General features: G+C 38.3%; 3 protein-coding genes across 16 annotated transcripts; 2 read left to right on the top strand and 1 right to left on the bottom strand.

The window, feature by feature from the left end:
• Positions 1 to 3,987: 3,987 nt before the first annotated feature.
• On the top strand, positions 3,988 to 58,185 carry N4BP2L1 (NEDD4 binding protein 2 like 1). Of its 10 annotated transcripts, none has more exons than XM_082700356.1 (10): positions 3,988 to 4,511; positions 33,380 to 33,507; positions 33,822 to 33,910; positions 35,816 to 35,892; positions 36,970 to 37,137; positions 37,864 to 38,061; positions 41,321 to 41,413; positions 54,162 to 54,305; positions 54,516 to 54,644; positions 56,535 to 58,185. In XM_082700356.1, exons 1-6 carry the CDS (start codon positions 4,336 to 4,338, stop codon positions 37,874 to 37,876), a joined length of 651 nt encoding a protein of 216 aa, XP_082556482.1. In that variant the 5' UTR covers positions 3,988 to 4,335; the 3' UTR covers positions 37,877 to 38,061; positions 41,321 to 41,413; positions 54,162 to 54,305; positions 54,516 to 54,644; positions 56,535 to 58,185. The 10 variants fall into 10 exon arrangements, with proteins under 10 accessions (XP_082556482.1, XP_082556478.1, XP_082556485.1 ...); XM_082700359.1 differs by lacking the exon at positions 35,816 to 35,892 and adding an exon at positions 35,942 to 36,010 and having other exon boundaries at positions 4,201 to 4,511; XM_082700360.1 differs by lacking the exon at positions 35,816 to 35,892 and adding an exon at positions 35,942 to 36,010 and having other exon boundaries at positions 4,201 to 4,511; positions 54,162 to 54,309.
• On the bottom strand, positions 39,385 to 99,905 carry BRCA2 (BRCA2 DNA repair associated). Of its 5 annotated transcripts, none has more exons than XR_014303126.1 (28): positions 99,770 to 99,905; positions 98,946 to 99,051; positions 96,236 to 96,481; positions 89,825 to 89,933; positions 89,073 to 89,119; positions 88,940 to 88,980; positions 88,648 to 88,759; positions 87,860 to 87,909; positions 87,501 to 87,612; positions 84,867 to 85,982; positions 77,797 to 82,806; positions 75,887 to 75,982; positions 73,826 to 73,895; positions 68,827 to 69,260; positions 68,175 to 68,356; positions 66,635 to 66,822; positions 63,453 to 63,623; positions 62,378 to 62,732; positions 58,360 to 58,515; positions 58,115 to 58,259; positions 56,714 to 56,835; positions 54,423 to 54,621; positions 54,039 to 54,202; positions 53,736 to 53,874; positions 44,832 to 45,076; positions 43,167 to 43,313; positions 40,727 to 41,606; positions 39,385 to 39,472 (listed from the first exon to the last, which is right to left on the bottom strand). XR_014303126.1 is itself a non-coding variant. In XM_082700302.1 (28 exons), exons 2-28 carry the CDS (start codon positions 99,010 to 99,012, stop codon positions 40,968 to 40,970), a joined length of 10,398 nt encoding a protein of 3,465 aa, XP_082556428.1. In that variant the 5' UTR covers positions 99,013 to 99,051; positions 99,770 to 99,905; the 3' UTR covers positions 40,648 to 40,967. The 5 variants fall into 5 exon arrangements, 3 of the variants coding, with proteins under 3 accessions (XP_082556429.1, XP_082556428.1, XP_082556430.1); XM_082700302.1 differs by lacking the exon at positions 39,385 to 39,472 and adding an exon at positions 50,364 to 50,399 and having other exon boundaries at positions 40,648 to 41,606; XM_082700304.1 differs by lacking the exon at positions 39,385 to 39,472 and adding an exon at positions 50,364 to 50,399 and having other exon boundaries at positions 40,648 to 41,606; positions 68,827 to 69,014.
• A 1,751-nt stretch (positions 99,906 to 101,656) lies between these two features.
• Positions 101,657 to 108,959, top strand: ZAR1L (zygote arrest 1 like; the record flags this gene model as incomplete). The annotated part of the gene is made up of 4 exons (XM_082700350.1): positions 101,657 to 102,331; positions 102,929 to 103,021; positions 104,891 to 104,965; positions 108,816 to 108,959. The coding sequence occupies exons 1-4, from the start codon at positions 101,672 to 101,674 to the stop codon at positions 108,957 to 108,959; spliced, it is 972 nt and encodes a 323-aa protein (XP_082556476.1). The 5' UTR covers positions 101,657 to 101,671.
• Between the last annotated feature and the right edge of the window lie 4,710 nt (positions 108,960 to 113,669).

Genomic DNA, 113,669 nt, shown 5'->3' with positions numbered 1-113,669 from the left:
GGAATTAAGGGTTTTATTTAAAATAGCTTTATTTTTTCCCTTATGCTCATTTCGTACAGCTTTAGTTCATCTTTCTACCAGATGGTGGGTCTGTTCCAGATGGAGACCAGGGTCTTTGGGGTTTGCTTGAACTCCTTGAGAGTCTTGCTCTCTCTGTAGGCTTCTAGAGCCATTGTGAACCTGGACTTGCTTTTGGCCTTGGTGGGATGATTTCAGGGGAGACGACTGGTATTAGTGTAGAGGCATAAACACTGGCAGAGGGGACTCAGGTATCTGGCAAAGCCTTGCTTTCTTAGGGGCCTTCACTGGCAATATTTATTTGGATTTCTAATGAATACATTAGAATCCACACTGCCGTGCCTTACCCAAGGGTAATATTATAAATATTTAACAATGACTATGTCATGAGTAGTGACCAGTTCTGAAACACCTTTCTGCTGTGCTGATGCAAACCAGCTGACCATCTATCCAGGCTTGTGCCAGGTTCCAGAACGTCCCCAGCTTTCTCCAGCCCCTGTTTTTATTATCTTGCCCTAATTTCCAGAATGGAACTTTAGAAAAATGGGCTGAACCTACTTTCTCTTGCCCCCAGGCTTTAAAGATCATAGTCCTTAAGTACTCATGTGCACAGTGGCAAATATGTGCTGTGGGAGAGAAGATAAGGTCCTCACCTTGGGGAAGGAGTATGGCACTAAAAAGAATAAGGGATGGATTGTGGGAGGCAGAAGCAGTGGAGTACAGTGAGCAAAATCAGGTTTATCCAGAGGACATTCTGCATGGCAGACCACTCCCAGGCCACCAGAGCCCTGTGCATTTCCACTGTCAATTCAGCCAAGTAGATATAGATATGCTGCATCACTTCTCTTCCCTTGTCTCTTTTTCCCTAACGTCTTCTAGCTTCCTGCAGCCTCCACCTGGCTTCTAGGGGAAGGAGGAGGGAAGAGCCAGGAGGGAACAGTGTTGGTAGAGAGGAGGACAGGGTCCTGTCTCTGACTGGTCAGATTGGGCAGAAAGCGGCAGCGGGTGCAAGTGGAGCTGCTGGGCATCAGAAGTCTACACGCACGCCCAGCTAGACGTCCTTCCGGTCCTTTCCATTTATACCACTTACATTTGACAAGAGGAATATGGGTGTGGATAAGTCTAGTTTATGTTGTTGAGGAAAAAAATTTGGAAAAATTTTGGCAGGGGAAGAAAAGACATAGGATTTGAAAGCATTGGGAAAACTGCGCCTACATGTTTGCACTGGTTCTACACGTTCCGGGGTCTTTGGTTAGACTACTTCAAAAGCTCCGTCTTGGTCTCAGACTTTCTGCCATCGTGGCATCTCTGGGGTAGAAACCTGGGGCTGATTTATAATTAGGCCTTCCAAATCCTGGGTTATTTGGAGCTGTAGGTTTGAGGGTTAAGTTCCTGGTTTTCACTAGTTCTTCTTATGTACCTCATTTTTCCATGTCTTTTAAACAGTAATACTTAGAGAAACATTTGAATGTTTCATTTGCCGAAAATGATTTGTAATTTTGTTTCCATCTGTCATGGTAATGGTTTCAAGTGCAGCAAAGTAAGATAGTGCTGGTCATCCTATAAGGGAGAAATGGAACAGAACTTTTTTTTTTTTTTCAACAGAGTTGAAAAGTTGGTTGGACGAAATGAGGGCACTAAGGAGTGTTTTCACAGGGATCCTTGGACTCAGGTTAGCCCAGATCTCTGGAGGCTGCCACCTAGAGAGAACCAGCAAAGATGTGATTGCAGCTCCTAGCAAGCTGGATCTCAGATCCATCAATACGTTTACTGTTTACTCCTTCACTGACATTACCATGATCTTGCTTTTCTCTTAATATTTAGTAAATCCCAAGATCACACTTATCTATTGAGAAAGTAGTTCCGGTTCACATATAATTACTGAGCACCTCCTGAATGTCAGGCTGTGTTGTTAGATCTTGTGGGGACAAGGGTGATACTGTTTCTACTTATAGTCTAGTGGCGGGAAACATATACACAGATAACTTTAAACAGTGTCGTTTAGAGGAATAAATCAGAAAAAAAAGCTAGAGCTTGTTGACTAGTTAAATGTGGGGATTGAAAAAAAGGAAAAGTATCCAGGTTCACTTCCAGGTACTGCTGTCCATTTTCTCCTCCTTGAAGCTCTTCTTCCCTGGGCCTTCATACATCTCTAGTTTAGAGTTCTGTCTGCTTTGCTGATCATTCTCCCATACTCTCCTTTGGCAGATCCACTTCAAAGGCATAGTACTTACATGCTGGTGTCCCCAGGGCCCCCTCTTCAGCTGTCTGCTCTATTTGTCTAACTTTTTCTCATAGGGCAAAACTTTCCAAAGCTCTGTCTGTGGCTCAGACCTTTCTTCTGAGCAACACACTCTTATTCCTCAGCCTCTACTCAGTCGTTCCATCTGCCAGACACTGCAGACTCCATATACCACAACCTCTAGACTCCAAAGCTGTGTGTCTTCCTGTGCCCTATCCCACATCGCCTGGGACCCCCTCTGTAGAAGAAAATAGAAGTGGATGCGAGGTCTCATGCAGCACTAATAGAAATATACTAGCTACGTGTCTAGTTTAAACTTTTCTTGTATCTGCATTAAAAAGGCAAAAAGAAACAAGTGATACTAATTTTAATTATATATTAACCTAACATACCAACATATTATTTCAACACATAATCAGTATAAAAATTACTGAGATTTTTACATTTTTTTTTCATACTGAACCTTCAAAATTCAGTGTGCATTTTAGTCACAATTTGCACTAGCCACATTTCAAGTGCTCAATAGCCCTTTGTAACTAGTGGCTCCTCTATTGTACGGTGCAAGTCTAGAATGAAAAAGGTAGTATTTGAGGCTGGGCAAAAACTCTCTTATTAGAAGTATGGTAGAATATAGAAATAGAGGATACCTACATTTAAGCATCACTATTTTTATGAGTCATGTGTGTTCTCTGTTCCTTATGGTTTTCCCCTAATATTTAGAGAAGCTTTTGAAATTCTAGTTTTCTCAGCAGTGCCAAGATCCTTCCTCTGATTCTGGGAAGGGAATTCCAAGGGGTGAGCAGCCCATCTCCCCACCGCCACCACTCCAGGGGAATCCCAAGGGGAGTGTGTGATTCTCAGCACAGAGCCCCTCCCTACTTAGGTCCTTGTTTCAAAAGTTTATTTTGAAATCTCTGGATTTCGTTTCAGAAGGAAATTGCTTTTCTTCACAATTCCTTTCCAAAATGTTCATACCTTAGCTGCCAGAAACAAAATGCATTTGCTTTACTGTAATTATTACAGCCAAAGCCACCATATATCGTGGATTTTTCCAACATGGTACTTTCAATATTGTCTCTTTCAGTCCATGCATCTTGAATTTTGGTTCAAAAAATAGGATCAGTCTATCACACTCTTGAGTGTGAAATACTGGGGAGTGCCATGGTGATCAAGCGACTGGCACTCACCAGCTCCTGGAGCTTAGAAGGTAATTCAGAATACTTAGCTATAAATGATTTCCAGAGACTGCTCCTTTCCCTGGGGAGCTGAAATCCTTCCAGAGAGGCCACGTCTTCTCAGGTGGCAGCCAAGCAAGTACCTGGGCAGTGCAGGTCTTCTCATGAGACCTTGTTTATGCTACTGTCCATACATCAATTTGAGTTTTAAGGGGTGCTTTTTCTGATGAGATTTAAAGTTATGTAGAAGCAACAAAGCTTTCTAAGAATATTTTTGGCAGGCTAAAGAAGGATCAAAAAAAAAAAAAAAAAAGAAGAAGAAGAAGAAGGAGAAAGAAATGACACAGGCCGTGGGACAGCGGTATGAGCCGCTGGGACACTAGCCAGATATTGGTGCTCCCAAACTGGGGAAGACAATGGACTTTACTGTTACTATTTAAAATGCTGTTCACGTTCCTTAATCGTTGACTAAAATTATTTCACTTTCAAGGTCTAGGCCAGTCGCGGGTGGGTGGTGGGTGGAGGAGGGTTGTTGCTGAGGGCCTGACTTCCGTGGCGGGTGGCCGGGGGGAGTATCTGTTTCAACCCGTAGGCCCTTTCCCCTCAGGGCAAAGGGCACCGAGAGGCAAGGGAGGGGGTCGGCGAGCGGGCTGGGGGTCAGAGGGTAGGGAGCATCACCCAGGGTCTCCTGGCTGCCAGTCTCCCAGAGTCCCCAGCTTTCCAGGTAGGGACGCCCCCTCCCACGCAGCGCGGCTCGCTCGGGTGGGAAGGAGGGGCTGGGCTCCGAGCGCCCGCCCCTCCATCTATCACATGGCCGGAGAGCCACAAAAACAACAGCTTTGGCCAAGACGGTGACTTCAGGAAAGGGAACCCAGGGCTCTCGCAGCCAGCCCCCACCCCATGGAGGAGAGTTTTCTTGAATCCTTTGGGAGGCTGAGCCTCCAGCAGCAGCAGCAGAAACCTCGGCCGCCGGCCCCGCCACCCCCGCGTGGGACACCTCCGCGCCGCCCCAGCTTTAGGAAACACCTCTACCTCCTGCGAGGCCTCCCGGGCTCGGGGAAAACTACACTGGCCAGGTAATGACAACGGCCTGGGCGCCGGCGCGCGGACCCCGAGCGAGCGAGCCCCTGCCCTGGGCCGCTCCGCCCCGCGCCCCCAGCACCCCGCCGCCGCGCCCGCCTGGGTCCTGGCCCCGGCCCCGGCCCCGGCCCGAGCCTGGCTGCGGGGAAGCCCGCGCTGTCGCCGGTGCCCGCTCAGCCGCGGGCGGAGAGAGGGCGGCCCGTCCTGTTTGTTTCCATGCTGCGCTTTCCCGGGAGGACTGATTTCGGCACTGCGCCTTGCGCAAGCCCCAGATGGCACCGGCCCCTGCCCGGCCGCCGTGCCAGGCCCCGGGCCAGCCCGGCCGAGGGAGCCTTGGCCGCCCCCGGCCTCCCCAGCCCGGGGTCGGGAGGCCCGCAGGGATTCTTCTTCAGGAACCCCGGTGACAACTGCAGAGAAAACCGCGGGGCCGCCCGCCAGCGCGCAGGCACCCGCCACAGTGCGTCAACAGGCGTTTTAAACCAGAGCGGAGAAACGAGCGGGCCAGGGGGGCGGGGGGCTAGAGGCAGCCGTGGCCTCGGCCGTGGCCGGGGGTGGGGGCGGCGTGCGGCCCGCGTTGAAAATCTAGCGGATTGAGGCAGCCCTGCGTTTGCTTTGGCAGCTGCGAAGGCGCACAGGTGCACGGGGGAGGGGGCTGGCGCGGCGGTCATTGAGAGAGCCTCGCAATGGGCGCCCAAATTCGTTTACTCGCGAATTGCGTAAGCTGCTCTCCCGGTACAGGTCAGCGCGAATTACGCGCGCTTGTTGCCTGTTGCCTCCTTGCTGGGCCCACCGCTACAGCCTCAATTCTCACCACTCCCCGCCTTGCACTTGATGCTACGGCAGCGTTGAACTGTTTCTCTCCTTGCCTGTGCTGACGCTGGCCCGCCTGCCTGGCTTTGCCTTCCGCCTACCTTTGCCCGACTGATCCCACTAGCCCTTTAAGACTCGGATCTGTTCCCTTACCCAGCAGCTGCCCTCCTCCCCAGCTGTAGACGCACGTCTTCTGCGCTCCTTGGCTTCCTGTTTACACCTCTGTGACCGCGCTTGGTTTTACACATGGTTTGGTTTATCCTTCTTCAAGTTTCTTGAAGCTAGGGGCGGTGGAAGTAGCTTCTTGCCCTCAAAGAGCTTTCCATTTCATTAGAGAAGTAAGGCTAGCCGTAGAACCATGGAACTGCTGCAGAGTCAGGGTTAGCTGGCGTTGAGGAGCTGATTTGGGGGGGGGGGGTATACAAAGATGGTGGGAGCAGGGTCTGAGTCCATTGGGGTCAGCGAACTTTGACAGCTCTGGGGATGTGCTTCCAGTTTTAATTCGGATTCCAGGCTTATTTGTGGAGTAAAAGCCTTTAGCGAAACAGTATTGCTACATTTTCGCAGATTAAAGGGATGGTGACTTCCAAAGGGTCATAGGTACCCTTTCCTAGGACGCAGGGATTTCAGTAGGCCTTCTCTCTGGTTGGGGGGTGGAGGGCAGAGAGTGGGGGAGCCTGCTTAGAACCCAGCAGAACTCGGATATTTTGTAGTAACAGTCATGGTGGGTACATCTGTGGCAAATGAAGTATCTTCTGCGTTCAAGTCCCGTTTAGTTTCACTTTGATTTTGCCTGTGGCACGCTGAGTGTCAAAGAAGGAAGTAAAATCTTTGGCCAGATTTTGTTTTTAACTACTCAGAAGGGAAGTGATAGGTTGAGTGGAAGGGAAGTGCATAAAACTGAACATCAAAAGCCATGGGATTTGGACCTTAGATTCCTCTGTGAAGTGAATGGGTTGCCTGGGGTGGTCTTCAAGGTCCCTTCTGGCTCTAACATTCTACACTTTTAGGATTTTAATTCCTGGTTGACATTTGGCTAACCAGAAGACTCCGGATGAGAGACCAGCTTATTAAAGAACATCTCTCTAGGGACGACTGGCGTGAGCACTGGCCTGGGAGTCTGAAGATTGGGCCTTTAGATCCTCTTCATCATGAAAGCTGGTGACTTTCCGCAATCACCTAGCTTCTCTGGGACTTCTTTTCCTTACATGTGACTACTAAGAAGGGATTAGATTAGGTGATTTATTGAAGATCCTTCTGGCTCTTAATTTCTAGTTGTCAGTCTGAAGAATGGTTTGTTAACAATGGCTAGGCAACGAGCTCTGACCTTGGAGTCAATTTATGGCTTCAAATCCAAGCTCTGCCATTCACTATCTATGACCTTTACTCAGCTCCTCTGCACCTTGGTTTCCTTTTCTGATACACAGGGATATCTGCTTTGTCCATTTCAGAAGACTCTCGCAGATGTTAAAATGTGAGAGAACTTGCTAAACTTTAAAGTGCTCTATACATCTTATAAGGTGTTAGTTGCCGCTTCAGATGTTGATCAGCTGAGATAAATCTTCAAGGTGTTGCCGGGGAGAAACCTGGCTCTGAAATGCAGCAGGCAGCTGGAAGTTGACTTTGTTGTTCTCCGGTTCTCCGGTTCGGAGTTCTGGAGGCAGAGGATCATTGACCCTGCTGTGGGAGGGCAGAGGGGTGGCTTTTGCTTTTGTGTAGCAGTCTGGGAAGTAAGAAGGCAAACAGGTCACAGCTCAGCAAGGAGGAAGCCTTCGGTGAGGATGAAATGGTGTGGCGGACCTCAAGGACCTGCCTTCCCCTCCTTTCTGGTGGGTCCGGTGGGGAAGAGAAGGAGAATGGCAAATTGTTTTAAAAATGCGCATGTAGAGAAAGTAGTGAAACTGGAAGGCTATCCTCTCTTGTATTGTTGGATTCTGGGAAATTCATGTTTTCTTTATTCTCTGTATTTTCCAAATTTTCTATAACGAATATGTAATTTTTTAAATCAGAAAAATAAAAACAAGTTTTTAAAAATTGGAGAAGATTGTTTTTACAAATGTGGGTTCCTCTTTTTTCCCTGCTTTTCTCCTCTGATTAAAGAAATAATAAAAGTGTTGTTGAAATTAGGATATGTCTTGTCTTCCAAATCAATGTTAGATTTCTGTGCTTGTCATCTATACATTTATATAGTTTGAAGGGGCTGAGATATTGAAACCATCTGTTTAAATTCTTCGGACATTTAAAAAACAGTTTTATCTGGTTAAAAAAATTTTGAGTAGGACAGAGTACTGGAAACTTAGCATGAACCTAAATCTGTTTTATCACCTCTAATTCATAAAAATATTTTTTTTTCAAAAAATAGTTTCTTATCAATGACCTGTAAGTCCTACTTCTAGGAATTCATCCTAAGGCAATAGTTGGACAAGTGCATGAAGATTGAGATTTGTTCATCACAGAGCTTTTTTATATGCTAGAAAAAATAGGAGCCAATGGAAACATACAAAAATAGAGGATTAGCTTATAAGTCATGCAGTCATAAATGGGAACATAGGTGTATTTGACATGCAAATATATTCATTCCCCCATTAAGTTAAAAATCCTATTATCAAAGCTATCTCTCTATCTCTACAAAAATTCCATTTTCTATTCAAAGAAAGGGGGGTCTACATATAATCATAGACAATGTATGAAAAGATATGTTACTAGTTGTTGACTTTAGATAGTGGGATTATAGACTTTCTTCCCTGCCTTATTTTCTTATTTTTCTATAACAAATATGTATTAATTGTTAACTTTTTAAAGTTGAAAATAGTAGTTCCTGAGTGGCTCAGTCGGTTAAGCATCCATCTTTAGCTCAGGTCATGATTCCAGAGTTCTGGGTTCAAGCCCCACATCGAGCCCTACACTGGGCTTTCTGCTCAGTGGGGAGTCTGCTTCTCCCTCTGGTTCTCTCCCTGCTCATGCTCTCTCTCTCTCTCAAATAAATAAATAAAATCTTCAAAAAAAAAAAAAAGGTTGAAAATAGTTTTGGAAAATAACTTGGCTAAATAGACCCAGGTTGTGTGACCAAACATTTATTAAATAACAAAATAAATGAGTCATTTTCTATATAAAAAGTCTTTTTCCTAGGTTTATTCTCAGTTGGACATATATTAGGAAATGTTTTAATACACAAGATTGATTTTAATTATTTTATTATTAAATATATTAATTATTTATTAATTAGCATACACGCTTGCATGGACCTCTTGATTCTTCGACACCTCGGTTCTTTTTCATTAAAATGGAGCTAACATTTCACTAATAAGTTTGTTGTGGGGATTTAGGAGACTGGTAAACAATGATTCCATAACTGTATGTGTGAAATCACTGTGGAATGTGTGGGCTCCATAAATACCAACTATTGTTAATTATTATTCGCTAATCAACAATAATAGTATTTTCTGGGTACTTAAAAGACCATTAATAATTGCTTGGCAAATAAGATTAAGGGAGCCTACAAAAGACTAGCAAATGGGAAACAATAATCCATACCCTGCTGTGGGTAAGTAAGCTATAATGGGGAAGAGCATTTTATATGCTATTGGTGTTCAAGGCCAGAGAAGTCACTTAGGATGATTAGTAAGATACGAAAACTATGGATGAGAGATAGTCTCTTCCGTGTGAAAATGGTTCCTGAGCTGACCTTGAAGACAGGGAGGATGTGGCTGAGCAAAGGAAAGAGTTAGCAGCATGAATAGGGAGATGGAGATGGGAGACAGCTGGATGGTCTCCTCAGCTAGTGAAGAGAATGGCTTAACCAAGTGAATGGTTCGAATTAGTGAATGTGTTGGTTAGGTAAACTCAGAGCCAGATCATGGGGAACACCGAAACCTGCACAAAGAAGTACCGAGTTGATCGAAGAAGTAGGATTCCAATCCCAAGACTTTCACTCTCAGCAGATGATCCAGAAGTACCTGTTTCTACAGCTAAACTGACAAACTCACCTGGATCTGGAAAGCTTCTGTGGACCATCTGTTTAACTCTGTGCTTTGCATTGTGTGTGTGTGTGTGTGTGTGTGTGTGTGAAAATGTCCCTTTTGGGGGCCATTTTTTGAGTATACAATTCAGTGGCATTAATTAAATGATGTGCAGCCATCACCAGTATATAGTTCAAGAAACTCTACCCGTGAAGCAATAATTCCCCATCCTCCCTTCTCCTCAACCCCTGGTAACCTCTGATCCACTTTCCATCATCATGTATTTTACTATGCTAGATACCGCACATAAGTGGAATCATACAATATTTGTCTTCTTGTGCCTGATATATCTGATATATATATATATATATATATATATATATATATATATATATATCCTCATTACTTTTTGTAGCTGAATAATAGAGGAAGAAAAGAAAGGGGAAAAATATTTTCATAGGAAAATCTCAGAACATGCACAAAAATTTTCCAGAGAGTCAATCTAGTCCAAGCCCAGGACACTGAGCTCTGAGAAGTGAGACATCTTGATCAAGGTCATAGGGATGACTTCGTATTTCTAGTCCAGAGAATTTACTTCTACACCAAAGGAAGAGGCTACTGGGAGTGACTTCGTGAAAAAATAATAGAAGTTGGTTTTGATCTGTTGTTTAAAAACAACAACAACAACAACAAACCCAACCACTTACATGGCCCATTAAAAGGGCGAAGTTTACCTGGATTTCAACTGTTAGGGTAAGAAAGCCATATTTTATTTTTGTTAGTATTCATGATATGTTTCTTCTGCTATTAAAAAAAAATACCAGGGAATTTATTTTCTTTATGAATTTGGTACCACTCCACTGGGGACAATGGGAGGTAATGATTTAGATTTTTTAATAAGTATTCATATTTATCCTATGTTGTGTTCAAGAGAGATGTTGTCAACACCCAGCTCTGGAGGGTCTCACGCAGCTTCCTCAACTACTCACATGATAGGATATTTGTAATTCAATCTAGTGCCTTTGTTCCCTCGGGTGGCATTTCAATGATCTCTTTTCTATATGATGGCAACGTTCTAGGCCCATTCAGACTCTAGAGGAACCCAATAAGAAATTGTTTGTTTTCACTCCAAATTATCTAAAGACATCTAGGCTCCATGGATTGAGGAAATAGTATGATAAAGAAAAACTGATCTAATTTCTAATTTTTCCTTCATAAGGCTCTCTGTTGCCTCATGTGTATGGCTTGGGGAGAAGGCTATTTTATCAACGTTTTTTATCAAAGTAAGAGCCTGAGAAAGGGGAAGGGAGAAAAGAAAGAAAACCACATTTATTAAGTGCTAACTGTATGCCTGGCACTTTGTATATGCTGGCTAATTGGAACTTTTCAATAGCCCTACGATTTCATTTTATAAGTGAGGACATTAGGATCAGAGAATCACACATTTGATTCTGAGGGTCCAGATTTCATAGTCTTACCTTACTAGGGATGTTCATGAACAAACACACCTACATCCACTTTTCACAGTTACTAGGGAATCTTGTTGAGTATGAGTGTATAACTAGGGTATTTCAGTGTTCTTTTTCCACGCTTCCTAAGGATGTGATGAAGAAGAGAGTCTGAGAGGGGCTTTCTCTGCTCCCTAAAGTAGCATCTCTCCAAAACTCTTTGCCCTGTACTTTGACTTTCTTTTCTCCTACATTATCACCATCTGACATATGTTTACTTATTTATTATCTATTTCTTTCACAGGGAGGTGAAAGCTTTGTGAGATGAGATGTGTTGTAAGCTCCATGAGATCAGGAAATATTTTCTCTTCAGCTTTGAGAGAAGGTCTGGCACCTCATAGGCCTAAATCACTAAATATTTGATGGATCTGTTAATTCCAGAGGCTTCTAAGAGCTGTCAGCTCAGTTATCAACATGGGTCTTGAGTAAAGCACAAAATTGAAAAGGATGCTATTCATATAACGTGAGTTGTGAAAGAATGAATGGGCTGTGGAAAATAGACGAGAGAAAAAAGGGGGTCCAGCCATTCCCTCCAAAGTCCTCTAACATCTGTGCACAAGAGAACCATTTCCGTGTTTTACACATGAAGATATTGGATGTGCCATCTCCACCATCAGCAGTTACACTAAAAAGAGGTTAAAAAATTAGAATCAAAGATGCAGCTGCTTTCACATAGAAACAGCAGTCAAGAAAGAGCCTCAAGTGACAGTTTTCCTGTTCAACTACTGTCCCCTTGTCTGTAACTGATTTATGACATTTTGGGAAGACACAGCTAAAAACAAGTTAATCCTCCAGTAGTTGCACTTCTGATGCCTTCTTTCCTGAGCATGGCTGAATTCACCTGCAATAGAAACATGGGGGAAACCAGCACCCTTGCTAGATTCTACGGAAGGGAGCTATTCACATGCAAGAGAAAGGAAGTTGCTCTAGATAGAGTGGAGTGGGACCACACGACTAGGGGGCTCTCTGAGAGTCTAGTTTTGGATCTCATAAACATGCCCTACTTCAGAGGCACAGAGGGTAAGGGCAAGAGTGAGCAGTAGGACAGACTGGAGTCTCCTTAGCCACTGTGGGTTGGTAGTGTCCATGGGGCTGACAGTGGTTGAGCTTCATCTCCTTAAAGGCAGGGCTCAGTCTTGGCATGGTGTTTGGCAGCACCAAGAAGGCCAAACCACACCAGGACTCAGGGGAGACTGTCCCACATCGTTTACAGCTGTGGCTCCCACCTCATTCTCTTCAAACTGTTGAGTCATAGCACTTGTTCCTAACCCCCCAGTTTAAAGTCCTTGAGGAGAATACCAATACCATAACCTCCAAGAAGAATCCTCTCTTCCAGTGCCTTTTGGGGGGTAAATCCAAGGCTTGGGTAAAATTCTCAATGTACAAAGATGAGTAACTAGAAATTCTCCTTACACAGTTTGGGGTTGTATAAAAAGTGTTTGCATAATTAAGGCAACAGAGCCTAATATTCAAGAACCATTCATATTTTCTGCAGGTACTTATTGAGTATCTCTCATGTGCTTGACATTCTTCTGTTTGCCTAGAAAAGAGCTGTGAACAAAACAGACAAAATTCCCTGCCTTCATGGAACATAAATTCTATCAGACAAAAAAATTTTCTGAAGGGAAGAAGAAAATTTTAAATAACATCTGTGTTGCTCTGTACTTTCAAAAAACAAACAGAAAAGGACTCATTCCATGGCGATTCTACGTGATGTATATACCTTCAGGAACTGTTCCACATATGCAAAGGCAGATAGGCACAGGGACGTTCACATCCCTGTGCCTATCTGTGATGTTCACTGAAACTTGTTCATGGTAGGGAAAATTGCAAACTAAATGTCACTAGAGAGAAGGATAAATAAATGTGGTTTGTTTATTTTATAGTGTGCAGCTCTGGGACCGGAAGTCTAGGATTTAATCCAGCCGTACCACTCATGGGTCTTTGTTTTTTTCCAGCTTTAATGAGATGTCATTGGCATATAACATTTGTTTTGTTTTTAGGTTCCATGTATAAGTGAAATCATATTGTGTTTTTCTTCCCCTGTCTGACATAACTCACTTGGCATAATACCCTCCAGTCCACCCATTTTGTCACAAATGGCAAGATTTTATTCTTTTTATGGCCAAGTAATATTTCATATATGCACCACATCTGCATTATCCATTCATCTATGGAGGGGCATTTAGGTTGCTTTTATACCTGGGCTATTGTAAATAATGCTGCAGAGAACATGGGGGTGCACAGAGCTCTTCAAATTGGTGTTTTGTTTTCTTCAGATAAATACTCAGATGTGGAATGCCTGGGTCATATGGTGGTTCCATTTTTAATATTTTTTGAGGAACTTCCACACATTTTTTCATAGTGGCTATACCCATTTCCATTCCCACCAGCAGTGTATGTGCGTCCTTTTATCCACATCCTTACCAACTCTTGTTATTTCTTATCTTTTTGATAATGGCCAGTCTGCCTGGTGTGAGGTGATATCTCATTGTGGTTTTGATTTGCATGTCCCTGATGATTAGTGACTGAGCATCTTTTCATGTGACTGTTGGCCATCTGCATGTCTTCTTTGGAGAAATGTCTTTTCGTGTCTTCTGCCCATTTTAATTTTTAATTTTTTGGTATTTATTTATTTAACCTATAATATTTGCTTCAGGGGTATAGGTCTGTGAATCATCAGTCTTACACAATTCACAGCACTCACCATAACACATACCCTCCCCAATGTCCATAACCCAGCCACCCTATCCTTCCCCTCCCACCACCCAGCAACCTTCAGTTTGTTTCCTGAGATTAAGAGTCTCTTATGGTTTGTCTCCCTCCCTTTTCCCATCTTGTTTCATATTTTCCCTCCCTATCCCCCACAACCAGCCGCCCTGCCTCTCAAATTCCTCATATCAGAGAGATCATATGATAATTGTCTTTCTCTGATTGACTTATTTTGCTTAGCATAATACCCTCTTGTTCCACCCATGTCATTGCAAATGGCAAGATTTTGTGTTTTTTTGATGGTTGTGTGGTATTGCATTATATATATATATATATATATATATATATATATGTATATGAATGGATAAAAATGTGTTATATATATAACACATCTTTTTTATCCATTCATCTGTTGATGGACATTTAGGTTCTTTCCACAGATTAGCTGTTGTGGACATTGCTGCTATAAACATTCAGCACATGTGCCCCTTTGGATCACTACGTTTGTATCTTTAGGGTAAATTCCCAGTAGTGCAATTGCAATTACCCTTTTGATAGGGTAGCTCTATTTTAAACTTTTTGAGGAAGTTTCATGCTGTTTTCTAGAGTAGCTGCACCAGCTTGCATTCCCACCAAGAGTGTAGGAGGGTTCCCCTTTCCCCACATCTTTTCCAACACCTGTCATTTCCTGACTTGTTAATTTTAGCCATTCTGACTGGTGTGAGGTGGTATCTCACTGTGGTTTTGATTTGTATTTCCTTGATGCCAAGTAATGTTGAGCACTTTCTCATATGTCTGTTGGCCATTTGGATGTCTTCTTTGCAGAAATGTCTGTCTGTTCATGTCTTCTGCCAATTTCTTGATTGGTTTATTTGTTCTTTGGGTGTTGAGTTTGATTTCTTTATAGATTTTGGATACTAGCCCTTTATGTGATATGTCATTTACGAATATCTTCTCCCATTCTGTTGGTTGTCTTTTGGTTTTGTTGACTGTTTCCTTTGCTGTGCAAAAACTTTTGATCTTGATGGAGTCCCAATAGTTCATTTTTGCCCTTATTTCCCTTGCCTTTGGCTATGTTTCTAGGAAGAAGTTGCTGTGGCTGAGGTTGAAGAGGTTACTGCTTGTGTTCTCCTCAAGGATGTTGATGGATTCCTGTTTCATCCATTTTGAGTCTATTTTTGTGTGTGGTGTAAGGAAATGGTCCACTTTCGGTCTTCTGCATGTGCCTGTCCAATTTTCCCAACACCATTTGTTGAAGAGACCTTTTTCCATTGGACATTCCTTCCTGCTTTGTGGATGATTAGTTGACCATAGAGTTGAGGGTCCATTTCTGGGCTTTCTATTCTGTTCCACTGATATATGGGTCTGTTTTTTGTGCCAGTACCATACTGTCTTGATGATTATGACATCTCTGCCATGTTCCTGACCTTAGGGGAAAAGCTCTCAGTTTTTCCCCATTGAGAATGATATTTGTTGTGGGTTTTTCATAGATGGCTTTTATGATATTGAGGTATGTACCCTCTGTCTTTACACTGTGAAGAGTTTTGATCAAGAAACGATGCTGTAAATTGTCAAATGCATTTTCAGCATCTATTGAGAGTATCATATGATTCTTGTTCTTTCTTTTATTAATGGTAAATTGTTTTCCACCCCCTCACTTTAAGTCTGGAGGTGTCTTTGTGTCTCAAATGAGTCTCTTGCAGACAGCATATTGATGGGTCTTGTTTTTTTAATCCAATCTGATACCCTATGTTTATGATGGGGGCATTTAGTCCATCTACATTCAGTGTGGCTATTGAAAGATATGAATTTAGTGCTACTGTATTGCTTGTAAGGTGACTGTCTCTGTTCCTTACTGGTCCATGTTATTTTTAGGCTCTCTCTTTGCTTAGAGGATCCCTTTCAATATTTCCTATAGGTCTGGTTTGGCATTTGCAAATTCTTTTAGATTTTGTTTGTCCTGGAAGCTTTTTATCTCTCCTTCTATTTTCAATGACAGTCTAGCTGGATATGGTATTCTTGGCTGCACATTTTTCTTATTTAGTGCTCTGAATATATCATGCCAGTCCTTTCTGGCCTGCCAGGTCTCTGTGGATAGGTCTGCTACCAATATAATGTTTCTACCTTAGAACAGGTTCCTAAGGTAGAAACCTACCTTGTCATTTTATCCAGATAAGAATAGATGAATGAGAGAACAAAATACTAAAAGGATAGCAACGACCCCAGGAAAACATACACTCACCAAACTGGAGGAGACCTGAAACCAGGGAGGAAAGGAGGGGAAAAAATTATATATATTAGACTGGTGAATATAATGGTCACACACTTTCTAAGGTAGAAACCTGTTCTAAGGTAGAATCTAATGTTTCTACCTTAGAACAGGTTACAAGAGGATAGGTCCTGAGCGGCTTTCAGGATTTTGTCCTGAGCTGCTTTCAGGATTTTGTCTTTGTCACTGAGACTTGGAAATTTTACTATTAGATGGTGGTGGTCCTATTTTTATTGATTTTGACCGGGGTGGGGGGTTCCCTGTGCCTCCTGGATTTTGATGCTTGCTCCCTTCTCCAAATTAGGGAAATTCTCTGCTATAATTTTCTCCAATATACCTTCTGCTCCTCTCTTTCTTTCTTCTTCTGGGATCCCAAATTATTCTAATATTGTTTCATTTTACGGTATCACTTATCTCTCAAATTCTCCCCTTGTGGTCCAGGAGTTGTTTGTCTCTCTTTTTCTCAGCTTCTTTATTCTCCATCATTTGGTCTTCTATATCACTAATTCTCTCTTCTGCCTCATTTATCCTAGCAGTAAGAGCCTCCACTTTTTATTGCACTTCATTAATAGCTTTTTTATGCCAACTTGGTTAGTTTTAGTTCTTTTATTTCTCCAGAAAGGGATTTTATTTCTCCAGAAAGTGATTCTCTAGTATCCTCCATGCTTTTTTTGAGCCCAGCTAGCACCTTGATAATCATCATTCTGAACTCTAGTTCTGACATCATACTAATGTCCATATTAGTTAGGTCCCTAGACGTTGGTACTGCTGCTTACTCTTTTTTTTTTTTTTTTAATTGAGGTGAGTTTTTCCACCTTGTCATTTTATCCAGGTAAGAGTAGATGAATGAGAGAACAAAATACTAAAAGGATAGCAAAGACCCCAGGAAAACATACACTAACCAAACTGGAGGAGACCTGAAACCAGGGAAGAAAGGAGGGGAAAAAACTATATATATTAGACTGGTGAATATAATGGGTCACACACTTGGTTTTGGGTGTATTTTGGTCTTTTAGAAGAAACTGCCTTCCAAAATTTTAAAGAAAGAAAAACACATGTATACAAAATAAGGGTAAACAAGATGAAGGGATGGAATATGATTGTAAAGATGAAAATTTTAAAAGATTCTAAAAAAGGAAGTGATAAGAAGTTGCTAAAAAAAAGGGAAGTATGTGATAAGGCTGGAGACTAGCACAAAGTCATGTGCTAGGTTTAGGGTATATTTTGATCTGTTAGAAGAAACTGTATCCCAAAATTTTAAAGAAAGAAAATCTAGTATGTATACAAAAAATAAATACAATGAAGGGATAGAATATGACTATAACAATAAAAAGGAAAAAAGATCTTTAAAAAGGTACTGATAAGGGCACCTGGGTGGCTCAGTGGGTTAAGCCGCTGCCTTCGGCTCAGGTCATGATCTCAGGGTCCTGGGATCGAGTCCTGCATCGGGCTCTCTGCTCAGGAGGGATCCTGCTTCCCTCTCTCTCTCTCTGTCTGCCTCTCCGTCTACTTGTGATTTCTGTCAAATAAATAAATAAAATCTTTAAAAAAAAGGTACTGATAAGTTAAAATAGTTAAAAAAATTAAAATAGGAAAGAAGAAAAATTAAAAAATAGATTAAAAAATAAAATTAAAAAAATTTAACTTTGAAAGACTAAAGAATCATGGGGAGAAAGCCACAAATTCTATGTGCTGTATTCTTGTAGCTCTGAGGTTTTGCAGTTCTCACTGATTGGTGAACTTGGTCTTGGTTGGATATTCTTGCTGATCTTCTGGGGGAGGGACCCATTGCAGTGATTCTCAAATGTCTTTGCCTGGGGGAGAACTGCACCACCCTTGCCAGGGGCCAGGCTAAGTAATCTGCTCGGGTTCATGTTTGATAGCTTTTGTTCCCTGAAGCTTTCCATACTGCTTTGAAGGACGAGAATGAGAATGGCAGCCTCCCAGTCTCTGGCCCCAGAGGAGCTGAGAGCTCAGGACCCCACTCCTCAGAGTGCCCTCAGAGAAAAGCAGTGAATCTCTCCCATCTCCCTGGTCTCTAGCAGTGCTCTGAGCTCACCCAGCCTGTGATGGAGCATTTCTATCTCTGTCAAGTGGCCCCATTTGGAGTCTCCAAACCCAGCAGATTCCTGCAGCATGCTGTCATCCTGCTTCTTCTGGAGGATGAAGGAGGGAGTTTCCCTGGATCTGCCACTTGTGAGGTCCCTGCTTGAAGAGCAGTGGTCTGACTGTGCCTCGGATCACGGTTTAAGGTAACCCCAAGCTGAGAGCCTACTGGGCTCAGTGTCTGCTGCCAACTTCCCTGCTCTGATACCTAGCAGCTCTGCCACACTCAGGCACCCCAGGTCTTTATGTGACCCCGTGGGTCCTGAGACCACATTGTCCCCATGAGGGCTCCGCCACCCGCTTAGGCTCTGGAGCAACATCCCTCATTGAAACAGACTTCTAAAAGTTCCTATTTTGTGCTCCGTGGCTCTACTGCTTGCTGGGAGCTGCCCCCCCCCCACAGTCTCTCTTCCCATATATTGCCTTGGATTCACTTCTCTCACGTCCTACCTTCCAGAAAGTGGTCACTTTTCCGTTCCTAGAGTTGCTGCTCTTCTTCTCTTTGATCTCCTGTTGAGTTTGAAGGTGTTCAGAATGGTTTGATAACTATCTAGCTGAACTCCTGGGACTTGATACTTAAGTCTCCTACTCCTCTGCCATCTTGCTCCTTCCCTCTTCTACCTATTTTTAAATTGGATTTTTTATATTAAATTGTATTTTTATATTAAATTAAATTTATATTACATATTTTGAATATTAATCCTTTACTGGATGTATGGCTTGCAAATAACCTCTCATTCAGTAGGTTGCCTTCTTATTTTGTTTATGGTTTCCTTCATTGTGCAAAAGCTTTTTAGTTTGATGCCATTCCATTTGTTTGTTCTAGCTTTTGTTGCTCTTGTGTAAAGAGACTGTTCCAAAAAAATATTACTAGGAGTGATATCAAAGAGCTCACTACCTATTATTTTCTTTTAGGACTTTTATGGTTTCAGTGTTACAATCAGGTCTTTAATCTATTTTGAGTTCATTTTGTGTATGGTGTAAGAAAATGGCCCAGTCCGATGTTCCCACTCTGCTTTACCTGTCTATCGGCGTCTTCTGCCCTGGTAAAGATCCAGAAGTGTATAATCCTACCTCTCGGGCTGATTCCATGGGTGTTCAGAGTGTTCTGGGAAGATAATCTGCTCACTTTAGGGGACAATTAGAATGGCCAAAATTAACAATGTTAGAATGGCCAAAACAATATGTGTTGGAGAGGATGTGGAGAAAAGGGAACCCTCTTACACTGCTGGTGGGAATGCAAGTTGGTGCAGCTACTTTGGAAAACAGAGTGGAGATTCCTTAAGAAATTAAAAATAGAAATTAAAAATAGAGCTTCCCTGTGACTCTGCAATTGCATTACTGGGTACTTACCCCAAAGATACAGATGTAGTAAAAAGGGCCATCTGTACCCAATGTTCATAGCAGCAATGGCCACAGTCGCCAAACTGTGGAAAGAACCAAGATGCCCTTTAGTGGACAAATGGATAAGGAGGATATGGTCCACGTATACTATGGAGTATTATGCCTCCGTCAGAAAGGATGAACACCCAACTTTTCTATCAACATGGATGGGACTGGAAGAGATTATGCTGAGTGAAATAAGTCAAGCAGAGAGAGTCAATTATCATATGGTTTTACTTACTTGGGGAGCATAAGGAATAACATGGAGGATGTGAGGAGATGGAGAGAGTGAGTTGGGGGAAATTGGAGGGGGGGATGAACCATGGGAGATTGTGGATTCTGAGAAACAAACTGGGGGTTTTGGAGGGGAGGGAGGTGGGAGGTTGGGTGAGCTTGGTGGTGGGTATTTCGGAGGGTATATATTGCAGGAGCACTGGGTGTGGTGCATAAACAATGAATTCTGGAACACAAAAGAAATTTAAAAAATAAATAAAAATTAAAATTTTAAAATATGCATTATATCAGTTAAAAAAAAAAAGTGGCCCAGTTTCATTCTTTTACATATGGCTTTCCAGTTTTCCCAGCACCATTTATTGAAAAGACTCTCTTTTCCCCATTGTTTATCTAGACTCCTTTGTCTAGATTGACCATATAAATGTAGGTTTATTTCTGGGCTCTTTATTCTGTTTCATTGATGTGTCTGTTTTGTGCCACGACTATACTATCTTGATAGCCACAGCTTTGTAGTGTAGTTTGAAATCCAAGAGCATATTACCTCCAGGATTGTTTTTCTTTCTGAAGATTGCTTTGGCTATTTGGGGTGTTTTGTTGTTCCATAGAAATTTTGGTATTATGTGTTCTAAATACTGTTGGTATTTTGATGAGGATTGCATTGACTCTGAAGATTGCTTTGGGTGATATAGACATTTTGATAATATTAATTCTTCCAATCCATGACCATGTTATATCTGTCAATTTATTTTTGTCATCCTCAATTGCTTTTTTCAATAAAATCTTCTTGCAGTTTTCACAGCAGGTCTTTACCCTACTGTTAAATTGATCCATAGGTCTTGTCTTTTGATGCAGTTTAAATAAGATTGTTTTTTTCATTTCTCTTTCTGATCATTATTAGTATATGGAAATGCAACCAATTTATTTATTTATTTTTTTTTTTTGCAACCAATTTCTGTATGTTACTTTTGTATTTTGGAACTTTACTGAATTCATTTATTAGTTCTAATAGTTTTTTGATGGTCTTTAGGGTTTTGTGTATATAGCATCAAGTCATCTGCAAATAGTGATAATTTTACTTCTTCCTTACCAGTTTGAATCAATTTGAACCAATTTCTTTTTCTTATCGGATTACTATAGCTAGGGGTTCCAGTACTATGTTGCATAAACATGGCAAGAGTGGGCATCCTTATCTTGTACCTCATCCTAGAGGAAAAGCTTTTAGTTTTACACCACTGAGCATGATGTTAGCTGTGGATTTGTCATATGTGGCTTTAGCATGTTGAGGTACATTCCTTACATTCCTTCCAAAACCAGGGAGTTTTGAGGGGAGTTTTTAATTATAAATTGATGTTGAAAGAATGACCCAGGACAATCACTGGAGATTGGGCCACCACTCCTGCTGCAGGCTCTCCCTGCCACCTCCCTCAACCCCACCTTGGGCCTGGATAGTCCCACAGCATGATTTCCCTTCAGGGCCCACATACCAGGTTTATACTTCCAGCTGAGTTCTTGGCTTCATGGCTAGGACTCCAAGGAGGGCTGCTCAGACAAATACCTAAAGGACCTCAATTGGTCCACACAGGCTACCTATCATGGTGTCTAGTGGCCAGGAGGATAAAAATGGATTGTTGATTTTTGCCAAGTGCTTTTTCTGCAACCATTTAGATATTCATATGATTTTTTTGTTATGTTCAGTTAGCCACTGTATAGTACATAATTAGTTTTTTCTTTTTTTTAAAGATTTTATTTATTTATTTGTCAGAGAGAGCGAGAGCGAGAGTGAGCACAGGCAGAGTGGCAGGCAGAGTCAGAGGGAGAAGCAAGCTCCCTGCGGAGCAAGGAGCCCAATGTGGGACTCGATCCCAGGACACTGGGATCATGACCTGAGCCGAAGGCAGCTGCTTAACCAACTGAGCCACCCAGGCATCCCCATAATTAGTTTTTGATGTAGTGTTCAATGATTCATTAGTTAAGTATAACACCCAGTGCTCAAGACAGAATGTTCATTTGATTTTTATCCTTTGTCTTGTTAATGTGGTGAATCACATTGATTGATTTGCAGATGGTGTACCATCCTTGCATCCCTGGAATATATCCCATTTGAACATGGTATATGATCCCTTTAATGTAGTGGTGAATTTGGTTTGCTAACATTTTTCGAGGATCTTTGCATCTATGTTCATCAAGGATATTGGCCCAAAATCATCTTTCTTTTGTGGTGTCTTTGTCTGATTTTAGTATCAGGGTAATGCTGGCCTCATAAAATGAGTTTGGAATTGTTACTTCCTCTTCAATTTTTTGGAATAGTTTGATAAGGATAGCGGTGAACTCTAAATGGTTAGTAAAATTCACCTGTGAAGCTCTCTAGTCCTGGACTTTTGTTTTTTGGGAGTTTTAAAATTACTGATTCAGTTTCATTACTTGTAGTTGGTCTATTTTGAGTTTCTATTTTTTCATGATTCAGTCTTGGAAGGTTGTGTGTTTCTAGAAATTTTTCCATTTCTCCTAGGTTTTCCAATTTGTTGGTATATAATTGTTTGTGGTAGTCTCTTATAATTCTTTGTATTTATGTGATGTCAGTTGCAACTTCTCTTTAGTTTCTTATTTTATTTATTTGGGTCCTCTTTTTTCCTTGTTAAGTCTTTTTCTCTTCATGAAGTTTACTGATTTTTATCTATCTCTAAAAAGAAGACCTACCTATTGTTTCATTGATCTTTTCTATTGTCCTTTTTTAAGTCTCTATTTCATTTATTTCTGCTCTGATCTTTATTATTTCCTTCCTTCTACTACCTTTGGCCCCCCCTTTTTTTCTTTTTTAGTTCTTAAAAAAAGAAAAAAGAAAACGGAATGTTTCTATCTCTTAAAAAAAAAAAAAAAGAACTAGGGACGCCTGGGTGGCTTAGTAGGTTAAGCAGCTGCCTTCGGCTCAGGTCATGATCCCAGCATCCTGGGATTGAGTCCCACATCGGCTCCTTGCTCAGCAGGGAGCCTGCTTCTCCGTCTGCCTCTGCCTGCCATTCTGTCTGCCTGTGCTCGCTCTCTCCCCCCCTCTCTCTGATAAATAAATAAAATCTTTCAAAAAAAAAACCAATCTAACTTTTTAGTTCTTTATCTTCTGATATCAGTCCGACATTCCCACTCCACTTTACCTGCCCACTGGCGTCTTCTGCCCCCGTAGAGATCCAGATGTGTATAATTCTAATCTCAGGCTGACTTCATGGGTGATCGGAGTTCTTTGGTAGGTAATCAGCTCACTTTAGGGTACAGGTTGAAACGGCGCCTCCTCCTACTTCCCTGCCATCTTGTCTCCTCCAAAAGTTAGATTGTTATTTGGGATTTTCTTATCTCTTGAAGTAGGTGTGTATCACTATGAACATCCCTCTTAGAACAGCTATTGCTATACTCCATAGATTTGGAAAGCTGTGTTTCTGTTTTAATTTGTCTCAAAGTATTGTTTTATTTTCTTTTTGATGTGTTCACTGACACAATGGTTGTTTAGTAGCTTGTTGTTTAGTTTCAAATGTTGGCATTTTTTTCAGTTTTCTTCTCTTAATTGATTTCTAGCTTCATACCATTGTTATCAGAAAAGATGCTTGATATGGCTTAAGTCTTCTTGAATTTATTGAGACTTGTTTTATGGCCTAATATATAATTTATGGGTAATAGTGTTCCATGTGCACTTGAAGAGAATGTATATTCTGCAGTTTTTGGATGAAACGTTCTGTATATTAAGCTCATTAGGTCTAATGTGTTGTTTAAAGTCACTGTTTCCTTATTGATTTTCTGCAAAAAGATCTATTCATTGATGAAAGTGGCACATTAAAGTCCCCAGTATTATTGTATTACTGCCAATTTCCCCCTTTTTGTCTATAATTATTTGCTTCATCTGTTTAGGAGCTCCTATGTTGATTGCATAAATATTTATGAATGTTCTATCCTCTTCTTGCATTGACCCCTTTATCAGTATATAGTGTCTTTGTCTTTTGTTATAGTCTTTGTTTGTTTAACGATTTTATTTATTTATTTAAGAGAGAGAACAAGCATGAGTGGGGGTAGGGGAGAAGCAGAGGAAGAGGGACAAGCAGACTCTGTGCTGAGCGCAGAGCCCAACATGGGGTTTGATCCCACGAACCTGAGATCATGACCTGAGCTGAAATCAAAGTAGGATGCTCAACAGACTGAGCCACCCATGTGTCCCCAGGCTTTCTTTTAAAGTTGTTTTTGTCAGATATGAGTATTGCTATTCCAACTTTCTTTTCCATTGGCATGGAATATCTTTTTCTATCTCTTCACTTTCGGTCTGTGTGTCATTAGAGCTGATGTGAGTCTTAATTTCTTCATCTGTATCACAGAGGTTACTAACAGTACTTATCTCATAGGTCTATTTGAGTATTGTATGAAAAATGGAAGGCCATTAGGATAGTGCTGGAACATAGTAAGCACTTAATAAATATTAGCTATATTTGCTGATAATGGAGTACTACATGTAGTGATTAAAAGGAATGGACTAAGTCTATATATAAACATGGATTTATAGAAAAATATACTTTTCCTTCATTTATTCATTTAATAAATATTTACTGAGTGTCTACTATATTCCAGGCAGTCTTCTAGGTATTTGAGAATAGTAAGTGAACAAAACAAAGATCCTGCCCTCATGGATCTCGTATGCCAGAGGTAGGGAAGCAGATGTAAAGTACAAAGAAATTATATGTTAGAAGGGATAAGTGCCCTGGAAAAGGGAAAAGAGAAGTATAGTAAAGGTGGTGGGAATGCCAGAGTTAAGGGCTGGATGTTAGTTGAATGTTAAGTCAACAAAACAAATATGAGAAAATGTTAACAATTATAGCTCCAGATGGTAGGTATACAGATATTTGTTATATTATTTTTCCTTTTCTGTGTATTTAAAGTTTTTTTCTTGAAAATTCCTCTCCGTGCTATGAGATAATAATAATAATAATAATAATAATAATAATGTCTTAAATATGAGGGGAGTTGGCTAAGAAGCTGAAAGGATTTGAAAAGGAGCTAAATAAGATCTATTTTTAAAAAAGAATCCAAAGAAAGTATTGGACTTTAAAAATCCAATAGAAATAGAGAAGAATAGAATCACAATACAGAAAATCAGAGAGTAATGTAGATGACAAATGTGATGATAAATATAATCAAATAAAACTGTAGTAAATATAACCAAAGCAATGATTACAAATAGAATAGCCCATATTTCTGAGTTGAAGACCTAAACAAAAGTGATTTAAAAAGATAAACTCAGTACTTAGACATATACTGGTAAGACTGCTGCAAAACCATTAACTACCCCAGCTTCCTTCATTCCTTTTTGTTAGGTGTGGCAACGTGCCAACTAGAAAACTACATTTTCAAGGCTCTCTTGCCTCTTTCCACCATGCAGAATATGGATGTAAAGCTGGAGCTGCAGTGGCATTCTGTACCCACTAGAAGGCACTGAATGGAGGCAGGAAGGAATGGAAGCCTTGTTCTAAGAAAGGTGGTAGATACCTGGGTCCATTGTTGACCTGGGTCCATACAATATCTCTATTTTTTATACATAATATATACATTTTTAAAAGACACAGTTACCTGAGTTTTTTGCTAAATGCAACCAAACCCATGTCTAACTGGAACATATATGAATTATAAACATCTGTGGGAAAGGACTGTAATCCACTTGTTCTCATTCAACCAAACTGTTAACGTGTGAAGACAATTTAAGGTCTTTCTCAGACACACAAGAGCTCTCAAAGTATATAACACCCATGTATCCTGACTCTGTGTAGATCTGAGGTAAAATTCAGGCAGCACAGCATCCAATCTGTGTAAACCTGGGCCAGTTATTTAAGCACATGAAGGTTTAGTTTCTTTAAAAACTAGAGAAAATATTTACTTCATAAGATTGTTATAAAGATTAAGGAGAGATATTATATGCAAAATCCCTTGTGTAGTGCTTAGCAGTATTGAAAAGAAAATTTATTACAACAATCAAATTTAGCCCACCAGAAGAAGAATCAAAGAAATCTAGAAAAGGATATCCTTGGGGCACCTGGCTGACCTAGTCCATAAAGCATGTGACTCTTGATGTCAGGGTCGTGAGTTCAAGCCTCATCTTGAGCATAGACCCTACTTAAATCATTTTACATGGTATCGGTCAGAAATGTCTCTTCAGTAAGATAAGAAAATAAAAGTATAAATTATATAAAAGAAAGGTTCATAACTACTGGATATAATTTAAAAAAATGAGAAAATATGGGAAAAGAAGATAATGAAGAATTTACACATCAAGCTTAGTGGAACAAAACAGAAAGTCCAATAACCAACCTAGTTATTTGTTGCCATTTAGTACATTAAAAAAAAAAAGTGTTTTAAAGCAATGGGGAATTGACAAAGTATTCTGTTAATAGGCTTGGGATAACCAGGTTTCCATGTGGAAGAAAAATCCAGTTAGATCCTTAGCCAATACAGCATACCAAAATAAAATTTTAGATGGATTGGGGAGTACAATGTAATAGAGCAAAGATGAATATTTACATAAACCTGGGGTGGAAAAGACTTGTAAATGAATCATCAGAGGAAGAAAATAGAAAGTAAAAGATGGATACATGTGACTAGAAAAATTTCTGAAAGTTTAGACTTTTATGTTAGAGTTTATCATAAGCAAAATTAAAAAGAAATCTATGTATTCAGTAAGAAGGAGGTAACGTTTACTAACAAAGGATATGAAAATGCAGTCCATAAAAGAGTATCTCTAAATGATCAGTACATGTAAAATAATCTTGCTGATAAACAAAAAAGTTGGTACAAAGCAAATACTTAACTACAGGGCATTGGAAAAGTAAATTATGATACATCCAAGTGAGTATTTATGTCATACTCATTAAAAATAATGTCATAGCAAGATATTTCATGAGGTAGGAGAAAATTGATGAAAACTTGGTATACTTTATATTATGCTTCTGTTTTTATGTTACCAAACCTCAGATAAAAAAGAAATTCTATCTACCTACCTACCTACCTACCTATCTACTCAACTACCTATCTTTTTATTTCCTGGAAAGATCAAAGTGATAATAATTATTTTTAGATGGGGGAATATGGGAACCTCCTGTTTTTGTAGTTTTCTATTTAAAAATATTCTGCAGTGAATATATATTTCTTTGCTAATTAGAAAGGAAAATGTTTGTGTAGACAAAGACACAGGAGCCAGCTTGAAGGGATACCTATTGGCCAAATATGGGACAACCTGAACATCATAAAGAATAAGGATGTTAAAGATTATTAAAAGGGAAGGGGAAAGAAAGCTCCTCTTCACAAGACAATGCCATGAAGTAAATATAGAAGAAATTACATAATGAAGAAAATCAATATTCTGCAGTTCTTAATGTAATAGTCAATTCAGGTAATGGTTGGCAATGAGAGTAAAGATCATTGAGGGGAAGTTTGGTGGACAACAGGATCATTACATGGGGTCTCACAGTGTCACCACCCACCCCCCATCCCAGCCCTCCTGCCCTGATGTTACCTAATATTACAAGGGAAGCGATGTTCCCTTATAGAGGAGAGAGTTGGTCAATACTCCCTTTTAGCCAAATGACCACACTGAACATGACAGCACAAACTGTTATGATGTGCAAATGGAAGTATACAAACATTACCTCTGTACTTTCCTTCCAAAAATGTATCTAGTCCTGAGGAAACCATCAGAAAAACTCAGAATGGAGGGTATTCTAAAGCCAACTGACTGGAACTCTTCAAAAAGGGAAACCAAAGAGGGCAAGAGGACAGTTGTAGATTAAAAGACACCGAAGAGGGGTGTCTGGGTGGCTCAGTCAGTTAAGCATCTGCCTTCGGCTCAGGTCATGATCTCACAGTTCTGGAATCGAGTCCCACATCTGGCTCCTTGCTCAGTGGAGAGCCTGCTTCTCCCGCAGTCTGCCACTCCCTCTGTTTGTGCTCTCTCTCTCTCTCTGACAAATAAATAAATCTTAAAAAAATAAATAAAAGACACCAAAGAGATATAAAACCAGATGCAGTATTGAACCTATGAAAGGCACTATTGGGACCATCAGGGAAATTTAAAAATTTTAAATTAAAAAAATTCTATTAACATCAGCTATGATAAATTTGTGTTCACTCGTGTTATTGCAGTTATGCAGGAGAATGTCTTTGTTCATAGGAGATACTTGACAAGGAGTTTAGGAGCAAAGTGTCACAATGTCTGCAAGTTAATTTTTGAATGATTCATCAACAGTTCGCATGTGAAAGAGAAAATAATTGAGGCCAACTGTTGATAAATGGTGACTGGAGATGAAGGGCAAGCAGATCAAATTATTCTTTTGACTATTTCTAAGGGTTTGAACACCTAAATAGGAAAGTTTACAGGGGGAAAGTGCAGGTGGAAATAAAAAGGATAAAGAAAAGTAGAATACATGAGACATAAGGGATATGGCATCCAGGTACAATGTGTGGATCTTGTTGGCTCTCGCTTCCAAAAATCAACCCTAGGGACATATTTATGAGAGAATCAGGGAAATCTGAACACTGACGGGATGTTTGGTGAAATGAAGTATGAAGCAGGTGAAATGAGGTTGGCTGTGATAATTGTGTGGTTTTTTGGTTTGTTTTTTTTTGAGAGAGTGAGCACATGTGCAGGAGGGAGGGGCAGAAGCAGAGGGAGAGAGAGAATCTTAAGTAGGCTCTACCCCTAGCTCAGAGCTGTCTGTGGATCTCGATCTCACAACCCTGAGGTCATGACCTGAGCCAAAATCAAGAGTCAAATGCTTTACCCACTGAGCCACCCAGGTGCCCTTGCTGTGATGATTGTTGAACCTGGGTCATAGGTCCACAGGAAGTGACTGTATTAGTCTGTCTGATTGTCTTACCCTGTCTACTTTTGCATGTTGGGAGACTTCCATAGAAAAGTTGAGAGTGCAACTCACAATTACATAGTAACGTTGGACTTTGTCAGCGAGTGAGTGACCAATAGATAGCTAAATACGTTCTCATGGGTATTTGTTATTAAATAAAAAATTACACAGAAGAGTGAAAAGTTTGAAATCAAGATTAGTACCCAAATTTCTCTCATAGCAGTGATTTTCAGTGATTTGCAGGGGGAGCTGTGGAAGTGAAAGTTATGTGGAAGTAATTGTCTTTCCATTTTTTCCTTTTCTCTTATTTTCATCCTCTTCATTTACCCAATGCATGAGGCCCCTGACCATAAAGAAAGCTAGAGCTGATGCACTGTACTCATCACTTCCGAAGCCAATGGAATGGTATTTATTGCTTCCACCTATGTTTCAGAAATTCAAGATTTGTCTGTTTCATCAGTTCTTTATGTAGCTGGGGAGCTTTTATTGTCCTGAAGATTCCAGATGCCACTGTACCTGCCAGTGCTAATTTGCATTCAGCTGAAGGTAAAACAAGGTTTTTAGGCATGATCATTCAGGGGATCACACAGACAAATCTCCCACTGGCCCCCAGCCTCCCCGGGTTCTGTGAGAGCTGTAAAGGTGAAAACGCTCATATTTTTGCCTGCCTGTTGGTTGGGAGGACCAGTGAAGCTATATAGTCAGATATCTCTCAGGAAATGATGAGCAGTGGTCTAGCCCCATGGAGGCCCTGAACAATGTAACTTTTACTCTAGGGCAGAATTTTACAATGGAGGGCAGTAGTTTCTTTGTCTTGTGTGTGTGTGTTTTGTTTTCTGAAATAGTATTGAAATAAAATGTGAATTGGACATTCATGTCTTACAGCTTTTTTAAAGGAAACATTAGAGAGTGAGAATCTTAACTTCCAATAGATAATATAAGCCTTAAAGAGGAAAACAAAAGTAGACAAGGCTATGTACACTATCGCCCTCAACCCGCAAGGACGACAAGAAGCCCCAGTTCAGATGTATCTTCTCTCTCCTTATTTCCGCAAGTTTACACACTTACATACGTTTACATGACCAATCAGCGAGCAGGGTACAGGAGGGAGCGAATCAGGCTGTGCACCTAAACGAACAACTTCGCTAGCAACCAATGCTGTTTACTTCCTCTTTGGGTGTTCTGCTTAGTCTCACGAGGCAATCCTAACCTGGCAACTAGCCAGGCGCCATCTTTTAATGGTGGAGGCCGCCCTGGCCAGGGGCCTGCCTCCGACAGTACACGAGAAGAAAAATTTAACTCTGAAAATGGTAAAAGACCACAATGAAACCTATGAATGGCATACTTAATAAGAAAACAAACGAAACCAGATTTAGAAGGGTAGCAAATCTGGAACCAAAAAGAAAAACAAAACTCTTGGAACCAATATCCATAACTTTGCTTAACTTAGTATATATACAAAGATAAGGAAAATAAGTTACGCACTATTATTGAACTTCTGAATGCAGCTTTCATTATTTAGACTAGATAACATTATTGAAAATAATTTAGGAACTGTAAAATAGCCACAAATATAAAATACGGACTTAGGGCTGCTTTTAAAGATTTATTTGAGAGAGAGAGACAGAGAGAGAGAGAGAGAGAGAGTGTGTATGTGTGTGTGCAGACAGGGGGCAGAGGGAGAGAGACTCAAGCCAGCTCAGCACTGAGCCCAGTCTCATGACCCTGACTCCATGACCTGAGCTGAAATCAGGAGTCAGTTGCTTAATCCGTGGTGCCACCCAGGCTCCTCTTAGTGCGGCCTTTAGATTTTTTCCTAAGGTGGTGTCATAATCACTGTTTGCCTTGGAGGTTAAAATTTGGACTTAAAATTTGGGCTTTTCGGCTTGAGTGTCTTTAAAGTCAAATAAAAGACGTACATGCAAATGAGGAAAACTGGTTTCATTAAACCTCCTTCATACTTTTCTTTTGTGTCACTCTCTGCATCCGTGGTAGAGTTGAAGTGGCCGCCTTTCCTTGTCACCTCTCCCATGGTTTAGTTCCCTCCCCTTTCACTGGGGGCCCCCACAGCACCTTGCTTTGAGCATCAGAACGTGGCCGAAGCCTAACTGCTTGCACTCCTGCCCTCTGAATGACTGGGGTGTGTGAAGAGGCCTGGGTTAGCCTCCCTGAGGTCGGGAGACCACACGGGTCGAAAGGCAGCCACACGTGAACGGATGAGGCCCACGGAGAAGACTCAGCATGTCCCTTGTCAGATGACTGTGGCTGTGTGAATGGTCCCAGGCAAGACAGGCAGAAATGCCCCCATGAGCCCAACCCAAACTGGGGATCCATGAACTCAGGTCATTACCCTTCCATGCAACAGGCTTCTTGAGCTGGGAGCCCTATCAGGAATCACTCTGATCATCCGTTCCCACTTTAAGCATCCCACATCCCTTTGATGATCTCTTCTCATCTGACGTGGTTTCCATGGTTTTCAGACCTTACACTGACCTGGTCCCTCTTTTCTGGACCTAGTCCAGCTTAGCAAATCTCTCTTATATTGTGGAGCACTCCGAATGGAAAACCGCTGCAAATATGATTTGCCCCTTTTAACTTGCTCTTATTTTTCCCCTAGAGCTCCGTTCTGGTAACAGGCCCTGAAGCCTGAACTTCACTGTTCGTGGTTTTAAACCCCTTCTCCAGGGGCGGAATTTTCTCGTGTCTCAGGATCCAAGTCCGGTGGGGTCGCCTTTTAATGTTTCGCTGTCTGAACTTGTTCCCGACCCCAAGTTCTCGTGTCCTTCATCTGTACAGCTCTTTACACTGTGAGGTCGTCTGTGTCTGGCTCCTTGGCTAGGCTGTGAATTCCTTGAAAGCAGCTATTTTATTTTCTTTTGGTACTTTAACGCTTCACCCTGTACTTGGCATATATTAAATGCTCAGTAAATGTTTAATGAGTTGGATAATTATCTAATATTCTCTGGTTATTAAAATACATCATTTTCTCGTCTACATTTTTCCACAAGGCCATGAAAGTCACCATCAGATTTCTGTTTAAATCAGGATATGAGATTATGCACATTGAATGTTTCCATTTACCAACTCAGCCCATCAGCTATGCTGTGTTCTTTTTAAATGCTATCAAGCCTGCTGAAGCATCTTGACAGAGATGTTTGTTTGTTTTCTGTTTCTGGAATGTGTTCACTCATTCTTGAACACTGAGGTGTTTGCTTTATTTTGGTTTTTCATATCTTTCACTCACTGCCATACGAATTCCCTTGCAGTAATTTCAAGAATACATACACCCTCCAGCGTACTTTACTATGTGGCACATCTACCCCTGGGGTTGGTAAGTTTGATCATGTGCATTATAACTATTAATACAATAATAGTACTTCACACTGTCAAGGTGCCTCACCATTTGCAAAACGTTTCCTCAGATCTGCTCTCATCTGAGCCTCACTCGAAGCTCCATTTCATAGGTGGTGACGCTTATCTGTGGTTTTCGGTCAGGGAAACGCTTAGAGAGAGAGGTCACCTGACTGGATAGAGAAGAGTCTAGAATTCAACCCAAGCCTTTCAGAGCAATTTAGGAGCTTATGTAAGATCGGGACTCTGGTGCCTTACACGTACCCTGCTCCATCCTGATCAAGGAGAGCTCTTCCTCACAGAGAAGGACAAACATACAACAGTTGAGCAGCTCTGCTTTCTCCTTGCGTTTCCTCTCCTTGTCATTCTCCAACCTTTTTCCTTTTTATTCCCCGCCCCCGCCTTTAAAAGATATTTATTTATTTATTTATTTGACAAAGAGATGAAGTAGAACACAAGTAGGCAGAGCGGCAGGCAGAGAGAGAGAGAGAAGGAAGGAGAAGCAGACTCACCGCTGAGCAGAGAGCCTGACGTGGGGCTCCATCCCAGGACCCTGGGATCACGATCTGAGCCGAAGGCAGCCACTTAACCGACTGAGCCACCCAGGCACCCCTGTTCTGAGCATATCCATTGGGTCCTATGCTCTGTTTGCTTGCTGAAGTTTTGTTGGTGCCACAGGGATGAAGGAAAGAAACGGACACTCGTTGCGTTGGGCACTGCACCCCTGACTCCCCATGTTATCAAATCAGTGTGGTAATCTAGCAGGATGGGGGGATCATCCTTCATTTCTAAAGATGATGAGATGAGGCTCAGAGATTTACCCAGTTACTACCTACCATCATATCCACCTTCTCCCCAAATTGTCTGAATAAGGATTTTATTTTTTTAAAGTATTTTATTTATTTGACACAGAGAGAAATCACAAGTAGGCAAAGAGGCAGGCAGAGAGGGAGGGGGGAAGCAGGCTCCCTGCTGAGCAGAGAGCCTGATGCGGGGCTCAATCCCAGGACCCTGAGACCATGACCTGAGCTAAAGGCAGAGGCTTAACCCACTGAGCCACCCAGGTGCCCCTGAATAAGGATTTTAAGTGGAAATCTCTTCTCTTGGAAGTGATTTTGTGTGGAATTTAATAGCTTTTTTATTGTTTTCCTTTGTTTTAAAGGGGACACTCCTTTTCCTTTTTTTCTGTGACATTTTCATATTTCGAGAGTGTGAGCGAGTAGTTTAAGAAGGCCTGGGGAAGGCTGGCTCTACCTCTTGCCTTCCAGTGTGCTTATTCTCACTTGGTGTAGGTCACTGATAAGATGTAAACTGTTACCTGGATAGGGGTTGTACACACACGCAGCCCTTTTCTCCGCCTCTCATACATCAGCAAGAACTAGTGTCTCAGGTGGGGCGTTACAGAGACCAGAGCTCCAAGGAGCTGGGATTTGCGGGACAGGTGAGAGATGGGGGGAAGGGCAGGGCTGCCTCGTGTGAAGGACTGGTACCTTCTAGAAATGATAAACATATCTCTCCTTAAATTGAGTTTCAACAACATACAATCTGGTGGCCTCATAATTACAAGCTGCTGAATGTTGGCGATGGAAGGAAATAATCTCTATAATGGCTGTCTATAATCATAAAGCAATCTCTTATTTCCCCACTTTCTAGACAATTGCAACACGACTTTCCCAGGGCCCTGATTTTCAGCACGGATGACTATTTCTTCAGGGAAGACGGTGCCTATGAGTTCAATCCCGACTTCCTGGAGGAAGCGCATGAGTGGAACCAGAAAAGAGGTGACAAATTCCTTTCCAAATTCCCCGGGAAATCCTATTGTGCACATAGATCATAGCTGCTGCAGAATGAATACGTTTTCGAGAAGGAGCGTAATCAAAAGTTCTGCCATTTTCCCCTGCGCTCCCAAACAGAATGTCAGAGCATAAACTCCCTAGATTCCAGGAAAAGAAAACAATTGGTAATGAGTTCTGAAATACGTGGCACTAAAGTTGTGTAATGAGGACACCTGTGTTAAGAAAATAACAAAATATGGAGTACGCTCACCCTTCTGATTGTTGCATGTTGTTCACTGTTATGTAACATTGTGTTGCAGCCAGAAAAGCAATGAGGAATGGCATATCCCCCATTATTATTGATAATACCAACCTCCACGCCTGGGAAATGAAGCCCTATGCAGTCATGGTAGGAAGAAGCATCATTCTGAATTTTCAGTTATGGACATTTTGTGAGAAAGTTGCAACATTTGTTCTTTCCTCTTCTTCTGATCTGCCATGATCTCATCTTTATTAATTGTAGCTCTCTCAGGGTGCAGGTAAAGAGGTTTTCTTTTAGTGTTTCTCTGTTGTTCGATGGCTGAAATTCGCTGAGATGCTAATATCACCTCAGGGTACGTTTTTAAATCCTCCTTGGTCCCAATTCTTGTGAATTCTTCTGTCTTGATTGTTTTCCCAAGGGGAGACATACGTGCACAGTAGTGCCCTCTGAGACTTGCAGAGAAACTGGATGGACTATGCTAGCCGAGTGGTGGATGATAAGAAGACACTTTTCCGTCTTTGGCAAGACAGGGATTTCAGTGCTGGGTGGTGTTGCCGTGGGAGAGTCTGGGCCACTTTTTATTTGTTTATTTATTTTGGGGGGGTTAAGAACAGATTGAGGGTTAGCACTGTAAAGGATATTAGAATATAAATATACAAAGATAACAACTCAGCTCTCTATTGTCAGAATAGGAAAGAACAGTAAGATAAATAAAACATTGTGCGTATTTTTAATTTTGAAATATATCTGATTTTTTTTTCAGACGTATTTCACCTCTTATGGTAATAAGTTTCACTTCCTATGGGGTATATACACCGGAGAAAAGACCCTGAGACACACAGGGCAGGAAGAAGACAGCTGAGTAGTGTCATTTTGTCACATACAGTCCCCACTTGGCTAACTGTAAAGGGAATATCTCTGAAATGGGGCTTATGGCCCATCTATTGTGGCTTCTTTTTAATTTGGGGGCAAACTAGCTTCTATACAGGTGCGCTTTTCTCGAATTGTACGTCCATCAGGGTAACTTGGGCCCAGCCTGTGGGACCTTGGGTGGATGTAGGAAGGAAGGAACATCAGCTTTGTGGTTACTTCAGTTCGTGGACCAAGAATCTACTTGGTAGAGAAATGAACAGGAACACGAATAGTCTAATTAAGGCATGACTCAAAACCAAAAGTTAGTGGAGAGTGGCTTGAGGGAGGACATTTTCCTTTCTTATTTTGTATTATCTGGAATGTACAATCTTTTTCAGCCATCCACAGCTATTAGACCCAGAAATTAGATATTTTCCATGTATGATATTTGAATCCTTCTCTAACTAGAGGAGTCCATCTCAAGAATGAAGAGGAAGTCTTTTTACTTTGCTCTTTTCATTCTGTGTTTTAGAACACAATAAACAATAATGAAGTTCAGTTCTGAGATTAAAAAAAAAGTAGTAGTCAATTTATGAAAGCAAAGAATAATTGGATGTTTATATGGAAACTGTAATCATTTTTTAAACTCGAGAAAAATGGGGCACAAGTACACTGAGCCAAACTGTGTTGCATAGAGGGGAAAGTTCCTTTGGCGGGAAGAGTTTGTAAAAAAGTACGGGAAAATCACTTTTCTTTCATAAGCTCTGTTCCTGTGAGACCCTCACTTTCTAATCAAGATGTGAGGGAAGGGACAGAGCATTTGACAGAAGAAACTCTATGAAAATCATATTAGGGACTTTGAGAAGCCACTGAATGCATTTCTCATACCTATGACTAGGATTTTACAATCAGTTGAGCTATCTAATTTTTTTTAAATGTCCAAAACAAAGAACCATTATACTTTTCCTACATAGTAGATAAAATGGACTAAAATTTATCACTGGAACCATAATAAAATCTGAGAGTGGCTAAGTATGGAAATGAACCAACTGTACTTGTTAAGATAAACTCAGGCCTTGGATTTCTGGTAAAAACAGAGGAATTGTAGAAAGGATTTGTAGTAAATGTGAAATGGCAGCATAAACATTCCCAAACATACATACCATGTCTTCAATGTTTTATGTACTTTTGAAAAATCAGGCACTTGAAAATAACTATGAAGTTATATTCCGAGAACCTGACACTCGCTGGAAATTCAACGTTCAAGAGTTAGCAAGGTACTTCTTTGTTTTTCTAGTTCCTCATTATGTATCCTGCTATTTTCAGGTATTTCAGACCGAACAAAAGAATCTTTTCAGGCTGGAAATGGACATGGTAGTTTTCAGGCCAGAAATGGTAATTCTTGGAAATTGATAACTTTGGCATTATTAATGTGAAGACTTTAGTTTTGGGTCAGTTTTCTAATATAATGCTAAATGCTAAACCATGGCTTAGACTTAGTCCTTTTAAAGGACACATTTAACTTTCTGCTGAAATGCTTCTTCATTAATGAGCGTTTGAAAGCACTTTTCTCTGCATGGGATTGCACATGTCAGTGGTGTTTCTGCGTTTAGGCTAAATAAAGATCTTTAGTTGTTCAACAGTCTGTGGTTCATTTACGGTTTAGATGCTGCTTCTAATTTATAAAGCAATACGTGTCCAAGTAATACTAACTTGACTGAGTGCATGAGTTCTGATGTTCACTATCTGTGTTACGAGATAATGCCAGTGATTTAAAGTGATCAGTGAGAACAGAATTTACTTTTTAGGAATAAGGCTAGTTCATTCTATGGTTACAAGCAGTTAGTGTTTCCAGAGTGGGCCGGTGGCCCACCCCCATCAGGACTGCTTGAGGGGGTTGTTGAAATCCTAGTTCACTGCCTGGCCTTCTTCAGAGAATCTCTGGTGATTGCATTTCGAGCTATATCCCCAGTGGATTCTCATGCCCACTTGAATGTAAGATTATTTTAATTAGCATCTAGTAGTGTCTAGGACTGACTGACACGAATTGATTATAGAGATATGCATGATTAACCGAAAAATATATAATAAAAGGGCTCCCAGTGTTCTTTTATGTCTTGAGGCACCAAATTGAGATTTCGAGAAATAAGCCTTGGTGAAGCTCTTACCCTTGGCTAGCCTCAGGGCGGAATGCAAAACAGCAGTGGAGCCTGAAAGATCACTCCTTAAGGAGACTTTAGGCTTCTGTGAGAGTTAAATCCAGAGAGGAGGGAGTGCATCTCTATGTAAAATACAAGTAACTCCTTTGGATAATACGCTGCCTTAAGTAAATGTTTGCATTTGTTCTCACGTAGAAGAAACATTCATGGAGTCCCCAGAGAAAAAATACACCGAATGAAGGAGCGGTATGAACACGATGTTACCTTTCACAGCGTGCTTCATGCAGAAAAGCCCGGCAGAATGAACAGAAACCAGGACAGGAATAACGCCTCACCTTCCAACGGCGCACGATACTGGAATCCGTACGCTGAGTTTCCCAACCGGAGGGCTCATGGGGGCTTCACAAATGAGGGCTCCTTTAACAGAAGAGGTGGCTGTCACCATGGATATTAGAGGCCTATCTTACATGCAATCGAAATTTTCCTAAATCAGTTTTTACTGCAAATTTTGGTATTTATTCTTTGTTTGGTTTTCCTCAGAGCTCTAATTCCAGTGTAAATAGTCGGACCTGAAAGTTTTTGAGCAGAAGTCATTATACTCATCTTCAACAAGCATTTGTTACAGTGATCCTATATGCATGGTCTGATGCTGGGAATTCTGCTGACTTGATTAAACAAAGTCCCTTTCCCTAGGGAGACCAGAAATTGGAAACAGAAACCTGAGAACGGGCCCATGCACATACGCAGTCACCTAAGTTCGATATATAGAAGCTTTAGTACCACTTTCTCTGAAGTAATCTACTTTTCCAGGAAATTCATCTTCATCAGGAAAGTTGGAAAGGTGGGGGAGAAGTGGGAGGCAGGAAAAATATTAGTGCCATTGCTACTTTGATAATCTATGTATCCCAAAATGTGAGATGTGTGGCTGATATGATGATACTGATTTTCCCTTAAAATGCACATGCCAGAGAGCATACATCTAAGGGAATACTGTCCTTCAAAGTAGATACTTGGGGAAATTATTCCTTTATTCTAGTGATGTGTCATTGTTAAAAATATTGGATCCTTCTTTTAAAATTTTTTTTTTAGAGACAGAGAGTGAGAGAGCAGGGGAGGGGCAGAGGAAGAGGGAGAGAGTGTCTTAACATGTTCCTTGCTCAGCATGGAGCCCACCGTTGGGCTCAAGCTCATGACCCTGAGATATGACCTGAGCTGAAATCAAGAGTTGGGTGCGCTACCGACTGAACCACCCAGGAGCCCCTGTCAGATCCTTAACAGCTGTACAAGGTGAGGAAAATCAGTGTCATTATTTAAAGTCACATCTTGGTTTTAACTACCACTTTACTGAATAAGAGTAAACCTGATTAACTTTTGGCTGTTGTGCTAACCATGTAAATAAAAAGAAGCCTGATTTTATAAAACATTAATTTTTAAGAGGAAAAGTTAAGAGTTTTTAAAATTATGCCTATTAATAAACGTGTGTGATCAGATGGCTGCCCAAATGTTTGGGAGTGCAAATAATTAAACATCCCAAGACAGAAATCATACAAGGGTATGTCAAAGCCATGCACATTGGAAAATGACCAGTCTTGGTGTTTTATGTAGCATTAAGACAATAAAGTTCTGCCACAACCTGGAATGTCCCTCTTATACCAATTCTGAATTTATGATTCCAAGTTAAATCTCAACAAGTTAGAATCAGATTAATTTGGTGTGAGACCATGATAAGTAAGACCATATAGGATGTATGCTTTATTTCTTGTTGGCCAACAGCTTCTTTCTAATGTTCTGTGAAATATTATTTTAAGTGTCCTATATAATGGTGCTTTTATGGTTATTAAAAATTATATATGGTATTGCTTTCTATGGATTTGTCATTGAATCTACACTTTTTCTGGTTCAACGATATAAAAAATTAATTACCTAAATACCCTAGAATTCTACCATATTAAGAACCAGTTTTCTATATCCTAAACTTGTTTGCCCATCTCCTTTAATAAATAGGAGACATAAAGGTAAAGAGCAACCTTGTATTTCATATGCTCAAATTATTTGATCTGTGCACATTAGAAAGGCTATTACTTTAACATTCAATACCTGACATGACTGAAGTCTTACTGCTATGCAACCATTATGAAGTGGCCCCAGGTTTAGATCCAGAGCTTTTAAAGCGCTTGGAAGAGTAGTTTCCCTATTTGTCTTTTTTTCCCCCCCATATGACTCCTGAAATACTTGCTTTGGAAACATTAAAAGGATTAAATGCTGCCAGCTTTATCCTAGCTAGAAGGGATCTATTTGTTCTCTCAAGTTTCCTAATTCATATATAATTTTTTGAACACTCAACTTTAGCCTGTAGTGTTTTGTATTATGAATATTTGCATCGTTCATATAGCTGGCAGAGGGCTTTATGTACAAGATAGGCTCTCACTAAGTGATTGTTGAATAACACAAGTTGCATTTACATTTTATCCCTTATCAGACAGTGTATACTCTTGACTTTGTAATCATTGTCTCTTCTTAGGGAATAATATCCACATATACTTAAGCCTCATAGTTTGCTCATGCAGCTTTATTACTTACAATGTATAAAAATATTACTATATTACTTACAACATATAAAAATGGAGTGCGTGCATGAGATCTCTCTATGATCGAAATGGTAATGAAGAATGGAGGAAGTTCTAGTAATTCAGGTTTTCTAGGAATGAAAAAAAAGATAAAATTCTTATAATTCAGGTAAAATTCTTATAGTTCTTTTTGTTCACCTGAGATTCAAGTTTTAGTCCCTGTTCTACAGTGGATCACTTGGAAAATGATTGGGATGTGAGGACCAAATTGGTTTTTTTTTTTTTTTAAAGATTTTTAAAATTTTATTCATTTGACAGAGATCACAAGTAAGAGAGGCAGACAGAGCGAGAGAGAGGAGGAAGCAGACTTCCCACTTAGCAGAGAGCCCCATGTGGGGCTCGATCCCAGGACCTCAAGATCATGACTTGAGCCAAAGGCAGAGGCTTTAACCCACTGAGTCACCCAGGTGGAATTGGTCTAAATTGTTTTATGTTTTTTGTTTCATGAACAAAACTTAAATCACATACTAATAAGACTGGCAGAACACCTCAGTTAAAAACTGCAGAATGGACTGTTTATTATGTTAATTTTTAGAGGGGAGAAAAATCATGGATCACAGTTATAAAAGAAAAAACCTGCTTAAAAGATTTATTCTTGGGTTTAAAATGTGTTTATAATTAGATTCAAAAACATGGTATTTTATATAAATTTAAGACATATCAAAAGACCTGATTAAAGAGCTTCTCCATGCTATTAGCTCCTATTAGAAATGCATTCTCTTTTCTCTATTAAGCATAGGAAGGTAACAGATGAGAATGTCCTCTTATATTGATCCATTACTGTCTGCCTTGGTGGTTACAGAAAACCAGGTATGAAGGAAGTACTTGCTGAGTCCTATGATAGGGCTAAAAATAAAGCAGGTAGAAGTGTTGCCAATTTGAAAGATTTTCTAAGTTGCAGGTGATCATTTTGTTAAAAAAAAAAAAAACACTATGAAATCTGATTTAATGCATTTGAATTTTTAATTAAAATAATTCAGTGATCCCACTGGACTCATAAAAAGGAATGATGTTGAAGATTCTGTTTTTCTTGCAGTTATGTTGACTTAAAGTTGAAGAATTGGTCTAAAGAAAACACCACTGTTGTTTCTTATTCCTGACTTTTGGTCAGGATAGAACCATAAGAGAACCATTTGTTAAGGAAAAGTGGTTTGCAGTGTGTTGCCTCTGAAAAACAAAACAAAACAAAACAAAACAAAACTACCTAAAATAGGAACGAAACTAAAAGGAATTACAGGAGTCAGAATAACTACTTAGAAACCTTAGTTTCATTTAATTAGGGACACAATTTAAAGAAAAAGTTATGTTTACTTTGTAAAATATACCTGATCAAATCCAGTGATCAAATCCTGTCATATTTTTTTCTTGATTAGTTAATAAATAAATACACAGTCAACTTTCAGACATATAACTGAAATTAGAGCATATCATTACAGAGACAGGCCAGGGGCATTCCTGAGATAGACAAAGCACAGGTGTCCTTTTTCTTCTTAATATGCAAATCCTGAGAGGTTGAAGCCATATTTTCTACAAGCTGGAAAAGCTGAATCAGTAACTGATTTATTGTCATTTTTGTTTTTGTCGCCTTTGCAGTCTCACAGATGCCCTTTTCACAGAACTTGCGTCTTGCACATTGGTCTCCCGCTCTTCGGTGTGGGCTTGGGGGCTCCAGCATCCTGTTGCCCCAGATGCCAGAGAATGCCTTTTTGGCCTGACATAATCTTTTAAGTTCTCAGGAGCAGTCTTAGTGGAGTCACTGAGAGACATAAGTTGATTTTCTCCTGCCGAACCCGACAAAAGGGCTTGAGTATTGATCAGTGCGAGTTCTTCATCTGCTATTGAATCACTTTCTAAAAGGGAAAGGTCATTAAATTTGAGTGGAGTCATCTGAGGAGAATTCAACTCTTTCTTCCTTATAGGTGTTTCATATTTGGTGCCACAAGCCCGTGGTGGCTGAAATGCCTTCTGTGCAGCTGGAGAAACAAATGTACAGATGGGACTGACAGGTGGAGGTAAAGGCAGTCTACTCAAAAAATCTAGGGCTTTTCTCTTCTTGCAATTTTTTGGGTCATCCATCTCTTTCTCCCCTTTATGATAAGACTTTGAAGTCATTTGGGCTGATCCAGTTGTGGGAACAGACTTCTCTTTCGGCTTAGAAAGTGATAAAGGACTCTGGTAATTCATCTCACCACTGGGAGAAGACATCTAATAAAAAGAAAAAAGCAGCCTAGATAATTATGCACTAATATATAAAACATCATCAAATTAGCTTCTCATTAGAATTTTTTTAAAAGATTCATTTATTTATTTGAGAGAGAGAGAGAGAGAGCGGGGGGAGGGCCAGACAGAAAGGGAGAGAGTCTCGAGCAGACTCCCCACTAAGTGTGAAGCCTGATGCAGTGCTCAATCCCAACTCTGAGATCCTGACCCGAGCTGAAACCAGTCAGACACTTAACTGACTGAGCCAATCATACACCCCTCACTAGAGATACTTAAGCACACAAATACCACAAACTTTGTCACTCCCCTCATGACTCACAGGTCAGATGATCCCAAGAGACATGTATATGGTTATGTTCATTCCAGAAGGAAACAGTTTTGCATAAAAGGATATAAAAATGACATGAAAAGAAAGAATGAAGACTAATCGTACTAAAAGACAAAAAAGGGGGTAGGGGAACATATGCACTAATCTTTTCTTTTTTTTAACAGTTTATTTACTTATTTATTTAAAGATTTTATTTATTTATTTGACAGAAACATAGCAAGAGAGGGAACATAGGCAGGGAGAGTTGGAGAGGGAGAAGCAGGTTCCCCGCTGAGCAGGGAGCCCCGCTATGAGGCTTGATCCCAGGACTCCTGAGCTGAAGGCAGTTGCTTAATGATTAAACCACCCAGATGCCCCTCTTTATTAACAACTGATTAGCAATTTATTTTATTTTATTATTTTTTTAAAAGATTATTTATTTATTTATTTGTCAGAGAGAGAGAGCGAGCGAGCACAGGCAGACAGAGTGGAAGGCAGAGTCAGAGTGAGAAGCAGGCTCCCTGCGGAGCAAGGAGCCCGATGTGGGACTGGACCCCAGGACGCTGGGATCATGACCTGAGCCGAAGGCAGCTGCTTAACCAACTGAGCCACCCAGGCGTCCCTGATTAGCAATTTAAATAAAGATAAGCATTCTTAAACCATTTTAAGAGCACAGACTGACTGGGTTCCCGTAGGTATACTTTTCTAGTTTTGTGACTTTAGGCAATTGTTCAACCTCTCTAGGCCATAGTTTCCTCATTTGTAAAATGGAGATAATTTCCATCCCATGGACTGCTGTGAAGATTAAGTGAGTTAATATATATACACTTAGCAACTGTTAGCTACTTACTCATCAACCAGTATTCAGACCTTACGGCTTGATATGCATGTACTGTGATTTAAAGAGTTAAATCAAACTGAGTTTAGAAACAACCCTAACTGTATAGAACAGTGCTTCGAGCAAAAGGACACAAGCAAAGTATTTTCCATCACATATACTTGGAAAGCAAAACATGAAAGCACCTGTTTGTAAAATTTGGCCCCAAAGAATGTTACATTCTGGCTTTGATAAGACAGAATTTCTAGATAACCTAGATTTACAGGAGTCAGGTAACAATCAACTGTACTTTCTAGGTAAGTTTAATTACATTTTACCATGTTTACTAGGTATACACCAAAACATATTATTGCCTTCATTTATAATACTTACAAAATTCCTTAAATCTGCATTAACTTACCAGAAATTTATTTCCCATGCCAAGGATTGTTTGAGCAGTGTATGGCTCTGAAGCATAGTCTTTAGTCGGGGTGGACAACATGGGACCGTTTGCATCAAGTATATGCATAAGTTTGTTTTCTGCATCATTGCAAAACATACCAATATTCTAAGAAAATAAATGGGAAAAGAACTGTTTTGTAAAATGAAAATGTACATATTCATGTTTTCAGAAAATGTTACTTTTAAAACCAGAAATAAAAGGTTCAGATGAGAAGAAAAAGGATGACACACCACAAATTTGACCGCAATTGTCAAATAATCTACCACTGTAAAAATGCAAAGCCAACATGGTTGGTGGAGAGAGAGAGGGAGTCTGTATGTCAGGGAAGGAAAGAGATAGGAGAGGTCTTTCCAGTCATCCAGTTTAATAAGCAAGGTTTCACATGATACTGGATTTGGAGCTAGAAGATGGTCTCAAGGTCCAGTTCTATTTCTTACCTGATAGCTGTAAATCATCTAACATCTAAAGAGTAGGCCTTAGGTTAGTAGTAAAATGAGAGAATCACCTCATGTCTGTTTTAATAATTAACTGAAACAAAATGTAGGTTAAACCACATAAAACTGTTGTTTTTACAATTGGTCAAATACCAGCAATTTTATAGGATTTAACCTAGTTCATGAAATTATTTTATAAAACTTGAAAATGCTATGTCAATGAGAGTCAATTGTCTCTGAACTGCCCTTGAACAGTCTTAGAAAATCTGGATGTACTCTGTATGGGAGCCAAATAATGACAACCCCCCCACCCCACTTTCCAATTTAGAAGCCAGATAAATCAGGGTGTTATTCTTCACTATGTGTATTGAGTCTTTAAGTAAAATATCACACCAACTTCCTTCACATAGCTAGCTACTCTAATGTTTTTTTATAACATAATTTTATTTACATATATTTTGAGTAACACATTTCAAATATTAAAGAGGCTTATCTTGAAGATTCTTTACTAGTTTGCAATTTATAAAATCCAAAATTTTTTGGAAGGCAGCACTGCAAAGTAGTTAATAGTTTGGGCTACACATTCAGATGGCTTAAGTATGAATCCTGCTTCTAACAACTTGGCTGTGTGACTTAACCTGTTTTTCATCAATAAAATAGAAAAAAGCTCCATACCTCATAGGGTTGGTGACAGAAGTAAATGTGACAGGCTTGGAACAAGGCCTGACACACAATAAGCATTCTAAACTTTAGCTAATATTATTATTACTTGCTGTCTATATAAACTTAAGCACAAAGTGCATACATTATCCAGGGAAAATAATTTCAGTGTTCTCCTATTTGGGATTATTTCAAATCAAAGACAGATACAAACTATAAAATACTAGATATGGAATTTAAAATGTAAATTTGGAATCTGCATGTTATTAACTAACTACTACCAACTGCTCTGAACCATGTAGCTCTGAATGTCCTCCTCACAATTTCCCCTCACTCGGTCCCCTCCAAATCATCTTCTCCCAGCTGTTGTCCTCCTATCTCCTCAGGTTCGTGAGCAATTTACACAGGATGAAACCTCATTACATCATATCTCAACTATCCAATTTTCATAGAAGCCCCATTTCCTTAATATTTGACCATCAAAACAGGAAAATACTAAAATGCGTGGTAATGCACAAAGTAATTTTACCTCAATGGTATTTTTCATTTTGTGGAATATCTCTTGAAAATGGCCCTCCTTTGGACTGGCAGAAAACCTGGAAAAATCTCCAGCAAATAAAGTAGGAATTCTTGATTTGGCTTCTGGTCGCCACTGGAGGTTGCTTGCAGCAATTAAGGTATGAGGTTTAATAATGTCCTCATTAAGATCGATCCAAAACTTTATTGCCAATAAATTATGGCATTCATCTGACAAATAGACCAAAGGAGCAAGACCTAAAGAAACAAAACAAAACACCCACTTCATTATATATGTTAGATAAATTTAAAAAATGCAAGGAACTTCTAATATGCCCATTTGTTTTGGTATGCTAATGGTAAAAAGAAATCAAAATAACTAAATTTAGAGAAAGCTTAGGATTTCCAAAACAACCTGTTGGTTATTATGCTAAATTTTAATGCCAATATGACAACATATTCTATTAATGAGGCCACGGGGAAGCAGGTATGCACTGCTGGTGGGAACACAAATTTGTGCAATCTTCTGGAGAAAAAAAATTGGTAGAACCCAGCAAAGTGATGCACTCTTACCACCCAGCAACCCCACTTCTAGTACTCTATTCTGAAGATGTATTTCCAATAATAGTGAGATATGTACGAACAAGAATCATGAAAATATGCTGTATGAGCTTATTCACTGAAGCACCATTTGTAGGTAATTATAAACGATTTAAAGTAGCCTATATAACTGGAGAGTAGTATGGCATATTCAGGCAATGCTGTACTATGCAGCTGTACAAAAGAATGAGGAAATGCTCTGAAAACACAACGGTCTAAAATCGTTGGGATGAAGCAAAGCTGTTCTAAAGAGGGAAGTTTATAGCAATACAGGCCTACTTCTAGAAACAGGAAAAATTCCTAATAACCTAAAGGAAATAGAAAAAGAACAAAACTCAAAGCCAGTAGTACAAAAGAAATTATATAGATTAAGGAGAAATAAATGAGAAAAAAAAAATCAATGAAACCAGAAGCTAGTTCTTTGAAAGATAAAATTGATAAACCAGGATGAAGCCAGACTCATCAAAAAAAAAAAAAAAAAAAGATGCAAACAAAATCACAAATGAAGGAGAATAATAACTGACACCAAAAAAAATACAAAGGATTATTAAGAGAACAATGAAGAATTATATGCCAACATATTAGACAACCTAGAAGAAATGCATATACATATATACATTCTCAGAAACATGTAACTTTCCTTTTTTTTTTTTTTTTTTAAGTTTTTATTTATTTGAGAGAAAGAGAGAGGGAGAGAGCATGAGCAGCAGGGAAAGGGAGACGCAGGCTCCCCACTGAGCAGGGAGCCCAATGTGGGACTTGATTCCAGGACCCCAGGATCATGACCTGAGATGAAGGCAGACACTTAACTGACTGAGCCACCAAGATGCCCCTGAAACTGAATCAGGAAGAGACAGAAAATTTGAACAGACTAATTAACAGCAATGAAACTGAAAAAGTAATAAAAAAATTCCCAATAATCAAAAGTCTATGATCAAATGGCTTCACAGGTGAGTTCTACCAAACATTTAAATAGGAAAAACTACCTCTTTTTCTTAAACTATTCCAAAAAAATAGGAGAGAGGAGGACTTTGAAATTTATTCCCTGATGAACATGGATGTAAAAATACTCAGCAAAATATTAGGAAACTGAATCCAACAATACATTTTAAAAAATTCACTACAACGAACTGGGATTTATTTCTGGGAATAAAGGGTGCTTCAGTATTCACAGATCAATCATCATGATATATCACATCAGTAAAAGAAAGGCTAACAACCATATGACACCTCAACAGATGCAGAAAAAGGATCTGAAAAAGTACAATATACATTCATGATAAAAATCTTCAATAATGTAGGGTTAGAGGGAACATACTCCAACATAATAAAGGCCATATATGAAAAACAAATAGCTAGCATTATATTCACTAGTGAGAGAGAGGTTTTCTTCTAAGGTCAGGAATAAGACAAGGATGCCCACATTCTCTACTTTTATTCAACACAGTACTAGAAGTCCTAGCTGCAGCAATCAGACTAAAAAAAAAAAAAGAGAGAGAGAGAGAGAGAGAGATAAAGAAAAGACATCATCTAAACTGGTCAGGAAGAAGTAAAACTGACTATTTGCAGATGACCTGATCCTATGTAAAAAACTAAGAGGCCCAAGAAGCAGCAGATCTGGGGAGACTCCTCCTTCCTCTTCCAGGAGGAGAGCAGCACAGAAGCCCACCACAGTAATCTGCTGGGTTTGGAGCTCCAAACAAGGCCGTGCACCAGAGACAGAAATGCTCAGTCATAGGCTGGGTGAACACAGAGTGTGGCCAGAGACCAGGGAAACAGGAGAGACTGACTGCTTTTCTCTGAGGACACACTGAGGAGGTGCCTGCCCCAGCTCTCAGCTCCTCTAAGGACAGAGACTGGGAGGCTGCCATTTTCTTTCCAGTCCTCTAAATCTGTAAGGAACTCTTTTAGGGAACAAAAGCTACAGAAAACAAACCCAAACAGATTACTTAGCTTGGCCCCTGGCAAGGGTGGTGCAATTTTGCCTAGGGCAAAGACATTTGAGAATGACTGTAAGAGGCCCTTCCCTTAGAATATCAGCAAGAACATACAGCCAAGACCAAGTTTACTGATCAAGGAGAACCACAAAGTTCCAGTGCTAGGGGAATACAGCACATAGAATTCATGGCTTTCCCCCCATGATTCTTTAGTCATTCAAAGTAAATTTTTAAATTCTTTTCTTTCTCTATTTCTTTTTTTATTTTTCTTTCCTTTTTCAACCAACTTATAATTCTTTTCAAAAATCTTTAATTTTGATTTTTATAGTCATATTCTATCGCTTCATTTTATTTAACCTTATTTTATGTATGTATGTATGTGTGTACACACACACACACACACACACACACACACACACACACACACACATTTTTCGTTCTTTAAAATTTTGGGATGCAGATTCTTCTAACAGACCAAAATATACCTTAAATCTAGTGTTAGGCTTTGTTTTATTCACCTGCCTGATCATATTCTCTTTTTTAAAAAAAAATTTATTTTTTTAACCAACTTATCAATTTCTTTTTTAAAATCTTTGTGAATTTTCATTTTTACAGGCATATTCCATCCCTTCATTGTATTTACTCTTATTTGTGTGTGTGTGTGTGTGTGTGTGTATTTATGTTTTTCTTTCTGTTATATTTTGGGTGGCAGTTTCTTCTAACAGACCAAAATACACCCCAAAGCCAGTGTGGGCTCTGTTCTATTCATCAGCATGATTATATTCTCATCCCCCCCCTTTCTCCCCTCCCTGCCCCGATTCAAGTCCCTTCTGATTTATTTACTATATATTTTTCAGAGGTCGCTGTTACCCTTTTAACATTTTGTTCTCTCATTCATCTATTCTTCTCCTGAAAAAATGACAAAACAGAAAAAAACTCACCTCAAAAAAAAGAAAAAAGGCAATACCAACTGCTGGGGAGCTAATCAACATGGACATTAGTAAGATGTTGGAACTAGAATTCCGACTGACAATTATAAAGACACTAGCTGGGCTTGAAAAAACGCAAAAAAGATACTAGAGAATCCCTTTCTGGAGAGAGAGAATATAACCAAGTCAGAATCAAAAAGGCTATCAATGAGGTATAATAAAAAAATGGAGACTCTAACTGCTAGGACAAATGAGGCAGAAGAGAGAGTTAGTGATACAGAAGACCAAATGATGGAGAATAAAGAAGTTGAGAAAAAGAGAGATGAACAACTATTGGATCATGAGGGGAGAATTTGAGAGATAAGTGATACCATAAAAAAAAAAAAATGAATAATTGGGATCCTAGAAGAAGAGAGAGGCAGAAGGTATATTAGAGTAAATTATAGTGGCTAACTTCCCTAATTTGGGGAAGGAAACAGGCGTCAAAATCCAGGAGGCCCAGAGAATCCCCTCAAAATCAGTATCTAACAGTTAAACTTATAAATCTCAGAGACAAAGAGAAAATCCTGAAAGCAGCTCAGGACAAGAGGTCTGTAACCTACAAAGGTAGAAATATTAGATTGGTAGCTGGCCTATCCACAGAGACCTGGCAGGCTGGAAAGGACTGGCATGTTATATTTAGGGTAAGAAATGAGAAAAATATGCAGCCAAGAATACTATATCCAGCTAGGCTGTCATTGAAAATTGAAGGAGAGATAAAAAGCTTCCAGGTGATGGGTATTAGGGAGGGCACGTATTGCATGGAGCACTAGGTGTGGTGGAAAAAACAATGAATACTATTACACTGAAAAGAAATAAAAAAAAAAAAAAGCTTCCAGGACAAACAGACTAAAAGAATCTGCAATCACAAAACCAGCCTACAACAAATATTGAAAGGGATCCTCTAAGCAAAGAGAGAGCCAGCCTTAAAGTAACCTGGACCAGGAAGGAACAGAGACAATATACAGTAACAGTCACCTTACAGGCAATACAATGGCACTAAATTCATATCTTTCAATAATTACTCCAAATGAAGATGGACTAAATGTCCCAACCAAAAGACACGGGGTATTAACCTGGATAAAAAAATAAGACCCATCGATATGCTGTTTGCAAGAGACTCCTTTGAGACCCAAAGAAACCTCCAGATTTAAAGTGAGGGGGTGGAAAACAATTTACCAAGCTAATGCACATCAAAAGAAAGCTGGGGTGGAGATCCTTATATCAGACAAATTAGATTTTAAGCCAAAGACTATGAGAGATGACAAAGGACACTATTATCATACTTAAAGGGTCTATCCAACAAGATCTAACAATTGTAAATATTTATGCCCTTAACATGGGAGCAGCCAATTATATAAGCCAATTAATAACAAAATCAAAGAAACACATCAATAACAATGCAGTAATAGTAGGGTACTCTAATATCCCCCTCACTGCAATGCATAGGTCATCTAAGCAAAAGGTCCACAAGCAAATAAGGGATTTGAATGACACACTGGACCAGATGGACTTCAAAGATACATTCAGAACATTCCATCCCAAAGCAACCGAATACACATTCTTCTCTAGTGCACATGCATCATTCTCCAGAAGAGATCATATCCTGGGTCAAAATCAGGTCTTATCTGGTACCAGAAGATTGGTCATTCTCTGCATATTTTCAGACCACAATGCTTTGAAACTAGAACTCAATCACAAGGGAAAAGTTGGAAAGAACTCAAATACATGGGGGCTAAAGAGTATCCTCTTAAAGAATGAATGGGTCAGGGGCACCTGGGTGGCTCAGTGGGTTAAAGCCTCTGCCTTCAGCTCAGGTCATGATCCCAGGGTCCCGGGATTGAGCTCCGCATTGGGCTCTCTGCTCAGCAGGGAGCCTGCTTCCTCCTCTTTCTCTCTCTGCCTGCCTCTCTGCCTACTTGTGATCTCTGTCTGTCAAATAAATAAATAAAATATTTAAAAAAAAAAAAAAAAGAATGGGTCAGCCAGAAAATTAAAGAATTTTAAAAAATTCCATAGAAAATCAAAATAAAAACACACCTGGCTCAAAATCTTTGGGATGCAGCAAAGATGGTCCTAAAAGAGAAATATATCAATACATGCCTTTCTTAAGAAACAAAAAAAGTTTCAAATACAAAACCTAATCCTATACCTAAAGGAGCTGGAGAAAGGACAGCGAATAAAGCCTAAACACAGCAGGTGAAGAGAAACAGTAAAGATAAGAGCACAAATGAATGAAACAGAAATCAAAAGAACAGTGGAACCGATCAATGAAACTAGGAGCTGGTTCTTTGAAAGAATAAGATTGATAAGCTCCTGATCAGACTTATTAAAAAGAAGAGAAAGGGCCCAAATTAATAAAATCATGAATGAAAGAGAAGAGATCACAACCACCACCAAAGAAATACAAATAATTATAAGAACATATTATAAGCAACTATATGCCAACAAATTTTAGACAATCTGGAAAAAATGGATGCATTCCTAGAGATACATAAACTACCAAAAGTGAACCAGGAAGAAATAGAAAACCTGAACAAACCCATGACCAGCAAGGACAGTGAAGCAGTAATCAAAAATCTCCCAACAAACAAGAGCCCAGGGCCAGATGGCTTCCCAGTGGAATTCTACCAAACATTTAAAGAAAAATACCTATTCTTCTGAAACTCTTCCAAAAAATAGAAACAGAAGGAAAACTTCCAAAATCATTTTATGAAGCCAGCATTACCTTGATCACCAAACCAAAGACCCCACCAAGAAGGAGAATTACAGACCAATATCCCTGATGAACACAGATGCAAAAATTCTCACTGAAATACTAGCCAATAGGTTCCAACAATACATGAAAAGGATTATTCACCACGACCAAGTGGGATTTATTCCGGGCTGCAAGGTTGGTTCAACATCTGCAAATCAATCAGTGTGATACAATACATTAATAAAAGAAAGAACAAGAACCATATGATACTCAATAGATGTAGAAAAAGCATTCAACAAAGTACAGCATCCTTTCTTGATTCAAACTCTTCAGTGTAGGGATAGAGGGTAAATACCTCAATATCATCAAAGTCATCTATGAAAAACCCACAGTGAGTATCATTCTCAATGGGGAAAAACTGAGAGCTTTTCCCCTAAGTTCAGAAAGATGGCGGGGATGTTCACTATCACCACTACTATTCAGCATAGTACTGGAAGTCCTAGCCTCAGCAATCAGACAACAAAAAGAAATAAAAGGCATCCAGATTGGCAAAGAAGTCAAACTCACTCTTTGCAGATGACGTGACACTTTATGTGGAAAACCCAAAGACTCCACTCCAAAACTTCTAGAACTCATACAAGAATTCAGTAAAGTGTCAGGATATAAAATCAATCCACAGAAATCAGTTGCATTTCTATATACCAACAAGACAGAAGAAAGAGAAATTGAGTGGATCCCATTTACAATTGTACTCCAAACCATCAGATACCTAGGAATAAACCTAACCAAAGAGGCAAAGAATTTGTACTCAGAAAACTAAAAATTATTCATGAATGAAATTGAGGAAGACACAAAGAAATGGAAAAACGTTCCATGCTCATGGATTGGAAGTATAAATACTGTGAAAATGTCTATGCTACCTAAAGCAATCTACACATTTAATGCAATCCCAATCAAAATACTATCAATTTGTTTTCAAAGAAATGGAACAAATAATCCTAAAATTTACGTGGAACCAGGAAAGACCCCAAATAGCCAGAGGAATGTTGAAAAAGAAAAGCAAAGTTGGCAATATTACAATTCCAGACTTCAAGCTCTATTACAAAGCTGTAATCATCAAAACAGTATGGTATTGACACAAAAAACAGACCCATAGATCAGTGGAACAGAATAGAGAGCCCAGAGATGGACCCTCAACTCCATGGTCAACTAATCTTCAACAATGCAGAAAGGAATATCCAATGGAAAAAAGACAGTCTCTTCAACAAATGGTGTTGGGAAAATTGGACAGCCACATGCAGAAAAATGAAATTGGATCATTTTCTTACACCACACACAAAAATAGACTCAAAATGGATGAAAGAACTCAGTGTGAAACAGGAATCCATCAAAATCCCTGAGGAGAACACAGGCAGCAACCTCTTCAACATCAGCCGCAGCAAATTCTTCCTAGAAACATCACCAAAGGCAAGGGAACCAAGGGTAAAAATGAACTATTGGGACTTCATCAGAATAAAAAACTTTTGCATAGCAAAGGAAATAATCAACAAAACCAAAAGAAAACTGACAGAATGGGAGAAGATATTTGCAAATGACACAATAGATAAAGGGCTAGTCAAGGAGAAATCTTTGTTTCGATTAAGTGCCTAAAACTTAACTGACCAAACTGAGCTCTTGACCGTCAACACATACCTGTTTTTCTTGCCCTCTTCCCCTCTCAGTAAATGGCAATTCTTTTCCCAGGCACTCAAACCAAACACCTTGGCATTGACTTCTTGAGTCCTCTCTTTACACTACCTATACTGTACACCTCCATCAAAGTACAATCAGAATCTTGCTTACATGTGGAATCTAAACAAGAACAACAGCAATGAAAATAAACAAAAAAACCAAACTCAGAAAAAGGGATCAGAATTCCTGGTTGAGAAACAAATCTGCCCTCTATGTAGGAGGCAGAAAAGATTTCTGTCCTTCCAAGATTTTCTGCTATACAAGCATTCTTAAAGTGAGAGTCTGAAACAATGGCTGCTATAAAATGTGCAGAGAATAGCCTACCAATACAAGGAACCTAATAGGACAATGGGAAAACAGCTAGCAAGGTGGTAGATTTTAACCCAACCATATCAATTACTACATTAAAGCTGATCAGATTAAACAAACTAATTAAAAGTCAGGCAGGCCCTCAGACTGATAAGAAAACAAGATCCAACCATGCTGTCAGAGGCCCAATTTAAATACAAAGACACTGGTGGGTTAAAAAAAAGAGTGGGGAAAAGAAGTACCATATAAATAAGAAATAACAATAAACAAGTAGGAGGAGCCACACTAAACAAAGTAGGTTTTAGAACAAAAGGCTTTAGTCCCTATGATGAGAGATACTGCAGAGAAGCTGGAGGTAGAGGCTTGAAAGCTCAAGAAACTGCAGAGGGAGATTATAATTATTTGTCTAGTTATCATTCAAATGGTACAAAACATTTCTAGCAATTTCTTTAAAATTAAGTAGCACTGAATTGGGATATATGTTCTTTCCCTATTGTAATGCAGAACTGCTTTTCATTAAGAATTAAGGTTAAAACAGGCCTACTTTCAAATCATTAGTCACCAAATTTGCTGATTTGTAACTCCAATTAATCATAAGGAAGACAAATTTTAAAAACTATTATTTTTCAAAAGCATCCATAAGAAGCTATTATTAAAAACACATTCTCTATTACCTATTTTTTTCACAACAGAAATTACAAATCCTACTAGGTCCACCTCAGAACAAGGTGGTTGGAAATCTGGACTCAATAGTTTGTTGAAGTTAAGGGGCTCTCTTGGCTGATAAATTTGGCATAGGATTTCATCTGAAGCCTACAAGGAAAAAAAAAAAAAATCAATGGGTATATATATATTCTATAAGTTAATATGCCATATAAACTAATATTATATAAACTAATATAATCTATATTAATATAAACTAATATTATAAGCTAATAATTCATCAAAATTAAAAAACTATAATGAAAAGTTTGTACCTGTAGCTGTTGATACTGGGTTTTCTTTGTAGCTGTTAGTTGTATGTTAACTTTTTCAGATTTACTTTTAGATTGTGATGTTGCAAGATGATAGATTCTATATCTCTTTCCTTCTGTTAACAGGGAATATAAATCTGATGACGGACGCCAGATACTCAATGTAACTAGATAAAGAGGAAAAAGACATAATGGAAGAACGGATAAGCATTACAATTCTTGTAAAACAAATACCATAACAACAAAGATCCAAGGATTATACCTTGTTTTGTGGGTAGTGGTAGCCCATTTTTGCTCTTCTGATACACATTAACTTTATATACTTTATGTACCATTTGAACTCATTTTATTAATTAGTACTCTAACTTAAAAAATTTATATACTGACCTGAATCTTTTTCTTTCTTCCCATAGCTTATGATACGCAACTTCCATACAGTTGTAACATTCCTTGAAAAAATTTGCTCTCCTTGCTCAGCAGATTCCATAGCCTTTCTGAATTCCAACTGGATCTGTGCTTGCTTCTTATCATTCAACATCTGTCTGTGATTATTCAAGGCTCTTAACTGCTCTTCACTAAAGTAACCCTAGGATTATTTAATATATTAAGGCAAGTGATATTAGAATAAAAAGCAAACAAAAAACCTCACCCACTGTAAATGAAACTGTCTAAATGGTTATAAAATACAATAGAATTCTAATTCACTTTAACAATGTGACAATGTAAAAATTGAGACTAGTATACTCAGCTCATCACATAACAAATATTTTCAGGTGCCTTAAATTTGTCACTTATTTTGTGACAAATTTCCCGAGGGCCAAGACAACCCCCTACTTAAAAGTATACTCTAATAATCATAACCACCATCAACATTATAAATAGCTGACATTTAAGTGCTCCCTGTATCTGAGGAATGGATCTGTGCGTGGTAAATATAATAATTTATTTAGGCCTTACAGTAATCAATGAGGTGGGCCCTAGTACTGTTTGCATGTTATAGAAGATGAAGCTGAGGTACAGAAAGAATAAATAACTTGCAGGGGTGTACGGGTAGAGGTAGTTCAAGAGCTCTCATTCTTAACCCACGGTAGTATAATTTTTTTAACTCTCTGGAACAGTGGATACTGTTGAAAACAGACACGCCCAATAAGCACTTATTTGTGCCTCCACACTTCTCTCCTGGTCATTTTAGCAAAGTGCTGTCTGTATCTCTTGGGACTCTATACCCAGTACAACAAAAATGAATGAGTAAACAAAAAATAAAATAAAATCAAAGAGGAAATGGAATCCTGACACACAACACACTAGACTGCAGTTGCCTCACACATCTTAATAGCCTAATTCATATTGGGAAGGGACACTATGGGATCTTGGTACCCTGAACAGGTTTTTCTTTTTTTTTTTTTTTTATGGATTTTATTTATTTGACAGACAGAGATCCCAAGTAGGCAGAGAGGCGGTGAGGGGGTAGGGAGAAGGCTCCCTGCTGAGCAGAGAGATGTGCGGCTCCATCCCAGGACTCTGCAATAATGACCAGAGCCAAAGGCAGAAGCTTTAACCCACTGAGCCACCCAGGCACCCCATGAACAGGTCTTCCTAAATATGCAGACAATGTTTAATTGAAACACAAAGTCCCCCAACATTCAACATGGTCACTGAAAACAAACCCTTTGTCAGGGCAGGGTCTTTAAGAAATGGATGGCTACTTTTCCCTCCAAGAATTGCAAAGAAAATCGTATCTAAGTGAAATCTCCAGAATCATGTACTCTTAAGACCTAGTGAAAAGCCCCTCACAGGCTTTCCCTTGACAGAGGTGGTGGGGAGGCCCAAGAGAGAAATCACCTGTCCAGCTGCAGATTAGCAGGACGGGGTCTACAACTTAGTCTTCTTCTTCTTCTTCTTTTTTTTTTTTAAAGATTTTATTTATTTCACAGAGAGAGAGATCACAAGTGGACAGAGAGGCAGGCAGAGAGAGAGAGAGAGAGGGAAGCAGGCTCCCTGCTGAGCAGAGAGCCCGATGTGGGATTTGATCCCAGAACCCTGAGATCATGACCCAAGCCGAAGGCAGCAGCTTAACCCACTGAGCCACCCAGGCGCCCCTACAACTTAGTCTTCTAACTCTTATTCTGCCCCCTTATTTCCTCCTTCAAATAAATTCCATAAAAATAAAATAATATACAGTATTTAATTTGATCCTTAAACAACTGATTTTATGCCCATTTTATAGCTATTTTGTGCCCTGTTGGCTAATAAATGGCACAGCTATAATTCTAACACAGGTTAATGCTTCGGACACTTTTCCACCAACACACTCTTAAGGTAGAAGATTAGGAGATAAACTTCAGATAGTATCTGAGAAAGAAGTGAGCATATGGAAACTGAGACAATGCTTTGAAGATACTTATTTTACCTTAAATGTAAACAAGTTTTGCCTGTATTTTAAACCACATTTATTTAACATATAAAATTACTTAATCCTTCTACCTTCCATTTTTATAGAATCGCAAATGTACTGCACTGGTCTGGCACATCACAAGGACCCCAGAAATGTACACACCCTCTTTGAGAAACACACTATTTCAACACAGCACTTGCCCTGATGGCCAGAAGACCAACCAGAGCTTCTCACTGTAAAAGAGGAAGATTAAGCCTCCCAGGATGCCCTCTTACTCTCCCACCTCCAGATAAGCTGGGTCTGGTGCATTCGCCACTGCTTCATAAAGCTCTGCACCATCTTGCAGAGCACAGACTTGCTGTCTTGTTAATGCACATGATGGTCTACATTGTTTCGTTATATTTTCTAGGAAAAAAAGCATCATTAATAAGCCATAACACAAATTTAAGAACCTTGAAAACTAGAGAAACAAGCAATAAGTAGCCAAAGAAGGGAGGCTAAAAAGCAAAACACAATTTATCTGCTAAAAGTTTTCTAGGAAAATTTCAAACTAGTGTACTCACTCCTGGTTTAAAAAATTGTCACACAGAGAGCTTAGAGTAATTTGTAAATTAAGTAAATGATTTCATGATTTACTTCATCATGAAAACAGCATAAGCTGGTGAATTGAACATTGAGAGTCTAATTTTCCTACAGATTTATATAGAACAGGAAGTTGAAAATCATGAAGAAATGCAGAACACAAAAATTTCAGCAAAAAACAAACATCAATTTCATGTCCTTTATGCTAAAAATATTATAATTTTTTTATTATTAAAGTTGCTGCCACCAGGAAAACAAGATCTGGCTCTAGGTGTGATAATACATAAACCAACAAATACAACAATGAAAATACAAAAGTTATATAAAAAGTAGGTAAGGGTACTGAAGAAAATGATATATGGCTTGGGAAAAATTTTTTTGAGAGTTTATCCTTCCTTTTTATTGAATATATTTGACATATAACATTGTATAAATTTAAGGTGGCCAATGTGTTACTTTGATTCATTTATATACTTAGTATGATTGCCATTGTATTAATATTCATAACATCACATTAGTACAATATCGTCTATATTCTTTATACTGTGTACTGGCTCACTATAATTTGTTCATTGTTGTTTTACCTTTAAACACCATCAATTTTATCCTACCACCTCTCATCTGCTGAAAACCACCATTTTACTTTATTTATGAGTTTACTTTAGTTACATTCTGTCCTAGGTGACATCATACTGTACTTGTCTAGGGGAAAATAATTTGGCAGCTTTTTTCTCTAATACCAAAAACGATACTATAAATACTTTAATATTGAAGCTTAAGAGGAAGTTTACATAAGACCTCTGAGATGTGCTGTGGTTATGTAATGTTTTATTGTCTAAGATAATTACAAGTATCTAAAAGGTCAATGTGTTGAATAAAAAGGTGACAATTTGGGGGTCACTTCTATGCTTATTTGTATGTCTTTGTAATAATATTTTTAAAAAATTTAAAAAATTCAGATACAGGATTAAGAAAGAAGTCTATTATTCAAATTTAAAAAATTCACTCAATTTACAGAGGTTAAATCAGAAGCCTCTAAAAAGCCTTATAAAAAACCTTATTCTCATATGAAAAAGAACTTGTAATATACAATTCATTTTACCATCATGCTTTTCAAATTCCCCTTGAATTTTATTGAATAAAACTTCTAGTTTCTTTTGTTGGGCTTCTGCATATTTCGTTGCCTCCTTTTCTTCCTCTCGTTCATTCCGAAATATGCATAATCCAGATGGGGTCCTCTCCATCCACTGTAATGACATGTCAAACAAAGATACATGTTAGGGAGGGATCATTCAAATTAACTGTCCCAAAAGAAAGAAATAAAAAGTTTCAAGAATGTTATCATACCTGTATTGGATATGCTCTTTGAACAACTACATCAATACAACCAACATTTCCTCCATCACTGAAAAGTGATGACAAGGAGAGAGGGAAAGGTCTAGGATCAGGAGAGAATCCAAGTTTGGCATACCAGTGAGCGCGACGAGTACTGTTAGCAGCAATCTGGACAAATTAATGAACAAATCGATTTGTAAGTTTATATATTCAATACTATTTCAGATGGCATAACATTTCCATTCATTTCTTCCATTCATTCAAATATACTCATTTTCAAAAGCCTCATGAAAATAAGAATGTAGAAAACCTGTACAAAAGTGAAAACGCTTTCAAAATACAGTCTCTCAAAAAATTGTTTATGCTGTTGTAGAGTCTTAATGTAAATATTATTTTTAGAAAATTAATAAGAGACTTCAATTTAAACATGATGGATTAAAATATACTTATTTATTTAGGTTCCCTCAAAAGACCTAAAGGACAAAGAACTGGGAGAGGAGGACAGTGAATAAGACATTAGCAAAATCCTGGAAGCTAAAAATTTATTGGACAACTGGTAAATAATGAAGCACACTCAGAATGATTACAGTTAAAAAATAACACGGGGCGCCTGGGTGGCTCAGTGGGTTAAAGCCTCTGCCTTCGGCTCGGGTCATGATCTCAGGGTCCTGGGATCGAGCACCACATCGGGCTCTCTGCTCGGCAGGGAGCCTGCTTCCCCTATCTGTCTCGGCCTGCCTCTCTGCCTACTTGTGACCTCTATCTGTCAAATAAATAAATAAAAAATCTTAAAACAACAACAACAAACATTTCTAAAGCACTTATTATGGTGCCTGGATTGTGTTAAGTGCTTTACATCTACTAACATTTAATCTTTACAACAATCTGAAGACGACTTATTCCCATTTTACAAATGACGAAACTCAAGTATAATCTGCCCAACATTACTCAGCTGGCAAAGTTGTATGGCATCACTAGGAATCAAAATTTAAGGAAATCACTCAGAATTTGGAGGCAACAGGTACCTCTGAAGGAAGGGGTACGAGTTGTAGCTGAAAATGGAAGGAAAGATAATTAAGACCTCAGATTTCACCAAGCAGGCCTTCCCTTACACCAAGCAGGTCTTCCCTTATACCAAGAAGAAGCCAAGACAATTTACTTTCTGGAAAGGCTGAACCAGACATATCCTGGACTCTGGAACACAAGGCAGAGGCATCTGGCGGTGGGGAGGGTGGGGGTGTAGGGGATGAGAAGCTATACTGAAAAAAAAAATGCAATAAAAATCCTTATGAGTCACCTTATTACTTTTCTTACTCTGCTCAGCTCTCAGTCACTGATATTTGAGGGTCTCCTAACAAAAGCAAGTCCCCGTCTTATCACTCTACAAGTTGACAAACGCCCACCTCACAGAGAGCTTCTGATCAGGTTATTAGTGCCCCAGTCTGGAAGAGGAAAGAACAGCTAACAATCAGCTAACAATCAGTTGAAGGAGATTATTATAGAGGGGAAAAATTCAGCAAGCAGAAAAAAACAAAATAAAGCAAAATATTAATCTTTAGAAAGATGATAAGATGTCGCATCTATGAAACAAGAAAAGGATGAATTAAAAAAGAAACATTTAGGGAGTAATAAGGGCCTCAGAGAATGGAAAATTATGTCAATAGGCATATATTCACTTTAGGAACTACAAAATTAGAACTAAAAAGTAGGGGGAGCAAAGACAACAAAATGGAAAATAGGAGAAAAGATGAGAAAATTAGAAGACCACTCAGAGTGGTCTGCCAAAATATTAGAGTTCAAGGAAATTGAAAAGGGAAAAATGGAGGGGGACGAAATTATCAAAGAACTACTTCAAGAAAATTTTCTAGAGAACTCAGTGAAGGACATATGTTTATAGACTGTTTGCCATGGTGTACCCAGGGCGACAATTTTACAAGATAGGCCAACTCCAAAGTAACTTGCTGTGAAATTTCTGAACACTGCAGATAAATGATCTTCAAAACTTTCCAGAAACAGTTCATATAGTGAAGGACTGGGAATAAGAATAGCACTGAATGTAGCAGAAGATATACCAGGAGTAAAAAGGTAGTACAGAAAATATCTTCAAAATTCTGAAGATTATTTCCTTCTCAACTTCTATATTCAACCACCTAACCAAAAGCTCAAGAAAAAGATGGGGCGCCTGGGTGGCTCAGCGGGTTAAGCCGCTGCCTTCAGCTCAGGTCATGAACTCGGAGTCCTGGGATCGAGCCCCACATTGGGCTCTCTGCTCAGCAGGGAGCCTGCTTCCTCCTCTCTCTCTGCCTGCCTCTCTGCCTGCTTGTGATCTCTCTCAAATAAATAAATAAAATCTTTAAAAAAAAAAAAAAAAAAAAAAAGAAAAAGCTACAAACTCCTTCTCTTAAGAAGCATCTGGGGGGTTGCTTGTATGCCCTTAGAGCGAGGAAATAAATCCATAGAGATATAAATCCAGAAAACAGAGTTTCCAACACAGAAGGAGGAGAAAATAATTTCTAGAAATGTAACTGTGCTGCATACATGGAAGGTAACCACTTCAGAATGGAGCAGGAGTATGGAAAGGTCCAAGAGACTGCTAAGAAAAAGAAACAGAATCAATAAAGGCATTATAACATGTTGGGATGATCTTTATATATCTCTTGTGTGGGAAGGAGTTGGTGATAAGAGTACAGAAAATTAAAAAAAAAAAACAAACAAACAAAAAGCAAGACAGGTGTTCACTCCAGGGAAAGCAGTTAAGTTATAAAGAAAATGTAATTGGTATATTATATGCTGTGTTGTGAAAAATATTTCTCAATCATTATAATGTAAACAGTGAATACAGACTTCACTCCTCAACTTTCATAGCAGGAAGCTAACAGTTAATGTCTAAACAAAAGGAGAAAAGATAACATAGCAGTATAAGCAAGAGAAATTACCGGAGATTCTAAGTGGTTGCCTTTGGGGAGCACAGAGTTTAGGTAAGATGGCTTCAGTGACTGCTTTTCTGCTGGGGGGGGCGGGGGTCGGGGTGGTGGTCATAAGGCTACATTACATGAGTTTTGAAATTATGCACACGCACTGATTTGATAAAAGCAAAACAAAAGATTGAATCGGAAGACAGAAAAGCCATAAGAGACTCTTAATCATAAAACAAACTGAGGATTGCAGAGGGGGAGGGGGTAGGGAGAGGGTGGTTGAGTTACAGACATTGGGGAGGGTATGTGCTATGGTGAATGCTATGAAGTGTGTAAGCCTGACGATTCACAGACTTGTACCCCTGGGGCTAATAATACATTATATGTTAATAAAAAATAGAAAATTAAAAAAAAAAAACAAAAAATCCCCAAAGATTGAAAGCTACCCTAACTTTGATTTTTAAGCAACATAAAGCTTGTTTCAGCTTGACTAAAAGCAACAATGTGGAGTTAATGACAAAGTATCTCTTTACCTTAAAAATGTTTAACTTATTAAACACCTTCCTGAAATAGAGTGATCCAGAATATTACAGAAGTAAACTATTTCATCTCATAAATCTGACTTACATATTAGTAATTTCTCATATCAATATTGTAGACTATTCAATATGACAAAGTCCTATTTATAAGTTTAAATCTACATAGAGATGAAAGATATATTTTATCATTATTATTTAACAATCACTGAAACCTAATTTTCTAATCATACTGAAATAAAGATCTAATAATCAGGTAATCCGGATGGAAGCAGAGCAATACTATGAGAACAATACGGCACCAAGGGCTATAGGCACCCATAGCCCCAAATCAAACCCAGTGCAAATTTGCTCCTGCATTGTTTTAGCTCAATATACACTTCTCAGTTTCCTAAAAGTAGCACAAAAAAATTTGACAGTCTGAGAATTTTGCCACTTACACCCCAACTATTAGTATGTTTTCAAGGAATGGAGCATCTTTCATAGAACTAAGTTTAAAATTTAAAATATGAAACCTCCCTAGAACTTAACTAAATCAGTGACTGATTTTTACCTAGAGTATGCATTAATTTAATTTACCTTTAACATAAGAGATTCTGGGGCTTCGAGTGGTGTGCAGGCATCAGGAGAGCCAACCAGTTCTGCTCCATGAATAATGATCTTCTGACCCACAGTCAGTTTACCATTCTTTACAAGAGCTGAGAGGGGAGGATCTAACTGGGCCTTAACAGCATACCATCCATCTGTGAGCTCAATAATGCCCACTTTTTTGGTACCCATACTATTAGTTTTACTGCTGGAAGTTTCAGATATATCTACGCTTGATGAAATTATTTCAGAAATACAGAGAACAAGAGTTTTTGCAGCTGTGTCATCCCTTTCCATGATCTTTTTTAAGGCTGATCTTCTGCTTCTATCAATTTCCACATCATATCTAAAAATAAAAAGAAAAATGCACATTTTAGGAATTGTGAGTCTAGAATTTCATTGTGAAAAGGTCACCAAATAATTGAGAATAAAAATTAAATACCTTTACTGAAGAACTACTGAGACAGAAAGAGAATTTAAAATTTGGTAGCTACCAGTATAGTAAGTTTATTTTATTTTATTTTATTTTTTAGATTTTATTTATTTATTTGATAGAGAGAGATGACAAGCAGGCAGAGAGGCAGGCAGAGAGAGAGGAGGAAGCAGGCTCCCTGCTGAGCAGAGAGCCCGATGCGGGGCTCGATCCCAGGACCCTGAGATCATGACCTGAGCCGAAGGCAGCGGCTTAACCCACTGAGCCACCCAGGCGCCCCAGTATAGTACGTTTATTAAAATATGAACTAAATATTAAAACTCCCATGCAAACATGGTTTATTAGCAAGACCTGAAGAGTGGATCAAATTAGTAATTCATTTTCTTCTCACAGGCCAAGAGGTTAAGGAGGGGCGGGGAAGAGGGAAGCAAGAGGTGTAGGAATGTGTAATTTCTCTTAAGGGGGCTGGAAGACGACAAGAGAACTACTGTGCACAACTGAACAGCAGGGTGGGATGGCAACAGCCACTGACAACTGACTTGTGTACGTCTCCAATGGGGAAGTCACAGCCTGCGCAGAAGTCTGACCCTTAACACAAATATGTGATTACATAATATAATGCATTGAACTTGCCTGTATTTTAGTTGAAGAAGCACTCTTTCTGGGCTTAGGCACCTATTAGCAAATTCCTTAGGAAAGGCAAATTCCATAGCTGCCAGTTTCCATATAATCCATCTGTAATGATTATACACCCAAACTCTAGAAATAAGATTTGGATCCACACCTGGGGTGTCACACAGAGCCCTGAACAAATTAAGATAGAACAATATTAAAAAAAAACAAAACACGTAAGATGATACTGAATTCATTAACCATGACCACTATTTGCACAAACACTGCATCATACAAGATCATTTAGTAAGTTTTTATGAGTTAGACAATAAGTTACAGGACTTAGAAAACAATTTGACATGTATCAAAATATACTAAGAAAACACTAATCAAAACAATTATTTCAACTGGAAAATGAGATCCTTAATTTAAAATAATTGTATTTTAGATTATCTTTCTTAAAAGAGATTATTTTCTAAAAATTATCTAAAAACATCCTTCTCTTGTCTTGGTACTTTTTAAAGATCTTTCTCTCTTTGTTCAAATCTCTAACTCTTCTTCCTTTCCCATTCTCACTTTGAGTTCTAGGAAAACAAATAATCAAGAGGACTTCCAGAAGCTTCCACCCTCACATTCACCAACCCACCAGCATCTGGACCCTTATACTTTGCCTTTCCTGCCACACTAGTTCCCACCCTTTCTTGTCTAGTTAAGGACCCTGATCTATGAAATGCCTCCTCTCTCTCCTCATCATCAACTTCTTTCTTTTCTACTGAACAATTTCCATTCAGTATAAAAATAAGTTTTTTTTCTTCCTTCAACACAACAAAACTTATACCCTTTACTCTCAGTTCCTTTTCTAGATACTGCCACTTTCTCACCCCATCAATTTACTAACTTATTTTCATTAAGACTAATAATGACCTCTACATTGGTCATTAAATCCATGGTCAATTCTCTGTCCTTACTTAGCCTGCAACATACCACACTCTTTGGTATTAATTTCTAGCTTTCAGGTTGCTCTTTCTCAGTCTCTCTTTTATAGCTTTAATTTATATGCTAATAACTATGAAATTAATTTCTTTGGCCCATACTTCATTTATAAACTCCAGACTTGCATATCCAACTGCCTACTGAACATAGCCACTTGGGTGTCTACTAATATCTTAAGCTTCAAATGTCCCATGTGGGGTACCTGGGTGGCTCAGTTGGTTAAGCATCTGACTCTTGATCTCAGCTCAGGTCTTGATCTCAGAGTCATGAGTCCAGCGTACTTAAAAAAAAATGTCCCAATTGGACATTCCATTTCTCTTCCATCTTTGATCTTCGCAATTCTCCATACACGGAAATCGATGTATGGAATTCCAGCCACTAATGCCAAAATCTTTGGAGCTATTCTTATTCTCCTTTTCTCTCACACTCCTCATTCAATCCTTGATCATATCCCAATGGCGCCACCTTCAAAATAGCCCAGAATCCAACTGCTTTTCACCAACTCTTCTGCTACCTTCTCTGTCTGAGCAGCCACATCTCACTTGGATGACCTCAACAGTTTCCTAAGTGGTCTCTCTCCTTCCATCATTTTCCCTCCTGACAGTCTAATCTCAATAGCAGCCAGAGTTATTCTTTCAAAAACAAGGCAGATCATGTCATTCCTCTCCTTTTTTTTTTTTTTCACAAGTAGGCAGAGAGGCAGGCCGAGAGAGAGGAGGAAACAGGCTCCCTGTTGAGCAGAGAGCCCGATGCGGGACTCGATCCCAGGACCCTGAGATCATGACCTGAGCCGAAGGCAGCGGCTTAACCCACTGAGCCACCCAGGCGCCCTCATTCCTCTCCTTTAAACATTCTTACTTAGGCCAAAAATTGTTACTCAGAGTTAAAGCCAAACTTCTTATAGGTCTATACGGCTCTATCTTTCTGACTTCATCTGCTACTACTTCTCTCTTGCCCATTCTACTCCAGCTTACACTCACTTTCCTCCTGTTCCCCAAATAAGCATGCTTCCTGCTTACAATCAATGCTTCCCACGCAGGGTCCTACGCTTACTCCCTTGCCCTCTTTCAGGACATTGACCAAATGTCAGGGCCTCAGTGAAGGCTCCTGACAACTGAGCCTATTTTAAATTGCACTTATCCTCACCCGAGCTATGCTCTTTCCAGTTTCTTCATAGTATTCATCACCTTCTAATATACTACACAACTTATTTCTTTTTAAAATTTTCCTTCTCCACCCCAAACCCCTCTACTATAATGTATGACTTATTAAAGCAAAGATTTCTGTTTTCTTTTGTTATCCTGAGTATCCAGAAGACTTATCTGGCACAAGTAGGTCCTCAATAAATATGTGTTGAATGTTCAAAAAAACAGCTTAAGCTTCAACAAAGTTATGAATCATACTCACCTGATTATAGGATAATTACTCTTAACTTTTATACTCTGCAGGTATAATACATACTTAATACAAGAAAACAATGTAACTGTTTAGTATACTTTTCCATCTAGAATTGATAGCAGATATTTATGGAAGACAAGTGCAAGATGTAAATCATATTCCTGTCTTAAAGTATTCCAAAAACATAACAGAAGTTTCAGGTAAAATGTTTTACCAATTTCCCCAAACTATAAATTTTGAAAAGACATACACAGATTTTAAAAAATAAGCACATTAGAAAAAAGTTTCTCCTCTCTTGCCCTTAGCATGCTAATTTCATCATTGATAGCAAAAATTTTAAATCACCTTTATAAAAACATTAGAACTATAAAGAGGTTATATAGTTTTTAAACTGTTGATGTTTTAGGGCAGTAAATTTACTAGTTATTTGGTATTACTGACACTTGAGTATTTCTGCTTAGCTTCTGGTATTTATATACATTATAATGAAAGGGAATAGGATATAAGTGCATGTGTGTCTGTGTGTGTATCTACAGTAAGGTCACTCAAACTTATCTTTTCTTACCAGTATTCTATAAACGCATATGAAAAATGTCTCAATTTAAGAAAAACCAATTCATTAAATTCTAGGACAAACTATAATTCACTTTTAAAAGATTACAAAAGAATGCCAGTTGAACCACAATATACTTAAAATTAGTCACTAGATAAAAATTTGATTTCTAGCCAACTTACTAAGTTTTAAAGAGATATGTGACAAAGAGATGGTAGAATACAGAAAAGTTAACACAATCTCTTTTTGCAGGGAATACCTATAAAATTCTTCTTTTCCAGCCTTTCCATCATTGGAGGGTATGAGCCATCCACCGTCAGCCAACTGTATTCCCTCTCCAGACCATAGTCCTTCCTTACCAAAATAATCCTCAGTGTGAAACTGAAAAGACTCTGCATTTTTGCTGTTAATTTTTACACAATGTTCGGAAACGCCATACATGTAGAGCTGCATAAAATAAATGATAGAAAAATTTAATAATGAATGAAAAACAAAACAAAACAAAAGAGAATGTTTCTTAGAATAATAATAATTATAATAAATCAAAATTGAATTTACAAAATTTCTCATTTAAATATTAAAATATTCACCATCAAAATCTTTAACTTACTTACTAGAAGCTAAACATTTTAATATAATATAAATGACTCCTACATTCAATAGACTTTGCATTCCCCTTGTGCGTATGCCTCCTGCTACAGCTGCCATAGGAAGTCACTTTGGGGATAAAAAAGTTATTTAATATTTTACAAAATCTCTTAAAAAAATTCAGAAAGGAAAGAACAGTGAAAAGTGTAAGTATTTTAGGGGATCTGACATCAGGAGCTCAGATCTGTACACAGGCCTAGCCTACTTCCACCCCAGCATGCTTCATCTAAAATATCTTTCCCTTTGTTTAGATATGACTCTGGAGTCACACTCTTTACTTTGGAACTGCGTCCAACAGAGGAAAACTTACTAGCTAAGTGACATTGGGGTAGTTACTTAACCCCCTCTGTGCTTCAGTTCTCTCATTTGCACACAGTGAACAAAATGATGTGCCTTTCCTTTAGAGGCTGGTGAAGATTGAGTAAGAAGGAACCAGCGCAGGCACAGTACTTAGAAGGGTGATGAGCGCACAAAAACTATTCAATAAATGTTACCTAATAATATTATCATATTATGTTCACCTTTCCATTGCCTAAAATTCTAACTAGACAGAACTGGCTTAATAAGAATGCTTTTTAAAAAATGGCAATAGCTCTTAATGAATTCAGGGCTATGAGTTATTCACACTTCAAATTCAAGTAGACTACTTTCTTCTAACACCTCAGAGCACTATAGTAATAAAATGAGTATGTTTCGGGACGCCTGGGTACCTCAGCTGGTTAAGCAGCTGCCTTCGGCTCAGGTCATGATCCCAGTGTCCTGGGATCCCAGCGTCCTGGGATCGAGCAGGGAGCCTGCTTCTCCTTCTGCCTCTGCCTACCACTCTGCCTGCTTGTGCTCACTCTCGCTCCTCTCTCTCTCTCTCTCTCTCTGACAAATAAATAAATAAATAAAATCTTTTTTTTTAAAAAATGAGTATGTTTTGAAGGGGGAAGAGAAACGTGAATTCTGGAGCACAGATCACTTTAGCGGGATAAGGCAGCAGAGAAGGAGGCTGCCACTGTTGGTTGATTAGGAAACAAAATGATTTTATTCATCCACTCGCACTTTCATTTGTTCTTTCTTTGAACAAAACAATGAGGAGATACTAGTTAATAAAATGAAATTATACTTGACTATAGAAGTTAGCAGCATTGTGGGCAAAAGCATACCTGTTTATGAGAACACGGAGAAGGGACTCGGCCTTCCACTGCTCCTCTCAGAGAGATTCTAGGCACAGTGGAGGTTTTTGCAAGGTACAGACTACCTGGCTGTGGAAAAATGTGCTGCCTTTGTTTCTTTTTAATCCGCATATCCTGTATATCTCTGGCATTCTGAAGATTTGTTATTAAATCTATTAAAGAATAAGTTAGCAAAAAATAAACTTGTACGAACATTTAAAAAGCACAACCTTTGTTTTATAAAGTCGTATATGAATTTGCTCTAATTTTCGGGGTTAATTTGGCCTAAATCTTCAGGGGTAAGCAAATTTCAACTTGTAAACAATAAATCTATTATTTTTATTTTAAATTTGGAAAAAAAAAGCCAGTAGACTGTTAAATATATATTCCAGTAACAGCAGTCTTAGATTGTTCAATTTTTTTTTTTTTTTAAAGTAAGAAAGGCCACAGTAGTTACCTTTGAAAGAAACATTAGATTACTTTAAATCTAGTATTTGGACTTAGGAAAAATCTAAAAGCATTAAAAAAGGTTCTGAAATTATTAATCATCACAAAAGGGGTAAAATCCTCAAGGCATTATTTAAATATGAGAAACATCTAACTGGAAGGCAAAAACATATCAACACAAATTTTCACACAATACCTAAAGGTTCTTTTTCACACTTTGTGAATATTATAGTTGCTGCTTGACTGGAGTTATTTTTCTTAAGCTGATGAATTCCACCATCGTTAATATTTGTTTCACTCTCACCAGGGCCATGTTCATCGATGTTTTCTGGGTTTTGTTTGTTTTCTTCCAAATTAGTATTCTTGCTAATACACTGTTCATCTCTGTGAAAATGTGATTTAGTTTTAAAAGGTGGGACAAAGACTTTCACTGGTTTGGCTGGAGTGTTCAAGTGTCTCCTTTTTTCATTTCTTATGGCAGGAACTGTACAAAATGGCTGCCCTGAAACTGATAAATTGCTTGAAGATTTTTCCAAAGCCAGGTGTTCATAAAAACGAGATTTAGACAAAAATTCCTGACCAGATACGGTGAAATTTGGATTCTGCATTTCGTGCCGTTCCTTACTTGTGCTACAACGAGGAGAAAATATTTGATTATTTACCAATAAATGGACATATATGTAAATGTTTTGGAATATACTTTATTCCCCCTCCCCCACCCCAACCTCAACTGCCATAAGGCAATCATACCCCAGCAACTGTTTTGCATTTCATTACGGTTGCCATCCAAGACAATACCACAATTTTCAAGTCTAACTTCTCACACACTGATGTCCAGCCTCTACTACTTACTTCACATAATGTCAAACATGGATCTTGTTTGTCTCCTCTAGTTCTATCACAGTACTCCTTACTTACATCCTTTACCAGAGAAGTTTCTATCTATTCGTCCTCTTCCCTCACCTATACTCTTGACACCTAGTTTAATAATTCAGTCTCCTCAAGAAACATACTTTTTGAATTATTATTCTACCTCTCTTTTCTCTTTCTACCACCTGTTTATACCTTTATTTTTTAGTGCTTTCATTTAGCTAGAAAGTCATGTGCATCCTTGAAACACTTTTTTCTTAGCCTTACCTTCCCTTTGAGCTAATACTCATTGTGACCTACCCTTCATGGCCAATCTTCCTGAATAGGTAATCGGAACAAGCTATTTTCACTTCCTCAATTTCCATTCATTGAATTCTCATTTCTCCCACTGTTCTATAGAAATTTTTCTCAATAAAGTTGCTAAAGACCTCCCAAGTGCCTATACACATACAGCTTTGTGTGTAAACTACTCATTCTACCTGGCCTCTGAAAACTGACTTCTTCCCACCCCCCCCTTTTTTTTTTTAAGATTTTTTAAATTTCTTTATTTGACAGAGAGAGATCACAAGCAGGCAGAGAGGCAGGCAGAGAGAGAGGAGGAAGCAGGGTCCCCGTTGAGCAGAGAGCCTGATAGGGGGCTTGATCCTAGGACTCTGGGATCATGACCTGAGCTGAAGGCAGAGGCTTTAACCCACTGAGCCACCCAGGTGCCCTCCACTAATATCTATACCACAATTGTCCCTACGTTTCTTCTTCTTCTTCTCCCCCCCCCCTTTTTTTTTCCTGCTGGTTTTTCCTCTGACTCTTAAAAAAAATTCCCATCTCTAAACTTGGATTTCTTCCCTAGATATTCTCCCTGGGTAATGTGAGTCATTTCAAATGCTTAAATTATCATATAACAAAAGTATTAATCTGTATCTTCAAGCCCAACTTTGCCCCAGGTGTTACTCTTGCACGTTGAACTTCGGATAGCACCATATACCTCTGCCTTGATGTTCCACACTCATCTCAAACTCAACATTAAATTAATCACCTTTCCTAGCATACATGTTCTTCCTCATATTTGATATTTTGTTGAAAATCCCATACTTCCTTTTAATCAAACCTGAGTCCCTGGAACTCAAAGTTACCCTAGAACTCATTTATTTAGTCATCTAGTCATCAAATATTTTATTTTTATTTATTTTTAAAGTAGACTCTACATTCAGTGTGGAGCCCAAATGAGGCTTGAACTCATGACCCTGAGATTAAGATCTGAGCTAAGATCAAGAGTTAGATGCTTAATGGACTGAGCCATCCAGAAGCCCCTAGCTATTAAATATTTCATGAGTTCCTACTATGTGTGCTAGACACTGTTTTGGTTGGAAGATATAATTGGAACAAAATAAAATCACAGGGTTTATACTCTGGTGGAGGGAAACAGACAAACAAATATTCATATTCAATGCTATAGAGAAAAATAAAGCATGGTAAGGAGGACAGGGAGTGTCCAACAGAAATAAATAAGTAATATTTTATACAGGCTGGTAAGGAAAACATTATTGGTAAGGTGACATCTGTACACTATAAATAAGATCTTTAGGAATTTATGCATGCTTACTTAAATGCACAAGACGATTTTCTCATTATATGTATAAATTAAGGTAATATGCAGATAAATAAGTATTTACTTTAAATATTACAACCTGCTTTTGAAAATGAAAACAAACAAACAAAAAAATCACGTGGGTTTCTACATTCAAAACATGTATATTAGTAGCCTGCTTGAAAATATATCCCAGAAGTGCAGATCAATGATTATTTTCAACAAGGCCACAAACAATTATTTTTGAAAAGGTAACATTAAACATAATTTAAACCATAGCCCTGGACTAAAAAATTTACCAGCTAGAAAAGGTTTCACAACTGCTTTCTACAATTTTGGATGCTTCTATGATACTCAAATACATTATCCCTAAATGGCATCTCTGTAACTACTTCTTGAAGAGCCACTTGGAAAGGGATGATTTAGCTCTTTGTTAATATTTCTCCTTTACTAAACACCCTTTCTTTCTTTCCTTTCCTCCTTCCCTCCCTCCCCCCTTTTCCCTTTCTTTTCTTTCTCTCTTCCTCCCTCCATCCCTCCTTCCTCTCTTCCTTGCCTCCCCAGCTTCCCAAGTTATGTATTTGATTGCCAATATTTAATTATGTACCCTCCATGGAGAATTAACCCTATTCTTCTGTTAGAGTGCACAAGAGGTAGTTGTCTAGCGGTAGTTGTCTAGCTTCATAGAGTGGAGGAGGGGATGTATTTTCAACCTGTACCCTTGTTCTGGCTCCTTCCTTCTTCATCATCAATTCTCAAGTTTCATGAATTTCTCAGTTTTTGAGGCTTCTCCAAGTGTAACATGGTGGGCTCTTTCCTCTCCCCATTATGATTTTGAATCTTTTCTCTCCCATATGCTTTGAAAAACAGCCACTGTGGTCTCCCTGTCTTGGGTGTGTGTAAGATACAACTTTTGGTACTCTGTATCTGAAAAATGTCTACCTCAAAACTTATTTGATATCTTGGTCAGTGATAGGATTCTAGGCTGGAAATCATTTTCTCTCAGAATTTTAAAGGCAGTGATCTGTAGTATACATTATAGAATCCATAATCTTCTAGCCTTTCTTGTTAACAGCAAAGAGAATTTATACCATTAAGACCCTTGCAACTTTGTTGAAAATGTGATTTTTTTGCCTGCTAGAAAATTTAAGGTTTCCTTTTGCCCTTAGCATTTTGCTAAGCATTTTCCTTTTGCCCTATAATTTCACAAGGATGCGCCTTATTGTGAGTCATTTCATTCAAGTGCTGATTCAGAGGGCCCTTTTAATCAAAGAAACTCTTGTCCTTCAGTACGAATAAAGTATCTTAAATTATCCCTTTTCCTTCTTTCTCAAACTCCAAATTTTCAGATGTTCGGCCTATAGGACTGACTTCTCTAATTGTTTTTTCTTCTTTCATCTTTTCTTTTTATTCTGTAGTTTTGGAGGTTTCATAACTTTTATCTTCTATTACTTCTACTGAGTTAATTTGCCATCATAGTTTTATAAGAACTCTTTTTATAGCAAATTCTTATTTTAAGGATGCCATATGTTCTCTATCCTGAAAATATTAGTAAGTTTTTTGCAATTTCATTCACTTCTTTGCATGATCTATTTCCTCTAAGTTCCGTTCTTTTTTGTTTGTTTTTGTACTGTGGATATTATCTTTCAGAGAGCCTTTCTTCTAGTAACTAGTGATCCTTGATTCTATCTTCTTATTTAAGAGTGAAGTGTGTGCTGGTGGGGCTCTTCAGCTATTGGCATTACAGCCTGGTGCTCAGGCTATGTGGTTTCATTGGAGTACCTGCAACTGTCAATACTTATAATCTTTTGTACTGAGCTAGTCATGTTCCCCAGAAAAAAAATCTTTCAGTCTTCCACCTAGAGTCTTATTGCCAGTATTTGGGAGCCAAGTGTGGGAAGGAGGCTGGGGAGTCTCACTACTCAATAAACAGATTTTTTACTTAATCTCAGTTTTCAGTGCTTCCCAAATGTGCCTGCTGTATCTCCACCCTCCCAACTCAGAATCCCTCCAACTCATCTTTTCCAGATAATAACCTTCTGGTCTTCTGGCACAAAAGGGATAACTGGCTGCCTGCAGTGGGGGAGGGGATATAGATGTTTTTTAAACAGATTTTGAATTGATCTATTTTCTACCTCACCTTCAGAAGAACATGCTACTGCCAATTTGAGTCTTTCTTGGGTTCTTTGGGGGGAACTGGGTAGCTTCTCTGCTTGCTCCAGTGTGAGGTTTTAGCTTTCTATGGGCTTTCTAAGTCTTTCATGCTTCTGGGTTCCAAAATTTGTTTTTTTCTCTCAGAATTGTCCTTGTAGATTTGTAAGTTAAAAAGATCCTCTTTGTAATTTGGGTGGAGGCTTTGAGAGGGTGGAGAGGCAAGAGATATTTTCAATACATGCCATCTTTTTAGATATATTTGAAATTGATTTTATTTATTGATTTATTCCCTTAATCTCTCTTATCCATAAAGTTGAAATAAAATCTGTCTACTTTCCAAAGATGTTAAGAAATTGAAAAATAAGATAATAATAGCACTATAAAATACTACCAAATAGCACTATAGAGTACTACCAAAGTACACTTACTTAATCTTGTAGTTTATTTCAAAAAGGGAAGTGTTAACTTCTTTTTGCATATTAGTGGCATTATTATTTTTAGAAATATTTATTTTCAAAAACTGTAGCTTTCCTACACTCTATTAGAATTAAAAAAACAAAACAATACAAAACAAAGTATGTCTTACCGAAGGGGTCCACTGGTAATTGGCTCTAAAGAAATATGATGCATAAACAAGCTTCTGTCTTTTAAGATGCCTAGAAAAATATTTCACATTATGTATTAATGGAAATGTATTTTACATTATGTATTAATGAAAATCTAATGGGAGATTTTATTTTGTATGCTTGTTTTTACACAGTATTGTAAATATTTACATAAAATTTTGATATTATAAATGAAATATTGACTCAAAAATTGATGACTATATACCAAATAGCTCAGTGTAAATATATAGTCAGTATAAATTTAATCAGCTGACATTAATCATAACTCAAACGTGTTTGCTAACTGCCATGCAAATATCGAATTTAAAATTTAGTCTTATGATTGCAAGCTAAACTTTAGATATTAATCTCAGTATGTAATTTGTACTATTTTTTTTAAAAAAAAGATTTATTTATTTTAGAGAGCAATAGAGAAAGAGCATGAGAATTAGTAGGGGGAGGGGCAGAGGAAGAGTGAGAGAGAGAACCTCAAGCAGACTCCCCACTGAGCACAGGGCTTGACACAGGGCTTAACATCATGACCCTTGAGATCACTACGTGAGCACCATGAGTTGGACACTTAACCAACTAAGACAACCAGGTACCCCACAACTTGTACTTCTTAAACCTTCAACTAGTTCATTAGTAGGGGATTGGCTGAATAAACTAGAATACATTGATATAGCCAATCGATCAAGTGCTATGCAACCATAAACAAGAATGAGAAAGATCTCTACACAGTCATAAAAGATTTATTGTGGGATTTATTCCATGTGTTTCAGAACTAAGCCTCTATAGTCTAAATCATTTATTCCTCACTACCTGACTTCTTCCAAACCCAGGAACTAGGTATATAGTGAGCAATAGTTACAGGTTTTATTTATTTTTAAGTATTCCATGGTAATGAGATAGGAAGCCATGGAGAGTTTTAAGCAATCAAGGAGCATGATCTGACTTTTCTGTTACCAGGATGATGCTGGCTGCTGTGTTGAGAACCTGGAGGAGGGGCAGAGGCAGAAACAGAGAGATGAGTTAGAAGGTATGACCATGGCTTAGATGAAGTTGGTATGGGCAGAGGTGAGAAGAAATGATCAGATTCTTGTTATATTTCAAAGGAGAACCTATATCACTTGATGGGCTGCATGTGGAGTATGAGGAAACAAAATAGTAAATGAGGACACTAAGGTTCTGATGTGTCAATTGGCAGAATGACAGTGAGAAAGGAAAGAACAGGAAGAGTGGGTTTGGTAGAGAGATGGAATCAGGAGTTCAGCACTGGCTGTGGTGACTTGGAAATGCCTATTTGCAATATAAGTACAAAAGTATCAAGGGCAAAAAAATAAATAAGTCTGGAGGTCCAGGACAGGTTAAGCCTGCAGATACAATTTTGGTAGTCACTGAAGCTTAGGCAGAGAAATGCTCTGAGGACAGGGCCCTGGGGCACTCCTATGTTTAGAGAAAGGAACAAATAAGAAAAAGCCAGCAAAGACAATGGAGAAGTGGCTATACAGGAGGAGAACCAAGAGGATGTGGTAGTCTCAGAAGAGTGAACAACTGTCTAATGTGGCTGAAAGATGGACCCAAATGACATAGAAATGGCTACTGGATTTGCCAACATGGAGATCACCATATCACTTAAGAAAGAGTGATTTTGGTGGAATGGTGAAGATCAGTCAAAAACGTGACTAGATTACAGAACCTAAGCTTTAAATTATTGTACTAAATTTTTGTACTATATTATTTTTATACTAAATTATTATACTAAATTTTATCTTACTAAATTTTTACAGCTTTTTTTTAAATTTAAAAAGCCATTATTTTATAATTACTTCATGCTTCCCAATTATAGAGAACCTCCACATCATACCAGGTGTTATGAAGGAAGAGCTCACATAACAAAGCAAGATGTAACTTTAGCAAACCACACTGTAAAGTCTTATCCAATTATCTATATACCCAAGAAAGCTTAGAAAAAGAACTTAAAAATACTGTGTGTAGTACCTACAAATAGGGAAAAGATATGAATGCAAAGCAAATTTTACCATCTGGAGTGCTCTTCGAAGCTTTTAAAGATTTTTCTTCATTTTTTATTATCCTGTCGAATTCATTTAACAGGTTTCTTTTAATTGGGGGTTCTCCTAAAAAAAAATTTCCATACATGTTTTTAAAAGAACTGACTCTTACAATTTATTAGGCAAAAAAATACATAATAATAATTTAAATAGCAACTATTCTATTTTGAAAGAGACAATTCATTTATCAATATCAATTTTTTGGAATTGTTTTAAACACCACTATCTAATAGGGTCTAGGGATAAAAACACGTTACCAGTTACTGAAGATACACTACTTTCTAATAAAATATACTGGCACTGAATGTAATTGTAGGTTTACTGGAAATATGGACAAACAAAATTTCTTCAAATAAACTCTGCATTAAACTTGAGAAGAAATTTATTGTGTAGGTCCTTAAATTAGAATGAGTAGAAGAAAAGACTGTAAAATTACCAAAATTACAAGAATATATAATTAAAAGTATTACAGTATTACTTATTTAAAAATTCTACAAAGGCTGAGAATAAAATTAAATCATAATTCAAGTTATGCATATTCATGTCATACTAAGATAATACGTGATAATAGGTACTTTGCTTTCTGATACTTTATTAAAGGGAATAAATTTATAAATTTAATAAGAAGTAAAATTATCCATATAAGCTTTTATCAAGTGTTAGATTATGAAGTGATTTAATTATTTAACAAGGGCCGGTACTATTCAAGGAGCCAGAAGGTGGTTAACCTATATATTTATATATAATAGAGGTGAGGGAAATTAAACAGTGATGCTATTGAGAACATTTATTAGAAGTCTGAGTTGGTTTTTTTTTTCCCCCTAAGCAGGCCAACCCATTTGTGAATATGCATGAACAAAATGGGTTCCTATAAATAAAGCCATTATTTTCCATAAAAGAGTTATGAATCTCTTAAAGCATGTGCACTTCAGAATTTTTACTGGAGCCCAGCAAAAGTTTAAAGTAAGTATCATAAACTTACTACTATTCCCATAACATAAACTTGGTATATAATGTGACCTGGATAACACTTAGGCAAATCTGTACCCAGCAAGGTTACTGAAGGCACCAAGTGAAAAAGTGAACTGATTGGCTTCCTTGTTTTTCCCTGTCATCTGAAGAGACTGGACAAGACCTGTGGTAACTCAAGTCTATGAGTTGATAAGTTTTTTAAAAGGAGCTAGTTATTTAAGATCATCCACTTAAAAGCAGGAAAGTTAGTTATGGCATTTACTTTAATTGTATTTGATCAACAGATTCAATTATTTAAGCTTATTCCTAGTCAGAAATACTAAGAGAAAAAAAATCACACCTCCAATTAACCTAATTGAACTTAGTTGTTACATATACATTTAAAAAGAGAAGTTACACTATAGTCCAAATAGCATTAAGACCAGAATGCTATCTGCTAAAAATAATGGATTTTAGAATACTTCCTAGATTTAAAAAAAAAAAAAAAAAAAGGGAGGCAAACCAGCACCATAGCTGTAACCTACTTTTAAAATTCGTTAAGAGCCAGAGTTGTGGAACCTCTGGGTGCTCTCTCTATATACACACTCATACTTACTTGAAAACAGCAGGTTGTATTATATAGGCTGTTATAAGGATAGAAGTTTCAGATTTTCTAAGGAAACAAATATTTATAGTAATTTCTCAATTATAACTATTCTAATAATCTCTAAAAATACATTAAAGAACATAAAACATGTTTCTTAGTATAGACTCAGATCAAGAGTGAAATCCCATTCCCCTAAACTATACATAAAAGTCTATAAAAATACAGGTTATAATACCTGAACTGCTTTCAGCTAACATTCCATGATTTTTAAAGACTTAATTTTAAGTGACTGGCAACCTAAAAGGAAAAAATAGACACTTACCAACTGAGACAAGTGCATCTCCTCTTCTTTTTCCAATTCTTGAATTTAACAAAACCATTTCCTCAGTGCTTTGGCATGTAAAAAGAGAGTGTTTGGCATGACTTAGCAGTTCAGAATCTGTCAGCTCACCATCTTCCATAAAAGCTTTGGCAATCTCTACTGTTTCTGTTTCCAAATAGTTTTCTGGATCCCTGGAATAAGTAGAACAAATTTCTATATTTGTTTTCACAGGAAGATTAGGGAAAGTTTCAGTTTTCCCAATTTCTGTCTTTATATTTTTAGGTAAATCTTGTTCTTTTCCCAAAAGATGAATGTTCTCAACAAGAGATACTTCGCTTCCCAATAGCAACTGCTGTTTGTCTTGCTTCAGCTGAGATTGAAATGGAGAAACTTTAATGGAGTGATGATTTTCTGAAGACTCCCTCTCAATGTTACAGTGACTTGATAATTTAAATTCTTCATTGTAGGCCTTTTCCAATTTGGAGTTGCCACATTGTTCTGGGGTTCTCTTATCAATACAAGAGGGAGGAGGTATTTTTGATACATCTTGTCTAGATGTAGATGAATGCTGAAGACCACATTCAGTTCTGATCAGATCGAATTCTTCTAACATTCCCTTAACTTTGCATAAAGCACTTTCAGAAACTGGAACTTGTTTCCCACTTGCTGTGCTAAATCCGGAGAAAGTAGATGAGAGTAAATTTTGGGAGGTTTGTAGCATAGCATTTTCTTCATTTGTGAACTTGTCTGAATGTTCACTATTTTTAAATACTTTGGGGAAGAGTTGCTTGGCACTATCTTCTATCTTAGAAAACACCTGCCTTGCCTTTTGTAATGCAGCATCTGATACTTGTACAGATTTTCCACTTGCTGTACTAAAAATCCCGCAAGCATTCGTACAAGAGACTGACTTTGGAAGCTTTCCTGTATTAAGTTTACATGTATCAGAAGTTTTTGAATTATTCTGACAAGTTGGTATTTCAGAAACTTTCTCCAATCCAGATATACTTTGGTTAAGTTGTAAAGTGTGTTCACTTTGAATGCCAGCAAGAACCTTCCGTGAAGACGATTGATGTTCTGCATCATCCAGAGAGTCAGGAAAAATAATATCCTCCGAATCATCCAGTGTGTTAGGATAACCTGCCACAATTCTCATGTGGCAAGTGTCTGATTTACTCTTGGGGTTTTGCTTAATTATCATACTGCAGTTGTTTGTAAATCCCTCTGTCGCTTTTGTCTGGTGTGCAACAAAGACTCTTTTACTACTTGCTGTACTGTATGCAGGTATAGCATTATTTGAATCTGAATTCAATTTCTGAATTGAATTAAAATTATTTGAGTCATATATGGCCACGTTAATGGCTGTATTTTCATTTTTGCACAAGGAGTTAGTCACAAGTTTCTGAGCACAAATATCTTCATTTATAATTTGTGGGTCTGTGTCTGCTTCTCTTACAGTGGATGTTATTTCAGAAAAAATAGTGTTTTCTCTAACATTCTTCACTACTGGTTCAGTAACAGAATTATCACCTTTATTTTTTGAAAGATATTCTGATTTTTTATATACCTCACTGGAATGACAAAAATCCAAATGGTATGAATACCTGTTAGACACGGTACTATTACTTAAATAGGTCAAGCTTTGTTTTTCAGAGGGAGGATTTTTGTCATTTTCAGATATGGTACTACTTGAACTATTTCCACATGAAGGATTTTCTACACAATCATCAGGATATTCTTTTAAACAGATAACCATGGCAGTATTTATTTTTTCTGGTTTATCCAATTCTCCTTCTCTAAGCCGTTTTTTTGCTTCAAATAGTGAAGTCTCACTCACAGAAATTTTTCTACCATGTCCTGTGTAAAATGCTAAAGGTGAATTTTCAATAGCTGAATAAGTGAATTGATTTGTATAAATCATATGCTTTTTTGCTGTTTCTTTTTCTGTATTTTCATGTACTTTAACTTTCAGAGAGTCTTGATCTGATATTTTAAGATTTTCAGTTTGTTTGTACAAATTACCACTTAAGAGCCTGGGTGCCACCACAATCTCACTAGAAACAAGTTTTTTTTCCTTTAGAGAATTCTGCATTTCTTCATACTTTGGTGCAGTTAATTCAATGGTCTCACATGCTAATTCAAGCCCATCTTCACATTTCTCTCTGTCCTTGGACATCTTTGCCCCTTGATGGCTAAAATTAGTGACTCCACTATCACCTTGCTCTTTTTCATCAAAAAGATTTTTCACTTTGTCCAAAGATTCCTTTGCAATTTCTATTTTTTTCCCACTAGCTGTATGAAAACCCAACATGGTAGGTTCTTTGATCTTTTTGATTTCACTTTCTGGTCTTTGTTGGAGGGTCAGTAATTTATTTTCAGTACCAATTAGGTCACTTTCTTTCATTATTTTGTTTTTTCTTTCACTGTTTTCTGTTTTCTCATAACTCGAGATGTCTATTTTGTTGATATCTACGCCAGAAAGTAATTCAGAATTCAAGGAATCTGAAAAGTTATTCAATTCCTCTTCTGTCCATTTTTGATCAAAGAGATTTATAACTTTATTTAATGACTCTTTGGAGACCCTTATATTTTTCCCGCTTGCTGTCTGAAAGGATAAATCAAAAATGTCAAAATCTTTTATGTTTTGTCCCATTGTATTAGCTGTGAACTGTTGCTTATTTGACGTATTAACATGAAATGTTTCTTCAGCTTTTGCAACTTCCAAACAGGTTAAATCTGACAAACATTCTTTAATTTGAGTGTTTCCCTCCTTCATCAGCTGGCTAGATAAGTTTTGATCGATGTTGTGCTGATTAATATATGGCAAGCTGTTTTCTTCATGAATATAAACTATATCATTTTTATTTGAATCACTGCTAACAGATTCCAAGTTATGAGTATTTCCACTGGCATCAGTACACTGGTTATCTTCATTTTCTGTATTTCCCTTGTAACCTTCAGTATTTTCTTCAACAAAAATGCCAGCAGTCATTTCAATACTATTTTGTAGTATTAGTTGGTTTTTATTATTTTTCTCATTAAAATTTTTATCATTGTTACAATCTTCTATCTGAATCATTGAAACAGCAGAATCATTACATTTACCTGAGGAGAAACTTCTTGTATCTACTTCTACAGAAGGTTCCTCAATGATATTCTCAAGGTCCCTGAACAGCTGCTTAGCTTTTTGCAGTGCTTCACTACCAACATTCAGTTTTGTGCCACGAGCAGAATAAAAGCCTCTAAACTTCACTTCATTTTTATCTGCTAAAGAGCCACAAGCACTTCTGTTACAGTTGGTTCTTGATAAGCAAGCAGACCTCTGGTTACCTCCAAGTATACCTTCAAATTTCTTACTGCTGTCTACCTGAATGATAGATGGGGCATTAATTGTGAGATGAAGATCAGTATTTCTGCATTCTTCAGAAGTTCTATTCAAGATAGTCAGCTGGTTTTCAGGCATTTCAAATGGATTTTTCTCTATTATGTAGCTTGGTTTTCTAAACTGTGTAAATTCAAACTGACTTCCCGATTCTTCCAAAATAGTAGAAAGTTCTGTTATTTCTGCCTTTTGGCTAGGTGTTAAATTATGATTTGAATTAAAATCTTGCTTTAAAGATGAAGTTGGAGGGGCTATATGACCACTTTCACTATCAGAAACATAAGCACTACTCTGCACAAACACCGACACACTATTAATTGACTGTGGATCAAGTGTGAGAGGTTTGCTTAGTTTCTTTTGACTTTCTAATGATGAGGTATTAACAATTTCAATACATGCTAAGTTAGTAGGATAATGTTCTTCAATATCTTTGAAGAGCATTTTACTTTTCTTAATGTTGTGTTCAGAGAGTTTTATCTCTTTATTAGAAGCTGTTCTGAAGCCATTTCCAAAACTGTGATTTGAAACTGGATCTGACAGTCTTGCCCAATTATTCATGTAGTCATTATTTCCATTTGATTTCCTAACTACATCCAAGGTGATGTCTGATTTTGAATCTTGATCTAGAGTCATTTTTAGTTGTTGCTTTATGCTATTTCCGTTCTTTTCTGTAAGATCATCTATGTTTGATGAATCAAAATCCTTCATAATCGACAGTTTGGCTTCTTGTTTGTCATCCATGTCTGTATATACCATCATGGTAGAGTTTTTGAGAACAGGTTCTCTTACACAACAGAGGTCTGCATCATGAAGTTCCTTAATATTTCCTAAAACAGGAATATGACTTTCATTAGTTATCTCTAAGACGAAATTATTCTCATCATTTGGGAAAAGTTCTTCAGAGTTTGGATTGACAGCTATTTTTGAAATTAAAGTAGTTTCTTTTTGGTCTTTTTGGATTGTGGTGAGATTTGTATTTTGGTTGAATTGTACCTTCATAGAAGGTGATGCTACTATTACATATTTTTCAGTTGACAACACCTCAGTATTTTTAGAATTTGCATTTAAAACATGCATTTCTTGATTCTTTTCCATGGGAATATTTTTGATTAATTCAAAACCACCTTCATGATTCTTACATTTTAGTTTCTCTGACATTTTATATGATTCTTTTCCTCTACAAGTCATGACTGGGTTTGATGGAGGATCTCTGGAGCTAGGAGTTAGACTAGTATTATCATGCTCAGATGAAAAGCTTTCTGGAGATTGAAAGTGAATACCACAACCTTCTACTTCTGAATGTGGCACAGGAGGGTAACTTACAGCAGTCAAGACCTTTTCTTTTGTATCTGAAACTCTCTGACTTTTTGCATCATCTTCACAATGTTTTTCCTGCAAGGATGATAGACAATCAGTTTCTGTGGTTATAAATGACTGCAGCTTTTCCTTATTAATTTTTGTTTCTTTATAATCAAGATCCTGAGGTACTGTTTTATTATTAACAGAACTGGTTCCATTATTGGAAACTTTTCTCAGAATTGTCCCAAAAGAGCTGATTAAAGACAAGGCTGGTTCTTCGGAATCATTCTGTGAACAGTTTTTTTTGACAGAAGAAGAATGTAAAAAACCTAAGCATGAAGACACAAAGTGACAAAATTAAATTGAAGTGCCATCAATTACATTCATCAAGTATTTTCCACCAAGTCAAAAGAGTAGTATGTAAAACATTTTACATGAAAAGTAAGAAGTGAATGTCAGACTTAAAACAAAGAATTCTAAATATACTCTATTTCAAGTTATTACATTTTCCAACTAAAGATAAATAGGACTTAATATTTTTTTCTAACATTTACCAGTTCAATCAAAATTAGTATGTAGTTTAAGAAAGCAGCTAGCTACCATAAGTAAGATTCAAAAGTACTTCACTGGAAAATAAAATTGGGAAAAATTCATTGTTAATATTGACATAATAGCATGTAAAAAAGCAAAGCAGGGACGCCTGGGTGGCTTAGTTGGTTAAGCAGCTGCCTTCGGCTCAGGTCATGATCCCAGCGTCCTGGGATCGAGTCCCACATCGGGCTCCTTGCTCGGCAGGGAGCCTGCTTCTCCCTCTGCCTCTGCCTGCCATTCTGTCTGCCTGTGCTCGCTCTCTTCCCCCCTCTCTCTCTGATAAATAAATAAAATCTTTAAAAAAAAAAAAAAAGCAAAGCAAAGGAAAGGAACTAGAAAAGTAATCACTTCCTTTAGATAATTCGGTCTTTGGTATTGAAAAAAATCAACTTTTATTTTTTAAAAACTTTGAGAGCAAGAGCTAAAGAGAGTCAGAGAGAATGCACGCACATGCATGAATGAGGGGAGGGGCAGTGGGAGAGGTAGAAGCAGACTCCCGCTGAGTGGGGAACCTGACACAGGGCTTGATCCCAGGACCTAAAGATCATGACCTGAGCTGAAGTCGGATGCTTAACCAACTGTATGCACCCAGGTATGCCTCCCCCAAAACCAATCTTTAAAAACAGGTTCTAGGGGCACCTGGGTGGCTCAGTGGGTTAAAGCCTCTGCCTACAGCTCAGGTCATGATCTCAGGGTCCTGGGATCGAGCCCCGCATCAGGCTCTCTGCTCAGCAGTGAGCCTGCTTCCCCCTCCCTCTCTCTCTCTGTTTACTTGTAATCTCTGTCTGTCAAATAAATAAATAAAATCTTAAAAAAAAAATAAAAACAGGTTCTACAGATGAAATGCCTGAAGTATGATCTAATCTCAATTATAAAGGCAAATGAGTTAAAGTGCTCTAATTTTTTCAATCCTCTGAATTCCCTATTAGCAAATCAAAATTATTAATCTCATTTTATTTAATCAGTGACCACCACTACATATTAGCTCTTTCATTGATTTTAATTCTGACATACACAGTATCAGACATTTTTCTCTGGAAATTAACCCAACTCTCAAACAGTTCCTCTGTAGTCCAGTTCCACCAAACCCAATATTCACAGAGATATTCCACCCACTAAAATCTTCTCAAAGAAAGATGAAATTATCTTTTTAACATACAATTTAGCTACTGATAAAGGAATCATTGCTCAAATAAAAACTGAGTTTCATTGTGCATACTCTGACAACCAGAGATACAATAATAACTCTAAATAATCTCTACATATTTAAAAAAGTATGTAACAAAAATAACAAAAATCACTTTTATTTTAGAACTGGCTTACATTAAACTTAGCTAGCAATTAGCTTTTTTTCTTATCTTTTTTACCTGACTTAGAGAATATAAAGTAAACAGCACAAAATATTTACAGAATTGTCTACTTTGTATACAATAAAATCAAAGCAGAAGTAGTCAAATTCTTGATTCTTATGTATCACATGCTCTGTCTCAAGAGTGATGATTGTATATTTACTATGCAAACTCATTCAGCAAGTGTGAATAAAATGATTCTGAACATTGGTAATCAAAGGTCTAAAAATAGACATTGCCTCACATTGAATAGAAGACAGAGAGATTTTTAAAAAACCAAAGAACTACAGAAGGAAAACCAAAAAAGAAACAAAAGAAAGAAAGCAGGCAGTATATTTTTTAGAAAGATTAAAGAGAGACACATACTCAAATAAGACAACTTGTCACCATCCATAAAACTACTTGCACCATTCTCTCTCACTCACACAGATACACACACCCAAAGATACCTGAATCAGCGTTTGTAAATGTCAGTGATGCTTCAAAAGCATTTGCTTCAGATTGGTCTGAATGGTTAGTTAGTCCCAATTCCTGGTCTTTCTGTGTTTTCAGTCCTTGATAAGATGTTTCATCATTTATAACATAAATAAACTTCTTTGTTTTCTTTTTCAAAGTGGATATTAAACCTGAAGTCTTCAAAGCTCCAGAAGTACGTCTGATAGTGGCTGGCCAGCTTCCATTATCAATTGAACCTAAAGAATCCTCTTTCTGTGAGCAAATAGTATATTTTTCCAGTGTACTTTCAGGGGTATCAATTTCTCCTTTAGAGTTTAGATCAGTCATATGATTTGAGAACATTGCCCTGGACATCTCTTCAGGTGATTCTCTTATTCTGAATATAGACTTTCTGATACCATGAAGTGGAGAATGTATTATAGTAGTTTCAGATATTGTTCGCTTTCCTGAAAGAACAGAATCTTCATGAGATCCAAGACACTGCTCTTCATCTATCTTATTTACCACTGTCTTCTTATTTAATGTTATCTCTGAATACTTTGGTACACTTGAAATCTGTGGCGAAGAATTTCCCAAAGTTATAAAGTTGGTGCTTTCTTTCTCTGTAATTGTGAAGTCTTTTTCTGAATTACTTTGGTCACAAGAAGAACTATGCAGTAAAGGTGTTTTCTCCATCTGGGTTCCACTTAGATCCGAGAGAGTTAGGTGGGACCATTCAGAGGCGGAAGATGGTATAAATTCCTTGGAGATTTTCTCATTTCCATTCCCAAAGGGCTTCGGATTTGTTACGCTCCAATCTAATGGATCACTGTCATTCGGTTCCATTTCAGATAAAAATGAATGTTTATTTTCTTTCATTTGCTTTTTAGTTTCTTCACATTCATTGGTCTTTGTTTCATTGAAAATATTTTTCCTAGTCTTGCTAGTTTTTATTTTTGGTAGATTTCTTGTTTTATATTTAGGAACACATAATGAAAAACTATCTTCTTCAGAAACATCTGCAACTGTTTCACATACTTCATCTTCTAGGACATTTGGTGTTGACTTTCCAAAATGGTCTTTGCAGCTATTTATTTTACCAAATGAATTCCCTAACATTTTTCCCGAACCTGTTTAAATTTAAAACAGAAGTATATTAATAACATTTCAAAATATAGTCATATGATTTATACTATTCTTGCAACCTTTCTCATAGAAATAGTACACACTAAATAACACAAAAAGTAGTATTTAAAGGGTTATCCTGAGTGCTAGCTTTTTTGGGGGTGGGGAGAGGAAGGGAGTGCCACTCTTCTACCGTTCTTCTGGTAAGGATCGATTCCAATGTCCCCAAAGCCTTTTATTCATACTCCAGGTCCCAATAACCTTTCTTTATTAGCTCTGTACACTTAAAACTCACTTAATCTTACTATACATATGCAATTTAACATTCTAGGTTTTATCAAACCAGATGTTCCAAATTAATTTTGTGGCCTAGGGCACCTGGATGGTAAAGTTGGTTAAGCATTCAGCTTTTGGTTTGTGGCCCTACAATAACTGAGAGTAAAATATGATTTTATACACATACACATATACACGGTTATCCAATCCTACATATTTATACACACACAGATACTAAGAAAAATGCAATATTCCTTTTTTTTAAAGATTTAGTTGACATAGAGAGGGAAAGCATGAGCAAATGCCATAGAGAAAGCACAAACGGGGTGAAGGGCAGAGGGAGAGGGAGAGAGAGAAGCAGGCTCTCCACTGAGCAGGGAGCCCGATGTGATGCTCCATCCCAAGACCCTGGGATCATGACATCAGCTGAAGGTAGATGCTTAACCAGCTGAGCCACCCAAGTGCCCCCAAGAATGCAATATTCCAATAATCTGATTAGGTAACTTTTGGTACCCCTGATACCCTAATTACCTTGTAATTAGAAAATAAGACCTTCGTATTTGTTGATTATTAGTTTTATTCTTCTCTCTGTAAGGTCTGAGTTACAGGTTTTGTTTTGTTTTTGTGTCACAATAGCATCTTTTCTTCTTTTTTTTTTTTTTTAAAGATTTAATTATTTGAGATAAAGAGTGCACACAAACTGGGGTAGGGGCAGGGAAAAAGGAAGAGCAGCAGATTCCCGGCTGAGTCCACCGAAGGACTGGATCCCAGGACCCTGAGATCATGACCTGAGCCGAAACCAAGCATCGGATGCTTAACTGACCAAGACACCCAGATGCCCCTACAATAGCATCTTGAATGGTATTATCTTACCATGATTAAACATTTTCATTTAAATCAAGTTAGTTTCAGGGCACCTTGGGTGACTCAGCTGAGGGTCTGATTTCATCTCAGTCATGATCTCGGGGTCCTGGGATCCAGCCCTGCTTTGGGCTTTCTGCTTAGCAGGGAGTCGGCTTGCTCCTCTCCCTTTGCCCCTCCCCCTGCTCGTGCTCTCTTGCTCCCTCCCTCTCTCTCAAATAAATAAATATTTAAAAAAATAAATCAAGTTACCTTCTATGCACAGTATGTTCAGTAACCAAGAATGAAAGGAAAATCAAACAACGTATTTTCTCTTCAAGAAAGGAAGAGCAATACTTCAATGATGTCAGTTAAAAATAGCAGTTCAATTAAACAGAAGGACTTACCTTGACTTTTAGCTTCTCTTTGATTTTTGTTTTCTTTGTCTGGCCCAGAAGGGATACACCTATCATTTTTCTTCAGACTGTCATCATGTTTGGGAAAACAGCTTTTACAAATCTGCAAAAGTTATACTTTAAAGTCACTAGTATAAAAACTCTCCCTATGCATTTATATTCAACCTCAGAGACAGAATTACTTCATATGAAGTCAAGAAAATCACATATAGGATCAGACTTAGAGACTTTCTAAAGGCTTAAATAAATCATAAATTAAGGAATGAAAAAATGCAAGATAAGTAATTTTTCAAGAATTCTAAAATTGTAAGCCACTGCAATAGCATAATCAAGTTGTTATATTTACTTACAGCAGTAGTGTCATTAGGAAATACAGCTGCAGATGCTTCCTCATCCCTGACTGTAAAAAAAAATTCAATTTATCTATAATGTATTATACGCCATACCCTAAAGTTAATGTGAAAACTTCAGTATTTTTTGGTCAGACAAGACACACTACTGAAGTAAACGGTGCATTTGAAACCAAACAAATTGACTCAAGTATTGTAATTAGAAAGGTCAATCAACATAAGCTACATTCAATTCCTTAGTATCACTCATAAGGTGCTTCTAAGACATTGGTTTGATGACCCTGACTTTAGGTGCTCCTATCCATGAAGACTTAGGGAATCAGATAGAGCTATGGAATCATGACTTAAAAGACAAAGCTTATAGACTTAAGCATTTATTTAGATAATATTACTATCGTAAAGTATACTTTATGTTAAATACTTCGTACTTTTTAACATGCTTTTACCTCTGTTATCTCATCTAAGCAACAACAAAAACCAGTTAAATTCTGAGCTAAAGAGAAATCAAAATTGAATGTATTTTTGTTAAAATAATAATTTAAAAAATCCTGGCTTGCCCATAAATGAATTTCTATAGAATAATACTCCTAGAACACCACTTTAGGTATTTGTGATTTGTTCCAATCTACACTAAGTAGAATCATTCTGAACTACTAACACAATTCTCAAAGATAGTATTATCTAATTACTACTTATCTTTTCATATATTCTTTTTGTCAGAAGGCTTAGAGATGACACTATACCAACATCATCTACTGTCTTACACAATACTTAATTGCTAGTATTACCTATTAGCACAGTAGAGCTAAGGGTTGGTGGTGTAGCTAAAGAACTTGACCAAGACATATCAGGATCCACCTCAGCTCCTAGACTTTCAGAAATACGTTTTGGTGTCTGACCCTGGAAATAAAGAAAATATTTATTTCACAGAAATGCACTGATGATTGTTTTTTTCATTTATCATTTACTGAATGCCTATGTGAGATTGTAGATACATATTTGTGAATCTCAGGGCAAATGTAAGACTCTGTTGTCAAATTCTCAATTACTACAGAATAAAAAACCAGGCAGAATATTTACCTTCATAAGCTTCGGTGTATGAAATAAGCTTCCACATACCACTGGGGGTAAAATGAGGGGAAAATTACTAAATTTTATATTTATTAAAATTTAAGAGTCTTCTAGAAATAAAAAGCCTTGTTTTTAATCATACCTGACTTCTCTCTTTGTGGTGTTACATGTGTACATCGTAGAAAAGGACTAAAATGAAAAAAAAAATCACATAAACCCTTCAGATTATCCAAAGATAACAGAAATGGCAAGAAGAAACAAAACATTAATCTTATTGAAAAAAAGGATTCTCAGTCACAATTATTAGACTTACACTACTTTCTAATATTTTGTTACTTTTTAAAAAGCAAACATCTCATGATGTTTGCTTTTTAAGTAACAAAGTAACTACTTTGTAAGTAACTACTAAATTATACTTAAAATGTCTACTTTGTAAGTAACTACCAAATTATACTTAAAATGTCCACTAAAAGTAATATATAACATTTCACAAATTTCAGCTCCTAGGAATTGTATGTTTTGAATTTAAAAATTATGTAACATGAATCTATAAAAACATCATATTCTCTTAAAAGATTCCAAGTGCACAAATAATTTATTTATATTAAGCTGCTATTTCAAGGTCATTGCTTTTCATCATTATTTTTGTAACTAAAAAAATCATTGAAAAGATACAAAAAGCAATGAATTCAACATTATAAGGAAAATAAAGTAAATGTCTCTAATATAAAAATTATTGTATTAAAGGATTCAACCTAGAAGATTATTTAAAAATAGAAAATCCTTTCAGGCTATCAGTCAAAATATTAGCATGAAAATTAGATGCATTTCTATAAAACAAATAGCATATGAGAAAAAAGTTGCATTTAAATATTTTAATATAACACAACATACCTTTCACTAAGACAAGAATTTAGGGGTGGGCTGGTAACATCATTTGTTTGATCCATTTTAGACTTCATTGTGCAACAACTTTTATGTTTACTATTGGTAATATCCTTTCCTGAAACAGTACAATAATTCAGTGAGGATGTATATGCCCTGGATTGTGAATTTTCATTTTCTGAAAGTATTTATTTTTATTTTTATAAAGATTTTATTATTTGAGAGAAAGAGAGCGAGAGCACAAGCGGGGGGAGGCAGAGGGAGAAGGAGGAGAAGCAGACTCCCTGCTGAGCACAGAGCTTAATATGGGGCTTATTCCCTCTCAGGACCCCGGAGTGACCTGAGCCAAAGTCAGACGCTTAATTGAGCCATGCAGAAGCCCCATCCCTACAAGTATTTAAAAACAAAAAGTCTCATCTATACTGGGAGGGAGAATATATGTAAAGTTTAGCCTGAAATGGTTTCTCAGTTTGTTGATTCCTCCCAAAAGGGGATGTCTCAAAGGATGTCTGCCCCCATTCAACAAATATATAATATACATAAGACACTTTGGGAAATGCAATTCAAGACAGCTTTAACTTCAAAGAGTTTATAATATAGCAGGAGGAATTTTTTGAAATTCCACACAAGTGGAATACAGAACAGAACGTTATATGTTCTAATGATTAAGTCACATGCACTATGGTATCATGGAGGCAAAGAATAATGCAAAAGACATTTACCAAAACACCACGGAACCAAATTTGATCTGCTGAAAACCTTTCAAGATCTTGTTCTCAAGTTTGGGCTTAAACTCTCCAAAACAAAACAAAACAAAACAACCCCAAAACTCCCAAGTAACAAGGACTTTCATGATCTGGCTTCTTAATTTCTAGGACATTCTTTCACATTCTACTTTTCAGCCATACACAACCACTTGCATATCCCGTAAGAACACACTCTTTTACTCTAGGCCTTTGTACAAACTGTTTCTCTTTCTTTATTTCTCTTGATCTCAAATATCCTCTTTAAAGACTTCCATTTTGAAACTCCCTCCCCTGGAAAAATTTAGTGGTCCCTAACATGAGATTAAGTGATTGTTGCTACCATATGTTCCAGCAGAGTTTATCATACACCATTCCTATTTCCCCTACTAGAATCTGAGCTCCTTGAGGTAGAAAGCTTGTCTTTAGCAACTACAATCAATGTCTGATATTATAGTCACACCACAATTCCTGGCTGAATGAATTAGCAATGATTAGGAAATACTTCTGTTGTTGAACACATCTACTTTCTAAGCAATAATGCTCAGATAGGGTTTCTAAAGCTATATGTAGCTCTATCAAATCCCATTTATAGTTTTTAAAAATTCCTATTTTGTTTCACAAATATGGCATTCAGTTACTTATTATTCTTGTAAAAACTGATTTAAAACAATAGGTTCTTTAACTGATCCTATAATCTTCAACTGAGAAAAGTTTTGGGAAAAATAAGTCATATCAATGTTGATGAGGTAAAGACCAAACTGAGAACTCTTTGCAGAAGCACAAACAAAACACTTCTTTATATTTTCATTTCTCAAGTAACAGGAAATAGTTATAATCACTAAAAAGCCAAATAAACATCTAAGTTAAAAATCCCACCTGCACAAAATACCCAACCTCTTTCTCTAATAAGACTTTTAGTTAAAGATACTAAAAATTACCTAAATGTATTTTTTTAAAAGAATTTATTTATTTATTTGACAGAGAGAGATCACAAGTAGGCAGAGAGGCAGGCAGAGAGAGAGAGGAGGAAGTAGGCTCCCTGCTGAGCAGAGAGCCTGATGTGGGACTCGATCCCAGGACCCTGGGATCATGACCTGAGCCAAAGGCAGTGGCTTAACCCACTGATCCACCCAGGTGCCCCCCTAAATGTATTTTTAAAAATTTCACCTTTTTCCTATTCACTTTAACAAAGATCTTAATCAGGAAAAAACAAAAACAAAAACAAAACCCCCAAAACCCTGCAGTTAAATAAACCAAACAATGAGCTACTACTACACACACTTATAATAGGATGGCTCAAGTCAAAATAAAGATGAGGTCTTGGAACAAGAAAAACTCTCATTCACTATTGATGGAAAAGCAAAATGATGCAGCCACTTTGGAATTCAGTTTGCAGTTTCTTACAAAACTAAACATATTCCTACCATAAAAGCCAGCAATCATATTCTTTGGTATTTTCCTAAATGAGTTGAAAATTTAGATCTACACAAAAACCTGCACATGATACAGTAGCTTTATTCATAACTGCCAAAACCTGGAAGCAACCAAGATGTTCTTCAGTAGTTGAACAGATAAACAAAGTGGTATATGCATATACAGCATTATTCAGTGATAAAAAAGAAAAGAGCTATGGAGTGCCTGGGTGTCTCAGTTAGATGTCTGACTGATTTTGGCTCAGGTCATGATGTCTGGTGTCCTGGGTGGGGTCAAGCCCTGCTTCCAGCTTCACACTCAGTAGGAAGTCTGCTTTTCCCTCTCCCCAAACTTTCACTCTTTCTCTCAAATAAATAAAATCTTTAAAACCAGACAAACAAACAAAAAAATGAGGTATCAAACCATGAAATGATGTAGAGGAAACTTACATTGCTAAGTGAAAGAAACTAGCCTGAAAAGGCTATATACTGTATGATTCCAGTTATATGACATTTTGAAAAAGACCACAGACAATAAAAAGATCAGTGGTTGCCAGGGTTGGGTGAGGGGTGCTATGAAACACAAGGGATTTTCAGGGCAGTGAAACTATTCTGTAGGATACTGTAATGGTGTATACATGACATTATATAATTGTCAAAATCCATAGACCGATACAGAAAATGAACTCTAATATAAACAAACAACTTCAGTTAATAATAAAGTATCAGTATTGACTTACCAATGAAAAACCCAAATGTAAAAAAATGAACCAGGCAAAAATAAGTTCATGCCCAAATAAACATTTCCCAAGTAACCTGAGAATCTCATAAATAGGCTGAATAATGGTGAGATAAACTTGATGATTTTATGCAAAAGTAAGGAGAGAAGTTGAGAAGCAGAAATAGCACACTTCCTCATGAAACTTTAGGGATAGTTCTTTTTAAAAGTAGATGTTAGAACTAAACAAGAATGTTTAAAAAACAGCTTAAGCCTTATATTTTAATTCTGAATATAAACTAAACAAAAACAAAAGGTACCAGGAAACTATAGTCAGAATTACTTATGCACTATGACCTTAAAAATTGTAATATTTTTTGCAGCAAACCCAGAGTAGCCTTATTAACTCATTCCTATCCTTCCCTATAGATAGACCAATTCCAACAGGTTAAGTTAGAGAATAAACCAGTGACTATATAGGTAGGTCTTCCAAGATTCAGTAGATTCGGCATTAAACGGTTTACGGTGCTTTTCCTGAGCACATTAAAAAAGATGGCTGGGGCGCCTGGGTGGCTCAGTGGGTTAAGCCGCTGCCTTCGGCTCAGGTCATGATCCCAGGGTCCTGGGATCGAGTCCCACATCAGGCTCTCTGCTCAGCGGGGAGCCTGCTTCCCTCTCTCTCTGCCTGCCTCTCCATCTACTTGTGATTTCTCTCTGTCAAATAAATAAATAAAATCTTTAAAAAAAAAAAAAAAAAAAAAAAAGATGGCTGTCCCTTTTACTATGCCCACAACATAGCACTTTGTATATGTTCCTATTATAGCATATACTACACCAGTGTATTTATTGTACTATACAAGACTGAGTTCCTGAAAGTCAAAAGTCATCCATCTATTCATCTAGTCATCAGTTTGTATACTGAAAGCCTAGCAAGTTGCCAGGCACAAAGTAAGCATGGAATATTGAATGAATGATTCCCTCTTCTGTGTTCTGCATTTCATCTGCTAAATATTCCTTAAGGCTCTGTCCTAGGCCTCATTATAATCAATCTCCTTACATGTGATGACTTTATCACTTTCCAAATAGATAGTTGGTTCCTATTGCTTTCTTTTCTGCCTGTATTCTTTTAGTTTCAGTCTCATATTTCCCAAAGCCTTTGGGACATCACCTTAACAACGTTTTACTGTCCCAAATTGCAGTCCAAAACTCAAACTGGTTTTTTTTATTTTTTATTTAATCCTTTCAAGAATTTTCACTTTTTTAAAGATTTTATTTATTTTTTCATGAAGACCAGGGAGTGGGGTGGGCTGCAAAGGCAGATGGAGAAGCAGGGTCCCCACTGAGCAGGAACTTGATCCCAGAACCCTGGGATCATGACCTGAGCCAAAGGCAGATGCTTAACTGACTGAGCCACCCACATGCCCTGAAGCCTCTTCCCTCTTAAACCTGTTTTACTGCCAGTGCTTATAATGTCTATGAATGTCACCATTATATTCTTAGTTATACTCTAAACCTGTGATTTGATCCTTTCTTTGAAATCTCCAGGTCTAGACTACTGTGGGGGTCTTACAGTTTTTATCTCCCATATCCACTTTCACTACCATTTCTCTAATTCAGGCACTTGGCCCCCTACCACCTGGACCATTATAGGTCTAATTGATTCCCTTGCCTTCAGTCTTTGTTTCCACGACAATCACCTGATTAGTTTAAAATGTACACCTATGAGTTTCATTTCTAGAGATTCTAATTTAGTAGATTCAAAGTATCTTCTCTTTCATTTAGCACTATAGGAGATTCTCATTATCCAGGCATCACATTTTGAAAACACATCTCCAAAGACTGCTGCCAGTTATTAAGCTTTCTTTCTTTCTTTGTTTCTCTCTTTCTTTTTCAAGATTTTTTTTTTTAAATTTTAGAGACAAGGAGAAAGAGAACGAGCGAGCAAGTGCCTGTAAGCCAGGGGAGGGGCAGAGAGAGAGAGAGAGAAAATCCTCAAGCAGACCCCCTGCTGAGCAGAGCCTGATGCAGGGATTGATCCCAGCACCCTGACATCATGACCTGAGCTGAAATCAAGAGTCTGATTAATGATGCTTAACTGACAGAGCCACCCAGGCGCCCCAGTTATTAGGCTTTCTAAAGCAAAACAAATACTCATTTATTCTATAAAATTTTCAGAGTAGTCACTCTGTATGCCACTTGGTATCCAACAACATACAAGAAAACCTTTGCCCATACCTAAATCCTCTTTGTATATATATTTTCTAGAACCATGAATTTCCTTTTTCCTAGCATTTGTTCCACTTTCCATTGCTCATGTAAGTCTCCTCCATTAGAAGCTAAATGAGTATGACAGGGAAAATGACCTAAAAGATGAGCACGAGTTAGCTAGATAAAACGAAAGGAAGTAACTAACTCCTGGGTAGAGGTAACAATGCATAAAGAGCCACAGAGCAAGGTAGTTTCAAAAAGAAATTCAGAATGAATGAATGGCAAATTGAGGATGGGTGAGAGGGGGATTATCGCAGCATGAGTTAATGCGAGACCAGATTATAAAGAATCTTGTAAATCATATTAAGGAGTTAAGATATCATCATGAAGGCAAAAGGAGGTAATCAAAGATTTGAGGCAGGAAGTAGCATGATCAAATTTACATGGGATTTTTCTGCTCAACAACCTTTCAAATGGATTCAGTTTTTTAAGTCTGGCAATCAATACCTGGCTCTATGTGCTCTTTTTAGCCTTAGGTTAAGTTTATTGGCCCCTTTTTGACATGCAACACTCCAAACAATCTGAATTACTTAACATTCTCTTAACAACCTACATCATCTGCCTCATGTACATTATTACTCTATGCCATCTTCAAATTTTTGAATCTTACCTATCCTGCAAGGTTTAATTCAAATGAATCACTCCCTAACTCCTCCCAAACCTATTTACAATCTTTCTTCTCAACTCTCATTGTAGTTTTTGTACTTCGCTTTTCACACGTACCAAATTCAATTTTAGACTCTTCTTGGTCTACTGTTAATTCCCCTTATTTGAGAGTCATACTCCAAAGAAAGGGAGAATATGTCACTTCAATAGGTAATAAACATTTGATGACTGACTATTATCTTATTACATGATTGATTGGAATATCTGGCATGTATGTCAAGGAAACAGCTCCCAAGTCAAGACTTTTAAAGAAAATTGATAAAAATAATCTTCCCTGTCTTCTGTGATAACCTACAGGAATAGAATTTATTTAATTAACATCAAAACAAGTCCTACTTTTTTTTGGTAAAGGAAAGACATAATTTAACAAATCTCACTAAACAGGATATATAATGAGAGGGAGGAAAAGCAGCACTTACTAAGTACCCACGTTATTTTACTTAATCAGATATTATGTTCACAATCTCTATTTTCCAGGTGGGGAAAGTGAGCAAAAGATGTTGATTTGACCAATATGACACAATTAACAACAGAACTAGAAGTTTTAACATAGGTTTGTCTGAATTTTTGGCTCATGTTTTTCCCTAGTTTACTGCACCACATTACTTACCTGAGTCTAATCTGTTTCTACCTAATTCTTTTAAAGGAGATTGTTGGTACATTGGCACAATTAGACTTTGCTCTTGGAATATTATTGGAGTTGAAGCCAACTGATGATAAGGTTTCCTTTGTGGAGTTTTAAATAGGTTTGGTTCATAACTGATTTTATATCCAGATTCTTCTGTGGGTTCAGAATTATAGGATGGCGCTTCTAAAGAAAGTTCTTCAAACCAATTAAGACTTATAGGTCCTAAATCTGTAAGAAAAATACAAATTCCATCTTGGTTTTAATCAGTGACAAGTAAGCTCATGGACTGTAAAAATCATAATAAAGAAAAGGATGCTTGAGATTTTCACTGTAGATTACTTTCATTAAAGCGTATTTATTAAACAAGTCATTAACCTGTTATCCTTTCAGTCTGTAGCAAGATATAACAAGGTTTACAGAAGTTACAAGGTGATTGCTCCTAGCTATATTAGCTAGCTTTTCTAAAGTTTTCTTTCTCTTATATTGATGATTCAGAGACAAAAGTCATTCATAATTCAATAATCAGAATGTATTCCACAGATACAATTTAATTACAATGACAATATAAATGGATGTGATAAATCTACAGGTACAGGAACATGTAGACTCAGAAATAAAATGAAATAAAAAGAGTCCTTGTTAAAGAGAAATGACAAAAACTATATCATAATCTAACCACTGTTAAAGTACTATTTCAATGCGTGGTCTGTGGACTATGGCAGGAGATAGGGAGGGGTTGTGGAGAGATCCCCAAGCCAATTTCAGGAGGTCCATGATGTAAAACTATTTTGATAATAATACTAAGGCATTGTTTCTCTTTTTCACAATGCTGACATTTGCACCACTGCTGAGTAAAACTGATGACATCTTTGCATGAGTCAAGGCAGTGGCAATAAACTTCTATTAATTGTATGCACATCACACACTTGTCAAAAACAAAACCGAAAAGCCAGTCCAACTTAAAATATCATTAATCACGCAGTAAAAATTAGTTTTAGAAAGCCCAACTCTTGAGCACATCTTCTAATATTCTCTGTGATAAAATGGAAAGTATGCATAAAGCATTTTTTGCATATTTAAGTACGACAGATATCTAAAAAGGCACTTGTGATGAGTTAGGAGCTGAATTAGCACTTTTTTCCATGGAAAGCCATTTTTAGTAGAAAGAACAACTAATAAGTCATTTTGAGTTGGGTGATTTGGTAGATTTTCTTAAAAATGAAGTAAGTCTGTCACCCAGAAAAAAGTTTGCTGTCAATGATAAAATGGAAGCTTTTATGTTTTTATTTTTTAAAAAAATTTAAAAGTAGTCTCCATGCCCAGTGCAGAGTCCAATGTGGGGCTTGAATTCATGACTCCGGTATTAAGGCCTGAGCTGAAATCAAGAGGTGGACGCTTAACTGAGCCCCCTAGATGCCCCCAAATAGGAGCTTTTAAAAGGGAATTAGAGGGCGCCTGGGTGGCTCAGTGGGTTAAGCCGCTACCTTCGGCTCAGGTCATGATCTCAGGGTCCTGGGATCGAGTCCCGCATCGGGCTCTCTGCTCAGCAGGGAGCCTGCTTCCTCCTCTCTCTCTCTCTGCCTGCCTCTCTCTGCCTACTTGTAATCTCTCTCTGTCAAATAAATAAATAAATCTTTAAAAAAAAATAAAATAAAATAAAAGGGAATTAGAATTTTGTTAAAACTTTATGAGCCTCTGTATACTTGGCATCTTCCTAATATTAAAAGACTTTTCTGGTGAGATTTTCTTAAAAAGTACCAAATGTACTTTTTATAGCTTAATACAATGTGTCAATACATGGAATATTAGTGTAATTCGGAACACTGACCTTTTCCCAATGATCAGTGCCTGATGTTACAGCATAGATAAACAATTTGTTCAAAGTGCAAGAAAGACTAATAGAATTAAATGTAACAAAGGGAAGGAAAAGATCATGATTCGATTTCCAAATCCATACTGCAACTCTTAAAACTAACACTTGTCTAGTTCTGGTATATTATCAAAGATACCCACAGTTAACTGAAGACTATTAAAATACTCCTTTTTTTCAACTACATTGTTGTGGAGGGCTGGCTTTTCTTTATATACTTCTACCAAAACACTATACTGCAACAGATGAAATGCAGAAATTGGTATGAGGATTCAGCTATCTTCTACTAAGCCAGATATTACAGAGAACTGCAAAACTGTAAAACAGAGCCACTCTTTTTGGGAGAAAAGGTATTTTTCATAAAAATGTTCATTTGTGTTAATATGCAATGGATTTTTTATTTTTTAAGTGAATTAACACACATCTTTAAAAATTCTAAGTTTTAATTTCTATTTGGTAGCCTACATAAACAAAACCTCTTTGGGGTCCTCAATCATTTTCAAGAGTGTAAAGAGACTAAAGTTTGACAACTTCTAATATAAAGTAACATTACCAATTGCTAAAAGTTCTGTGCTTTAAAAACAGTACATTCTCCTGCTATCAAGAGGCCAGTACCTTCTTTATCCCCAGGGTTCTATAGTTATCATTTCGTTAACTGTAAATGATCACTTTCTTAACTGGATTTATGACCCCATACGAAACAGTTTACAGGAAAACAAAACGTTAGGTATTGGATTCCTCTAAGCAAGCAAGCACAGTTACATAGTTTTCTGAAAACATGTTCGCAACATAAATGATCCATGTATATAAACTTTGTAATACCTGCTTCATTGCACCGCGTCTTAAAAATTTCAAAAAAAGTCGGCCTCTCTTTGCATCCAATAGGCATTTTTATTTACAGAATTACTCCAACGCTAGGTAAATAACTCTGCAAAAGACAACACCAAAATACACTTCACAGTGATGCAGTCCTTGTTAACCGACTCTGAAGTAAAAATCAAAAGCAGGTAAACTTGCCTAAAGTTATACTGTTTATTGACTTCAGTCCCATCTTTCCGGACAATAATCAAACTTATTGCGATGATGGGAGCATTCTATATTTGTGCTGTGCAATACAGTGACCACTATCCCCATTAAGCATTTGAAATGCGGCAAGTAGGCCTCAGAACAGAATTCTAAATATTTAATTTTAATTAACTAGTCACGTGTGGTTAGAGGGTGCACAGCCAACGAGGGGTCCTATTAAGAGATAAATAGCTTTTGACAATGTCACATCAGTAAATTTTCGTAATACAGCAATTCCCTGGGGGTTAAGTAAGGCCGATACAGTGTGTCAGGCGCTGGGAAACACCTTCTAAAATTACAATATTCCGTTAAAGTCACTTCATCGTATTTCCAACTAAGGAGATTTCAGAGCGGGACATCTAGGGCAGCTCAGGGGCAAACCCTGGGCGGCGGGCGGGGCGCAAAGTTGGGAAGCGGGATTCCAGGGAAGGGGCGGGGCTCGCGGCTGGCAGAGACCGTCAGCGGCAGGAGACCGTCAGGGTCTGGAGGCCGCGGCTCCCACCCAGGGAAGGGGAGGCGGTCCCCCACAGCCCCACACCGCGGGAGACAGGCCTGTCGGTCTCCACCCGGCCAACACTAACCGCCTCCGGAGGTGCCGCTCTTTTTGGCCGGAGAAGGCTGACATAAACCGCGCCGGCACTTCGATCAGAAAGCTGACCCGCTGGCTCCTTTCTGCGACGATCCACGGCTGCGCCGAGCCCCAGCAGCTCCGCCTCCGCCGATCTTATTTCAGACTCTCGCGCCAAAAGCCCGCTCTCTCGACACGTCGCGCGGTGACGCCGTGACGTATCACGCAGCGTGCGTGCGACCCGGAAGTCAGGTTCCGGGAGGGCGGCTGGCGCCTCTTTGTGGCGGAAGCCAAGTCGTTGTTGGCCCGCTGGACAGTCGGCCCGGAACCGCGTGAAGAGAAAGCTGGGGTGTTTGTTCTGTTTTCGCGGAGCCTTCGGAGTACAAGGCGTTGCTCCTGCCCGTGACCGCCCATTGTGTATACTCCTCGACTCCTCCCCCTTCTCTCTGCTCCCCCTCACGTTTGGGTGGCAGCCAGGGGACGGCCTGGGGTCTTTGAAAGACCTTTGTTTGCCCTTAGAGAGGACGGTCCCCCCAAGTGGTCCGTGGTTGTAGCTGACTGACTGCCCTGCTGCGTGCTCTCTACAGAGTGGAAAGGGATGAGATTTGAAGCCAGAGGACTTAAGTTCTAGCCCGCGTGTTGCTCCTAGGTAGCAAGTTTTCAAGCCCTCCAAGCCTGTTTGCCCGCCCCCTTTATAAAAATTGTGAAACCACGTTCACTCTCTACTCTTCCACTCACAACCCTCCGCAGGCTTCCGTAGCATCCTTTACATTCTCGGGGTGGCAATCATCTCGTTCTGTGCCTGTCTTCTCTCCAAGTCGCCCTGGGAGAAGGGCACCTGCCCTCATTCACAGGGTCCGTGACCTGCGCAGCAAGAGCCATAATTCAGATTTGTTGTATAACCGAGAAAGCTTTCAACTGGTGTGGAGAGAGCTGCTCATAGACCTTGCTGCTTCCAGAAAGCTCTTGAGCAAGTAAACAGCGAAACAACCTTGGATTAGTAAAAGGGTGCGCTCTACGTGGTTGTATAGGAGTCATTTTAGTTTGATCATAGTCTTGAGCTTTAAGCAGGAAGCCTTACCAATACAGATACTAAAGCTTGTGATAGTTAACACTTACTGAACACTTAAATCTTACAATCATGTATATTAGTACTGTCAGCTGGGGAAACCAAATCACCTGGTTAAGTAACTTGTCTGGTAACAAGGCCATGGTGTCAATTCAAGTCCCTTTGATTTCAGACACTAAACCCATGGTTAAGTTTGTTTACCCTCTAGATCAAAATAATTGGCTTTTTTCACCTTTTTTGGGAGAGGGATCCTCCTCACTAGGAGTGAATTAATGAGATCTGTTGGCATGCCCTACAACCCTCTGAAATACATTTTCTCATAATATATATAACACCCCCCTAATGCTCCTTGCTTCTGTGGTTCTGGGATCTTTACATTCATTAGCTCTCCATAGTATACTTACGTCCTTATACTCTTCTAGTTTGCTGCTCAGATAAATTATTATTTGTATTTGATTTAGTATATGCTTTAAAACAGGATGTCTAAAATAGTTACTATAGGATACATGAGTGACTTGCTAACGAAAGCATGTGTATGAATAAGAAGTCAGAAATGAAAAACAGCTTTGAAGAAGATTCAGGAACAGTGAATTGAAGAGATAGGGAAGAGCAATTAGGAATCAGGTGGAAATTAGACCTCTGTAGACAGGTAGATTGCCTGTCCTTTAATTAGGATAATAGGCAGCAGCTTCCATCAGGATTTGAAATAAAGGGAGAAACTTGGAACGAACCAACACTAACTTGATCAGGGGAAAAAGAAAGGGGGGTGGATGAAGGTGGAAGGCAAAACAAGGAGACAAACAAACCCTCTCCAGGGATATTGTGCTGTGCCTGGCCACCAGGCGGATGGAGCGCTTTGTCCGTGTTCCCTATGGCTTGTACCAGGGCTATGGGAATCCAATGCCTTTGGGCCATCCCGGACTCTCTGAACACAAACAGCCTGATTGGAGGCCAAACACCGGTCCCCCCACTTTCCTGGCCAGGCCTAGGTTGCTGGTGCCTGCAAATGCTTCCGACTGCTGCATGGACCCTTACAAGAGGGCGCAGCTTAAGGCTGTTCTCTCCCAGATGAACCCCAGCCTAAGCCTGCGGCTTTACAAGGCCCAAACCAGGGAGGTGGGCGTGCAGGTGAGCCCGCGGGTGGACAAGTCCGTGCAGTGCTCACTGGGGCCTCGCACTTTGCGCAGCCGCTCCCCTTGGGGCAGCAGAGGCCACAAGGCACCCCTGTCAGCCTGGGGAGTCTACTCACCAGTGATAGGTCCCAGGGGCTTGATTCAGCTGCAGAGGGAGGGGGAAGACCAGGATAGGAAGGCACTTCTGGGTCCTGCTGAGGCCAGCCAGCAGCAGCAGCCACCACCAACGCCAAGGTCGGAAGAGGATGAACAGGAGAAACTTCACCAGAACAATGAGTTGGAGGAGAAAGATGCCTCAAGTCCTCGGGAAAGGAAGAGCAAGCAGGCACAGGGAGTTGGTGGGGAAGATCTGCTCAGGAAACCCAATTTCCAGGTGAATTTTCTCCTCCCTGTCCTCAGTTCTCAGCCAGCCTCATCCTCTCTTCATTTCCATTTCTGGGGCAATATAGCAAGATCTTTCACTTTCTCCCTTTACTTGATGAAGGAGAGGTTATTCTGAAAACGTGCGTTTTACATGTCCTACAGGTTTTGTAAGTTTTTGGTGAAATTTCACCAAAAATAACTTCTTGGTGGAAATTTTTGCCAACTTTAAGCATGTGAAAACCCAAAGTCTGGAAGCCACTGGTCTTGGGAAAGAGATAAAATGGAGTTTCAAGTCTGTCAAATATATGATCAGTTTCTCATTTAGGGGAGAATGTGCTGGTGGCATTGTTGAAAGAACATTAGAAAAGTACAGGAGATGGGAACAATAAGGATCCCAGAGTAATCCTTGAGAGATGAGATGCTAAATTAGCCTGGTAGCCTTGAGAACAGCTATGAATGAGGTTAGGAGGCTTTTTGTTTTGTTTTTTATTTCTTTTTTTTTTTTTTCGGCTTTTTGCTTTTTTATACGAAGCCATGATGGAAGAGGACCTGGATTCACTGCCCCCACTACCCAAGATTGTAAAAGATTTTTCTTCCTTATCTGCAGTTTTTGGAACCAAAATATGGCTATTTTCACTGTAAAGATTGTAAGACCAGATGGGAGAGTGCTTACGTGTGGTGCATTTCTGGAACTAATAAGGTAAGTAAAAGTGAGCGGGATGGGGGAGGAGGATGGGGGAGACACAGATGTTATATCGAGGGAGAGTGTTTCCTGATGGAGCCTGACCGTAACGCTGTCTCATTCATTTGGCAGCCTTAGTGTGGGGCCCTTAATAGGTACTCCGTTAATATTTAAATTGAACTGAATTGGACTGTCCACATGAACTACTGAGGCTCTTAAAGCTGGTGTTACATTTGGTTTGGTAGTTCTGTTGAACAAAATTTCAGGTTACTTAAGTGAACTCTTGTCCTTATGTATGGTGAAACTGTCTATAGTCTTAAAATTGGTGTATTTTGAACCTGTTTGGGCCTTAGCTCCTGGAAATTTCCATGGTCTGGCCACAAGGTGGGGCAATACGAGAAATAATCTATTGTGAAGGTTAACTTCGGAGAGACTTCTTTAGGCTAAGCAGTTTTTCCCCCTTAATTTGAATTACTTGTCAACATTTTAAGACTGGTGGGGTGCCTGGGTGGCTCAGGTGTTCGGTGTGTGCCTTCGGCTCAGGTCATCATCCTAGAGTCCTAGGATCAAGCCCTGCACTGGGCTCCCTGCCTGGCGGGTAGCCTGCTTCTCTCTCTCCCACTCCGCCTGCTTGTATTCCCATTTTCTCTGTCAAACAAATAAATAAAATATTTTTAAAAAAACAAAAAAGGAAACCTATTGAGGTTGGGAAAGATTTCACAATCTGCATTTCCAGATTTCCCTGATAGACTCTGGTCACTATAGACTCTCATTTCAGTGTGAAGACAGTAGGCTGGGGCTCAGCAGCTTCTAGCTCCTTACAGTGGGTATGCACACTTCATTTTGCAACAGTCCACATCTGGTCTATTTCATTAACTTGGGTGAGCAGAGCATTTGAGTTTGAGTTCCCTGTGCTTTCACATTTTAGATACTGCTTTTCTGGCTCAAGGTCTGTAGGAGGAGAGGGCAAGAAAGCGTGCGAAAGCCTGAGTGAAAACTTGACTGAGTGAAAACTAGCCGTTTACTAGACCCTGAAGGCAAATGGATTTTTAAAGACTTTCTTCATTTATTTGTCAGAGAGAGCTCAAGCACATGCTCCCTCATGCAGGAGGGAGAAGCAGGCTCTCTGTTGAGCAAGGGCCCCAGTGTGGAACTTGAGCCCAGGAACCTGGGATCATGACCTGAGCCGAAGGCAGAGGCTTTAACCCACTGAGCCACCCGGTGCCCCCCTAGAACTCATTCTTAAGAAATTTATTCTCCGAGGAGTGACACAGATAAAATGCAATTTGGTGGTAGACACAGTGGCCCCAGTGGCATGGAGGTGTTGCAGAAGTAACACAGGAGGGGCATGGTTACCATTTTGGAGGGAAGGCATCATGATGGGCCATGCAGGATTTCAGAGGATAAATAGGAGTTCAGCAAGTAAGGCAGGGAGAAAATGTGCACAAAAAATGCACAGAGTTGAGAAACAGTAAGTATGGGTGGGTAGCTACAAATAATTTGAAGTTCAGGTGGGAAAATATGAGAAAATGAAATACACTACTCATATACTAGGTCAGAAAGAGAAGGTCAAGGATTCAGCCCACACAATGAATAAAATTATAATATCTACTTCCCATTGAAGATTTTTACTGTGGTACCTCATGTACATTATTAGGTAGTTGCCAATTATAGAAAATAAGTGGTAGTATCTTGATTCTACAGGTAAGGAAACTGAGGTGCAAAGAGTGAGGAAAAAGTGGCTCATAGCACCAGAAGAGCTTCAGACCTCAGGGCAGAGGGGCAAAAGCTAGGCACAAACTGGGGGAATGGAGTACTTAAATTAAAAACTCAGAGCCTAAGGTACATATAATCTTGTATTTAAAAAATAGACTTGTTTCTCTTTAGGTTTATTTCAAACAACTATGTTGCAAATGCCTAAAGAGTTTTAACCCTTATCGAGTAGAAGCAATCCAATGTCAGGTAAGCATATAGAGCACTTTCATTGTGTCTCTAATGTTGCCATTTTTAAGTAGAAGTTTCTGTGGCAAAATGTTGTGATTTGATAGAATTGTATATTTGCATCAAAGTGTTAAGTTTTCTATACCTCGAATTTTTATATTTTAGATAAAAGATAAATTCTAGATTTGGGGGGGCTGTAGGGAGGGGAGTAAGACTGACTTTTTAAAGTTGCTTTATATGGTGTGTTTTATGTATGGGCTATGTGTTTCTCAAACACCCTGTGTGTAGTTTGGATGTAGCAACTTTTTAAAAGTTTATTTTTGTTCTAGTTAGTTAACATACAGTGTTATATTGGTTTCAGGTGCACAATATAAGGTTTCGACAATCCTATAGGGATGTAGTAACTTAACAGGTTACCAGTGTTAAGCTTTACTACGTACCAAACTTTGGGCTAAGTGTTTTATGTGCATTATCTCCTGTAATCTAAACTTTGAGGTAGGTGTTATCCCCATGTTACAGACCAGAAAGCTAAAGTCCAATAAGAAAATAACTTGCTCAAGTTTACACAAATAATAGAAATTAGAACTATGATCAAGTTTTATGGTTTCTCCAGTGTCTAGGAAGTCATAGAATTAGATGAGAGCTTGCAGGAAACCTTTTTTAAACTTTTCAGGGAAGTATGATGTAGTTGGTTTTTGTAATCAAGCGTTTTTTAAAAAATCTAAATCCTTCATTTAGTGAAAAACATTTTTGTACTACTTTGAAATATCTGAAAGTAGTCTAATAGTTTATAAATTATTTAGATTTTTAGTCTGTTTTTAAATATAAGTCAGGTTTAAATATATTTTTATTATACTACTTTTTTTTTCTTGTGTTCAGTTGAATTGACTTTAAAAAAAAATAAAAAATTCCCCATCTCTATTACCTTGGTAGTTTTCATTGTTTATTATTCTTCTGGTGGTTACCTTAGACAATACAACATGATTCTTTGAGCTATCAATGTCTACAAAAATTGTGAATTTTAGATCTCCTTGACAATGCAATGAACTTAGAACACTCTAACTCCTTATTGCCTCATACTAGATTTTATACTGCCGTTGTATATTTTAATTCTAAACTCTATAAGACATTATTTTATATAGTCATTCATCAGCTTTAGCTACATATGTTTCTTTTCTGTTGTTTAGGTCCTTTCTGTATGTAGGGCCATTTTCCTTTTACCTGAAGACTACATTTTAATATATTTTTTAAAGATTTATTTTAGAGACAAAGTAGTGGGAAGGGCAAAGGGAGAGAATCTTTAACCACAAAGCCCAACACGAGGCTTCATCTCAAGATCCTGAGATCATGACCTGAGCCAAAACCAAGAGTCAGATGTTTAACTGAATGAGCCACCCAGGTGCCCCATGTTTTAATATTTACTATAGTGCAGGTCTGAAGGTGGCATGTCCTCTTGGATTTTATTTTATTTTAAAGATTTTATTTATTTATTTGACAGATGGAGATCACAAGTAGGCAGAGAGGCAGGCAGAGAGAGAGAGGAGGAAGCAGGCTTCCTGCTGAGCATAGAGCCTGATGTGGGGCTTAATCCCAAGACCCTGGGATCATGACCTGAGCCAAAGGCAGAGGCTTTAACCCACTGAGCCACCAAGGTGCCCCTCCTTTTCGATTTTAAAGGATAATTTTGCTGGGTATAGAATTTATAGGTTGGCAGTAATTTCCTTTTTGCCCTTTAAGGGTCTGACCTTCAATGCTTTTGTGAGGTTGGCTATTAGTATTTTGTAGCTCTTTTGAAGTAATATCTCCTGTTCTTTGTCTCCTTCTTAAATCTACTTAACTCTAAGATATTTCTCTCTGTTTTGGTTTTCAATTACAATTATATGCCTAGTGTTGGTTTCTTTGTATTTAACATATTTGGGATTCATTGTATTTCTTGAATCTGTAGCTTGAAGATTTTTATCTCTTTTGGAAAGTTATCAGCTATTATCTTTTCAATTATTACTTCTTCCCCCATTCTCTCTTCCAGTTACTCATATTAGACCTTTCGCCATCTTCCTTATGCCTTTAATGCTCTTTTCTATATTTCTTACGGTTTTGTCTCTCCTTGCTTCAGTTTGGATATCATCTACTAAACTATCCTTCATTTCTCTCTTTCCTCAGCTATTTCCAACCTGGTATTAAATCCATCTGTTGAGTTGATTTCAGTTATTCTGTCTCTGAGTGCTACAATTTTTATGTGTTGAAAAAATGACTTCCAGATCTCTGCTGAAAATATCAGTCTTGTTTCTTTTGAATATATTAAGTGTAATTATCTTGAGATTTGTATTAGGTGACTCCATTAACTTAATGCCCTATGGTTCTGTTGCTATGCTCTTCATTTTCTGTGGTTCTGTCTCCTCATACACCTCATATGGTTATTTTTGATTGAGTGCTCTCTAATGAATATGAAGAATTATAGTGATAATTTGAAGCCCATGATAGTATCTTCCTCCACAAGAGATTTGTTTGCTCTGGAGAAGATGAGAGACACCAACAATTTAGATTGCTATTCTCTAAGCTTCTTTGAAGCTGGGCTTCAGCATCTGTGAAAACTGGGTCAGTTCTTGGTTCATCTTTATTCTTAGGTTGTAGCCTCCAGGGTCCCAACACAAAACCTGAACTGCATACCAGGTCTTTTCCATTTAGGCATGTTTAAAATTATCCCTCAGCTTTATCAACTTGTCAAATTTACCTTCAGCTTCCCACTTTCTTTCACCTCTTCCAGAATTGAAAGACCTTTAGAGAGGAAATAGTCCCAAATGTCAGGCTCATCTCCATTTCTGGGTTTCTTTCACTAATGATTCACTAATTCTCCAGTGCCTTCAAATAGTTCCTTTTGAAAGTTATTTTCTTTAGCTCAGCTTTTCTAGTTATCCTAAGTAGGAGGCTTGGTGTAACCTCCTAGTCCACCATTGCCAGAAACAAAAACCTACCTTAGAGTACATACTGATTTTTATTTATTTTTTTATTTGTATAGTAAACACCATGTTTTAGCTATTAGAATTTTCTTATAAGGATGCATTCTTGTCATTGGAAGAGTGGAAGATATAAATGTAGTACAACATTTCATAAATCACATTCAAGACTTTCATTTGCAAAATGAAAATCCTGTTTGCACAATATAAAATGTAAAACTTACTCATTTCTGCATATGACCATTTGCATAAAATAGAACATTGATGATCAATTTTAAAGATTAGTGGATTTGGGAGGGTGGGCAAGGGCAATATACCGGTCTCCATAGGGTATTATTTTTATTTGTCAGTAGGCAGAATGGGGTAATGGTTAAGAATACTCTATATTATAGTAAAGATTAGGCATGTCTGGAGAGGAAAGAGAATTAACTTCCTCTAGAACCTCTTCCCCCTAGTTGCGACAACCAAAAGCATCTCCCGACATTGCCAGACGTCTTTTGGTTGGTAAAATACAGCTGGTTGAGAATCACTGCTCTGGTGTTTTCAAGTATTCCAGCCTAGCTAATCAAATCACTTATTATTCACTCACTGCCCCTCAGCCCCACCTGGCTACAGATGTAAAAACCCACTAGTGAGGACATTCTATAAACTCTCTTAAAACCTGTCTCTTACATTAGATCTTCTTACTTGGCTTAGCAGTATTCTCTTAAATACCATCTTTGCTCTTTCCTCTTGCAAAATGCATGCCATTTGACAGGATCTGAGTGGTTTTTACAACTTGGCTCTGGAATTCTCATAAGATTCAAAGGGAGATGAAGATGTGAGGGATATGGATGGTGGGGAGAAGTATTTTGATTTGATGATTACATCTGAAACACTAATTATTTAGTGTCCAAATTATTCCTTGTTTTCTAAAGACCTGTTCAAAGTCTCGTTGTTCCTGTTCTCAAAAGAAAAGGCACATTGATCTAAGGAGGCCTCATCGACAGGAACTGTGTGGTCGCTGCAAAGACAAGAGATTCTCCTGTGGCAATACTTACAGCTTTAAATACATCATTTGACAGGCAGTATGAATTGTGCCCACACCCAACTCTCCTTGTTATTTACTGTACTTTTCCTTTTTTGAAGCTTAGCTCTGAGCTGATACTGGAAAATGGATTAGGCTTTTGTACTTTTTTGTAGGTTGTATAACAGTTGTACAATGTCAGTAGAATAAAATAAATGCATGTAAAATAGACCGTGAAGATACATTAATTGTGATCACGAGGTAAAAACCTCCATATGGCACTGGGAGATAGTTGACACTGTCACTTTTATAAAGGGAACAATGAAGAGGAACTGTAGTCATTGGGGGACATAGTCCCCCAGTGTAGTCACTGGGGACATAGAGATGATCACGGGCATGAATATTGCTTTCAGTAATTACAGCAAATGCTTAATCAGCACTTATTTGCTAGGGATTGCAGCTTACCACAGCAGTCATACTAAGCAGAAACTACTATACCCTTTCTTAACAGATGAGGAGAGGGAGACACAGATCATAGTATACAGCCAGTGTTTGAACCCACATGGACTCGAACTTCCTCCATGGCTTGAACTACTACATTTACATTTTTTTCCCCTCAGATTCAGATGTGGTAAGTGCTGTGAAGGAAACAGAGTGCTATCATAGAGTGAGCTTTTAGATAGTGTAGTTGGGATGAGGGAGCAGGAGAAGAGAATTGAGACCTTGCAGGATGGAGGGAGCTTGGAGAAAAGATGGTTTTGATCCAAGAGAACAGCAAGAGCAAAGGCTCTGAGTGGGTGGGCTACATACTTGGCATGTCCCAGGAATAGGGACCCCTGACACTAATGTGGGACAGAGGCAGGAGAGGACAGGGTTCAGGTCACAGAAAGTTCTTTTGGTCATGGTCAGGCATGCAGCAGCCCATAAAGGAGTTTCAAGACTGTGACATCAGAGACTTACTTTAAAAAAACACCCTCTGTTAGTCACCATACAATACATTACTTTTTGATGTAGTGTTCCATGATTCATTGTTTGTGTATAACATGCAGTACTGCATGGTGACTTACAAAACAATAAAATAAAAAATAAATAAAATTCCAAAGCTTAACATAAATAAATAAATAAAAATAAAAATTAGGGCAGCAGGGAACTCCCTCTGTTGGGGGAAGACCAGAATGCACAGGCAAAATGATGTCTTAGACAAGGGTGATGGCCATGGAGATGGGGAGAAGTACATCAGTTCAAAATAATGTTGGAATTACAAAGGATTGGAAGTGGATTTTGCAGAAATAGATGAATTTTAGATTTCTACTTTGAACCATGGCACAAATGGAATTGAGAAGTATAATATTTAGGAGCATGTTCTAGTGTCAGATTACCTAACTTCAAATCCTGGATGCGCTACCTTATGTTCGCTTATGGGCAAATTACAGGCATACCTTAAAGCTATTGCAGGTTCAGTTCCAGACCACTGCAATAAAGTATCTCAATAAAGTGTCAAACGATTTTTTTTTGTTTTTAGCACATATAAAAGTTATATTTACATATACTATAATCTATACTATTGTCTATTAAGTGTGCAATAGCATTATTACTAAAAATGTACATAACTCAAAAATACTTTATTGGTAAAAAAATTAATCTGAGCTTTCAGCAAGTTGTAATTTTTGCTGGTGGAAGTTCTTGGCTTGATGTTGATGGCTGCTGACTGATCAGGGTGGTGCTTGCCTACTGACTGATTAGGGTGGTTGGGATGGCTGTGGCAATTTCTTATTTCTTGTTTTAAAACAACAAAGAAGTTTGTCTCATCCATTAACTCTTCCTTTCATGAATGATTTCTCTGTAGCATGTGATGCTGTTTGATAGCATTTTACCCACAGTAGAACTTCTTTCAAAATAGGGATCATTACGGGGTGCCTGGGTGTCTCAGTGGGTTAGGCCGCTGCCTTTGGCTCAGGTCATGATCTCAGGGTCCTGGGATCGAGTCCCACATCGGGCTCTCTGCTCAGCAGGGGGCCTGCTTCCCTTCCTCTCTCTGTGATCTCTTCCCTTCCTCTCTCCTACTGTGATCTCTCTCTGTCAAATAAATAAATAAAATCTTAAAGAAAAAAAAATTAAAAACATAGGGATCATTACTCTCAAACTATACAGGTCTTTTATCAACTAAGTTGGTGTAATATATTTTTTTAGGTCTCATTTATCTATCTATCTATCTATCTATCTAGGAGAAGAGAGAGTGGGGGAGGAGCAGAGGGAGAGAGGGTCTTAAGCAGACTCCATGCCCAGCATGGAGCCCAATGTGGGACTCTATCTCACAGCCCTGAAATCATGAACTGAACCAACATCAAGAGTTGGAGGCTTAACTGACTGAGGCACCCAGGTACGCCTGTACTAAGCTCTTTCAAATGCATCATCTCTTAAACCTCAGAAAAGCTCCTAGAGGTACATGTAATTGTTATCCTTATTGTAAAGCTGGGGAATCTGAAGTAGACACAATTTGATATCACAAAAACACACTTGAACTCAGATGCGTTGCTTCAAGCAGCTATGCTCTTCCCAAGAGAGAAAAGAGAGCTACATGAGCAGTTCTGGAGAAATTGCAAGGATTTGTGTGGCCTAAGCATAGGGTGTTTGGGAAATGAAGTGGGAGAAAGGGCCAGAAATGAGGGTGGTGCTAGATTGCAGAATGTTATTTCAAGGATTTTTTTCTTTAGGTAGTGGGGAGACCTGGGGTTTGCATAGAGGGGTAACGTGATTTGACTAGCAGTTATAGGATAAGTCATATCGTGGCCTGAAGCATGGATTTGAAAAGGGACAGATTCACGGTCAAAGGAACAGTTAAAAGCTACTGGGACACACAGGAGTGATAACAAGGGCGAGGGGCAGGATGGGGTTCATGGGTGGGCAAGGGCAGATGTGGGAGGCATTGTGGGAGGTGGACTTGGCAGATGTTGTAACTTTTGTGTTTGGAAGCAAGAGTTTCAGTTTCCACCATATGGAATATAGTGATGTGCTGGATTGGAGGAGGTCAGGAGAAAGACTAGGTATCAGGGTTCAGGCATGTTGAATTTGAGGAACTGTTCAACAGCCACATGTCCAGTGGGAATGTGGGAAGTCTCAGTGTAGGGTAGGGGAAAAGCCATGGACCATGGACCAAAGCCATGCAGCCATGGACCAGAATATTCTGGTCCATGAAACCATGGACCAGAATATATGACAAAAGTAGAGAAGAGCAAGTCTAGATCCCTAATGAATTCTTGGTTTTATTTATTTATTTTTATTATTTTTTATTATGTTTCATTAGTCATCATACAGTATGTCATTTGTTTTTGGTGTAGTGTTCCAAGATTCATTGTTTATGTACAACACCCAGTGCTCCATGCCCTCCTTAATACCCATCACCAGGCCAACCCATCTCCCCACCCCTTCTCTTCTAAAACTCTCAGTTTGTTTCTCAGAGTCCACAGTCTCTCATGGTTAATCTCCCCCTCTGACTCCCTCCCTTCATTTTCCCCTTCTTTCTCCTAATGTCCTCCATGCTATTCCTTACGTTCCACAAGTAAGTGAAACCATATGATAATTGACTTTCTCTGCTTGACTTATTTCACTCAGCATAATCTCCTCCAGTCCCATCCATATTGATGGAAAAGTTGGGTATTCATTTTTTCTGATGGCTGAGTAATACTCCACTGCATATATGGACCACATCTTCTTTATCCATTCATCTGTTGAAGGGCATCTCAGCTCTTTTCACAGTTTGGCTCTTGTGGACATTGCTGTTATGAACATTGGGGTGCATATGGCCCTTCTTTTCACTACATCTGTGTCTTGGGGGTAAATAACTAGTAGTGCAATTGCCAGGCCATAGGGTAGCTCTATTTTTTTTTTTAAAGATTTTATTTATTTATTTGACAGAGAGAAATCACAAGTAGACGGAGAGGCAGGCAGAGAGAGAGAGAGAGAGAGAGGGAAGCAGGCTCCCTGCTGAGCAGAGAGCCCGATGCGGGACTCGATCCCAGGACCCTGAGATCATGACCTGAACCGAAGGCGGCGGCTTAACCCACTGAGCCACCCAGGCGCCCGGGTAGCTCTATTTTTAATTTTTTGAGGAACCTCCACACTGTTTTTCAAAGTGGCTGCTCCAACTTGACTTCTAATAATAGTTAAGAGGGTTCGCCTTTCTCCACTTCCTCTCCAACATTTGTTGTTTCTTGTCATACTAATTTTGGCTATTCTAACCGGTGTAAGGTGGTATCTCAATGTGGTTTTGATTTGAATCTCCCTGATGGCTAATGATGAACATTTTTTCATGTGTCTGTTAGCCATTTGTATGTCTTCTTTGGAGAAGTGTCTGTTCATGTCTTCCCATTTTTTGACCTATTTGTTTTTTGGGTGTTGAATTTGAGAAGTTCTTTATAGATCTTGGATATCAGCCCTTTGTCTGTAGTGTCATTTGCAAATGTCTTCTTCCATCCCGTGGCTTGCCTTTTTGTTCTGTTGACTGTTACCTTTGCTGTGCAGAAGCTTTTAGTCTTGATGAACTCCCAAAAATTCGTTTTTGATTTTGTTTCCTTTGCCTTGGAGACATGTCGTGAAAGAAGTTGCTGTGGCCGATGTCGAAGAGGTTACTGCTTATGTTCTCCTCTAGGATTTTGATGGATTCCTATTCTCACACTGGGGTCTTTCATCCCTTTTGAGTTTATGTTTGTGTATGGTGTAAGAGAATAGTTGAGTTTCATTCTTCTGTATATAGTGTCCAATTTTC

This window comes from Mustela nivalis (assembly GCF_964662115.1).
Source record: "Mustela nivalis genome assembly, chromosome: 15".
Taxonomy (NCBI): Eukaryota; Metazoa; Chordata; class Mammalia; order Carnivora; family Mustelidae; genus Mustela; species Mustela nivalis.
This window is presented reverse-complemented; position numbering and strand designations above follow the sequence as displayed.

Coding starts and splice junctions, on each gene's coding strand:
- BRCA2 (XM_082700302.1), bottom strand. CDS start 99,012: ATGCCTATTGGATGCAAAGAGAGGCCGACTTTTTTTGAAATTTTTAAG. Junction 69,261..73,825: donor ATTACCAGTGGACCCCTTCG/GTAAGACATACT, acceptor TCCTCGTTGTAG/CACAAGTAAGGAACGGCACG. Junction 56,836..58,114: donor GGAATTTGAAAAGCATGATG/GTAAAATGAATT, acceptor TTTTTTTCCTAG/AAAATATAACGAAACAATGT.
- N4BP2L1 (XM_082700351.1), top strand. CDS start 4,336: ATGGAGGAGAGTTTTCTTGAATCCTTTGGGAGGCTGAGCCTCCAGCAG. Junction 4,512..33,379: donor GGGAAAACTACACTGGCCAG/GTAATGACAACG, acceptor CCCACTTTCTAG/ACAATTGCAACACGACTTTC. Junction 35,893..36,969: donor AACGTTCAAGAGTTAGCAAG/GTACTTCTTTGT, acceptor GTTCTCACGTAG/AAGAAACATTCATGGAGTCC.